General features: G+C 40.7%; 2 protein-coding genes across 6 annotated transcripts; one reads left to right on the forward strand and one right to left on the reverse strand.

Annotated features, from left to right (window-relative positions):
• Positions 1–1,719: 1,719 nt before the first annotated feature.
• On the forward strand, positions 1,720–10,666 carry Sod1 (superoxide dismutase 1). Its single transcript, XM_047563268.1, has 5 exons — positions 1,720–1,886; positions 5,764–5,854; positions 7,646–7,715; positions 8,433–8,550; positions 9,501–10,666. The coding sequence occupies exons 1-5, from the start codon at positions 1,815–1,817 to the stop codon at positions 9,606–9,608; spliced, it is 459 nt and encodes a 152-aa protein (XP_047419224.1). The 5' UTR covers positions 1,720–1,814; the 3' UTR covers positions 9,609–10,666.
• Scaf4 (SR-related CTD associated factor 4) lies at positions 7,934–68,365 on the reverse strand. Of its 5 annotated transcripts, none has more exons than XM_047563266.1 (20): positions 67,922–68,365; positions 47,058–47,141; positions 46,155–46,199; positions 44,573–44,734; positions 42,970–43,105; positions 42,362–42,501; positions 41,645–41,821; positions 37,124–37,326; positions 36,728–36,836; positions 34,906–35,073; positions 34,338–34,411; positions 33,493–33,683; positions 32,625–32,725; positions 32,186–32,299; positions 30,995–31,151; positions 29,351–29,508; positions 27,425–27,590; positions 27,255–27,341; positions 26,906–27,031; positions 7,934–13,308 (listed from the first exon to the last, which is right to left on the reverse strand). In XM_047563266.1, exons 1-20 carry the CDS (start codon positions 67,949–67,951, stop codon positions 12,371–12,373), a joined length of 3,366 nt encoding a protein of 1,121 aa, XP_047419222.1. In that variant the 5' UTR covers positions 67,952–68,365; the 3' UTR covers positions 7,934–12,370. The 5 variants fall into 5 exon arrangements, with proteins under 5 accessions (XP_047419222.1, XP_047419220.1, XP_047419221.1 ...); XM_047563264.1 differs by having other exon boundaries at positions 26,906–27,097; XM_047563265.1 differs by having other exon boundaries at positions 34,326–34,411.
• Positions 68,366–144,179: the final 75,814 nt, after the last annotated feature.

Here is a 144,179-nt window from a genome sequence, read left to right on the forward strand (position 1 = left end):
GAGGATGACAAATGTGAACTGTGCATCTCTGAGAGCAGATGCATTAGAGTTCAAGGGCCTAAATAAATAAATGAAAGTGTATCCCGGATAAGTGTGTCTTCAAAACTAAATTCTGTTTTCTGAGCTTTGGGGGCAATGCAGGTTATATTGATAAGCAGTTGAGGAGATGGAGAGGATTCAAATCCCACAAAGTAAATGAAACAGAAATTCCAGGTGGGCCTTGTTCAGTCTTCCTCAGGAGGGTCCGTTCCTTCGATGACACTTTCCCATGTTCTTTTTGGAATCCAGCAGTTTCAGCTCCTGTCCTCCCGCTGGCTTTTCACTAGGTATCAGAGAACAAGCCACGAATTCAGAATTCTTAGTTCTCACCCCAAACTTTCTTAGTCAGAAATCCAGTCATCTGAGTTTTAGCAATCCCTTTAGGTAAACTAATGTGGCTTCCAAGATAAGGAACCTTACACTTCTATAGAAAATAGTTGGGCCATCTCTTGTTATCCAGGGACATACTACAGAATGGAGCACCCTACCTCTCCTCCACCCTACCTTCATTAACAAATGATTATCTCAACAAAAGTATGGGTCGAGATGGGGAAAATTCATATTCTAAGAGAATTTAAGCCACGCTTGCAGACAGATTCATGTTCACTGTAAAAACAATTCGAAAAGAACATGAGTGAAAGTTTATCTTGCACTCCTGAGAAGTACCCTGGTTTCCTATATATGTTTCTAAATATATGTTTCTGAAAGCACAAGTAAACCTATGTTCATCCTTTAAAAAACAATCAGAAAAGTAGTTTGTACTGTTTGCTCATTTCACATATTTTTTGTTGTTGTTTTGGTACCAGGGATTGAACTCAGAGGCACTCGGTCACTGAGCCACATCCCCAGCCCTATTTTGTATTTTATTTAGAGACCGGGTCTCACTGAGTTTCTTAGCACCTCTCTTTTGCTGAGGCTGACTTTGAATTCTCCATCCTCCTGCCTCAGCCTCCAGAGTGGCTGTGGGCCTCATTTCATAGATTTAAAAAAATATAGTTTCCTAGGAAGAATAGGCAATATTTCTCTCTCCTATTGTAAGAACATATCGTAAATTATTGAACCACATTCTGACCTTCTCCTTGAGTGTGTGGCCTTAGAATCAGACAAAAACACAGATTCCTGGAAGCCAAGCAGTTGCCTTTTTGATATCTTAAGGATTATGGCCTGTCAAACACAAATACGAAGCCAAACAAGTAACACGATGGGCCAAGGACTAAGAAAGTGGCAGAGAAGAAAAGGTGAGGCCAGGGATTGAGGAATACCGACTTTATACACCATCCTAAAACACAAAAGCAGTGAATAAAAAAATGAAAACTACAAAAAACATCATTTTGGAGCGTCCCAATTTCTAAACGGCAATCGGGACGTTAGGATCACAGTCATTCATAACTAGTATCAATTCTAGATGAAGCGACTCCAGATTTCCGAGGAAAACCATTTCCCATCTTTCCGAAGAAAGAGGCCGCTTCCCCCGGTTTCGGGTTTCAGGACTTCTCGCGGCCCAGGGAATGCGGGGCAGAGGGCGGCTCCCCGCGCGCGTCTCGGCCCCGCCTCCTGGCATTTGTGGCCACTCGCGTTCTAAGGCCGCCGTAGCGGGTGGGCAGAGCTCGCGGCCGGCGATTGGTCCCAGGACAGAGCGTGGGCGGGGCTTCGGGGGCCCGGCCTATAAAGTAGCCGCGGGGAAGGCGCTCGGGTTTGCGCCGGCGTCTCTTGCATCGTTGCTCAGTCGCTTTCGCAGCCCTCCGGGTCGGACTGGCGCACTTCTCCAGCGAGTTATGGCAACGAAGGCCGTGTGCGTGCTGAAGGGCGACGGCCCGGTGCAGGGCACCATCCACTTCGAGCAGCAGGCAAGGCCCGGGGCGGAGGTCCACGGCGAGGCCTGTTCGCGCGTCAGCCCGTGCACCTGTGTCCCTAGCGGGCCGGGTCGGGCCGCCCTCGCCACGCCCCCGGCCCGTAGGCCCGCGCCGCCGGGGGCCTTGGCACCCGCACAGGCATCCGCGTGCGCCCGCTAAGTGCTGAGTCACGGGGCGGGCCCGCGCTGCGGCGTGTGGCCGCCGGCGGTCAGGGCGGGGTGCGGGCGGAGGGCGGCTGGGCCTGCCGGCCTGCCGGGCTTGTGCCGCGGGCCAGGAAGGCGGGTTGCCCACCGGGCCTGGGCCGCCGCTTGCGGGCGTCTGGAGGCCAGGGTGGGGTCTGGTCGCTTTTGAAGTGGCGCTGGCCCTTCCCCGAGGGGTCTTTTTCCTGCTCGCGTGGATGCCTTGGACGCTGGCGCAGTCCGGTTTCCTGGGCGGCAGGGCCCTCCGCAGTATTGTCGCATGCGTGGTCGCCTTGGGGCTGCCTTCTGACTCTAGCGCGCTAGGTCGGGGTGCTGCGAGTTGTGGTCCGCCGCCTTTCGAGCTAAGGTTGAGTTTTGTATTTTTATGATGAAAAACAAGAATACGCAACAGAGAATGGATGTGGCACTTTATAGGAAAGTGCTGGCCCTCTCTTCTGGGTCGTGGTCAGGCCGCAAGGGCAAAGAAGATGGCCTAGAACAATGAGAACTTCCTTCAAAGCTTCAGAGTCAGAGATCTAACTGGGACTTCTCCAGGGCAGCGATGATCAACTCTGGTTGCACAGTAAACTAATTTGGGAAGCTTTTAGGAAATACCAACTCCAAGACCCAATCCCCGACCACTTATATCAAAATCTGTCACGTGCATTACCCTTTTTTTTTTTTTTTTTTAATTGAAGTTGACAAAGTGATTTTAAGGTGCACCTATCTTTGAGCTGATGGTTAAGTACAGTGGGTGGGGTTTGGGATTTGGAAGTTAAGAGACTTGGAGTTTCCATTACATGAAATTGGCACTTAGTAACGGGGTTTGGAACATTCCTTAAACCAAATTCACTGTGAAGTAGCCTTAAAATTGCTCTACCAGCAGTCAGATTGTGGAAATGTCAAAGACAAAAAAGTATTTTTTTGGGGTGGGAGAAATCTAACTCATGACCTTGTGCACACGTTGTGCCACTCACCTATGTATGCCCCAGATCTCAAAGATAAATTTACGAACAAATTTTCTAGTTTTCAGAAATATTCATTGCCAATAATATTTCCAAAACGTATTTTGCAAGGAAGATAACTCGTAATACTGTTGCCAGACCATAGTGATGTTACCAACTGGAGGAAAATTTTGTTGTGCTTGGCTTAATAATCGTGAGAAGATTTAATATGTGATTTAGGTTTAGTCCTCAAAATGGTTTACAGAAATGTGAGTGGGCAGGAATTGTAGTGTATGCAAAGTGTCTGATTTGTGCTAGGGAGAACCTGGCATTTAAGTGTTTAATTGGTCTCCACTTTTTCTGAAAAAGGTTCTTGGCATTTGACTCCATTTGACTGGGTTTCTTTTGTCAGACTTGGTTTTTGTCTTCTTTTTCCCCTCCCAGTGTAGTTCTCCACTGCTGGAAAATCTTAGGAAGCCTCTGAGGGATCCTCCCCCCCCCCCCCCCCAGGGATCCTCCCCCCCCCCCCCTCTCTCTCTCTCTCTCTCTCTCACCATTGGAAAATGTGAAGACCAGCTGGGAATCCATACCTGAACTCAAGTTTCTGCTGGTTTTTCACCTGTCCTGAGCAGCTTGCACAGTTGTTTAGTTAAGCACCAAACTTCATGTTGGTGGTGCCCTTTGTACTTGATAAGGACCCTTGGATAGTTAAGCATTACAGCTCTACAGATTGGTAGATGTAATAAATTGGCTGTAAACTGTTCTGGTCTATTTCATGTTTAAAATTTTGGATTAGTTGTCCACTTCAAAATCAGAGCTTTCGCCTCTGGTTTCCTACTCTTAAATCTTGAAAAATTTAGAGATGTACATACTGAACTTTCATTAGCCCAAGACAACACTGGATTCGGCCAGTTTATGTTCATTTTCGTTTCCCAGGTCAGTGTTGCTCACAGTGAGACTGGTTTCTTAGGGTTGTACCCATAAAACTGGATCTGAAGAACTACTCACTTATGCTGTGTGCATTGCCCATGGGGTGGGGTTGGAAGAACCTACCCTTTTTGTCTGACTGTTATGTTTTGGTGTTTTGGGATGAGGAATAGTGTTCATATTTGTTTTTCCAGTATTAAAGGTTGTACGTAGAAGAATCATAGTTCTATTCTCAGAAGAAAAAAGGGCAACTATTGCTTCCTTTGAGCAGTGTTTTCAGATGGAAAGTTGAACAAGATTACCAACTAGAGAGAAAATTTGTAATTTATAATTACATTCTAATAAAAGTTATATAATTATCCATTCTACTTTGTCATTTGTAATTATATTATGAGAATATTATTTAATACTTGAATGATATGTAGTCTTCAAAATAGATTTCTACAGAGAGGACAGGAGTGGTAGTATATACAAGTGTTTGGGAGGGAGAACTGATGTTTGAATTTTGTCTTATACCTGATGGCCCTGGCTATTAAAAAAAAATTAGCTAAAAACAAATATACTGGCATATATATAAATGTGAGATGTAGTTCCTGTGTATGTTTTATTTCAGTTCTTGATCTATTTGGAGCTATGGCAGTAATGTCCTTGATTTCTAGATTCAGTTCCATTACCTGGTGTGACTGCCTGAATGGCATGTCATGCTGCTTTGGTTTTTCTGCACACTTTGTTTTTGTTTGTTTTTGATACTGGGGATTGAACACAGGGCTGCTTTACTATGGGCCTACATCCTCTGCCCCTTTTTAAAATTTTTATGTTTTGAGACAGAGTCTCATTAAGTTGCTTAGGGTTTCACTGAATTGCTGGAGGCTGACCATCAACTTGTGATCCTCTTGCCTCAGCCTCCTGAATTGCTGATATCGCATAGGCCGTGCCCAACTCAGCTACTTTAGTGTTTTTATTGTCCTCTCTTTTTGTTAGTATGGAAGGTTGTCTAGATTTCAGTGCCTAAAAAAACTTACAAAACAAACAACAACAAAAAAACAATAATTCAGGTTAGACCAGAATAGGTGCCCTCAGGGTAGGATGTTTTCTGACTACTAGGTGAAATGTTTTTGATGGAAACTGATAAATGCCCACTGAGAGTAGAGAATGAGTCCTTTAGGTCATTAATTTTTTTGTGTATGGTACTTGGGATTGAACCCAGGGATGGTCTACACTGAACGATGCCCCTAGCCCTTTTTATTTTTTATTTTTATGCAGGATCTTGCTAAATTACTGAGACTGACCTTGAATTGTGATCCTCTTGCCTCAGCCTTCTAACTGCTGGGATTACTGGCCACCACACCCAGCTCTGTTTGGGGCTTATGAAGTTTGATATGAGGCTGAGGATGTAGCTCTGGGCTTGATTCCCAGTACTGCAAAAGAAAAAGGGTTAGTTATGTACATGTATACTCACTGGATGCAAATACAACCTGTTCAGAAGTACTTACTGAACAAGTACTTAGTCATATTCACATCTTCATTGTAAGAGAGTCACATCCTACAAAGTAGAGTGTACACATTTGACATTTAGGTGCTCACCTATGCCTGCTGGTGTGTTATGTTGCTATTATGTGCTTTTTATACTTAACCTAATCCCTAGTCCCTGGCTCCAGATTGCCTAGGCAGCAGGTATTAGAACAAGGAGGTTCTCACTGGCTGGGAGATAGTGGGAGTCTGCCTGTTTCACTTTACTGTGTTACTAAAGGTAAGTCAACTGTTTTCTTTGTTCAAAAGTGCTTGTGTTCTCAAACTTAATGCGCTTTTCTTTGAATAAAGGCAAATAAAGTTGTGGTATCGGGACGCATTACAGGATTGACTGAAGGCCAGCACGGATTCCACGTCCATCAGTTTGGAGATAATACACAAGGTGGGTTTGCACTGCTCCAAGTGACCATACCTGTTCAACAGAGGAAGGTAAATAGGACTGGTAACCCCTCACTGGTAAAAACCTTCAACATTTTTTTTTTAAGGTCAAGATAAAATGACTACTAAGGCTAACCTTAAGGAAATTAGCCACAAAACTGGTATTTGACTTCTTAAGTGTGGGGAGGAGAATGGGAAGGAGTTGATCATTTTTATCTTGTGCTTTTTTAAGAACACAATAGGAAACAAGAAAAAGCTCCTTTCTTATTTTGGGTAATGATCAGAGGGGTTGTGAGCTGGGATGGGTACTACCAGCACAGTGTCTGATTTGCTTGCATTACCCCATGAACAGCTCCACACCCAACTTGAGATCCCTGCTGGGACAAAAGTATGATTACAAACTCAAGATAGGATGTAGACCCTGGTGCTTAGGAATGTTTCACTTTCTCAGTTTGGGATTAGAAGCAAGTTAACGAAAGGTTACGAATTAAATTGCATTTAGTGATCATTTGCCATATTTGGGTTATAATCCAAACCTTCATATTTACAGATTTGGGATGAGTACTTGATTCATTTTGCTAGAACTTGTTTTCAGTGTACCACGATTTGTTTCCAAGTAGTTATTTTAGTGACCAAATTTTACTGATTTCCATAATGACAAGAATTCCCAAGTTTCTTCTGCTTCTGTTTTGGGAAGTGCTTGTTCTGTAGCTTTGACTTGTTAAACTACTTCCTGTAACCTGCTGTCTTCTCCCTGTGTGGGATTCCCTGGGGCCTGGGTTGAAGCTGTAAACAATGGAAACTTTCCTTCTACTGCTGAATACGGAAAGCCTATCATGAAAGGACCTCCTGGGCTGTCATGGCTGTGTTCTTTTTTTCTTAACTTTTTTTAAAAAATTGGTTTATTTTATTTTTTACAGACTGCATTTTGATTCATTGTACACAAATGGGTTACATCATTTCTTTTCTGTGGTTGTGCACAATGTAGATTCATACCATTCCTGTAATCATGCATGTACATAGGGTGGTGATGTCTCTCTCATTCCACCATTTTTCATACCCCTCTCCCTCTCATTTCCCTCTACCTAATCTAAAGTTCCTCCATTCTTCTCTCACCCCCCACCCCCCATTGTATATCATCATCCACTTATCAGGGAAAACATTCGAGCTGAATGGCATCCCTGGTGCCCAGGAATGCCACCCCTGGGTGTGATACAAGGCAGTAGGGATGACCCTTGGACATAAGGTGCTATCTAATATTCTGCCTACACCAGATAAAGGTCTCAGACAAACCAGAAGAGCTGTTTGGTGGTATGCTGCTAAACAGATAAGTGTTTTGGAACTAGGCATCGTACCTTCTTAAAATTAGGATCATAAATGTGTGATTTTTTTTTTTTTTTTTTTTTTTTTTTTTTGTGGTGCTGGGGATTGAACCCAGGGCCTTAGTGCTCACAAGGCAAGCACTCTACCAACTGAGCTATATCCCCAGCCCATAAATGTGTGATTTTAATTCTTAGATCTAGACCTGTTGAAGATGTCCGGCCGCCTATTTCACAGTGAAGAAGCCAAAGCCCAGAGAAGGATGTTAACTTGACTAGTGTCAGTAGTTAGAATCCGAGCCCATTGTATTTATACCAAGGTGTCGCTTCCTGTTTTTATTATCCCAGAAATCATGATGCAGGCCAGTGCTTTCTCCATTGGAAGTTTTGGCAATGATCACTTTCTTTTTAGAATTTATTTTGGAATTTTGATTCATAATTTAGCTGACACCACCCCCCTTTTCTTTTGTAAATAGGCTGTACAAGTGCAGGTCCTCACTTCAATCCTCAATCCAAAAAACATGGTGGGCCAACGGATCAAGAAAGGTAAGCAGCAAGCTGCGGAACTCCGGCATAATTGTGATAGATTTGTGGACCTGATAGGGTGCACGGCTTGCAGAACCAAGCAAGATGGTCGAATGCTTTCCCCACCTCTGCTTTTGGATTTTTTTTGTCTTCCATGTAATTTCCCCACCCCTAGTGCTGAAATGGCTTATTACTTGGGCTAAGGAGGTGACAAATGGGAACACTTAAAACAATTAGGTTTTGTACCATTTATTGAACATAGAACTAATACAAGTGCCAAAGGGAACTAATACAGGAAATGTCAATAATAACAGTACTGTTGGCCACTAGCAAAATAAAGCATCACTATGAAACCTAGGAAGCATCTGTAGATGAAAATGTCATGCTGGAAACTAAGTTGAGACTCCATTTGTATGTGTATGTTTTCTGAAAACCTTTCAGAATATTAAATTTAAGGATAAGAAATTTATTTTTATAACAGGCCTAGGGGCATAGCTTTCTTCATTGTTCCATTAACTAAGAGGGATGACTTAGTAACTGAGAGTTTACCCCGTGGTACTTTTATCTCTGAAATTGAGGTCATCCCTATCCCAGGACTCTTTCTCAGCTTGTTTTTAAATTTTTGTTTCTGAAATGTTGTCAGTCTGGAAAAGTGATCCTACTTGATGTATACCTCTTAGCCTGCTCTATAGGTTTGACTGCAAGTTTAATTTACATCTGTTAATTTTTCATTGTCAGGCATGTTGGAGACCTGGGCAATGTGCTTGCTGACAAAGATGGTGTGGCCATTGTGTCCATTGAAGATTCTCTGATCTCACTCTTGGGAGAGCATTCCATCATTGGCCGCACAATGGTGGTAAGTTTTGTATAAAAAGAAAAAATCCTATGATTTCTTCTAACATACAGGCATATCTTTTCACAATTTCACAATGGTTAGTCCCGGTTTTTAAATATTCACATAAATTATACTTTTAGTTCAGATTAGGAAAAGCAGTTATTTTATTGGATGTCTGCAGTGAAGCTGAATTAATTTAGTTAAGAATACTGTTAAGATGCAGTAAAAAGATATTAGATTCAAATTGGGGTAATAGTAGTTTTTAGTTTTAAAGCAGCCATATTTTCTTGCCATGATTGTTTCCCCTTGTAGGTAATAGAATATTTTATTAAATCTAAAATCTGGGATGGACTTGAGTATTGATAATGAGTCAGATGTGTAGGCTATCATGTGGAATGGTCCTCCCAAGTTACCCTGGAGCTGTGTCTGCTGCATGCATGCCACCAGGTAGGAAAGGCTCTCTTGCCCCCTCAGGGCAGTTAACATTTCAGTAGGTACTTCCTTTCAGTGGACCCTTTATCCTTAGAATTTTCTTCAGCCCTATTGGTGAAGTAGAAGAATCATTTAATGAACAAAATTTAAAATACCATTGCTAAGTAGTTTGTTTTTAGGATTGTCTCTTATTTACAGGTCTATAGTTCATTAGGCCTGAATTTTTTTGATAAGTTTACTCTAAGGTTACTCTAATTTTTCATGGATGAAGACGACCATGTGGTGTTGGAATTTTCAGTATTTCTTTTAGAGATAGCAACACTTACCTAGAGTTTAAAGGTAACATATCTTTGCACCAACAAGAAACTTTGAGTAGTAGTTTCTACTTTGAAACTCCTAGCATAAATGTTAGCATTTTTCCTGCTAGTTGGATTATTTTAACATGTTGTTTTCTAATATTAAGTCGTTAGATTATTGTTGGGAAGAGATGATACACTACTTTATAGCTCAAAGTTAAATGTTCTTAAATTTTTTTAAAGATCCATGAAAAACCAGATGACTTGGGCAAAGGTGGAAATGAAGAAAGTACAAAGACGGGAAATGCTGGAAGTCGGCTGGCTTGTGGTGTAATTGGGATCGCGCAGTAAACATTCCCTTCCATGTGGTCCGAGTCCCATTAACTCATCTGTTATCCTGCTAGCTGTAGAAATTTAACTTGATAACATTAAACATTGTAATCTAAAAGTGTAATTGTGTGACTTCTTTTTAATTGCTTTAAGTATTTGTAATGAGAACTGATATTACAATTACTTGGAAAATTTGTATAGTTTTATAAAACTCAATTAAAATGTTTCAATGATCTCTGTATTTTACCAGATTAACACAAATGGGTATTAAACTGTCAGAATTTCTTCAGTTCTCATTCAAGCTTGGGAATAAACACCCTGTGTATGGATGGCATTTATTTTTGGCTTATTAAAGTATCAAAATCAAAATTCTAAATTAAGCTCTGATACTTATTTATACAGAGCATGAATGGAACAGATTTAGTAATACTAATGATCTCATAGCACTCTCATTTTCAAAATGTTTGAGAGGGGCCATCAAAATGTATAAAAATTTTTAGCAACTTCTCTTTTTAGCTATGGCAACCCAAATTTGTCCTTTGTCAGTTTTAGGGAAATTTCCCTGCTTCGTTACTAAGCATTTTGATTCATAAAGTACCTGATTTTTTTTTTTTTTAAGCATGTAGTATGGTTTAAGGAAGCTCTTTGATAACTTTTAGTGAACTTATAAAAGGCAAATAAATTATAGCCTTAGTTAGCTAAGATTAATTGACCTACCTGTCAGAATGACACCTATTCTACTTTACAGAGTGGAAGTTGGCACAATCTCTTTTCTTCAGATTGGCCCTCTGAAGATACTACAGTACTAGAAGAGGGAACCAGGGAAATATTTGATTGTTGGCTTCTGACTGTTGAAATAGTGCAAGAATTTACATAATTTACCCAAGTTGCAATTGGACAGAGAAATCAGTTCTCTTCCTTTTAATGTAAATGTGTGTGTACCTGTACCTGTGAGAAAAATGTTTAAATGAAGTGTTAATCTGAGGCTTGTGACTATCTGGGTTACAGTTGTTTATTAAGAATTGAATTGTATAAATAGTTCTGATAATCGGAATAAACTATAATCCTATCAATATGTACTTTATGAGATCTAAGAAGTCATTTAGGAGCACAGCTAAATTGGAAAAATATACTGTTTCCAAAGTTCAGATTTGAGGTGAAGAATGTGTTCATACATGGTAAGTGGTTAAAATGACCAGATAGAGAATTTTAAAACAGTATTCGTTCCCAGATTTTGTTAATGTAGTTTGTTGCTCATGTGGGATGATTCAAATACAGGGACAGACGTGTGTAGCTTTAAATGCAGTCATACTACAAGTTACTATTATTTGCTTTTGTTTTCATGTGCAAATAAATGGGGTGATCTCAATACTTTGAACTGGAAGTAGAAGCTTAAACTGCAAAGAGACAAGTACTTGAAATCTGGAAGGAGTTTCAGTTGGGTCGACACTAAACGAAGGACAAGTTTTGTAAATTGAAGTTTACAGATATGAAATGGGCTTTTGTGTTCTAAAGGCAGGAACAGTACACTGTCCTAGATATATTATCCTCATCAAAATGGATCTTACTGAAGAGTACTAAAATAATGAAGCACCTTCACTGAGCACAAGGGTAAACAAATTTAACTACTCAGCACATTTGAAACTGGGACAGTGTAAGAATGTAATTTAAGAAAAAGCCTGAAGGCTGCAAATACTAGGACTATCTTGGCACTGGGTAAGCGGTTTCATGTAACTGCTTTTTTGTACTGTTTCTTATAAAGGCTTGTTTTGGTTTGAAATGTTTTCAAGTGGTACTTCTTGGACAACTTAAACCTATTTTCCTAGTTAACCCAACAGTTATAAGCAAAAGAGAATACTTCATATGGTAAAAGTTTCAGTCTACCTCTGCGCAGCAGGGGAATTAAAACGGTAAAGGCAATAGGCAATGCTTATAAGAAACAATAGGTTGCATTTAAGTCCTTATATAAAATAAGACAAAAAGCTTTCAAGTTGCAAATGTTAACCTTGATTTCATTTTACCTTTTTAGAAAATTTTAACGGGATGATTTAAAAAAAACAACCCAACCTACTAAGTTACCAAGGTAACCAAATAATTTATACAACATGTTTGGGAATCCAATTTTTCCCCATGTAAAATATTTTTACAAATTAATTAGGATATTACCACAAAGCCAATGGAAAAAAACAAAAACCCTGATTGAACTGCAAACAAGCTTTTCAAATAACAAATTGCTAAACTTATGATTAAAATGCTAAAAATCAAAAGAATTACAAATGATAGTGTCTGAGAATAACTACATGAAAATGTATTTCCATCAAACAAGTCTAATTTAGACTCCAATACATGAAGAGCTCAAACTTCGGTGAACAATCCTTTTCTACCTTAATGCAGTGTAGGAAGAATAGCACACATTAAAGTTTGTTACGAAAATAGAGTTTATTAAAAACATCCCTATTGTTTTGAGGAGCTTTCACCGTTACCTTGTCTTAAATTAAAAAAAAAAAAAAATAGAGAGCACTTCTAATTACGATTTGTAAACTTTTTAAAGTCAAAACTTTTAAAAAGTTACAGCAAAAAGGGTAATATTTATTCATATCTTCAGTATTTTTTGTTATTTTGTGGCTATTTTTAAATAGAAGGGAAGCAATCAAATTGCTTACAATTCCCCACCAACTACTGCGGGGCTGTGATATAGCAGGAGCAAATATAATACAGCATCTGTACACCTCACGCTCTACACTCCAGAAGTGTCACTGTCACGTTGGGACAAATTCCAGTCTCTAGCGAGGAGCCTCTGCTGCTGAGCCAGAATCCTTTTCGGGTTCAACGGATGAGGTAGCCTCAGCAGGTAACTCTTCGGAAGGTTTCACCACTGTGGCCTCGGCCTCCCCCTTAGCAAGTTCTGAAACAGTATCTACATTTCCCACTTGGCTAACAGGAGGTTCAGCGGTTTTGTTACCACCTGCCCTGTCTGTCACCTCAGGCTTTTCCTTTCCTCGGTTTTCTTCCTTCTCTCTACGAGACTCTCTATCTCTAGAATCTCTCTCTCTGTCTCGATGCCCACTAGAGCGTCTATTTCTCTCTTCCAAGTCTCTGTGCCTGTCCCGGTCAGGGCTCCTCCTTCCCCACTCTCTCCTGTCTCGATTACTATTCTCTCTCTCATCATTACGGTTCCCATACCGTTCCCGGTCATTTTCCACCCTATTTCCGAAAGATCTTCTTCCAAACCTTTCTTGGTCTCTACCTGAATTGAACTGCTGCCTGCTATCATTTCTAAACTGCTGTGGCTGCTGCTGGGCTGGAGGTGGCTGCTGTGACGGTGGTGGCTGCTGTGGCTGTGGCTGTGGTGGAGGTGGCTGCTGTGGCTGTGGCTGGGATTGCTGCTGCCTTCCGTCTCTGTCTTCGGGCCCCCCTGGGCCTGGCCCTGGGCCCCCCAACCCTGGCATCCCACCAGGTCTAACAAAAGGGCCATGTGGTGGGAAGGGCCCTTTCATTCCATGTGGGGGAGGCATTGCAAAGCCCCCTGGTCCTGGTGGCGGACCCCTGTGCATCATGTGCGGCGGCATGGGGCGGGGTGGCATCAGAGGGAATCTCTGTAGGTGAGGTGGAGGCATTCCTGGAGGGCGCTGGAGCGGGATGAGGCCAGGTCGGGCACCAAGAAGACCAGTAGACGGTGCCTGCAGCCCGATCACAGGACCAGGAGCAACTCCTTGAGTGCCTAAAACACAACAAAGACAAAAATGTAAATGCCACAGATGCTTTCTTATTTTGGCTGTATCTATGAAGTTTAAGGCAAAATGAAATTCAATCTAGAATCTTAATTTTCATGCTGGGTGCCAATCTGTACCAACCCATCCCAGATCCACTGAGAGAGCCCAGTACCTAAAGCAAGGAATCTACTAATAACTAATTTTTAAAGTACCTAGTATACAGAGAGAGGCAAAATTAAGCTGGAAAAGAAAAACAATATACCAGTTTTTGAAGAGTGTCAAAATCTTTGGCAGCCTTCAGTAGAAGCTGTTTTACCACTCCAAATACAACATTTGAGAAACACAATGTGTTAACTCCTCATGAGATAAAGGATTGCATTCACCATCAATAAGCCAAACAAAGGGTGTTTCGGGTGTATTCTTGACAAAATCTCAGTCCGAGTTAATATATTTACTACTAGATTAAATAAAACAAACGAGATCACTGATCTGGAAAATCCAGCAAAAAATAAAGCAGATTCCATGCTACACTTAGTTTACAGTATTAAATGATTTATGTAGTCATAATACACATTTAAATACTAATGTTTATAAAACAAAGATCCATACATGAATATAAGGTTTGTTTTTTGCTTCTTTTTCAAAGGACAGCACAATGTGTAACTTGCCATGCCAACATGACTGGTGCCAGGTGTTCATTCTTCTAAGATTGTTAAACTGGTGCTGTTAGAGTAACAATGACTTACTAGTTTTTACTTTCTCATTTATACGAGGGCTTTTCATTCTAGTGTAAGAGTCACACAAGTTCAATGATTCAATATTTATAATCATGGGGAAAAGTAGTAAGGATTTGTATTGGTTTTCCACTTACCTAACAGGCATCAAATCTCTCAATTTCTTTCTTTCAAATATAAATGTCATAAGGAAAACACTCCCAAAGGAGTTACTTTGAAAATGGAAAAGTGCTCCAGATAGTGTTGGAATATGCTATTTACCTGTGTGCTACAGAACTGTCTTTGAGCAAGTTATGGGTTATGCTCAGCTGGCAATAGCATCAGAAATGCTGTGTGACTAATAGAAAAATGACTCAATATTTTAGTAGGAGTTAATTTTAACTTCTCCCCCCCCCCAATCATCATGGTATTTTAGGTTTATAACTTGGAATCAACTTGCATCCATACCCATGGTAGCAAACTATTATGTCTTCCATATTTCTACAATTTCTGTATAAAAAATACTAATGTGATAAATAAGAATCTCTTCTTCAGTTTTTGTTAGTCATCACGTGATCCAGTGTTCTCTCAGGCTTAACTACTGAAGTGGACCTGAAGCATGTATGGAGATAGGGTTATAACTTTTTTCTTTTTGGAGGAGCTGTTTTTTTTTTTTTTTTTTGAGTTGCTAGGGATTGAACCCAGGGCCTTGTGCTTGCGAGGCAAGCACTCTACCAACTGGGCTATATCCCCAAACCCTACGGAGCTGGTTTTTGAACTCAGGGGCTCATGTACTCTAGGCAAGTGTCTACCACTGAGCTACATCCTCAGCACCAGGTTATAACTCATTTTACATGAAGACTCACCAGTTTTGGTATTTACTTACATAAATGTCCTCTAAATGCTTAAACAGAAATACATTGATGAAATATAATCCTACCCAGGAGTGATCTTAGACACATGCCTCAGTATTCAGGTTTATAAAATGGGCAGAGCAATAATACCTGCCACTTCCACTTGACATCAAATGGAGTAAGAATAGGTTCAGTACCTGTTCTATTAACTGCTGAAATTATTATTCCACACCTCTATTCAGAAAGGTAATAATGGTCCTAACACTATTTGATTTTACAAAACAATATTTTTCACTTTTGATAATTAAGATCTTAATTCCTCCTGCTCCCCCAATACCCTCCATGGTTTGAAGTCAAGTCTGGTGGCTGGGGAAATTTTAAATACATTGAGAGTTTCAGTTTGAGGTTGAGAAATGCTAATTTTAAAAGGAAAAAGACAGTTTTTGAAATCTGCCCCTTCAGAGTTGTTAGGAAAATCCTGGAAAATGAGCACACACACACAGGACCACCACCTAGACTGTATTTCAGGCCCAAATGAAACCAGTGGCAGACTGAAACATTCTTCATAGCATTTAAGTAAATATAATTGGGCATACATCATAAAAACAAAAGCACCTAAGGTATGTACTTCCTCTGATTCTAAATGAATAGTGTATTTTCTAGATCTGTAGCCTTTAATTTGAAGCAGCATAAAATGTACATACTCAGTTATAGCCTCTTTTGAGAGGTCTAATTATACAGAAGCATTTTAAACCAACCAAACTTTATTCTTCCACCAGCTTTTATATGAAAAGGTTTGTTTTCAAGAACTGAAAGGACCAATGTTTAATGTTCTGAAGGTCAGTGTGGCACACTCCAGCACACATCTACAGGGGCAAAGGGCAATTTTTTTTAATGCTAGAAAAATGGGGGAGGGTTTCAAAATACCTATGACAAAAGAATTAAGTTCAGAAGAGTCTTCAAAAGCAAACAGTGACTCTTACAGGGTAATGGGAAAGTCCCATTCCTGATTTCCTCATAATAACTTGATTTTCTGACTTACCAATCTGACAGTGGCCAAAGAATGCAAAACCACCTCAACCTTGTTCAGAAAATAGAAAACTGCAATGATTTTATATGAAACAAACCCCAGGCTCTAGGATTGCACCTCTTAAGTTCTTTTTGAGTTTGAGGTTACATAATTAACAGGGTCAACACCTATACAGCACGACTTTTATAAAGATTGCCAATTAATCTATTTCACACATACGGGTATCTGTACACGGGATTTGCTTAAAAGATCATACACCAAACCTCTTCCCTACTTTATAAATAATGCTAGGAAGATGTATCAAGCTGGATTTCTTTAAGCCTTTGTGGCCAAAGTTTATAGATTTCTCTGAAATAATCCTGGAGACCCAAATGACCACAGAAGTGGATGGTGGATTTTTTTTTTTAATTGGCTTATCTGTAGTTCCCTTTCCTCTTTTGCAGTGAACACATCTTGTTTTTATAAGATATTTAATTAAAAATACATGAGGTGGAAAAGACTTTGGTAGACATGCAATCTGAACTTTGTTTTTTTAAGGAAAGCTGGCATTATGCACACACTACTGGAATACATAGTGAGTTTCTAAGTCAAAAGAGCATACAAAGCAATAATTCACTTTATCTGGAAGTATGCTGTGCACTATGACATGCTCCCTAGAATTACAGATTAAAAATAAAATTCATTCACACACTCATTGAACATCTGAACTTTACATTATTAACTTGTCTAACAGACTGGAGATATAAATAAAATCTTCAAATGGATAACCTAGTTCAAACAAATTTTAATTACTATAGATGGCAGAAGTTAGTATGGTGATACAAAGGTGGAACTGATAATGATGGTGTGTGGATCCGAGCAGGCCATAAGTAAATGTCTGGTGTGGGTCTCATAGGAATCAGAGCACATACATGACAATGTAAGGAAGGACACTAACTGGTCAAAAAAGGAATAGTGTTTGGAAGGCTTACAGCAAGGTGATGTACTCAAGTGCACTGTTCAGAGAAACAAAATGACTTGATGGAAACTAAGAGGAGAAAAAACAGGAGGTGAGGTTTATGAGCCAGGGCCTTACATGCCACAAGGAACTTGGACTTCAACTAAGTAAGGATGGAGGAAACCAGAGAGGAATTCTAAGCAGGGATGAATGATCCTTTGTTCTCAGATTCTTCAGGCAAATACTGTATGGGAAACCAAGAGGAGGAGGATACTGCAGAGTATCTAGGTTTTTATTCCAAAAATCTAGTAGATGGTGGTAAGAGGCTGAACCCTAAGAAAGGTGCTAGGGTCAAGAGACAAACTTAATTAGTGGATAGGACTGGGTCTGAGAGATGAAGGAACACAGTTCTTTGCTATGAATGACTTATAGAGTGAATAGAGGTTTGAATGCAAGATGAGGAACGTAGAAGGAATGTTTGGAGACAAATGACAAAATTTCTTATGGTAAAACACACTGAGCCAGAAGACCTGGGATATACCTCAGTGGAAATGTGCTTAAGAAACTAATTATGTGCACATCTAGGGCTCAGAACAGCAGCCACAGTATTATTATAGGCAAAAAAAAAAAAAAAAAAGGGAACAGATCAGACTTGACAAAACATTGTATTAGACATAGGAATTTCTAATACAAGGTTTCAGGACAGACCAAAGAAGCCCCAAAAGTCAGTATTCAATGTTGACAACAACAACAACAATAAAAAAAAAATCACTGGAGTTCAACTTTAAATAACCAAACTTCCTATTTTCTGTGATAGTCAAAAAATGATTGTTGCACAATAAAAAAACAGAGGAAAGACACCATTATTACATAGAAAAAAAAAAAAAAGAACAAGTACAGGAAAGGGCTAAGGGAGAGGTGGGGGAAGTGGGAGATTGTGCTCATGGTTGGAGACTGATGTGGACAATCAAAGCATAATGTAAACAATGGATGCAAAAGGTGTAAAATTGAACAGGGTGGTTTCCTGCCTAGGACCAGAGTGTATGTAGTTAGGGAGGGAGACATAAGATGTTTCATACAAAACATCTAATTTAAATACTGTGGAGAAACCAATTGCATTGGCTGATGTGAAATTTTTAAAGAGCAGGAAACTCCTACATGAAAAGGTGAGAGAGGACGTTAAAGGAAGGCTAGGAGGAAGGGCAGAGTCTTCCTCCATGTCTTCTCAGTCAATGACCTTGTCTTCCATTCTACTGTAGCTACCACCTCTGGGAGGTAGTAAGTTTCAATACCAAAAACTTCATCATTGCCCAATTCTCATTTCAGGTAGTCCACTTTCTGATCCTCCTCCTCCTTCCAGGTCATTCTCTCTGGGAGCCCCTTCTCCAATCTTCAACCTCACCAGACTCATGACCCCAATTCCCATGTGTTAAAACTTTACCTGCCTCCAGGTCCACGGACCGCTCTCACCACAGCTGCCTGAAGGAACCCCAACAGTGGTTTTAAATGCAACTCTTCTACCTAACAATCTGAACATTTTCCTAGTCAATTTGCATATTCGTGTCCTATCTATTTCACATTTCTGTTTCTCCTTCATTTTCTTTCTATTCCTAGCTGGTCTGTTTCATAAAAACTTCACGTAAGATAAAATTCACGTAACCTGTAACTCAGCCAAATAAGGCATGCAATTTAATGCTTTTCAGTATATTCACGGAAGCAGGCAACCATCAAAATCAACTTTAGAATATTTTCATTAACCCCCAAAGAAACCCTGTACCCTTAGCCATCACTCCCCTTTCCCCCCGTCCCCCTGCAACCCAGACCAGGCAACCACATAATCTATTTCCTGTCTCTCTGAACTTGCATAGTCTCAACACTTCATACAAATGGAATATTATGTAGTCCTTTATGATTGGCATCTTTTCAAGGTTAATCCATGTTGTATAGCATTCTATGTGTGTACTTCATTTCTTTTTATTACCAAGTAATATTCCATTATATGGACATTATACCATCTTTTATCTTAGCTTACCTTAAAACAAACAAAAAAAAGCCTTTAGCAAAGGACTTTCATCTGCCTACCAGCAAAGTCATATTCCTTCCGACTATGACCATCTATATTTCAAAGACTAAGCCTTTTTGTTCCTCTCACTGATCAACCTAGCATTTGTCTCTTCTCTCAAATTCTCCCCTCTACTGGACATCCCAATAATCAGCATGCTACAGTTGTAGCCACTTTTAGGAAAACAAAATTAACTTTCTCACCCTGCATATTTTCAGCTACCACTCCATTTTTTTGCTCTCCTACATAGCAAATCTCAGGAATGTTCAAAATCACAATTGTACCCTTATCTTCATCTCCCATTTTCTCCTGACCATCTGTAATTTGGTATTTGAACCCATCTTTCCAAGAAAACCTCTTTTCTCCGTGTCATTAGAAGCCTTTACTTTGTTAAATCAGCTGGCAAAGCTCAGTATTTTCTTGAATTATCAAGGCCAGTTCACCTCTCCCTCCTTCCTAGTAATAGTCTCCAAATGTTTCCTTCTATTTATGCATCCTTACTTGCAGGCTGCAGTTTTCTCAACTATAAAATGGGGTTCACCTCACAGGAATCTAAGGCTTAAATGATGACCACACACACACTGCTGGAGTGGTTCCTGGCAGGGGCCTATGCATGTTTTAGCTCAGTATCACGTTCTCAATGGCTAAATGTCGAAGGATTCTTTGGCTTTGTCCTCTTGACACTTCTCTGTTCAGTTCCTCCCTAGATAACCTCACAGGCTCTGTGGTTTTAAATATGATCTTCATCCGCTGATGACACCAGGATTTACACCTCTAGATCTGAGCTGGTTTACTTGACATCTGCACCTGAGAATCCAAGTTAAAATATTCAACATTCAAATTTAATACCCCCTCCCAACTCCTCAGATTTGTGCATCTCAGGAATGGCAGTTACACTTTACAGATTGCTTAGATAAAAATCTTGCTATTCTTGACTTCTTTCACGTATCACATTTAAGTAATGAGGCAATTCTAAAGGTTCTATCTTCAAAATACTTTGAATACAAACCATTATCATCTCACTGCCCCAGAATCCAAGAACACCGTTCATTCCACTTTCACCAACTTTGTTCTGTATAGCTACAGTAACCCCCTGAAGAACGTAAATGAGATCAGTGTGATTCAAGACCCTGTGCCACCTCTTGCTGCACTTGTCTGCACTCACCTCTTGTCACTCTGTCCTTGGGGTTCACTCTGCTCCAGCTGACCAGCCCCTTGTGATCCCTTCAAGCAAATCAGTTCCCTCTTTGTTCTTACCTCTACCTGAAATGCCTTTCCTCTGCATTTACATAGCTCACTATTCAGGGTTCTGTTTTCTCATTCTACTGAAAATGACACATCCATGTGGTAACCTCAAATCCCCTCACAGTCTATCTTCATAGGAATATCTCCATGTACAGTTATTAGTTTACTTGTTATCCAAGAACCTACTAGAATAAAAATCCAGGAAGGTAATGTCATTTTGTTGACTGTGGTATCTTTAGTACTTGGGAGGGTGCCTGGCACACAATAGGCCCTGAGTAGGCAGACTGATGCCTGCATGTTGGTTGCAGTGGTGATGCCCGAAGTCATCAGAGAGACGATACCTCTTAGGATAAAAACAGGCAATGGGTTCAGGACTCTGATCCCTGTAAGAATTTTTTCTGCATAAATTCAGAAAAACTTGAACTTTGAAAAAGGATGTGTTTTTCTACAAATTTCCTTTTCTGTTTCTGGTTCTACCTTTATTTGATCCTAAGAGAATGACAGCTGTGGTGCCATTTTACATGAGGTTAAAATGGAATTTCACATGAATGAGGGGAAAAAAAATGTATCGAACATTCTTATTGACCTTTAGGCAAATATAAAAAATATAAACATATTTATTTAATCAGCAAAAGTGTTTTTCTTTTGATTTCAGACCTTCAGAAAACTGCAGTAACAGTACAACCAACAAATGTATTTTCTTTGCCTAGATTCACCAATCAATGTACTTAGGCATATTTATTTTGAAGACACTCCCAGTTGATTCTTATAGTAGGCACTGTGTTCTGACAGTTGAGAATGCAAGAATAAGGAGATTTCAAGAATGAGAGAAGCATATTTCATTCAGATTGCATCAGATATGAAGATTATACAAAAGAATATGTAATTTCTTAGAATTTTAGGAAGATCTTTAAGAGGAACTTCAGTTTTCAGTAATACATACTGCAGGTATACCAAGATGTCTCATTTATTTTTAACATTAGGGAACATTATGTTTTGATAACATCTAAGATATGGAAAAGAAAATCTGAAATGACATCAGACTGATTATCATCTTTTAAAAACAACTCCATGGATTTTCTGCAAAATAATTTATAGAATTTGTATGGCCAATTTTCCTACAGATTAGTTACATTTGTTTTAGAATTTCAGCTTGTGCACAAGGTCCTGGGCTCAATTGCAAGCACCGCCCCCACCCCACCCCCCCCAAAATCAGCTTGTATATTAATTGCTAAGTATTTTATAAAAATTGATAAAGACTAACAGCTACAACTTAGGAGTTAAGAATTTCACTATTAGAGAATGTAAGTTTGAAATATATAGTTAGTCTATCACTAAATGTGATTGTCTGTGAGCAATTTTACTGTTAATGTTAGCTGGATAAAGTCTTACCTGAAATTCTTCACAGCAATATGTGTCTGCCCAAATCAACCTAGAGTCCAAAGTTTCTGCCCTCCCACCTTCCTCAAGATGTCCCTCAGAGAGATTTAAGTTTAGAGAGTCTTCATGCTAGTGTTCTACAGCAGTCTAGAAAGTGACAGCCCAGGATGACACGAAGAGAATGTAATAAGCACTTGGACATTTCTGCACAGACTACCAGTGTTTTGTTGAAGTGCTTAGTCTTCTTGGAGAATAGAGTGTATATTCATGCATAACTTCATATTCCAAGTTCAATATTTGTTATGGAAAAAAAAAAAATCACTACTTTGAATTATCCACTCTATGTAAATGAATAATGTCATATACTAAGGTGAGAGCATTGTAATGCATATTTAAGAACTATTTGTATTCTGCAACACAAGTGAAATATCAATTCAAATATTTTAAAGCTCTTAAAGAAATAGGATAAAGTCATTAGATTTTGGGAGTACCAAATCAAATATCTAGCATACCTTCTAGCTTATTTAATGTAATCAAACCTTATACTAAAGTTCAAAATAAATATTAAAATGCAAAAGCTGTTCTCTAAAATTAGGTTGTATGATCTTTTTAAAACTCGATTTCTAATCTTCTCCAGGTTTTCTTTCAATGTTAATGACTAATACATTATTAACAGATTGGTGCTCTAATGTTCTAATTAAAATGTTGTTAAAAATTACTAGTTCTAAAATTCAAAATTTTAGAGACAGGCAGAGAAATCCAAAGCTAAGTGAAATCACCATTAATTAAATACCTACTTTAAAGCAATTACTGAAATGGCTGATAGAATTATTTATCTTCCAGGCAGTTTTAGGGATTATAACTATTGCACAAAAGCAAACACAACCATTTAATAATTCACAAATCATTTCTGTCCCTATATTTCTCAAGGTGTCCAAGTTTAGGATCAAGTCAAATGCCTACTGAGGCTGCACAGGGAATGAGTGTATTACAACACTTGCCTAGCAATTCAGCCTAATAGGCCAACAATTTGTGACTTTTAAACCTCTGGCTACAAAAGTTATAAGTAAATATGGATCTTACAAAAACTCAATTCTTACTTTACCACCACTTGCAGTAGTGCAACAAAAATGGGGAGAGGATCTCGTCATATTAATGATCATTAAATAAATGGATTTGACAAGAGGCTTTAATTTTCCACAAAGGAATGAATTCAACAGAGAGTAGTTTTTGCTTGAAAACATTCTGGATAGCCTGGTAACACGGTAGAGATAGGTAACACAAACAAACATTTTTTTTTTTGTGTATTTTTTTATTGTTTGGAACACCAAAGTAACCCAAACTTCACATTTACAATGAACTTTTTAATAAAAATATGCTGTACATCATATTAAAGATACATATTATACAAAGGTTTTTGAGAAAAGTAAACACAGATACAGTCAAGAGAATGAACTGAATTGCCATGATCTTTAATATTCCTCCTCTCCTAGATGACCAACAACTGCGGAATGTTATCTTTAGCTTTTACGAAACCAGCACTGTGCTAGTTACTTTGGTTTGTGAGCTATTAAGTACAGATTTTCTTTAATATCAGGTAATAATTAATTACTATTGTATATCTTGTAATTTTATATTTCCAGGAAATCAGTATCATAGAAGAATCAAAATCTCTACATGATGGGAATTTAATTCTCTTCATATACAGTAACAGGGGTTGGGGGAGAAAGGGACTACACCTCAGCCCAGATCCAGAAACAGGCAGTCACTCCAAACTAATGCCCACACTGAAGTCTGATGATACAGAAGATTCTTAAACCAAATTATCCTTAAGGCATCCTAATGCCTCCTCCCAGTATAATCAGGCCTCAATACAGACTTTTTGGAGATACGCTGAACATTTGTTTGGCCCCTGCTACTTTAAAAACATTTCAGAAATTATGATCTAAGAAATCGGTAAAGTCTCAATGATACATTTACCTTCCATTATACTACTGGATACCATTAATGGAACAAATTTAGATACCTAGTTAAGTTAGTTATTTAAATGAAACATCACTATGATTTAACACACACATTTTCTCAGTAAGCCAAATGAAGAAATTTTTAATGTGTGAACTCAAGATGTGGTCTAATCTACCTTGAAAATATCTGAGGCAAGTAAGTCAACATATATTTTCTCCTAATAAGTTTTCTTCCTCTCTGCCAACAAAGAGAAGAATTTAAAAAGAATTACAGCCAAAGTAATATAATTTTAGAACTGCAAAGTTTATTCTCTAGGTGTTCTAAACATCACTTCTTACCTGTAACAGCACCCACTGATCACTAAATGCCTACCCTAGGGTGGATATTTTACCCCACTGACAGTTATGACACCTTGGTTTGTCAATGTCACTTTTACTCCCCTTTACAGACGAGGAAATGAGAGTTCAGTATCAACTTCTACCTTACAAGTTTTCTGGTCAGCATAGCATTTCTTTTTATGAACTTAAAAGAAAACATTAGAGCACCAAGAGGAAATCAGAAGCATCTTAGCTCCAATACTCCACACCTGGAACACATCAGCAACACCTCAACTAAAATCACTGATCCTTCAGTACTGCAATACTGCAATGTGATTACTGAATTCCTTCATCAAAATGACGGGACTTGGTTAGTTTTTTTTTTTCTTTTAACCAGTTCTCCTTTATTTGCACACATTAAAAAATCTCATTTTGAAAAGGCAGTTTTGAATCTGCCAAGTACACACTTTGAGCAAAGCTCACCCTCCTGAGTTAAAAAAAAAAAAAAAAAAAAAAAAAAAAAAAAGACAAGACTTTATCATTAAAATTAAATGGTGATAGACACATGTAAGGAGTACTGTGGGAATATTTCCTTTTAAGAATCTTATGACAAGGTGGCTATGTGAAGATGGCAGCCAGTGGGCAAGAGAACAAGAGGTGGTAATATATGGAAACAGTATTGTCAGAAGCCTTGGATGAGCACAAATGATAGCTGCTCGGCAGAGAAATCCATGTCCTTTCTTCAAAAAGCCTGCTTTTACCATGATGTAAAAATTAGGTCAAGTGCATTTTCTTATTTTGTTAAACTTTTTATAACAGTTTTAAAAAAAATTATGTGACATTCTTTTAAGATTTCTGATTGAAAATTCACTGAAGGTCTTTTTCTCTCATGACTAGAACTAAATTGCACTTTAGTTAAAGTACTTACTTTAATAAAAGTTTTCATTTTAATTTTATGTCAAATTTAAAACCATTCAGGATTTGAAACACCCTTCAATTTTCAATTTTAAAAATTGTTTTAAAAATTACAGCCAAAGTAATCGGCAGAGGTGAAGTTATTAATAGCCCCACAGTGAAAACAACTCACCTATCTATCCCCTCATTCACTGAACAAATGTCCCTTTCTCAGACATTTTATTCAGTGGGGGGAAGTCTGATAAGCCAGATATGTCAGGTAATAAGAAATGTGAAGCAATATTTGAAGTTTAATTATCTGTATAGTGGCACTGAGTTTACTAAGTTTACTAGTTTTTTTTCTGTGTTATATTTTGTTTCACATGTTGGATGCAAAGGCTAAACTGTCTGTTCATTAATGGTAAGAAATAAAGGGCCAGGCTAGGCTGGGTGAGGTGGCACAAGTCTGTAATCCCAGTGGCTCGGGAGGCTGAGGCAGGAGGATGGCGAGCTTAAACCCAGGCTCAGCAACTCAGTGAGACCCTGTCTCTAAATAGAACACAAAAAAGGGCTGGGGATGTGGCTCAGTGGTTAAGTGTCCCTGGGTTCAATCCCTAGTACCAAAATAAATAAATAAATGGCCAGGTCGTCAAGATCTAATGTTAAATCAGAGGCAGGTACTTACTCTTCAGTGTTGTTTGAAAGCAGTAGTTATTAAACTCTTGGAGATCATGAAATCTTTCCACTCATTCAATAAATTTACTAAGCCCAGAGAAAAATACAAATACACATACTTTTGTAAACAGTCCCAAGTGACCTACTATTCATGGACCACAGATAAGATTTCTTTTCAAAATGAATTCATAACTGAAGGTGTATGTTGGTGGAGCAAATATGGAGGGAAGGGGTTGAAAATTCTATCTGATTCAGATTCTATGATCCTGGTGCAACCATCTTATAAATATGGGGGAAAAAAAGCGTAACAAGATACAAAAATGTTAAGGTTCCTTGGTTCCTAGTCTGTTGTAGCTTCTACTATGATTTCTATTACAGTATAAATCTCTTTAGCAACTGGCTCAATAAACAAATCATTTCCCATCATTATAAGTACTGCCAAATTACTTGTGATAAATTTTAGTTCTAAATCTTATTATTACCCAATCTGTATCCTAAAGGAAATAAAAAAAATCAAGTCAACTCTGAGTTCAGTCTTGAAGAGGCCAGAATATATAGAATATCCTTTAAAGGTAAATTGGCTTTTATTATAAATGCGGCATGTGTGTATATATATATATGTACATATAACAAAAAATTCCAATATCAAAAGCATAAAAATCCTTCATCACAAACCGATATCCCACAGTACTACATCTATTTCAGAGGTAACCAATGGGTTTTTTCCTAAAATAAAATCTGAGATTACAAAAGCAAATGTGTACACACACACCTCTAAAAACATAATGGGCTCACAGTTCTAGACTATTATAACATTCAGGAAGGAATGTTTTATCTTCCCATTAGGAGAATAAATTATTAATTATACTTGGTGATAACCACTTCTAATATAAAAGTGTTAATTTAAAAGATGGCCTACTATAATTAACTATGATATATTTTTATAATTTAAGCCAGCCAGGGTAAGCCCTCTGAAACATGTACACAAATTAAGCCACACCTTTCTTAATTGCAGTAGTGAGGTTGTAGATAAAGAATATAAACTCCATCAGGAGAAACCTGAGGAGTCAATGGGAAAATGGTTCCTCAGGAGGTCAAACTATTACTTAGAAACCGGTTATTTTATTGCAATGTATTAAAGATGATTTCTTTGCCATCCTATAAAAAATGCTACTAAGTTCACAGATTTCAGATGGATAAAAATTGATCCAAAGAAAAACCTGTGCCATCAAAGAAATATTTTTTCTAAACCTGAGTCTGGAAGTATGTTAATCATGAATTCTGTAACAATTTCTTTACATAGGTTAATCATTTTTTATATCAAACTAAGATGTGGACATCCAAACTTTTATTCAAGACAAATAAGCATGATGCCACCTCTGAGGTTATCTTGGTAAAGACCAAGTACACACATTTGATTTAAGATCTTCCTCAAAGAAAACTAGACTCAGAGATCACTTCGCCAAAATTCACAATTATTTTAAGATAGCTAACTTGGGTGGGGGAACTAATGATAAAAAAAAAATAACTTACCAAGAAGTGAAACAGGCTGGGTTACAGGAGGGGTAGGCAGATTCGTGGGTGCAGCAGGTGGCACAGCAGAGCCATACATTTTCGCACTGTCACCAGACTCGGCATTTCCTCTAGCCCCAGACACCACTGTTGGAATGGGATTTCCAATAGATAAGTCTTTTGTAGTGTCTTCATTTATACCAGCGATAGTAGCTAAGGAATATAATTACATCAACATGTGAAGCTGAATAATTAATTATCTCCCCGGTCAACATTCTTCTGCCATACTATAGATCCTATTACTGATTCATTCTCCCTCCTACCCCCAGCTCCAAGAGGGCAAGTGAACACAAAGGAAAAACATGCTTACAGTTTGGGATGCTTATTGGTGGAGTGTGAGGAGGAGGAATGGATACTGGTGGAGTTATAGGAGGTGGGGGTCCAGGAGGAAGAAAACCTAAAGTGAGAAAAATAACATCAACTTCTGTATCACTTCATTTCAGGTTCTAAAAGAATGTCTTCTCAAACAACTTAGTATACCTGGTGGTAAATGCATTGGATTGAACCCTGGGCGCAAAAATGGTGGAGGAGGCGGCGGTGGAGGAACACCAGGACCAAAGCCTGGAGGGGGAATTCCCAAAGGAGGTGTGAAAGTGGGCGGCTGAAGAGCACCAACTACAGGAGGGCCCGGCTGATGTGGTGGGACCTAGAAAGAAAGAAAGAAATATAAAAGTGAAGTTATGTACTTAGCTGCCCTCAAACAGTATATTTAGATGAAATAAATATTTTATTGCTGTAAAACTGTTTCTAAATGTATACTTATTATATCAATAAATTAGGTATAAAATAGCATACAACTTGTGATATAATTCTATATATATGACAAAAGTAAATCAAATGAGAGAAAATCGAAGTTTTGCTCTCTCCTGCAGGAATACAAATTCATACTATAATTCATCAGCATCCACTGGTGCTCTGACAGAATGATATCTTTAAAAATGTTTCAAAGGCCAAAGAATTTTGGGAACTATAGCTCTAAGAAGGGCTACTTAGCAATCACCTAATGGTCAAGAGCACAAATCCTAGTGCTAAATTGCCCCTGTCCTCTTAGCTGACTATAAGTGGGGAGAGCAAGCTATTTAAACTTTCTAAAATGGAAATGTGCCAACATCACATAATTATGGTATTGAGTAAATACATATTGATCACTGGTGCCTGGCACTTAATAAGTACCAAACAAATGCCACCTACTGCTTAAAAATAAGATTAAATTTTAATGATCAGTTAGGGTCCTTTAAATCAGTGCCAATATACAGTAAATTGTTTAAAATCAGCACTGGAAAGATATATCCAAAAGCCAACTAAAACGTGCAAATATGAGAGTCTACTTAAAAAAAAAATCTTGGTTAAGTATATATCAAAACATGTAATTTTACACTTACAGTGAGAAAAATCAAGGGACCAGACAATCTATTTTTATGACAGCTCAGATTCATCTGATTTAGATTTAATGTGAGAAATGAGGAAGTAAGGTATTGAAGGACAAGAAAAAAAATAGTAAATGACACACAGAACTATGGATCAAGTATTTATAAATTTCATCTAAACGTTTTCTCATTATTATTATTATATGCTGGAAAATATGCAATGCTTACCATATATTATCTCATTTATTCCTCAAAACAATTCTGACCCAGGAGGAAAGCCAAAGCAGGAAAGGTTAGGGGCCTTGCTCAAAGCCACATTGCTAGGCATAAACAGTGGAGTTGGAATCAAACCCAATTTTACCAGAAGGTATATTTTCTTTTGAAGCAATAGGTGAATTGACTAAATAGCAAAGATGTGATCTAATAATATGCCTCATTATGTTAAGTGACATTCAACTTATTAAATAGCTTTCATTTATCCATTAAAAAAATTCATGATGGCACCACTGAAACTGAAGATTAAGAAGCTCCCTTTCGGGCTGGGGTTGTGATTCAGTGGCAGAGCGCCTGCCTAGCACATGCAAGGCACTGGGTTCAATTCTCAGCACCACATATAAATAAGTAAAATAAGGTCCATTTCCAACTTAAAAAAAAAAAAAAAAAAAAAAAAAAAAAAAGGCAGCAGCTCCCTTTCCCTCAAAACAGCTTTGTTGGGTACCTATCCAAATTCCTTCAGAAAAAATAAAGTTCTGAAGAATAAAGGTCCCATAAGAAAAAGAGTATTCATGCACCTACAAAACTAATACATTAGAATTATATGTCTAGGACATTTTAAGACAATGAACAATCTAGACAGATGGTAAAGCAATATAAATTAACATTGTTACAGTTTATAAATGACATATGCCAAAATATGAAAAATATGCATATTTATGTATTTGTGGTTCTGACTGAAATCTAGAGATATGACTACAATAAGATCTATAAAGGGATCTTTCCGATACTTAAAAGTCTCAAACCATGTCTAAAATATTCTCACCTGTGGAGGTGGCACTGTTATAGGTGCAGGAACAGGAATAGGAGGGACAGGCACAGGTAAAGGTTTAGGTATGGGTGATACTGGTTCTGTATGTGAGGTTTCTGCACCTCCATTTTGAGCGACTTCATTTTCAGGCTTCTTGGGAATTCCTTTCCAATCTATAAGAGTTATAGAAATGTAACAACAAGATTATAAAAAATTTGAGCCTGATTAATAAAGAAATTCCTATGTGATGTGAATTTTATAAGCAGTAATTATTTAAATTAATGAACAATAAAAAACATGGAAAACAGTGCTTAGGATGCTAGGCACATCCTAAGCACTTTATGTATACTAACATTTTCATAGCCATCTAAAAGTAGACACTATTATATTCCCATTTTACAAATGAGGAGAGCAAAGACAACTTGCCCCTTAAAGTCACATTACTATTGAATAAGTGGCAGGAGATTCAATCCAGGCACACCCTGCTATCGCATCTGTTTTTAACCACAAGAGTCTATCAAATCAATTTTCTCTAATATTAAAGAATAACTCAGATATCCTCTCACCTACTTCCACATATCTTCTAGTCAGAGACTCTCCTATACTCTCATTCTCTTAAATGAACCCCCCTACCCCACTGCATATGAGCTCCAGGATTCCCCGCCCCACCTCTCTTTTTAATTTTGGTTCAGAGCCCAAACTGAAAGACAGCAGGTCTGACTGCTTAATCTTAAGTGAAGCTCTATCTTAAGTGAAGGCACCATGCATTAAGGAAGGAGGTGGAGTATCGGAGTAGTATAGCACTTTTTTCACCCCCTTCTGGCTCTCAAACATCACTCCTACTTCAAGAATCCTTTAAATATTCATTCTATATTACCAAATCATCTTATGCTCTTTGTTCCTGTTATCCGTTAATCTACAGTAGGTCATGCCTATCTATTTTACTATTTCCCTCCCACTGCAATCTTACTGTCAATCTGGCAGTATTAATAAACACAGGTAACTAAACCTCTTGGTCTTATACATTTACTTTTGATTGCTTCTTTGAACATTTAAAAATTTCCAAAGGAATTATTATGAGGCACTGGATAAATACAGTACAGGTTGAGTCCCTTACCCAAAATGCCTGGGACCAGAGGTGTTTCAGATTTTGGAATACTTGCACAGATCTTACAGATAGGAGCATCCCTAGTTCAAAAACCTTCAATGTGTAATCCTCCAAAATCCAAAACTTTTTAAGCATCATGTTGATCTTTGGGTTTTGGAGTTAGAGGTGTTCAACCTGTACCAATGATACTCAGCTAAAGATATATTTGATCTGTTTAATTTTCAGTGGAAAAAAAAAAAAAACTCAACTTAATTCTATAATTAGTAACAAATGCCACAACCAGTAGTAATTACTTCACTTGTGTTTACCTCTCTTCCACTAGATAGATATGTTACATAAAGACCATGTTTGTCTTAATCACTACTGTATCTTCAGTTTACAATGGAGAGATTGGCATAGGGTATTTTTTAAAAAAATCCCTAAAATTTTTTCCCTATATTATAGGAAAAAAAAAAAAAAAAAAAAATATATATATATATATATAAACCAGACATTTTATTAAACACACTACCAAGCAAATAAATGAACAGTAAGCGAAATTACTGCTTTACCTGGGTTAAGCGTATCACTGTCCAACATTCCTCCTTCACAAAAACTCTCCAATTCCTCAGGTTTGACTTTGTCCCACGGAATATAAGTAACTCCAAGTTCTACATCCCAATACTGTTTATAATCTGCTTTTATTCCTTTGTTTAAGGCCCAGGCAATCTATTTCGCCATTAGTGAAAATATGAAGGAAAAAGGAGATTTTAAGTCTTAAGAGTTACTACTCCCCATCAAGTCAATCATTCGAATTTGGGAAGTAAAGGAGCACTGGCACTAGTTATTCCTGGATCTCAAAGTCTTATGCTCACCATGAACTGGCTATATCTTCATTTTGCCCTCAGCTGAAAATTTCAATGGCACCTGCTCCTTAACAACCCCCCAACCCACCCCCAACTACCCAGTCTTCATGAAGCTTAGAGAAAAGAAAAAAGTTCATCAGAGAGAGACTGAAGTTTCCTGTACAAGCCTGGCATATTAAGTGTCACTTTTAGAAGTCTATGGATACCTGGCAATTAATCAGCATTAGACAAAAACATTATTTTTGTGATAAAAGTAAAGGTAAAACAGGATTTTGGGAGCCAGGTACCACGGCACATGTCTGTAACCCTAGCTAGCTACTCAGGAGGCTAAGGAAGGAGGATCAGTAAGTTCCAGGCCAGCCTGGGCAACTTAGCAAGATCCTGTCTCAACAATAAAAAGGGGTTGGGGTGCTGGTCAGTGGTAGAGCACCCTGGGTTCAATCCCCAGTACCGTAAAACACAACAAAATAAAACAAAGGATGATAGGACACTGAGGAAACAATATCTTTGATTTCCCAAGGGATGAATGGCTATGTAATTTTTCTCTATCACTGGCAATTATTTTTTTTTTTTGAGATGGCACATATTTTTTGAGATACATCACTAAAAAACATTTTATTTAAGGCGCCAAATACATTTGATGACACTATCAACCTTAAACAAGGGGAAGGCCTAGAGACGTAGTTCTGAGAGGCCCTGGGTTCTATTCCCAGCACCTCCCCTCAAAGCCTACCATATTCAAATACCTGAATATTTGAAATTTTGTATTAATCAAATGCTATAGGCTTATTAGGAATTAAAAGATGTATCTGAAAGCCTCAAGTCATAATTAAGCCCAAATTAGTTTTTAAATAGTCACATAATAATCCCACATTAAAAAAAATAACAAAATTGTACCTTTATGGATTTTTGATTTACTTTATAGTTTCCACGGCTCAGTTTCTGCAGGGCACGATAGGCATCTTGCCTATGAACCATAACAATATAGGCACAGCCCCGGGGAGGAATCATCTGTTCCAAAACATTTTAGTATTACAAAAAAAAAAAAAAAAAAAAGCAACAGGATATAATAACCAGGTTCAACAGCCCTAACACCTCACCACCCACCCAGTGTAAAATGGATGGCTAGTCACTCGTTGCAAGTAGAATTTCACAGCAAAAAGTTTCAGATTAAACTTCGAAATCCAAGAAATAGTAAACAGAGAATGCTGAACATGGACTCAGAACACCTAAACCTGTAGCCATTTCATCTGCAAGTCTACGTAAATTGTAACTCAGATCTCAAATCCTCAATTTCATAGAATGATATTAATCATATCTATCATTAAATACTCACATTAATTGATTCAATGGGACCAAACTCTTCCAAAAGACTGGCAACATCCTGTTGAGTAGTCCTTTTGTCCAGCTGCCCCACCCAGAGTGTAGTACTGCAAACTGAAAATAAAATTATAATCATAAAAACATTCACATTTAATAAATGAACTTTATGTTACACTAAAAAAAAAAAAAAAAAGATACATAAAATATATGCACTACATCTATGATACCCAATTTAAAACAGAAAAATCCCATATAAAATTTTAAAAATTTAGAAAATTGTGTTAGCACTTGGAGAAATGGAACCAGGATAGTTAAAGGCATACATAAGAGTTGGAAAAAATTGCTATTTTTGTACATAGACCTGAAGATCTCAATGAAATTTGAGGTCAAAGAAGCAATAATCTGTCCAGTTACCCTGCCAATAAAGAGCAGAACCAGGACTTGAGTGCCAGTCTCTTGATTTTACCAATCAACTCAGTGCTTTGTTCACTAAATGGAGTCATCTTTTCCAACTCTTGTTTCTTTTTCTTTTTTTTTTTAATGCTGTGTTCTAGGTAATAAACTTACATTTGTAAAGTCAGAAATTTTACATACGCCCTAGTTATTATTATAAATTAAAATCTCAATAATAGTTACTGAATTTATAACAAGAATATAACTAGCATACCTTACTAAACATATCCTAAAGATATCTGATGAGATTCAGGTAATAATGCAAGCTAATACATCCTATAAATGGTTAAATTCAAACAAGACACAAGAAAGCAGTATTTAGAACAAAACAACACAGTGATATGTATCATTTATGGCTCTGCTCACGGTTATAAAACATTTTTAACCCACCACATAAAAAAATTGTTTGAATATGAAGATTTATTTACCGCTTGCAGTTTCTGGCTTGATTTGAGGCAGGCCTTTCTGTCGCCGTTCCCTCTCTTTTTCTCGATCCCGCCTTTCTTGGGACCGAGATCGAGGAGAATGTCGGCGTCTATCCCTGGACCGAGATCGGGAACGTCGATGACGAGACCTTCGAGATCTAGAACCAGATCTAGATCGTCTCCTTTTTGGTGACCTAATATTTTCATTAGGAGGAAGAATGAATAGTACATGCAGAAAAAATAAAAAACATATGCTCATATTAAGTTGGAGAGGAAAAAAAAAACAATTAGGTACATCTGGATGTTTAAGATTAGTTGGGAACTCACTTTAAAGATCTTTAGTATGCCTGAGGTGAGAGAGCATGAAAACAATTTAAATAAGGTTACCAGCTTATAAAGTGTCTAACATCTTCAATTCCTTTGAAACTAAATTAAATTATACACTTAAAATGTAAGAAGTTAATTTTCATGATTAAGGCACTGCTACTATTACTCAGGAAAGTCTTCTTTTCTGCAGCAATTAAAAACTTGATCTGACATGACTGTACTATGATCTTTTCACTTTTGTTGGTTGATAAAAAGTTGTAAAGGAACTTTGAATATATAGTTCTTCTAATACAAGGTTATTCTATACACATAGGCACCAGATCAACTTGAAGGAAACAATGGGTGAGATAATAGACCTTGGATTTTTCTTTTTAAAATCAGTATTCCTCTTCCTCCTTTATCACATGTATAAATATACCAAGTGTTATTCATTAAAATAATCCAATTTGATTTTCATCTATATGTCTCCAAAGACATATAGGATTGGCAAGACATTTTCTCTAAATTACCTGGATGCTGACCTAGATCTTGACTTTCTGCTGTCAGACATATGCCGCTTAACCTCTGGAATACAAGGTTGTTCCACTTCCATCTCCTTAAAAACAAAACCATCACAAAATGTAAAAATTGTGCAAATTCTAGAGGTCAAAATCTAACAATTACTAAATTAAAATTCTCTTGCCCTGAAGAGATTATCTCGATCTTTTGCTTACTTGGGACCAATTTCCTAGTTTAATAATGACTGGTTAAAAAAAAACAAAAAACAAAAAAACCCAAAAATCTCATATAATTTGAGATGAGAGACAATTCTTTGCTATTTCTGGATGTTATATACCATTTTAACATAGTAAACTAGGCATTACTTATGTCTTCTACAGTCCATCTCAAACTTCACAGATCCCTATGGAAACTGGTAGTATTATTATATTCACTTATCAGGTGAAAAATTTGGAGCATAGAGAGGGTTTAAATGCTCATATATATATTTTTTAAAATATTGAAAAAAGAACACAGCAAGCAAATAAGCAGAAAATGTCCATAAAAATCAAGGCAACTAAAATGATAATTAGCAATCTAATAAAACTTTACCTGCTGATGTGGCTTCTGTGTAAGTGGTTCATTTTGTGCCTGAAAAGAAGGTTGGAAAGTCTGCTGTACTGGTGGAGTTGGAGGGATCACAGGCTGAGCCATGGGAGGAAATGGAGGTGTAGGAAGAAGTCCATATCCTGGCATTTGTCCATTAGGAGGAAGAGGAACCTTTAATTTTTAATGAGATTAGATTAAGTAAAATCTACCAAAAATAATTTGGAAAATGCTCAATTACTTTATATACAACTGAAATACCTTCTATAAACTTAATCAAGGAAAAGTTACAATGACATTTAACACTTTTTTAACAATTTCAATAGTAAAATCTTCCTCTGAAATATTGTTACATACTCAAGTACTAGATTAAAACTCCTACAAATCATTTCAAAATTATAAACATACTGGTTTGATTTTACACATTTTAGGACATGGCTTTATTTACATAAGGAAGCACCATGATGGGTTGAATTTAAAGTCAAAGGCACTCTACTGCAAATGCTTTTCTTTCAGCTTTCATGACAATTAAGTCTTTTGGGAGAAGAGTGATTTCTAGGTTTACTTTTTTTTTTTTTTAATTTACTAAGGAAGGAATTTCAACATATTCAAGAGTTTCAAATAAAAGATAATGATTTAATAATTTCTTTCATATGTTAGCAAACCACAACATTATTTCTGCACATACAATTTAAGTACTAACAAAACAAATCCAATATATTAAAAATGTCACAAAATCTTTCCAAATTATTAAACTTTCAGTAACTGCTGGAAATATGTTCATGAGTTTTATTCATATTGTAAACAGGTTTATAAAATATTTTCCAAACATCACCAACAAGTCATTAAAGTCACTGTTGACTTCATATTATAAAACACAAAGAAGGAACTGAAAGCAATACATATAAGAGATATAGGGTAAACAAATGTCTCACAAAGTCTTTTCTAAAAAAGCTATATAAAGTACTATTTTGCAGGGCTGACTGGTTGTACAAAAGAATCCAAAAAGAAACTCATTATAGAATTGAAAAGAAAAAAACAAAACCCAAGATTCTCTTGAATGGACTATAGTATGGGAGGGCCACACTCTATACATGTTTTTGGACTGGGGACTGAACCTAGGGACACTCAACTACGAAGCAACATCCCCAGCCCTTTTTTGTATTTTATTTAGAGACAGGGTCTCACTGAGTTGCTTAAGGCCTCGCTGAGTTGTGATGGCTGGGTTTGAACTCATGATCCTCCTGCCTCAGCCTCCCAAACCACTGGAATTACAAGCATAGGTTACTGCGCCCAGTCATGCTCTGTATTTTTATTATGACCTTTCCCTGCTTCAATAATTGATGCATGGCCAAGTTTAAGAAACTGAAATAGAGGACTTACTGAATTAAATTAAATGAACAAACTTCTACTTCCTGTAAATCTCCAGTATGCTATGTAGCTCCTTTAACTGCAGATTTCCAACTATATTCCTGAACATTGAGAGTTGAAGGCTCTGAAGTATCTAACTGTACAACATGCAGAAAAAAGGGCTCCTGCAAGGGAAAGTGCTGTGGAACTAGTTTCTTTAAATAGAATTATAATGTCTCTCTAAACTATTTAACTAAAATACCTATTGTTACAACATGAGCATGTTATGTGCTTAGCAAGCTTGTTTTAATTAAAATAAAAAGCAACTTAAAACAGTTTTGTGCTCAACACCTAATTAATTGGAGTTGCAGTATTACTTAATCACACAAATTAACTGTGGTCTATGAAGAGCAAAATACAGTCTCTAAGGAACAGATCTTGAGTTATTAAAATTCAGTTGCAAGAAAAACGCCCACACCTGATGGTGTACTGGATCTTGTTGTATCCCCATCATTCGAGGTGGAAACTGATCCATATTTGGGTGCTGTGCATAAGCTGGCTGCGGCATGCCATCTCCAGGAAATCCACTTAAAAAAAAAAAAAAAAATGTGAGGAATCTTTTAACTAATTTAGAAGAATGTAAGATTCTCAGACACATCTATATTACAGAAACATAATGAATGTTGTTCAGAAGTCATTAGTAGTATTTCCAACATAAAAGCCATTTTTAAAATTCTTGTTAGATACCCTTTGTTCAGAAGAAAATCCATAATGTGCCAATTTTACAAAACAATTACTCCACTGGAATTTTTTTGTTTTTAACTGAATGTTACTCAGATTATACTTTACAACTATTATCAACTTAGAAACTCACAATGCTGTCTGTGGAGGGGGTGGTGAGGTGGCAGTGGGTGCAGCAGCAGTGGCTGCAGCGGCAGCAGTAGCAGGTGTGGCCACAGAAGATGCAGGAGGGGCCACAGCAGCAGGTGTTGCAGTGGTGACGGCAGCAACATCTTCCTTCTTTGATTCTTCCACAGCTTCTGGCTCATCATCATAATCAAATCTATCAAGCAGCTTCTGGAATAGGTGTGCCAATATTCCATTTTAAAATTTATACTAGAATTCACTAAACAAAAACTTTATAAAAACAACAGACGTTTGCCATCGTCATTAACCCCACCACACTGTTGTATACAATCTAATATTGTCATATCCTAGAAGATCTTGGTTGAAAGACAATTTTTACACAAATGCCATTTTGGAAAAGACAGAATTTTTTTATTCTGCTTTCCTTCTCCAATTATAAATGCAGTATTTTCTTTCTGACCATTTTCTACCTGCTTATTTCATAATTAATTTAGCAGTGTACTTATCTTTCTAAAATGTTAATTTTCTTAAGACTAAAAACTTATGGAACTTTGTGCACACGAAAATGGGTGTACATTCTTTGTCAAATATTAATGTATAAGAACTGTTTTATCCAATCACTATGAACACACAATAAAATATCCCTACATTGCTTATTCAAGAATATACTAATATGAAAAAGAAAATGGCATAGGACAGAGGCACAGAGTCATCTCACCGCCTATTCACTAGTTTCTTTTTCAAACTTCACAGCTTACCAGTAATTTTCATTAAAAAGAATCATTCAGAATAGCTGGGAGCAGTGGTGCACGCCTGTAATCCCAGCAGTATGCAAGGCAGAGGCAGGAGGATCTCGCGTTCAAAGCCAGCCTCAGCAACTTAGCGAAGCCCTAAGCAACTCAGTGAGACCCTGTCTCTAAATAAAATATAAAAAAGGACTGAGGATATGGCTCAGTGGTTGAATGACCCCGAGTTCAATCCCTAGTACCAAAAAAAAAAAAAAAAAAAAAAAAAAAAACCCACACAGAACAAGTGAGATCACATGATCACACAATTAGAAGAACACTAATTTTAAAATAAGACAAAGGAAAGTAACTTACTGAATACCTACTTATGTTTTTGTGGGTTACAAAGTATTTCATCATAATAAGAAGCCTGCAATGAAGATCTAGTTTGTTCTTTTTATAAGCTAAACAAACTAAACTTCAGGTGATTCAAAAAATATAATCAAGATTATTAAGTCAATGAATGGTAGAATTAGGATGTGGACACTGGGCTTTTTTATTTCAAAGCCCCAAGTCTTTGGCTTACAACAAGTAAAATTTTAAGATGTGTCCATTCTGCTCATGGATTTCAACTTCACAATTCCTAAACTTATGTTCTGTAACAGTTCTGCCTAGAGACTGTGGTTCTAATTCATTGAACAACAAATTTCTAAATTAGGGAAAGGAAGACCCATCTTTCAACAATAAAATATGGAGGACAAAACCAAGTGCAAAGTATTTGGGACAGAGCTAATTTGTGTTTCTTTTTTTAAATTCTGGGTCAGGTGATCAAAAGTTCTTATTATAAATGAACATTTCATATTTTCTTTCTTTCTTTTTTTTTTTTTTTTTTTTGCGGTGCTGGGGATTGAACCTAGGGCCTTGTGCTTGCAAGGCAAGCACTCTACCAACTGAGCTATATCCCCGGCCCCACATTTCATATTTTCTAAACATAAACTATAGGCCCAGGCACCTTGCTGTTTTACATATACTAGCTTATCTAACCCTTGTGGCAGCAATGAAATATAGTTACTGCATCACTATTTTACAGTAGTGAACACTGAACATTTAACTAACTCCACATCAGGATAGTGATAGGAGCCAAAATTAAAACTCCGATTTTAAGTTTCTTAACAAAAACAAAACCTATGATCTTTGCATTATATCACTGATAAATACATATTGCTTTGGAAAAAGACCTGAGCAATTAAAAACTAACATCTATCTAAGAGTAATTTTTTCATGCTTTTAAAGAAACTCTGAAATTGACAAATTCTCAGTGACTAGTTTAAAATAAACCTTTAATGAAAAAGCACAGAATTCTGTTCTATAAATTTGATGTAACTAACAAACACAAGCAAACTCACTTAAGGTAAAGAACACTGAAGGAATTATAATTCCAATCAACAAGATAAGGACATCCACTAACAGGGCCTTTATTTGATATTTTTCTGGAAGGTCTAGTCATTGGTAGAAAAAGAAACAGGCACCAGATATTGAAGAGAAAAGTCAAATTTAGTAGCTACTTAGAAAATCCAAGAGAACCAACTAGAAAACAAAAGCATTTAATACTATGACCATTTATAAGATAAAATTAAAAAATCAACAGTTTTTCTCTATCACATGAAGAAAGCAGCATGAAACACTAAAAATGATCACATAGCTAAGAATAAACGAAAGAAAAAAATGTACAGGATCTATCTAAGGAAAATTACTTAAAAGATTTTAGTAAATGGAGATTTTGCAGAAGTTCTTAGGACTTCCCAAATTAACCCGTAGATTTAAAGGAATGCTAAAAAGTTCATCTGAGAAAGTACATCAACTTAGCTAGGTTATATGGTGACCATTTGTTAGGTCAAACTCTAATCCAGACGAAGGTATTTTTTTAGAGGAGATTACCACTGAAACCAGTAGACTTTGAGTAAAGCAGACTACCCTTCCTAAGGAGTGGGTCTCAACCAAATAGGTAAAGATCTTGAGGAAAAAACTGAGGTTTCTTGAGGAAGGAATCCTTCTCAAGACTGCAACACAGAAACCCTGCCTGAGTTTTCAGTCTGCTGGACTGCAGAACTTAGACTCAGGCCTGCAATGTTAACTCTTATCTGAATTTCCAGTCTGCTGACCTGCATGACAGTTCCAAATTTGCTGGCCTAAGTGCATGAGTCAATTCCTTAAGATAAGTCTCTTTCCAGTAACTCATATAATCACTGGTTCTCTCTCTGAGGAACCCTAATACGACTATGAATAGCCAAGGAATTCCAATAGGAAGTTTGAGAAAGTAGGGGGAACACCTAGAAATAAAATACGGCATGTATGTGCTATAGGTGTAGCTGAGTGGTGAAATGTTTGCTTAGCATGGGCAAGGAGGCCCTGGGGTCAGTCCCAAGCTTACATGTTAAGTTATTACAACTGTTATGAAGCTGAAATAAATATATTATTAGTGGGACAGAACACTGTTAAGATAAGACAAACATGAGAATTTTAGTGCTGACGAAGTACTGAAGAACTGGCAATTTAAAACTTTAAAAATTTAACTAGATTCCAGAGGAAATAAACAAATATTAAAATAAATAAATAAAACTACTAGAAGAATATATAAATTCTTTTAAAATGTAGGTGTGGAGTTTTCTGAATTGAAATACATAACAAAAGACTAAGAATATCACCAATATAAGAATTTATATTGTGCCTGGAAATGGGTGTGAAAGAATACAAATCTGTTCAAACTAGTATAGAATTGCTTCCCTTTGTAATTTTCAGTAGTATGTTTTCTCCCATAAGCATGGATTTCTTTTTTACTTAAAATAATGTATTCACCCTTTTATTTAAGTCATTCATAAATTACTAGGATACAATGAAAATCAGCATTCACCACAAGGATTCTTAATTTGAACCAGTGGCAATAAAGCTCTTACATCTTTATAATTAGAATGATGGAAAGAATCAGAAATTTCAGAGATGACAAAACCAAAAATATTATTTAGTTTCATGATTTTCAAACTTTTGTGTGTCTCACAGTGAAAACTTTAAAAGTAAAATGAAATTTTACACAGCCATACACCCAATTAAAACAGTAAGAGTTGAGCTCTGTGGGTTAAAACTTCACAGGAATCTCTGAGCTGTCCATGTTCAGTATACCCATGTCCTTAGTCAAAACTTCTTAGATGTGCTTAAAGAACCATAAGGTCCAATACAGCAGCTGAAAGACACTGAACCAACCAAAACCCTCACATTATAGATATTGTAACTAAGGTCTATAAACATTAAACATAGTAACTTTAAATCTATATGTAGAAGAATGGTTCAACTGACAGGTCCATGGAATCCTATACTAATGGGCATTTACTAAAAAGGATAGATCTCAACTCACTAGCAGTAACAGCAACAACAATAAGGTTGAGAATTAAGATCAAAATAAGCAGGTATGTTATTATGACCAGTTAATGGAAAGTATATATTCACAGGAAATTCATTCTGAAAAGATATACAGCAAAATTTTATAGTGGTAATTTCTAAGTATGGAGGTCAGTGAAGAATTTTCTTGGGTTCAATTTCGTTTATTCCATGAAAATTTTTGCAATGAGTATATACTACATTTATAACCACGAAAAATCATCAATACTTTGATGTTGAGTGGGCAGAAAATGTCTCAAACCACAAACAACAAAAGTAACATCCCACAGGAAAGCTACAGAAGGGATAACTCCCACAATCCAAGTTAAGTGATACAGACAGGGTGGTGGGTGCTATGAGAGAAGCGTTACCTTGTCAAATGCAGTTTTTTGTTCAGGTGGGGGGAAAGCAGCTTTTTGTTCAGGTGGTTGTGTAGGAGCTGTCTTTAACTGAGCTGTGATAGCCTGAACCTGAGCCATCACAGCATTGTCAAGAGCGGGAGACTGTGGTTTTGGAGGTTGTTGAAAAGTCTGAAGGATCTGCTGAAGCTTAAAGAATGGGAAAACTGATAAACCACACAACAAGGTATAATCAGAGTACAAAAGTTAATTTACTTTAAAAAAAAACCCACTTTTTACTAATGGTTAAGTTTGTGAATGAATATATTATAGTGTGCATTGCTTAAAGTATACTGACAATCTCAATGATATAAAATGATGGTCAAAGAGAAGGGAAATACACTTAATTGTGAACAAAGTAAAATAAGTTTTTTTTTTTTTCTAAAAACGTGGAAAAATTCTCTCCAATCTTTAATTCAACCAGAAATGCTACTAGAATTGTGACAAAGAACACCGGCCACTTAGAGGAGTTCTGAAGTTCTCCTCAAAGATGTATTGTCATTCCCATGTTCTCCACTTTTGTATTTTCTTTATTATCCTTATGTAATTACCTCCCTAGTGGGGGTCTTTCTAGTTGAAAAGCAGACACATTTCCTCCCTTCAACATGTTTATGAATGAAGAATGGAAAAACAAGAGCTGATGACAGTACCTAACTCTGCAACAATTCAATCTTTGAAGAGGTAGCTTACCTGTTGGCCTTGAGTTGTCTGAAACAGTTGAGCCACAGCAGCAAAAGCATCAGAGCTGGGCAACTGTGGTACTGTAGGTATGGAGTTTGGAGTGGTTTGTGGTGGTTCAGAAGAAATTTTGACTGGAGGTGGAGGTGAACCTTTAAAAAAAAAAAAAAAAAGGGAAGGGGAAATTAAAACCTAAGAAAATGTTGATTTATAGTCAGGTGCAGTGATGCATGCCTGTAATCCCAGCAACATGGGAGGCTGGGGTAGGGCATCACGAGCCTTGAGGCTAGCCTCAGCAATTTAGTGAGATCCTACCTAAAAAAAAAAGTCAACTTACAAATTTCCCCTTTAAAACTCCTTTATGGCTCTTTGATAAAATAAAACTCATCCACTTCAACACATAATAAAATATATAGCTCATAGTTTCTGAGGTTTATACTGTAATAAGTAACAAAAGCATATTTTCATTAGGAATAAGAATTACAGAAAGAAAAACTACCTTCTAAGATGTAATCTTAAGTTTCCTTTTAATGGAAAAATTTTATCAATATAGACAGATGCAAAACCTCTTGTATACAAAAGTTACAACATTATCTAAGTTCAAAGACACATGATTATACCTTCATTGTTGGTAACATTTTCTGCTACAGGGGCAGCGTTACTGGTTCCTGCTGCCATGTCCAAAAGAGGCTGAATAATTTCAATTTTGAACACTCCATTTTTTTGCCAAAGGTTCAGCACACGAACTATTTTACTCTGTTATGTGTGAGAAAACACAAATATATAATAAATATTTACATAAATAATTTATTATATCACTCTTTTAAAATAGGAGAAAGACCTCTTAGGCTAACATTTCCACGCTATTTCATAAACAGGAAAAAAAAAAAAAAAAAAACATCAATTATAATCCAATTAAACCACGTTAATTAGGCCTTTTCTGTGGTGGGTATAATTCAGGCACAGACAGAATACAGAGTTAGGGATAAAAAAGAAATATATTTTGAGGTTTTCACTGTTTTTTATTTATGGTTATAAAGATAAACCACCAAGGACCAAAAAAAAGAGAGAGAGAGAGAAAGAGAAAGAAGTAAATGAAGAAGAAATTTCTTTAGAATAACAGTTAAAAATATTTAAATATTTTAGAAACTGGCCTATAATTGAGAGGCAAGTTCTTTGGTGGCCAAGTAAACTGAAGGAGACCCAGAGAAGATGTGTTAGTCATGGGCACAATTTTTATCTCCTACTGAAGGAATCATTCCTGTTTTTATTGTTTAATACATTTACCCCCCAAGAACACTACTCTTTTAAGAATACAAATACAGGCAAAATCACAGACTCCAGGACAGGAGTCCCCTGTATTTCTCCTTTGCTAGCAAAGCAATAAACTGTCTTTTTCCTTTTTCTCAAAAAAAGGAATATAAACAGAATCTTTTACCACCAAAATTTATACATTATAAATGCCTCCATTCTTCATTACTGAGTATGTTTACCAGTGTAATCCTCCACCAATTTATAGTCCACTTATAATGTTTATCAACCTTTCTATAATACATTGTAAAACCAACAATATATGTAAAAGGAATCATATACTATTATCTAATTACTAATACATACTAACTACGAAAGCACTTCTGTATGTTGGGGAAGACCATTAACTACTGGCCCTTTCCTTCTGGAATAAGCAGTAATCTAAGATAAACACCACTTCTACTATAGAATTTCTTCATCACAACCATAAAAGCCCATCTTTCCAGCGATTTTTATTTAAAGCAAGATTATGCTTCTAGAGCATATATTTTTTTAAAGTTTATTTAACTGGGGTAAGAATACTTTAATATGAGATCTACTCTTTTAAGAAATTTTTAAGTTAGGATACAGAATTATTAACTATAGGTATTATGCTATTCAACAATCTCTAGAATTTACTCATCTCACTTAGCAACTCCCCTTTCCCCTCTATATCTCCAACAACCACTTGAGGCAATGAATTTGGTTCCTTTCATATTTTGACAGTACAACACTCCTGAAGAACTGCACAAGAAAACAAATATAAAATGATCACGGCAGAAAATACTGGATTTTGGTTCAAACAGGGATCACTAAATGGAGATTTTATCTAGTAACGTAGTAGGCTTCAAATATCTAACATCCATTTAAATAAATATAAAATAAAAACAAAATAATAATCCAAATTTTTAATTTAAAAATTATTAACTATACCTTATCTTCAGATGGACAGAGATATAAATATTGGAATGTGGCAGTTATGTTTTTAGAGAATCTTGGCCCAAAAACATCTTTATCAGTTCCAAACTGATGACGAGACTGTCGCACTATTGAGTCAATTACATATAATCCTGGAACTTTGTACTCCGGTTTACACTGCAAGGGTAAGCATGCAAAGTCAGTACAAGAAAAGCAAAATCACAATCACCCATTAATCTCATATTATGCAACATTACATATTCATCCAATGACTCTTTGGAGACTACGCGAATGTTTTAGTCATCTTATTAGTTAACTTGTCAAATTTCCCCCAAGTGTATAGAGAACTACCATTCTTACATACTTTAGATCCAAGATTATACATGTGTCTGATTCCTCCCCATCCTCTTCCAATTTCTCAGAATTGACATTACTTTTCAACCCTAAGCCACTTTCATATAGATTCACTTAATCTCTACTCCAAATTAACAAATTTTCCCCTTTAAAATTATCAAAATAACTTTAAGAATATATCAATTTTAATTCTACTAAAGTACAGTGCCAGAGAAACGAAAATTAAAAGGTTATTTTGGATACATAAAATTGATCCCCTTCCCTCAAAAATAGAGAAATTGGTACCTATAACACAATTCTAGTGGTAGTGGGAAAAAGTACCCTCACAGAAGACAATTAGCAATATAAACAAAGCCTATCTGATCCAACAACCACACATCTAGGAATTTATACTAAGGAAAGCAGATATGCATATATTTTCCCCTTAAGGCTAGTTAGCAATGCATTGTCTATAAAAAGTAAAAAGTCAGAAATATCTAAATATCCAGATACAGGGAACTGGCTGAGTAAATCATGATAACAATTATGCAAAGGAGTATTTTGCAGATGTTTTGGATTAAACTTAGTGGAAACGTAGGTTAATGACCAACATTTGTCTCAATTTTTCTCTTACAAATGTTCATGAACATAAATAAAATGTTTAAGTATATTCAAATGTGAACATTATAGTAATCAGGACACAGCAGCTTATAGGGAACATTTTCCCCATTTACTTATGTGCACTTTGATTTGCTACTATAAAAAGCTTCCGCTGATACATTTATTGGTATGTTCTATGTGGCATAGCCCTAGGTTAAGGGGATAAGACAAGGATGTCTAAGACTGTTCTCGGTCTTCTAGAGACAGATGTGTGCTAATTTAATCTCACAAGTTGGAAAACGACACACAACTACAGAACAAATTAAAAAAAGGCTTGATTTTGATGGAAATAGGGGAAAACTGGGGAAACTTCACAAAGTAATTCACCTGAAATACTTAAAGGTGAGATAATGTCAACAGAGTAGATGGACGAAGGGCAGAGCAGGCCCATCAGGCATAAGGCTCTTGGCCCAAAGACAAGAAATTGTCATGCGGCATGACATAGAAGTTGAGTACCCAGTTCACAGTAAATGCTTAATCAATGATACTGCAACATCTAGAGGCTACTTTTAAACCAAGCTGCTTTAAAAGTAAGCATTCAAATCACAATTTACAATGTAATTATAAATATGCATCATAAATGAGGTAATAATGAAATAGTTACCTTTTTGATGAACTTTTCTACTATTTGAACTACATGCTTATAAAGCTGAAAAGAATTAAAAAAAATTATTGGCAAGCTTAATACTTTCTACATTTCCTATAATTCAAAATACTTAAAACCTTGAAATGTGCACAATTTAAAAGTATCGAGATAATACTTAAGAAACTATGAGAAATATCCAAAAGCAACAAATGAAAACAAATCATAAATAACAAATTAGAATCAACTAAAACAAAAACTACTAAATTTTCCCTAAACGGAAGGTCCTTCCGTTTTTTTTTTTTTTTTTGGTACCAGGGATTGAACACAGAAGCACTTAGTCACTGAGTCACACAGCCTCATCTCTTTTTAATTTTTTATTTTGAGACAGGGTCTCACAAAGTTGCTTAAGTCTTCACTAATTGCTGAGGCTGACCTTGAAATTGGGATCCTCCTGCCTCAGCCTCCCAAGTCCCTGGGATTACAGGTGTGCACCACCACGTTTGGCCTTTTATTGGATTTTTAATCAATAAATTTTCATAAAGCAGGATATTACGCAGTCTTATAAAAGGAACAACTACAATGAAATTAGAACTAAGCAATGCAGTTTCTATAAAATGAGCTACTTAAGTGTGATCTTGATCTTGGGTAAGACATTTAAATTCATGGAGCCTAAATCTTTTTTTTTTTCCTTCTTTTCTTTCTTATAAGAAGGAAGCTAATAGCTATAAGAATTCTATAATTCTATAAGAATTAAATGAAATAAAAAAATGAAATAACATGCAATTTAAATGCACAGTATTATCATGAACCTTCACCAAAAGCATATTAGTGTTCTTTGATCAGGCCTGAATTCTCAAGATGAATAACATTTAAAAATTTTCAAAAACATTTTTACATTAAATATATTTATTTTATTCTTACCTTAATAGCTTTTATAGCAGCTTTAGTGATGAGAATCATCTTGGCTCTAGAGATGGGAGGTTTCATATCCATAAGTGAAAAGAGCTTTTAAAAAAAGGTAAATTCAGAGGTCAATTACCTTGTTCCACAAAAATATTTGCAATCCACTAAGAGAACAACAAAACTGTTAGGACTAAAAGTTTAACAATTTGGCTAGTAAGTAAAAATCACGAACTTTCCTACCTTAAAAAATAACACTTAGAAAATATCATATTAAAAATAACAAAGAAAAACTTAATGAATCTTGAGGCAAAAACATTAAGAAATTTGCAAAACCTGTAACAGAGAAAATTACAAAATTTTATGGAAGAACTGAAAAGATGATTTGAACAGAAACAAACATCATGTTCCTGGACTGAATGTGGCAACCGTGTGACTGTCAATATTTAACGCAATTTCGATTCAAATCTCTTTGAGATTTTGGAGAACTTCAAATAATTCTAAGGTTCCTATGGAGAAAAACATGTATGAAAACATCCAAGAAATTTAAAATGCCATTATAAACTTCCATTAATCTGTGATACAGTATAGAAATGTGCAATTTCTTCATTTAGTCACAAATAAGAACAATAACTCATTATTAAAAGGTCAACACCAAAATTTAGGAAATCTCATAATAATCAGGTGCTCCTATGAGATCTAATAACACATTAACTCTTTTCCCTCAAAGATTTAAATTTAACCAAGATATAATTAAGAGTTCATAGAGAGTTATAAAGATAATATCCTGACATTAAGAAGCTTACATCTAGCTTCTTAAAATTCTTGTGTTTTGTTTATACTCACCTGGTATACTAAGAAGTTATTCTGAAGTACATTTCAGGGATTCCTGAGCATTATCAATCTTTTTTGAATCACATTTCCATTTCTTTCTAATTAATATCAATATGCAATTATGAACCCAGTGGATATTTACTAGCTGCTACAAAGAAACAAGCCTAAAGAAAGTAAGTCTGTGGTAGAGTGGTTGCCTAGTGTGCTTGAGGCCTTGGTTCTATTCCTAGCTGGCCAGTTTCCTTGCCAAGTTTTTTTTTTCCCCCAAAGTTAATCTGGTAGCATATCCTAAAAATTCACAATTTTCACAGCTTTTCAAAACTAGACCCAATGGCACTACACCAAATGAAAAAAATTAGAAAGGAAATAGTTATCACTGAAGCTATATAACCATTGAAGAACCAAGAAACAAAAGTTTTTCAACACTTCCTTATCATTTTAGTAGTAAGCAACTGCCTGTATTAAAAAGAAAATCAAATATGCACACAGACTAAAGGAGTTTCTGAGGAAAAACTTGTTGGTACTTAAATTATCATATTTATTTAAGAATGAAAGTATAGTCTCTATCATATATCAACATAACCATCCTTCAGGCAAAAGAAAAGAAAACTGGTAAGGTAGTACAATCTATGAGACAGTCCAAGTGTGTGAAAAAATAAAAGAGGATGGGAAAAGAAGAGAACCAACATTTGCATACCTACCAAGTATCATATATACCTGTATTGAGAAGATGCTCAAAAAAGTTACATCTGTTTCAGACAACATATAGGAAATGGATTTGAACTAAAATTTGTTGATTCTAAAGCTCACATTCCCTAACTACACTCATATTCTTACCCTTATGTAATGCTGCTTACTGATTACATTTGTGTGCAGAGACTATGAAAGGGAATTCAGTGATGGCAGTGGGGAGTGTCAGGGAGGTATCTGAATATTCTGCCTGAATATCATATTGATTTAGAGAAAACAATGAATCTTATTTAATATGGGATGCCTACTGAAAATCCAGGCAGAGATGGGAAGGTGGATCTTCAATACAGAAGACAAGGTCAGGAGAGAAACAGAAAGGTTACAGAACTTAAGTTGTAAGGATAGGTAAGAAGAAGCCTTGTTAGCTAAGACAGCTTAGAACACATAGACGGTTAGGGTATACAAAAAAATTTCCAATGCAGCAGAGAAGGGAATTACCTAAGCAAGTACCAGGACAAAGTGGAATCCTAGAAATTAAAGGCAGCTGGCTCTGTTAGATGCTATAGATAATCAAGATGCAAGCCAAACTTTGATCTTTCACTCTGACAAATGGCTGAAAAGTGATGTCAATTTGAAAGTGATTCCAATTCTTACCAGTTAAGCACTTTGTGGTGAGGAAGCAGAAATACGTTTCTAGTTTTCATTTATTCAATAAAGACGTAAATGCTTAATAAGTAGCGAGTTTGGAGTTAGACACGTGATAAAGAGAAAAAACTTTATAAATGACCACCCTTATGTCACTTACCCCTTAGGCATATAAGGTTTCCATCACATTTAAATTTCTTTTAAAATGTCCTTTACTTTCCCCTTTATCTATACTTTTCTTAATTCTTAAACCTGTGAATTTGTATTGATATATTTTATGAAGAAAAACACTACAAGCAGATACAGAAATTCTAAAAACAGAGGTTTAAAAATTTATTAAAGCTCAAAAAGCCAGCTCAAAAATGAGAAAAATCATACTATATTAAAACACATGTAAAACAGCTTATAAATCTTTGTTTTATAACCCAGAAATTTTACTTCTAGGCATTTAATCTTAAAAGAATTCCTTCAAAGAACGTTTAAAGAGGGGCTTAAAGTGGTTGTGGCTCAGTGGTGGTGCGCTTGCTTAGCATGTGTGAGGCACTGGATTTGATCCTCATCACCATGTAAAAATAAACAAATAAAATAAAGGAATGACAGCAGCTCAGGAGGCTGAGGTAGGAAGATTGCAAGTTCAAAGCCAGTCCTAGCAACTTAGTGAGACCCTGTCTTGAAATAAAAATAAAAGGGGCTGGAGATATGGCTCAGTGGTTAAGTGCCCCTGTATTCAATTCCTGGCACCGGGAAAAAAAAGTTACTGATGTTTTATTGATTGCTTCAAAGCACAAATTAAGCACATTATCTCTACATTTTGTAAGGCAAAAAGGTTCCCTTGTATCTAAACCAAAGTTTTCATTGTATAGATGTACACTGAGAAATTAAGCTGATATACTTTGATATAAATTGATATACTTTCCTAGTAACCATGTACACTGGCACTGATCATTTGGACAGAAATGCTAACAGTCTATTATGGAGAGGTAGACACTATAATTCCATTGTACAGATGGGCATGCTGAGGTTGAAGAATCTGCCCAAAGTCCTAAGTTTAAAAGTTTCAAAATTTAACCTCTAGTGTGTTGTTTCCCCCAAAATCAAGTTATTTCCAGTAAGTACCATAGCAATTAGTTATTTAAAATACATTAGCACATGGACTGGGGATACAGCTCAGTTCATAGAGTACTTGCCTGTCAAGCACAAGGTCCTGGGTTCAATCCCCAGCACCACAAAAAAATAAATAAATAAAATAAATTAAAATAAAATAAAATACATTAGCACAGAAGAGTGAAGACACTCAGGAAAATAAGGACTAAGTGGCTATGTTGAGTTAAAAAAAAAAAAAAAAACATAGACCCAAACTAGAAGGTATTATACCAACATAAAGTTGTAATGAGGAACAGAAGCCAATGATTTTTTAACAACAGAAAATAAGCGGCATACAGGCAAAGTGATGTTGTCTACCTGAGCAACAAGTTAGAGGCAATGATAAGTTATGATATTTAATGTGAACTTTGTAATGCTTAAAGATCCCATGATTTAATAACGAATGTGCTAACTTACCAGGAAAACAACTGTCAGTGTAGTTTAGATGATCAGAAGAGTGGGCTGTACTCAAAAGCAATCAAATTTCAATTTTATAAGACTTAAGACAAGCGTATGGTATTTTATGTTTTAGATCTCAATTTTACCTCAGGGCATCAGAGAGAGCTATAAATAGCCGGCACTCTGTACCGTGAAATTCTACTTTCTGAACATGGACTCATCCATATATTTCCAGGTAAGACAGGGGCCTCTACTGCAAACTAATTCCGAGTTTGATTCTTAGGTCTTTAAATGCTGTGTTAGCCATCTTTATGAATTATTAGTTTACTACACAAAAGCATCTAAAACAGTGCTTAATAAATGTTAGATCACTTTTCTTCCTGGTCTGTACTTCCACCCTCCCTCACATACCAACCCCTCATTTTTGTTTCTTTAAAAATCAATATACTGTCAATGTTATTATTTCTGTTTTCTATTTATTTATAGTTTATTGTTCTCATTCTAAAGCAAAATGAATTTGTTATTTGTAAATGATTTATTATGGAGTCCTTCCTTACCTGAATACAAAACAAATCTGCAATTTATAATAAATAGAAAATAATTCTTAACAGTCACCAATATTTGCCAAGGAATCTCCCAAGTATAAAATCTAGTCTGGTGTTGCTCTAGGATTTTGATTAGTTACTGAATTTTTGTAATAAATTTGTTAAGAGTCATGGTCAGGGGCTGGGGAGACAGCTCAGTCGGTAGAGTGCTTGACTTGCAAGCACAAGGCCCTGGGTTCAATCCCCAGAACCAAAAAAAAAAAAAAAAAAAAAAGTCATGGTCAGAACCTAGGCCCAATAATCAACTGCCTGGGAAATCTCAGTTTCACTACTTGGCAGCTACAAGAATTTATTTCTTCATAGGTAAAAAGTGAATAATAATAGTCTCTACTTAAAGAAGTCCAAGAATTAAATACAAAAAATACATATTAAAGTACTTAGCATAGCATCTAGCAGAGAATTAAGTATATACTGGATATTAACACATGCTTTTGTTGAAAAAATGGAGAATCCTGGAGATAATTCAGAGCAGTGCTTTTCAAACTACAGGTTGAAATCCATTGTGAAAATAGCTTCATGGGTAGGGACAAAACTTTTTTCAGTGGAATAAAGTAAAAAATAAAATAGCATTGCACATAAGGGTAAGTGTAGGTCTCTGCATATGGATACTCAAGTTCCTTATACAAATAGCATAGTATTTGTATATAACTTCTTACATACTTTTAATCTTTAGGTCGCTTATAATAACTAATATAATATAAATGTTATGTAAATATGTATCCTACTGTATTAAGAACTAATGAGAAGGAACAAAGAAGTCTAAGTGTTTAGGTGTACCCACTGCAGGCATGAAACTACACAGCACACAAATGAGACACACGGGGAACAATTTTGGAACCAGAGAGTCTGAAATAAAGGGAGGCCACAGCATTCACATTCACGTGAATTCAGAGCAGTGCTTGGTGCATGCCAAATTCAATCTTACACTTTGGAAATTTCTAGACTCCCCCCCAATATTTTAAATCCAAGATTAGTTGAACCTGTGTATGTGAAGGGTCAACCACACTGTTTCATGAAACTTCTCAGTTTTATTTGTGGTCATAGATGCATAAAAGCCCGAGTCTGAATGTAAGATGTAAATCCTCACTGTGTAGATTGTGGTATAAAATAGGAAAGCCAATGATCCACAGAAAAATTCATTTTAGAAATGAGGAAAATAAGGCCCAAAGTGATCACTGGTCACCTCTGAATAATGTGTAGATTCTGTCAAACCATTAATGCATTTCTTATGGACAAACTGTTAAAAAAAAAAAAAATTTACCACCAACGCAGAAAATAGGTCATGTTTTTCAATTAAGTTTCAGCTTTATACATCAAGCCTGAAAACCATAAAATTATTCCAATAAAATCTACTAGTGAAAAATACCAGACATCATGGTACTGTGAAGAGGTTCCACAACGACTTACCTTTAAGTATGGGCCTGCCATGTAGATGATTCTGAGCAAATAACCCCTCTGAGGCCCGTTGTCACTTATAAAAAGGGTATATTGACATCTATTTGGTAGGCATCAAGGCATCAATTCCAGTTAAGAACTAAACTGGTTTCCCAGTTGGAATGACTAGTATCACCTGGCACAGGTCAAGTATTCAATAACATTAGGTATAGCACTCCCCTCACCATTACAGCCTATATTTGTAATTCATTTGTCAATAGGAAAAAAATTACCAAGGCAGCCAGAGAAACAAGAAATTCTGCTTACACAGAGTTAGAGCAGCAGCTGCCACCCCCAAAAGGTACAAACCCTCTTTTAAGGTGTAGTATACTACAAAAAAAGTATATTTGCCAGCAGCAATCTGAGTTTGGTTCTTTATTCTGTTGCTAGCTCAATGACTACAAGAACATCTAAACATGACCATGGTCCTGCCTCTAGACATACAGAAACCTGAGATACAAGTACTTCAAACATGATGAAGAAATATTCATCCCAAACCCTTATACTATAGTTTCAAGAGAAGATATGGAATGAAGATATTTACCCTGTGACATTTGCAAAATTAAGTGTTTGGGGATTATTCAAAGGAACATTGTATTCTATCAATGGCATAAACCTTGACAAGTGTTACTTGCTTAGTTCTGTGTTGCTGTATAGAATACTAAAGACTAGGTAATTTTTATAGAAATTTATTTCTTACAGCTCTGGAGGTTGGAAACTATAATGCCAAAGTACCAATATTTGGTGAGGGCCTTTATGCTGTGTCATTCCATGCATGGCAAATGGCAGAAGGGAAAGAGAACTCAAGAACTGGAGAGCAAGAGGGGGTCAAACTTTCTTTTATATTAGCCAACTTTCACAAAAAATGATTAATCTATTCTAGTTCTGTCCCTGTAGCACATAACCATGTACTCCTGTGTTAATGGGATCAAAGAGTGAACTGGATTTTGCAATAATTTCATAGTACTACAGTAAAAAAAAAATTACCGCATGTTTAGGGGCCTAAAACAGCCCAGATTTATTATTCTTCACTTTGAGGTCAGACTCTCACAAGTCTAAAAGTCAGGGGTCAGACAGGGCTGTACTTCTGGAGGCTCTAGGGAAAATCTATTTTTCACTCTTAAATTTCCCACCTAATCAGTCAGGGTGCCTACGTTCTTTAGTTTACTGCCTCCCCCTCTACCTTCAAAGTCAGCAGCATAGCATCTTTTCCCCTATTTCCCTTCTCTGTTCCTGCTTCTCTTATGTAAGGACCCTAGGACCTCTAAGATAATCCAGTATAATCAATCCACATTGAGATCCTTAGCTTAATCACATCTTCAAAGTCACTTTTGTCATGTCATACATACATGGGTTCTGGGAAACAAGATCATGAACATCTATGAGAAACTATTCATTACTTTTTAAGAATAGTGCTTAATTGTTAAGTGTAATCAGCTGAATCCCTCAGACTGTTTTTTCAACATGATCTCCATCAAAATTAGATCCTCATGCTGACTGTTTTGGTGCTTGACAGTCCTTTCAATTTATCTAGTTAGCATGGAAATATTTTTCTATTTGATGTTGATTCTAGTCCAGTTTATAAATTTCATAAATTTATTTAGTATGCCTTCAGGTTATTAAAAAGACCTGGAAACCATGTAAAAATTTCCAAACACAAGGCTGGTGTAATGATGCACCTGCAATGTCATTTACTCAGGAGGCTGGGGAAGGAGGGTGGCAAGAGCCCAGGAGTTTGAAGCTATCCTAGGCAACATAGTGACCCCACTTCCAAAACAAAAAAAGTTCAGAACACATGCAGAAAGGAAAAGAATACCAAAATACTCTAAAATGCTAATGGCATTTGATGGGATTATGGTATCTTTAATTTTCTACCTTAAACAGACATACTGGCATTACTTTTAAAATGAAAAATATTAAAGTTCATGGATTTAAAATGAAGTTTGATGTGCATAAGATAAAAATGTGCCTTCAACCTTGATTATAAATGTAGTTTAATCATATAGAATATACAAATTATACAGAATGATCTGAAATGACCTTTCCATGGAATAATCTTTGAAGTCACTATGCCACTAGTAAATCTTTAATAAAATTTTTTAAAAATTAAAAATTTAAAATAAAATTAATATATTCCTCCTTAAAGACCTTACATAACTGAAACTCTTGTGGGTATGACATTCAAATCCAGGAGGACCACTCTTTTAAATGTATTTTGTTGTTGTTGCTATCTGTGCACTGAAGAAAGCACACTTTTAATCACAGATATATATTCTCTTGTAAATTCTTTACTTTTCAGAGTCAAAACCCTTTGATATCTTCACGTAAGCCACTTTCCCCCTTTCTTAGAGGAACACAAAGACACAAGAGATCTAGCATAAGTATGAAATATTGGGCTGGGGAGATAGCTCAGTCGGTAGAGTGCTTGACTTGCAAGCACAAGGCCCTGGGTTCGATCCCCAGCACCACAAAAAAAAAAAAAAAAAAAAAAACAAAAAGCAATGAAATATTCCCAAGGTACAGAAAATTTACAGAGGTTTCCTAAACGGAAAATAAATTGCAGTTTACCTTGCTACTACTGAGCAAAGTCTTTAGTTTGCTGTAAACACAACAAAATGGCGGGTACTGGGGATCGAAACTCAGGGCCTTGTGCTTGCAAGGCAAGCACTCTACCAGCTGAGCTATCTCCCCAGCCCCAAAATAGCTTCTTGTCCATTAAAATCAACTTCGGATTTCTAAAGATTTCAAAGCAGATACTTTCATATGCAACAATGTTGCACATAAATATTCCCAGAGTCAATAGGTTAAAAAAAAAAATCCTCATACTTTTTCTTAAATTTCCATTTCTATCACATTATTCCACATAACTTGCCAACTTTTCTCCTAGTTCCAGGATTTAGAGAACTATTTTACCAAAATAAACACATATAAGTGCAAAATTAGTCCATATTAAAAATGAAAACATTTTCAGGTTAATCATACACACACACCACACACACACACAATCTTTTAACCTGAAATAATTGTTGATATCTGAATTGCTTTCAGTGGGGCATTAGCTTTATTTATTTAAAAAAAAATTTTTTTAAATGTTGATAGGCCTTTATTGTTTTCATTTATTATATGTGGTGCTGAGAATTAAACCCAGTGCCTCAAACATGCTAGGCAAGTGCTCTATCACTGAGCCACAACCCCAGCCACAAGAGACATTTGCTTTAAACCACAAGATATCTCCAAGTACAAAATCCCTTCTCCCCACCTGCCACTCAGCCAAACAAATGAGGAAACAAGTAAGACCCCAAACCCACAACTCAGCTTCAAATAAGTTTGGAAGAAATGAGATTCTAAATATTTACATATGGAGCAACAAATAAATCGCAGAACTATTTACAAAATCCACAAGTTATATGTATTAACAATTTAAACCAATTCACAAAAATATTAAAACACTAAAAAAACTATAAAAATTAAAGAACTCAAAAGTATGATCTAAGACTTCCTAGGGTGCTTCTCTCATGCAGGTCATGGTTGAAAAAAAAAAATCAGGTTTTGCTATCTCATAATCTAACCTATAAAACAATCATTTTTATTCTTCAAATATAACAGTACTAATCAGAGAAGGAAAAAAAGACCTCTATGGACACAAACATTAATTATCTTGCACATATTAAAAATACATAATTCCTGACATTTCCATTACACATATTCTATGTGCATAAAATAGGGATAGTAATATTAGCAAAATACAAACTTCACCTGCATTATTTCTCACTCATCAACAAGCCCTATTTCTGTTACCATTTGCTGTTTGGTGTTAGAAAAAACTTTCTAGTGGAATGCAGCAGTACCTGTCTATACTCCCAGCAACTCAGGAGGCTGAGACAGGAGGACTGCTAGTTTGAGCCTTGGCAAATCTAGTGCCCATGGGTTCGTTCAATTGCCAGTGGGGATGAGGGGAGTAATTTTCTAAGTAAATTTCTAATGACTTCCCCTATAAAGCATGCCCTAATTATTTTTCATTTTAGCCTATCTCTCTTAAAATTTCCAAAGGTCTACTTTTCACTCAAAACTTTCCACTTACATAACAAGCTGTACTCCCCTCACCAGGGCTTTTAATCTACTTTGATCTAGCTCATCGCAACAGGTCATTTTCCATTCCTTACTCTATTTTGGGTAATTAAAACTATGAAATAATCAACTTGCAATGTCTTCCTCTTTAATTGCTCAAGAAATATGCAAGGAGGTGATTTTAGGAAATGTCAGTACTAATATCCACAACACTGCTCTACTTCTTACACAAGTGCCAGATTTCAAGATCGCTTGTATTGTACCTCACCTAGTGAACTTTGGCTCCTCTCCAAGTTGGCCCGAAACATTTTTATGAAATATTTCTCAGACTTCAATAGGAAAAATAAAATTATTTCCAGGATATAAATCATTTGGAAGAAAAATAACAAAGTTGGCATTTATAAAGTCCCCAATTAATTAAAAATTGAGTACAAAGAAATTTAAACACACAAATCTTAAGGCTTCTTCCTTCCCTTCTCACCCCTGTTCTCCTCCTTCCACTGTTCTTCTATTATTGTTTTTTAAATTGGTGCTTTATTGATATAAAGGCGAAATTCTCTGTGGTATGTTCATATATGTACATATATAATTTGGTCAGTCTCATGTCTCAGTTCCTTTCCTTTCACATTCCTCCTCTCTCCCTCTCAATTCCCTTCCTTTATTCACTAATCTCCCTTCTATTTTCATGGAGTGGCCTCTGCCCCATCTATTTTCTTATTTTGCTCTAGCTCTGCATATTAGAGAAAACATTTGACCACTGACTTTTAGAACCAGGATTATATTCACTTGCCATGTTCTTGCAGTTCGGTCCATTTACTAGCAAATGTCATAATTTCATTCTTCTTTATGACTGAGTAAAACTCCACTGTATGTATGTGTGTGTATACATTTTCAAAGAATCAAGTGTTGATGGTATCTACTAATCTATGTGGATGATTTACCAAACTTTGACAAATTTTTCCAAAAGCACACATTATTTACTACCAGGGTTCTCTTTCTTCATAAACAGCAGAGTAAACAAAGATTAACTGCTCCAAGAACTTCAGAGCACCAACATGAGGCTGTGGAATGGGCTCAGATAAACTTTTAAAAGACTTGAGTCAAACTCAGAACTTTACGAATTCACTGTGTGAACTTCGTTTCCTTTTAGAGTGGAAAGAATGTGAAGTCATGTAAGACACCTAACTCATTAACTGGCACCCTGTTGGTATCTAATGAGAGAATGCAGAATTTTTTTCTAGTTCCTTTCCCTTGAACTATCCCCACTGGATTACTTCTAAAAATATCGTGTCAAAACTAAAGATACCGTTTGAAGAAACTTAGGATTCAGGATCAACAAATTAACTAACGGTTGTGCAGTTTGCTCTTGGATATTGTTTTCAGCCTGAGAGAAAATCAGATCAAGCAAAAGAACAATGAAAACGGTGTTACAACCTAACATTTTTGTGTTTAAAAGTACATTATCATAAAACTCATCATTCAAAAATGCAGTTCAGTGGTTTTTACTATGTTCAGAGCTGTGCAACCATCAACACTATTTAATTTTTAGATATTTTCATCACCCCCAAAGAAATCCCCTATAAATTAGCAGTAACTCTTCAGTCCATGACAACTAGTGACCTACTTGGTTTCTATGGATTAGCCTATCTAGAACACTTTTCTAATCTAACTTTACGAAGTTTAATGTTATACAATGTCCTTATATTTATTAGACAATGGTGATAGGCCTTTATAAAGATTTGGACAGATCTCCAACTGAACCCCCAACCTGGCTATCCTTTCTTAAAGTGATTTAACGCCTAATATTTCTTAAGGTGAATTAGGTGATGTATAGGCATTAAAATTTGAAGAACACTGTGCTTCCTAAAGGATTAAAAGGCAAATTACAGTAAGTTTCTACACTGTAAGTTTCCTTTATACAGGGCATTATAATTCTAATTCAGCAAAACTTAATTCTAATGGTCGCAAGAAAAAAAAAGTGGAAAACTCATGACAAAGTGCATAAAGACACAGTGGAGATAATGCAAAGAAAGATTACAGACTACAAGATTGGTCAACTATTACTTTCTAATGCAAAGGCATATTTAGATGGGGCAATGCACCTAGGTATATATAAGCAGTGTGGGGGCAAACTAGCTCCAGACTTTAAGTACAATAAAACTCTCAGTAGGCTTCTTTTGTTTTGTTTTGTTTTATTAAGCACTGGCAATTCTAAATAACATCAGTAATAAAATATCCACTCCGTTCTATGTTGTAAACTGTTGCCATAGAAACTATTCAGTTTTTAACAACATATAAATGTCAAAACTGCATGTTTTTATGACATAGCCCTTAATAAGCAATCAAGACCATTAGGAAACCCCTTAGTTACATAGTCTTTTCCAATCCAACAAGATTCACTGTGCCTATTCATGTGAGGAGTTAAGTACAAAAAGCCTGAGGACATATGAAGGTTTCCTTAGGCTCAGTCTCTAAATCTAAGATACCTATATATACATCTGTGCTTGAATAGTACATTTAAAACATGACATCTACACATAGTTTTTCTTTCTTGAGATACCTCTTTTTTCTGATAGAAATATTTAGCCTTGAACAAATATCTAGTGGAAAACAAAGCTTTAAATCTTAAGACTCATGAATAGAAATAACGGAGAACACCATTACTAAGCAACTAAGTGTAAGGCAGTAAAAATTTACACAGAATTTCAATAGTGTTTACAAAATATAGAAATTTACATTTTTGGGGGGTGAAAACCATTGTAACGAAATAATTTGACCAAAAAGATATCTAAAAGTCACTAAAACAAATGGTGAACATGGACATAATCAGAATTATGATTTCCAGACTTCAATGTGAGGTTGGGGATGTAGCTCAGTGATACAGCACTTGCCTACCACATTCAAGGCCCTGCGATCAATCCCCCGCATGGGGATGGGAGAGCATAGAATTCATTATGGAATGGCTTTTTAAAAATTCCTACCAAACACAGCCCTATGTTTAAGACTATTTTTATATCTGCTGCTTTGTATATACATTTTTTCTTAATTAAAATTAATCTTAAGAAGTGTTCTTTGATTATGAGTACAGAATGACAAATTTGGTTACTAACACCAACATGTAAGGGTCATGTTTAACTTGCATTAACAAACCTAAGACTTGACACTGGAATATCAATAGTCAGTATCATGACATACCAATTTACAGATAAAATTTTCCATTAAAAAAATAAACATATTAGTGCAATTTATAAGTATTAACCAGTTTCCTCTTGGGAAAACACCAAAAGGCGGACGACACTGGTACAGCGGGAGTGCCTAGAGACTGTGTTGGCTTCTTGCAGAGGTTTCAACACCTGACTCTGTGGAACTCATGGAAGCAAGGCCAAGGCATGGATCCCTCTCATCAAGCTGGGCCACCTGGTCAAGAACATGATCAAGTCCATGATCATTCCAGGATAAAGTTTTGAAGATCATGTCTGTGCAAAAGCAGACTTGTTCTGGCCAATAGACTAGGTTCAAGGCATTTGTCACTACAGGGGACTACACTGGTCACATAGGTCTGCTCCAAGGAGGTAGCTGCCACTTTAAAACATGCCATCATCTTGGCTAAGCTCTCCATTGCCCCTGTGCAGAGGGCTACTTGGAGAACAAGATGGGCAAGTCCTGATCTGTCCTGTAGTTCTGTGCTGGTGTACCTCATCCCTGCCCCTGGAGGGACTGGCATCATCTTAGCCCCTGAATAAGCTACTGCTGATGGCAGGTATTGATGACTACTATACCTGTCAGGTACTGCACTGCCACCTTGGCCAATTTCACCATGGCCATCTCTGGTGCCATCTCTAAGACCTACAGCTACCTAATCTCCAACTTCTGTCCACCAAGTCTATTGGGAATTTCCTGTGAAAACGCACTCCAGCTGAGTACAGTGGCACACTCCTGTAATCCCAGTGGCTCAGGAAGCTGAGGCAGGAGGACTGCCAAGTTCAAAGACAGCCTCAGCAAAAGCGAGGCACTAAGCAACTCGGTGAGACCCCCATCTCTAAATAAAATACAAAATAGGGCTGGGGATGTAGCTCAGTGGTCAAGTGCCCCTGAGTTCAATCCGTGGTACCCTATCCCCGCAAAAAAAAAAAAAAAAAAAAACCCACTCCAGAGTCTCTGTGCAGAGGACCAGTGATGGCTACAACATACGGTTTTTATGTAAGGAAAAGGAAAATGAAGTGAATGAAACCCATTAAAAAATAAAAATATCAACTATTATTTCCACTGTAATATTTATCCGTAATTGGTATGATTCTATATATGTACATGTGTATAAAGTTCAAGTTTCTTTTCTGCCCATTTTTATTGTCCAATAATAAATATTTCTGAAATACCTGTTATAGAAAGATATAAAAAAGAAAAGATCTATTTTGGATGTTCAATATGCTAAGTCACTGCTTTATGGTCTCTTCCAACTGGGATTATTGACCCACATGGATTTATACCAATAATCACCAATTAGCCAAACATGAATTATAACTTTCAAGCAGTATTTGGACGGCTGTCCACTTTTACTGAATCCTACTTATTCACCTTTGTCCCCAATCATACACGCAGGCTTCTGATCCTTAACTCCATTCCTGAGTTATGTTGGTTTTCTCGCCAAATTTATGACTGATCTGTTGAACACATCACTGGAATATAAAGGTCTATATGTATGTATCTGTTTTTACAAGCACCAGTATAGAGCTTTAACTACAAAGCAATGAGATGTAATCAATAAACAATGCAAATATTGAACAGGATGAAGAATAATAGATTCTCAGATTATTGTGAAATCTTAACAGTTCTCAAAAAAAGAAAGAAAAGGAAGGAAGGAAGAAAAAGAAAAATCACAACAGCACATTAATGGCACTGAATACCAAAGGAAAAATGAAGATAGGTCTCCTCTAATCTAAGTTCCCAAAAGATCTTGGTAAGGCCTATCCTACTGGAAATTTAGCTATTACCCCTCTTGACCTTTTCTGTGGCTCAACTAAAACATAGTATCAATAAATCAACCAATGCTGCCAGAACTTTGAACTAGTTTAACAGGTAAGTTGCTTACTCTTATACCTGAAAATAGAATTGTTTTTAAAGTTGTACGCACTTGGTTCTGAAGTATGCTAAAGATTTAGCACTGTTTCAACAAATGTTATTAGTACTAAAGGTTCATCATTTATATAATCATTTTCCCCAACCATACTATCAAGGAATATTTAAAATGAGATTTGAATGTGTAGACATTTATACAAAAGTTGCCTGAAATGCTTAATTAAATTATATTTGCTTATGTTCCATGGCAGGAGAAAAAGCTACAATTTGTGTCTGGTTTTGAACTACACAAAACCTATCATTTTGTCAACTTTATATTAGGTAGTTTACCTCAAATAGTGTTTCACAAAATTCATAAACCAACTTTTTCTTTAATTTCTCTCTGAATTGATTCCCTATCACATGTATAGATAACCTTTTCTGAAACAAAATATTTGACAAAAGTTATAGATAGAAGAGGATATAAAGAACATCAGGGATAAATGTTGCTATGGAAAAGTCAGCTCTATTCCATTCACTACTATAAAGTCAGACCTCAAGTGTTGGCAGAGATTAGGAACTCCCTGAGGGTCAATGAAGAACAAAAGGAGAACACTAACTTTTGGTAAACAAAAACCCCTGATCATGGTACAACATGGTCAAAAGTAGTTAGATAAACCTCCAAGTTTATTTTAATCATTGACCTAGTTTTATATATCTCCTCCACTCACTAACAACTTCATTTGAACCCTCTGTTAAATGTCTTTAGAAAGAGTGCTCAGAGAATAAGTTTTATAAAAGATTAATATAACAGATAAAAAAAAACTAAATCATCCTCATGAGAAGATACAAATTCTAGAAGACAATCAGCCCCAGTAATCAACAGGCAAAATATAAAAGTCACACAGAACAATTTACAGTGAAAAAATGGGAAGACGAAGCAAATTCCCCACTGAGGACTCAATTCTTCCGTCAGGATAACATGGGTCAAGACTGAGAGCTCAACCAAATAATCAGACCAAAATCAATCAATATATTAAGTATTCACAAAGTTTAATTTATATCTGATTTCAAAGACAAAAAATGAATATTAACTCATTTTCTTCGTACACTGCAAAGTAGCATCATATGCATTCTACCTCAGAGCAGTAAATCTCAAAAAGTAATACAAGGACTTCTGGGGTCTTTGAGGTCAAAAGGTTTTTTCACATTAATACTAAGACATTTCATGTCTTTTTTATCCATTTTCTCACTAGAACACAGCAGTGCTTCCTTTTCTTTTTTAATTTTTAGTTGTGGATGAACATAATACCTTTATTTATTTATATGTGGTGCTGAGGATCGAACCCAGTGTCTCCTGTGTGCCAGGAAAGTGTTCTACCACTGAACTACAACCCCAGCCCACAGCGGTGTTTTCTAAGACTGACTGATGAATTAGTTCAAGAAAATGAATGAAAAAGGAGACATGAGAATCCAGGTTTTATTAAACCAAAGTTTAAATGAGATTTGCAAAAGGTAAAATAAAGTCACTCTTCATTTTTGGATTGAGAATATTATTTTTCATTAAAAATGTTAGGTAATGATGAATTTATTATTTTTAATAAACACATTTCTCTAAATTTCTAATGCAGTAAATATCAATAGATAATACTCATATAAAAACTCTGTGGTCCTTAATTTTTAGGAACTTAAGAGTTGAAAGCCAAAAAGGTTGATGATAGCTATCCTAAAGAAGGTGCCAAAGTCCTTTGCAGTCTATCAGTAGAAATGAACTAATTTTACAGTTATTAATATTTGAGCAAAAAAAGCACACTTTAGGAATATACACAAGAAGCCACTCTCATATATCAAGTATAGATTGCAATGGTTTATAGACCACAGAGATTAACACCAAAATCATTATTTGATTGACTCTGACAGTAAGAAGGGTTGGAGTAGGAATGAAAGGCAGAGAGGAATTTATGTATTTTTAAAATAAAAAATAGAACAATTGCCAATTGTTTTAAATTTACAGCTTTTATCCATTCAAAAAATTTCAACAAAACATCAAACTCTTCACACTAAGGAATACCTAAACACACAATACAACTAAATACGGGCCATGACTGATCTGATTCTTTTCACTCACCTTTTCATCTTACACTTTATAGTGTCCTAATGTAAAGTTCTCCAAATATCCTATTAAATGGTTGTCTAATAACCTCACTTTTCTCATCTTTTCCTTCTAGCTATTTTACCTATACTTCCAATCTGTCCCTTTTCTTTTATCCACAATTTTGCTCCAAGTTAACCACTGCCTCTTGTTGCTTTTCTATATTCCCTCCCCTGAAAATACTTAAAACTCCACTTTCATCTAACAGAGACAAGGGTCTAAACACCATGGACTAAGGCTAAACCTATACTCTACGAACATACAAACTGCCCAGCAGCAGTGCTTTGTACATTGGACTGACTTTCCTTCCCTGTATCCTTAAAGCAACTTTTCCTTCCTAAGTCCTTAAAACCAAACCTCTAAAAGACTACATTTGCTACTTTATCTCTCATCATCATTCAACCCTAAGTTTCCAATCCTATTACCTTAAAACTATTTAGTAGCCCTTTAAAGTTTTTAACTTGCGACCACTTCCCTGAATTGTAAGGAAATATTATCTTATTACTTTACTTCTTTAAAAATCGGTTTCCTTGGGCTGGGGTTGTGGCTTAGTGGTAGTGCGCTCACCTAGCACACATGAGGCCCTGGGTTCAATGTAAATATATTTGTATATTTACATATACAAATATTTATGTATATATTTGTACATATATATTTATATATGTATAAGTATATACATATATATTTAAAAACCCAAAAGACTAAAAACATTTTTTTTTTTTTTTTTTTACAAAAATTGGTTTCCTTATCTGTAATTGGCTATCTGTCCAAAGTTGTAGGCTTCCATACCTATTAAATTAGATATGAATGCATAAAGTGCCTGACATGCCATAGAAGTATATTAAGGATTCTTTTTTTCTCTCCCCCTCTAAATTTTCTCCAGGGCACATCTGAGATTGATTAACTGAAATCTCCCTCTAACAAGGTTGCATCCAAGTCTGAGTCCTATATGCCCAACTGCTTGCCAAAAATATCCACATGACTGTTCCAGGTCACACTCAACTTCTTCAAATATCAAACACATCTTCTCCACTGTTTGACTTCACTGTTAATGGTATCATTACTGTCAGCATTTAGAATGTGGAGGCAGAAGGTACTTATAAAAGTCCCTGGATTACTTTTGCTGACATCCTTCCCCTCCATTCCTGACCTAAGTTTTCCAAGTTCAGGTTTTACTTACCTCTCCTACTTCAGTATTCAACCCGTCAATCTTTCCCAAGTCTTTGCCTCCCACAACACACACCACTACAAATTAAGCACAGTTTTGATTATATCATTCCACTATTTTAAAATCTTCAATGTTTACCCAGTCTAAAAATGAAATTCTTAATTAGACAGACAAGATACAAGTCTCTAAACTATACATGTGTGTATGTATATACATATATAAATATACATACAGTCTTACTTTCCAATAGCTTCCAGAGTCAAATCTCTACTCATCTATTTCTCAGCTCCATTGCCCTTTGATCATTTTCCTATACCTTCTGATATCCGAAAACTGAGGATTATTCTCTTCCCAAGTCTTTACTGATCAGCCATGGCCATTCCACAGCTAATCTATTTTATCACAGATTAAAGTTACCTGCCTCAGTCTTATGTCCTCTACTAGATTAACTCTTAAGCAACAGAGTCCCTTCTCTGGCTCACACTATTTGAGACACAGCTGAATAGGCACTTGAATGCTTGTTAAGTGAAGATTAGAACTAGGAGATGTGAGATTACAGAGAACTAATCAATAACATTTCATGAACTAAGGAGAAACAGTTGAGAAGCACTACACAACAGGCACAAGGATATGGATTTTTAAAGTCAGATTAATTTCAATAAAAGTCATTTAGCAGAAAAGAGTTGACACTAGCAACATACACCTAACAAATACCATCTGTAGTTCATAAAGACTAGAAATAGGAATCAAAATTTAAGACAGAAAATAAACAATGATAAACAAATGCTTATTTTGCACATTTTAAAAGGTCACAATACCATGTTTTCAAGGAGTTAATACTATATCTTATTTTGGTTTTTCAAGGCAACAACTACTGGCTGCACTTTTTTAGGGTTAATATTCTGTGTTTAATGTGCTTGATGTCAACTTCCATAACACCTAAAATTTGAAATACTTTCTTCCCACATTTTTTATCGATGCCTTATGATAATGGTGGAGTCTGTAGAATTAAATACTTCTAATCCTAAGAATACACTAAAAAGATTCCTCCGATTCATTAAAAACATCCAATAGTTAAATCGTTAATGGGTGGGTAGGAATGGGCTTTAAAACATTTAACAGTTGTTTGCCTTTTGTGTAAGTTCCCATTCATTCAAGAAGTATTTGTCAGGCACCTGCTATGGTGGGGGAGGGGAGAAGGAAAAGAACAGAAACCACCTGCCCTCATGGAGCGGACATTCTGGACATTCCAGTGAATTTTACCTTCAGGAAACAAAGCTAATTCCAACCTTGAAAAATCTGGAGCGTTATCATTAATTATCTGGTAACCAGAAATTAGGAAATAATATTTTGTTATTTTGAAAATCGTCACTATTAAACTTTTTCAAGACACTGCCCAATCCCAGTTGCAAGAACTGTAGTTAAAACACATTATGTATCCATCAGTTGAAGGAAAATAATTTTTAGGATAATTTGTGTGGCAATAAATGGTACTGACTGCAGCGTTCACTAGAAGGTCCCATATCACTGCACTACAAATAGGAAAGGAAGTTATCTGTTAATAATAATTGTTACAAGTGAACTACAAAAATCTTATCGTGAGATAGATGCAGCAAGTTTTTAAAGCCACATCAACAGCTCGAGTACTACTACATCTGATTTCCTTAATGTTGGCTTTAGGGTCTGAAAAATAAAGAAAATCCAACTCAACCCGCGACAATAGTTTCTACTCTGCAGCTACACTGGAATAAAGCATCAATGGTCAAGTCCCCTCCTCTCAAATCGATTCTGATACAGAACGATGGTAGGAACGCTATACGCCCAGAGAGCACCTGGAACGATCAGAGATACAACTGAAGAGCTTGAAGGGGCAGTCAGCTTTGTTCCCAGTTTGGGGAGGTTTTCACATGTAAATGTCCTCGCAGAAGAGAGCGGAGGATTAGCCACCTCAGGAGGGGGTGCGAGGGTGGGGAACAGGAGGCCTGCGCCGGCTTGCTGGCGGACTAAGGCGGAGCAAATACTCTGCTCTCCCATTCAACTTTTCGGGTGTCACGTTGGGACCATGGAGCCTGTAAGACGGTTATGCCCGAGACTCGAAAAGATAAGAGAGCACCCCCTCTCCATTTAGCAACCCCCGTTCTCAAGTGTGTGACACTCGCAGGAGGGGGCCGAGCACCCTCTCCAACTCCTCCCGGCCCGGGATCAGAGTCCAGCCGCCGACGAGCCGCGGTCCGAGCAACAGGAGGGCCGGGGGCCGCCGCTCCGCCGGCTCCGGACGGCAGACGCTCCCGCTCCCCCGCCCCCAAGCCCACACGGCCGCCCGCGCTCCTTTCTTAGACCCTTGCGGGCTCCGGCACCGCGCAGCCGATAACGGGTCTGCACGCCGAGCGCCAGAGCGCCGGGACGCCAAAGCGGGCGAAGTTGGAGGCGGCGGCCGACGTGGGCCCGGCAGCCCGGAAGGGGGCGAGGGGGCAGCCCGGGTCGCCGCCGGGTGGGCGGTGGGGGAGGGGTGTGGGTCAGCTCCCGTGGCGGCCGCGACCTCTCCGGGCCAGGCCGCTCCGCGCAGGCCCCGCCGCCCCGGAACCCGGGCAGGAAGCGTCCCCACCCCGACCAAAGCTTCAAACCTCGGCGGCGGGAGAAGCGGGCCCGGCTCCCGCAGCGGGCCCGCACCCCTGCCCGGAGCAGCTCTCACCTCCTGGTTGAAGGCGTTGACGGCGTCCATGTTCGCGCTGCGACGGCGGCTGCTCCAGGCCCGCCGGTCACATAGACCTCGCGCCGCGGCGGAGCGGGGCCGGGGAACCGGCCAAGCCTGGGGCGGGGGAGGCGACGAGCTGCGGAGCCCGAGGCCCGGCAAGAAGGGGCTGCGGCCGAGGCGGCGAGGCGAGCGGCCGAGCAGAGGCAGCGGCGGAGGGGTGGCGGGCCCCTTCTCAGTCCCGTTTGCTGGATGAGGAAAAGGAGGCGGCGGCGGCGCTGGGCTCCAACATGTCCGTTCGGGGGTGGCGGCTGCGCTCTGCGTCTCGCTGACACGGCCCCCCGCGCCCTCACGCACTGGCCCACACTGGCCCAGCCGGCGAGCGGGCGGGCCTCTCTCTCCCTCTCGCCAGCGGGATGGCGGCAGCGGCCCGAGTCCACGCCGCGCGGGGCACCCTGGGACGGCTCGGGCCTCCCAGCGCTTCCTGTGCCCGGCGCCCGCCCCGCCCCGCCCCGCCCGCCCGCGCCGGCCCCGCCCACGCCCCGCCCCGCCCCGCGCCGCGCGCCGGGCCGCTGGCGCGTGACGCCGGGACGCCGGGCGCTTTCCCGCCGGCGGCGGCCGCGGGCCCGGGAAGAAACCTGGCACCGAGGCCCGGCCAGGCGAGGGCGTCGGAGAGCGCGGGTTCCTGGACTGCGAGGCTGGCGCTGAGCCGGCCCTGGGGCGCGCGCGCGCCCCCGCCCGACGCGGCGCTCACGGGGTGCGTTTTTTTGTGCCATTGTGCCCAGGCGGGCCCTGCACCCGGCCGGGGCGGGCGGGCACCGCCACTGCCTGGAACAAAGGGCTCAAGATTTAACCTCGGCCCGCTGGGCGAGCTTTTAGAATCTTCCTGGGGGCGGGGTGGGGGGGGCTCTTCCCATGCAGCGCCGTGTCTGCCCTGTGGGTTAATTCTGCGCGACCTGAAACCCGGAGAAGGACGTGCAAGCACTGGATACCCACGCAGGCATACAGCAACCTCTTGTGCCACCGAGGAGTGTATTCCCGAAACCTTGACGTTGATTCCTCAAACCAAGTTTCCTTTTCTGCGGAAACTGCCCTGATTCACTTTCCTCCTACTGTCTGCTAGGCACCGTACTGCTTGTTGGCTATATGGAAATATGAGTGTTTTTCTGCCTGCAGACACCCCAGTTTGGTGGAAAGGACAAGCAAGTGAGACAAGTTTTATAAAACGCAGAGGCCCTGGGAAACAGAGAAGAAAGGTATTTATCCTAGAGTCCAGAAAGACTTCTCAGAGGAAGTGGCAGGAGAGGACCCTATGGACCAGGGGGGCCTGATGATAACTGCTCCATCACCTCCCCGTGAAGAAGGACCAGCTGGAGTTTAGGGAGTAAGACCGGATCCTAAGGAGCCTTTACTCTTCCAAAGAGTTTGGGTTTTGTCCACCAGACAGTGGGGAACCATTCTAAGATTTAAGAGTGCTGTCATACAGGGCACTCTCTGAAGAATGGTGTGGAGTGGGAAGAGTAGAGGCAGAACACATATGGTGTCCCAGCGAAGGAGAGACACAGATACTTAGTGGAACAAGAGGCCTGGACCAGAATGATTGAGGTTAAGAAAGGAGGGTGTAAAGGAATATGCCCAGGGTTCTGGCTTAAGGAATGGCAGGATTAGGGGCTTCTGAGTCAACTGGGATTTATGGGAAGGAATAGAATTGAGGGAATAATGGTTACATTTGCAGGTCACTTAATTATGTGCCAGGGTACCTGACATACAATTCTTTCGTTTAATCTTCATAACAGGCTTCTGTGTGCGGTGGCCCTTGTTTAATAGCTGTAGAAGTAATGCCCAATGCAGTTGACTGAAGTGCCCAAGTCAGGCAGCTGGATGATTTCCCCTGCAAGCCTGTGGAGTTTGAGCTGCCCCTGGGACAAATAAGCAAGGATGTCTAGGAGGCAGTCGGGTGAACTGTGGAGTCAAGAGAGCTGGCAGAGAGGAACTGGAGATCTGGGAGTCATTAGTGCCCAGCTCCCGGAGGAGCTGAAACAGAAAAAGACTCGGAACACAGGTGTTTAAGGGATAAGAGGTTGAGGGTAAGAAGAGGTAGAGAAAGAGCTCTGGAGAAATGATAGTCCCTGTCCAGTGCTGAAGGTAGAAGTACATCAGGGTAAGAAATGGAAAGTGTATCAGTTAGTTGACAGCAATTAATTGTATATCTCAAAATAACTTGGAGAATTTTGAATATTCCCAACACAAACAATAATTGTTGGCAGTGAGGGCTACACCAATTACCGTGACCTTATCATCGCACATTTTATACATGTATTGGAATGTCATACTACACTCCATAAATATGTCCTCTTAGTATATGCCAATTATAATTTTTAAGTATTAAAAGATGATTAGAGTCTGAGTGATTCAGCATCTAGAAGCTTATCTTGCACCTCGGCTGGAGTGGTGAAAGCGGAAGCCCACTTCTTTGGATTGCAGAGGGGAAGGCAGCAGGAGAGATTTTACAGGCAAGTCGTGAGGACACCAGGAACACTCCAGGATAAAGGGAGTTTCCTTGTTTCTTTTTCTTTTGATAGTACTGGCGATGGACCCCAGGGCCTTGTGCATTCTAGGTAAACAATGTGCCACCAGCTATGCTCCCAACCCTTTTTGCATTGTGTTTTGAGACAGTTTTTTGCCAAGTTGTTCAGGCTGATCTTGAATTTAGGATCCTTCTGCCTCAATCTCCCAAGTCGCTGGGATTACAGGTGTGTACCACCACACCTGGCTTTTGTTTGTTTGTTTTAAGAGGAGAAAAATGTCTGTTATTAAAAGAACAAACAAAATAAATCCCAAGTTTTATTTTCTGGTCCACCCATCATCTACTTTATAGCACTTAATATTATAGCTTTTTTTTAGTCTCTCAGCTGATCTACCATAATATTTTCTATATCCCTCTGGCTTCTGTAAGAGCTGTCCATCCGCAGGATCGCCAACATTGCACTAAAAAGTGCACTAAAAGATCTCTATCCTCCTGTCTTTAGTTTTTCTAGACACTCACCGTCTGCCAAAGACTCTAGATCCCCACACCATGTTTCCACCTTAGTGCCAGGACACAACCCAAATGTTATCATTCCCTGGATCCATTTAGAAATTGGCAATGCTAGACCTCTACTCTTATGTAGAACCCTTCCCTACTCCTCCATGTAGGCAGGCCCACTTAACATCTAGCTGATGTTCAGAGGTTCATTTATGAATCATGTACTTGGCGCCAGGCACAGTGCAGAAAAGCTTCCCTGCCCTCTTTCCCACCAGTCTCAAATCTCCTATTGTATGCTCTCATGACCTACCTTGTCACTTGTCACCTTGCATTGCTGTCATTTGAAAAAGTCTGCCTTATTCCAACACCACCCCTGCCCCAACTCCACCTTTCTGTGAACAGTGGAAGACCTTGAAAATGGGCTCCCAGATTGAAGGGGATTCTTCCTCTCCAGTTCACACAAGCAACTGTCTTTCATCTTGTTAGGGATATGAATTTGACTAAGGAAGGATGAAGTCTTGAGTTGGAATCAGAAAGATTGATTGGGGGTTGGGGGAGTGAAAGTTTATCTTTGGGTGTGGTGTGTTTGGATGCATTATAGCTATTGTGCTCTGTAATGGTTGTTGAATGAGGGAATAAATGGTCCAAACGGTACCATCCTATTGAGATTTGAGAGTATAAAGAAGATCCATGTGTTTGGGGTAGATAACTTACATGTAAGAGGATCCTTTCTGGGAAGGGTTGTTTGGTTTTCAGGTTGACGGTGTTTGGTAGGTCTTTAAGCAAGTTCTTGGGAGATGTAGCCTTTTGGTACTTTGGCAACATTTTCTAGCACTTTTCATTCTGAAGACAGCAGCTCTTCTATCTTCTTGGGGACATCTGGTAGCCATTTGCACAGGTACTGCTAGACTTCCATCTCTGTCTCTCCAGGCAGATGACTCAAATCTTCCACTAAGAAATTTTTGTAAAATGACAACTCATGGGGGCGTCTTTTGTGAACAGACCTTGAAGAAATAGGAATGCAGTCTGTAAAAAAAAAAAAAAGTGCCAGCACAGCGTAAATAGATGTGACTGATAACAGTTAATCATCCACTTGAGAACTAGCCTTCTCTCAAGGAACGTAGACTTAGATTCATTTGTTCATAATATGGGTGTGAAAATGGTTCTGAAAAAAAGCATTCTAAACAAACTTGTGTTTCTAAAGGAGTAGATGAAATCAGTTTTTAAAGGACAGAAAATATGTCATTCAGGAAGTTATATTCTCGTTAATTCTGTGCCCTTCGCATGTCAACTTGTTGTCCTAAAAGAAAGTCTGGCCATATTCCACAGGTATAGAGATTCGGAGAGAAAGCACCTCCTGAAAAGCCCAAGGAAATATCTATAATTAAGGTTTCAAGAGAAAATGGGTTCTTTCTAACACCTTGTCCCAGGCAGATCCCACCTGAGTCCTTTTTGCACCAACCTCTGTTGGTACCAAAAGAGTGGAACAAACTGTAAAGAAAACAGGTGCTCCAAGAAGGAAGAATTCAGTGGACAGTGGTATTTTAGAGAATTTTGTTTTCTTCTTAATTTTTCAACATTTTCCAGAAGCTCTACAGAAGATATGTCTACTTCTAGTGTGTGTCTGCTGGGAATCAAACCCAGGGCCTCATATTTGCTAAACTTGTGTTCTGAGCTATACCCCCAGCCCAACATGTATTGTTTTATAGTCAAAAAGAGAAAACTCCTTAAAAAGAGCAACCACATAGGTAAGTGTGCAGCAAACCTCAAGTATTTTGGGTTGATAATCTTAGCTGTGATTAAAACAGTGAACATATGAATAACTAATAAAGGAAAACTACTTCTCTTTGCCATTTCCTGTCTTCCTTATCAATAGGGATTCAATATTTTTTTTTTCCAAATTGAAATCATTAAAATCAAGTCTCAGGGTTGGGGATGTAGCTCAGTAGTACAGTGCTTGCCAAGTATGCATGGCCCTGGTTTTGATCCTCAGCACAGCAAAAAAGAAATAAACGAATCAAGGCTCTACTGAATCCCACATTTTACCTTTTGTTTATTCAGAAATAAATATGAACGTATACTATAGACAGGCACTGTGCTGGATGTTTAGGATACCCGTGTAAGCAAAAACAGGTACGTTCCTTCCTTGTAGAACCACATCTTCAGAATATAGTACCTGATATTGCGTCATTTGTCTTATTTAATTGTATGAATTCTTTACATATTCTAGATTTCAGGTCCTCTGTCAGATATGCATACTGTGACTATTTCCTTCCAGTCTGTGTTGTCTTTCATTTTCTTTCAAAAAACAGATGTTTTTAATGTTAATGAATATAACTTATCAATGTTTTTCTTTTATGGTTTGTGATTTTCTGTCATATTGAATAATTTTTGCTTCCCCCTAAGGGTACTAAACTGTTCTATGTTTTCTTCTTGAGTCTTCACAGTTTAGCATTTGTGTTTAGGTTTGTGATACATTTTGAGTTAATTTATGTGTATGATATTGGGTAAATGTCAAGGTTCATTTGTTTTTCAATAGGACATCCAGTATTATTGAAAAATATCATTTCTGCACAGAATTACTTTGGCTTTGTTGAAAATCAGCTGACTATATAAGCATGGAGCTATTTTTGTATTTAATCCCAGTCATCTATATGTCTATCTTACATATAAAAATTAGACCATCTTAATTTCTCTGGTAATTCAAGTAAATTAGTTTGATCTCCAACAATATCCTTCTTTTAAAAATGTTTTAGCTGTTCTACAATCTTTGCATTTCTATATACATTTTATAATCTACTTGTTAATTTAAAAGTAAAAATGAGACAAAATTAAGTCTTCTGTGATTTTGATTGGGTTTGCATTGAAATTATGAGTCAGTGAGGAAAATTTACTTTGTTGAGTCTTCTGATCCATGAACATATTATCTCCTTTCATTTAGTTAGGCCTTTAGTTTCTCTTAACACTATCTACTGAGCCTTCAATATCTCTTACACATATTTTGTTAAATTTATCCCAGGGCAATTCGTGTTTTGGGTTGTTATAATAAATGGGTTTTTTAAAGAATTGTTCCTAATTTTTTATTTCCAGTATAGAAAAATACAATTAATCCTGTATGTTCTTCTTGTGTTCTGTTATCTTATTGTAATTGTTAGTACTAGTAGCTTTTTTATAAGTTTCTTCAGATTTTCTATGTACATGATCATGTCACCTAAGAATAAAAGTAGTTTTTCTAATCCACTCTATGAATATATGTCTTTATTTGTTTTTCTCATCTGTACTAACTAGTATTCCATTGCAATGTTGAATAAAGTAGTGAGAGTGGATATCTTTATTTTGTATCCTTCACCAAGATTTGTGTTGTTAGCTGAAGAGTTTCTCATAGGTGCCCTATGAGGAAGTTCCCTTATATTAGTCCCCTGAGAGTATTTTTATTCTCTTAAACCATGAATGGGTATTGAATTTTTCCAAATGTTGTTCCATATCCATTGACATGATCAATTTTTTAAAATTTTAATTGATTAATATGATGGCTTAAAATTATTGGCATTTAAAATGTTTTTACTGGTACATTATAATTATACATAATAGTGGAATTCATTGTTACATATTCATACATGCACACAATATACTTTGTTCAATTTCATTCCCCATACTTCCCCTTTTCCTCTCCTGGGGTCCCTTTCTTCTACTCTGGCTTCCTTCTATTTTCATTAGATTCCCCCCTGTAATTCACTATTGAATGTCAAACCAACCTGGTATTCCTGGAATAAAGCCACGTGGTCATGGGGTATTATTACCCTTTTTATATATTGCTGGATTTGGTTTGCAAAGATTTGATGAAGAATGTTTCCTTCTAGGCTCAGGTATGAGCAATGCCAGCTTAATTTCCTCTTCTTATAATGGTAGCTTATCCTCATAAAAATGATTTCAAAAGTATTACCTTCTTTCTTGTTTTCAGAAACAGTTTGTGTAGAATTGATATGATTTCTTTCTTATGATTTTGTTTAGAATTCACCAGTAAAGCCACCTGGGCCTAAAGTTTCCTTTATTTATAAGATTTATGTTAGCAATCAATTTAAAAACTGATATAGAGGTCCTATTGTGGTTTAAATAAGTGACCCCTAAAGGCTTGGTTGCCAGCTTGGAACACTATTGAGAGGTGTGGGAAGGTTAGGAGGTGGGGCCTAGAGGAAGGAAGTTAGGTCATGAGGGTTGTGCCCTTGGAGGAAATATGGGGATTCTGGCACTTCCTCTTCCTTGTCCTGTTTCCTAGCCACCATGAGGTGAGTAGCTTCCTTTGTTATGCACTCCTGACATGTTGTAGTGCCTTACCACAGGCCCAAAGACAACAGGGCCAAATGATCATGAACTGAAAAATCTGAAACCATGTGCCAAAATAAACCTTTCCTCTTTTTTTTTCTGAGCTATCTCCCCAGCCCCTTTCCTCCTTTTAAGTCACTTTATCCAAGGTTATTTGTTTAGCAACAAAAAAACTGACTAACAGAAGCTACTCAAGTTTCTTTTTTTGTTAGTTTTGATAGTTTGTATTTTTTGATTAAGTTGTCTATTCAAAGTTTATCAGCTAATTGGCATAACCAATGATATTTTGGTCATATTATCCTTTTAATGTCTGATGACATCTTTCATTCCTGATATTAGTAATTTCTATCTTCTTAAGTCTAGCTAGAGATTCATCTCTTTTTGTCTTTAAGAAACAGCTTTTGTTTTCATAGTTTGCTCTATTGTTTGTGTACTTTGTACTTCATTAATTTTTTTTCCACTTTTTGTTAGTTCCTTTTTTTGTTTGCTTTATATTTAACTTACTTTTTTCTAGTTTATTAAAGTGGAAGCTTGGATCACTAATTTAAGATTTTTTTTGGTAATATAAGCATTTAAAACTTTAAATTACTTCTCAGTTTTTGATATATTGTGTTTCATTTTCATTTAGTTCAAAATATTTGTGATTTCTTTGCCAGTTACCTTTACCCATGAGTTATTTGGAGGATATTGTTTCAATTCCAAATATATGGAAATTTCTAAAATATCTTTTGTGATTGATCACTGATATAATTACATTGTAGCCAGAGGTAATACTTTGTGTGATTTCAGTACTTTTAAATTTATTGAGACTTGTTTTATAGGTTAGCCTTTGGTTTATCTAGATGATTAGTCCACATGAACTTTAAATTAGGTATGTTCTGTTAGTATTAGGTTGGTCTATCAGTGTTGCTTACATAAGTTTGGTTAGTAGTATTCTTTAAGTGTTCTCTATGTTTATTTTCTGCCTACTTAATATGCCAATTGCTTGAAAGGAGATTTAACATCAAATGTACTTCTGTATTGTTATTTCTCCATTCTGTCTGTATTTGGAAGCATTTTATTAGGTATGTAACATTTAGAATTATTATTTTTCCTTGATGAATTGGCCTTCTATTCTGAAAAATTTCTCTTTATCTGGTAATATTCCTTGTCCTGAAATCTATTTTGTTGATATTGATATAGCCATTCTGGCTTTCTTATGGTTACTGTTTGAACAGTCTATTCTTTTCCATCCTTCTACTCTTAACCTATGTCTTTATATATTTTTTGCAGACAGCATACAGTTGGGCCTTGTGTTTTTCTCTAATCTGACAATTCTTTTATATGAATTTTTAAGACCATTCACATTTCATGTAGTTATCAATATATTTGGGCTTACATTTACCATTTTGCTACTTGTTTTCTGTTTGTCCCATCTGCTCTTTTTTGTTTTTTTTTTTTTTTTTTTTTTTTTTTGTGGTGCTGGGGATTGAACCCAGGTCCTTGTGCATGCTAGGCAGGCACTTTACCAACTGAGCTACATCCCCAGCCCCCCATCTGCTCTTTCTTTACTGTTTTTTCCTCTTGTTTGGCTTCTTTATTCCAGTATTTTGGTTCAGTATTTTTTAGTGTTTTACTTGATCTCTTCTATTAACTTATTAGATGTACCTGATGTTTAGTGTTTGATCTAAGGTTTTATAATATGCATCTTTAAGTTATCACAGTCCACTTTCAAATAAATTTCTGCTACTTCATATACAGTATATGATTCTTATAAGGTGCCTCTGATTTCTGTTCATTTTTTTGTGCTTTCTGTTATTCTATATTTTTTACTTCTACATGTGTGTTTTCTATGTTTTGCTTTAGGCAGTTGTTTTCTATTAAAGACATTTTTAAAAAAAGAAAATACTTTTTATAGTTTCCTATGTATTGAATAATCCAGTACTCTTCATTCTTTTGAATACATTCAATTTCCATCAATTGCCAATTTCCTTATCCAAAGACAAGTTCCTTTAATATTCTTTTAGTGTGTATCAGCTCAGTGAACTCTCTCTGCCCTTGTTCATCTGAAAAACTCTGTATTCATCTATATTTTGAAAGATATTTCAATGGATATAGAATTCTGGGTCTTTGGGATTTGGCCCCTACCACTTTAAGGATGTCATTCCATTGTCTTCTGGTTTGCATAGATCTCATGTCTTATGGTTTGGATGTGACATGTCCTCCAAAAGCTCACGTGAGACAATGCAAGAAGGTTCAGAGAGAAACGACTGGGTTGTGAGAGTCTTAACCCATGACTTAATCCCCTGATAGGAATTAACTTGAGTGGCAACCACTGAAGTGGTAGGGCGTGGCTGAAGGAGGTGGGAATTGTGGTGTGGCTATGGGGTATATATTCTGTATCCCAAGAGTGGAGTCTGTCTCTCTGTACTCTCTCTCTCCTCTCTCTGCTTCCTGATCACCGTATGAGCTGCTTCCCTCTGCCACACTCTTCTTCCATGATGCTTGTGCCTCACCTTCAGCCCCAAGGAATGGAGCTGGCCTTCTGGACTAAGACCCTTTGAAACCATGAGCCCTCAAATAAACTTTTCCTTTTCTACAATTGTGCTGATCAGATCCTTTAGTGACAGCAGTGAAAAAGCTGACTAAAACATCACGAGAAGTTTGATAATTCTTATACTTGTCAATAATTTGCTTTTTGTCCAGTGTTAGAAATTTTTTGTTTCCATGTTTTCCATTATCTAGCTTTTCCCCATGATGAAAGGGTAATTTTGGACCTCATGAATAGAAGCAGAAGTTCACAGCAGTTTTTAATTATTATGCAGTAATATTTTTTATTTATAGCTAGAGACTTCCTGTGGGTTCAAAATTCTTTACTGGCACTGAGATTAGAAAGATATTCTCCATGTTTCCTTTTAGAAATTTATAGTTGTAGTGTTTGTATTTAGGTCTGTGTACCTTTCAAATAATTTTTTTTGTGTATGTGAGAAATAGATTTCAAGGTTCATTTTTTTAAAAAAGTGTTCTATCCCTCTTTATTGAAAAATTTCCCCTGTCCTGCTGAATTACCTTGGCACTTTTGTCAAAAGTTAAGAGGTTGCTTATACGCAGGTGTATTTCTGAATACATCATTCTATTTCTCTGATCACTGATTCCACATTGTCTTGATTGCCATAATTTTATAGTAAGTTTTGAATCAGGAAGGTTAAGTCCTCCAACTTTGTTTTCCTTGAGGATTATTGTGATTATTCTGGTTCCTTTCCATTTCCTAATAGAGTTTAGCTTCAGCCTATCAATTTTGGAGGGAAAAAAAAAAACCCTTATAGTGTCTTGGTATTTTGATTGTGATTTCTGATTCTAGGTATTCATAACTATTAATCTTAAGGGGGTCCATCATGTAACCAATAATCATAGTACATTTTCCCTCTTCACTTGGCCTTCCTTTCTCCAACAACTGTTTTATGTCTATTCCTCTTTTCACACTTCCAACACCAACACCTCCTCTCTTCTCACTTTCAAATAATGACTTTGCTTCCATGTCACTGAGAAATGGAAGCATCTGGAGAACTCCTTCAGATTCACACCACCACGCCCTCCTACTTACCAACCTCTACATGTAGACTCCACATCCTTTCCTGTTACTATAAGTAAACTACCTGTGCTGTTCTAAGAATGTCCCTCTACTTGAACACTAGATTCCAGCCTTTCTTTCCTACTTACTAGCGCTTCTTTCTCCATTGCATCATAAATTCCCCTCCCTCTATTGAATCATGTGCAATATTACACAGGCTCTTATTTATCGTTCTTAAAAGTTCCCTCTATTGAACTCACTTCAACTACCAGCTACCTCCTCATTCCTGTGCTTACAGGGACACAGGACACAGCTTTTTACCAAGGACACAACTCCAAACCACATGTGTCAGCCTTTAATGTGTATCATTTCCATCAAGTTCACATACGTTCCCTCATGATCTGAGGACATAGCTAAAAGATAAGTCATCTTCCCCCAATACTCACATACAAAATGATGGAAAGGGAACTGAATAGGTACATTTAAAAGTCCCATTTGAGGAATGGAAAACCCAGTGGTCACTGGTCCATGGTACACATCAAACCTGCTGGACGGGAATGGTGGTGACTTCCTGGTCTGGTATGGCATTATTGTCATGCTTAGCTGATCTGGAAGCCACTAGCTCTTCTCTTGGGAGGTTCTTTCTGCTCTGTTTTCCTCCCTGCCCGCAATAAGGAGAACACTCTTTCTGGGGAATACACAGATTTTGTAGTTCTCTTTTTGTTCATGCAATTTTGAGGCCTCAGCATCGCCTTGAGGTGCTGAGGTGGTGGGTCTCAAATTTGGTTGTACAGGAGAATTAAAAAACTTGACACCAGGTCACACCTCAGTCCTGTTAAATCATTCTCAAGGATCTTGGTGTCAGTAATTTTTACCATGCCCTCCCCCCACCCCAGGTGATTCCAACATGAAGCCAAGGTTGGACAGTTACTGCCTCAAGGTTCTATTTAGGCAATCACTTTCCTGCTCATCCTTGTGTTTTCTAAAGCTGAAGTTGGGAAAAAATTGTCCTTATTGACCTGGCCGGGCTTCAAATTGTGGGACTCTATTAGACTGAAGAATCACACCATTTAGCAAAGCTGATCACCCACAACCATCAATGGTCAAACCAGACATCTTGAAGTTAAGGTCTCCTTGCTTGATAAAGTTTGGGTATAAGCTAAGCTGCTACGACAAAGAGACCCTCCCTTAACTCTAACGTGAACGTAGCATCCCATACTCAACATGTGAACTCCAGTGTGACCTATGCCACACGCCCTGACTTCCCAGCCAGTAGAACAGGAAAAGGGTAAGTAGAGGCATGCAGTTTCCTTGTAGATGTCACTGGATGTTGCGTACTTCTTGTTTGCTCTTGTCTCAGTTGGAACTTAGTCACATGACCATTACAAGCTGCAGGGGAGCCTAGGAAATGGATTTTCTGACTGGGTTGGTCCTGTATCTTGCTGAACCTCATCAAGTTCTATTATTAAAGGGAACAAACCCCCAGTAGGTTTGGGGAGAAAATCATTAATCTTTACCTTGTCTGTCTATTGGACTTTGCTGAGTGCCATGATAATTAATCAATGGAAGCATTTTTTTTTTTTTTTGCGGTACTGGGGACCGAACCCAGGGCCTTGTGCTTGCAAGGCAAGCACTCTACCAACTGAGCCATATCCCCAGCCTGATAATTAATCAAAATATCAATGTTCTGAAATTTCCTGCCATTTCTCCTAATAGCACAGAATGTGTATTGGGTCATGAGTAGAGCAGGTCACACTTTAACCAAATATTTTGCCATCACCAAATCACAGACCTGGAATCATTTATTCTCACTGCCTGTTGTCTTATCTTGTCCTCTCCATTATTTTAGAGTCTGTTACTTGTAGTAACCTAGTTCAAAACATCAAATCCTCCGTCAAGTAGGAATGCTGACAGCAGCACGTAAAGAAAACCTAGCCATTAGTGGTTTTAGCAAACATTTCTTTTTTTCATTCAATAAAAAGTCTAGAGTAGGTTGTTTCCACCACTGGTTCCAATGGTGCAGCAGAGGACTAAGGCTCTTTTATTCTTGCTGCTTCATTTTTTAAAAACATCTTGACTTTTCGACTTCTTGTCATTTCATGGTTACAGGATTCATGATTGCTGTAGTTCCAGGCATCACATTTATTTTAAAGCATGAATCAAGAGAGAGAGAGCAACACCTGCTGAGGCTCTTTCTTATGTGAAAAGAGGAGGCTCTTTCATAAATTTCTCCACACAGTTATTCTTGCCTCTTATTGACGAGAAATGGCCACATGCTCTTCTCTAAACCAACAAAAAGAAAAAAGGATTGATTACTTACAGCCAACCAGATTTCGTCCACTAGGGCTAGCATGTGGGTGACTTTCCTTTAGACTAAGGGAAGAGATCTTTGTGAAATATCCAAACAAATAAATTCTGTTAGCAAGCAAGTGGAGAGGAAGGGAGCTGAGGTATGGGTGTTGCATGGGCAACAAAGATTAAAGGCCATGTAGCCCAAACCCTCTGTGTGTGTGTGTGTGTGTGTGTGTGTTTGTGTGTGTGTGTGTGTTGTTCGATTATCTAAGCATGCAGCAAGCATGGAAAGGTATATACTCAGTGGTTAGCACATGCTGTGTCACAGTGGGGAATGGGGCACTGAAGCATGTGAACGCAGGAGGGAAGGCAAGAAAAACTGGGGGGGAAAGTGCCCTAAAAATGTAGATCACATTTATGCATTTATGTAAATGCATAAATCCTGTACTCATGTAAGTATCTAAATAAATGAAAAGGTCAAAAAAAGATCCCAACACCACCCAAAATAAAGGTCACTTTAGGCAATGTGTAGAACCACGGCTGAGCACCTGTGTGCAAGCAAAAGAAGAGTGAATAAATAAGACGGAAGACAGCCACCATAAATGTCTCATTAAAACAAACAAAAAAATAAAAAAAAAATAAGACATCCCATTAAAACAAATACACTCGTACGTACATCCTTCATTGTCTATAGGGGATCGATTCTAGGACTCTCCAAGGATACCAAGATACAAGGATGTTCAAGTTCCCTATGCAAAATGGTGTAGTATTTGCCTATAACCTATGTAATCCTCCAGAATACTTTAGATCATCTCTATATTAACTAAAATGTCCAAGCATTGTAAACAGTTGTGCTGTGTTATTTACGGAATAATAACAAGGAAAAAATGTCTGTACACGTTCAGTATAGATGTAAATATTTGGAATATTTTTGATCCAGGGGCGGTTCAATCTTTGGATATGCAGGACCAACTGTAAATAGAAATAGTTTTGTAAGCAACCAGTATGAATGTCTGGTCCACACATTAAGATTATGCATGCCACCCACTGGATGGCTACTCAGCACTTATTCCTGGTAAAATTATCTGACAATTCTAATACCTTGAGAGTGTGTGTGTGTGTGTGTGTGTGTGTGTGTGTGTAAGTCCAAGTACATTAAAAGTAGCAATACAATAAAAGAGACCACTAGAGACAGGCAAACCAATAGCAACAGGAGGTGGTCACTGACTGGCTGACAGTGAAGGGGGAGACAGAAAAATCTATAGAAAGCAGCCGTAAGAACTCACAAAGGCAAAGTTGTCAGGGTCATTCAGTTTAAAGCACACTAGTTCTGGGCACCTCTATAACCCCCAGACACATCGGTTTTACAGTAAGTCACGGGGAGAATGTCCCAGTTAACAAGGAACGTGAGACTATGCACCACTTAATTTGTTTAAGAAATCAAAGTGGTCTAGGACAGAACGGAGGACAATGTCTACCTCTAGAGAAAGAAATGATGATGCCCAATTCATTCCCGAGATTTTAAGGCAAGGGTCTCAGCTCTCCGCTGGATGGTCCTCTGTATTCTGCCAACCTCCTTGAGCTCAATGCTCTTAAAACTCTTCCTGCCTCATGCTTGAGGATGCCGATTTATCAAGGGCTACAAAAATGATTGTAGGGTAAATCCATGAATCAAAATTTCAAGGGAAATGCCTGAGAAGGTGTGTCACAGCTCTTCCCACTCTACGATGATGAAAGTTGTCCAAGGGGAGAGAGGGAGAGAGGGAGAATGAGTGAGGATTAGGTATAAGGAGACGGGCTAGAAGAGAGGTCTGGAGCCCGTAGTGTTCTGTCTCCAACTCCCTGTTCGGGGAATGAAGTGAGGGCTAGAGGTGCTACCGCTAACCCAGGGGTCAGCAAGATTTGGGCTAAATCTGATCACAGCCTGTTTCCACAAATAAGGTTTTATTGAGAGACAGTTATGTGAATTCAGCTCTGTGACTGCTCTGTGCTACAATGGCACAGTTGAGTAAGTGCAGCAACTACCCAGGGCCCACAAAGCCCCAAATATTTACTTCTTGACTCTTTTCAATAAAAGAGTCCTGTTCTGATTTCATGCCTCATGCGGAAGACTTCGGGGTCACTGGGAGTTTTGAAATGGGTCCCCAGAAGGCGAGAGATACAGATGGGTAGCTAAGGAGGCAACCATGGGCGGGGGTCTGAGTCCTTTTTTAAAAAACCAGAAGGTGAGGGAAGGGGTTCCCCAAGGACCTCCTGTGCTATTTTGCTGTTTTTAATTGTTTGGACTTTAAAGAAACCCAAGACTTGAGGTGTTCGCATTGTCTGCGTGGATGGCAGAACCAGCGCTGTGAAGCTGGGGTTCCAGAGGAGTAGGGAGTGACCGTGACCCAGCACTCAGGATCGAGTGGGAGAGAGAGCACAGTGCTGTGGCTCCTTTTGTGTTGTATTGAGGAGGCCACCTGGAGGCCTCAGCCCACTGCACGCCCAGGGACTGAAAAGGCAAGAGACCACCCAGAATAGGTGCATCCTTTGTCGTCAAAGGAAATGAGGGAGAAAAGGATACAGAAAAGGACTTCTGCAGAGCTCAACAAAAGATGGAGCCCTCACCATCTGCCAGCCCAAGACTCAGCATGAAGCCACAAGCCAAGTCAGAGCTGGTCTCCTTCCCCCCCCCCCACACACACCCACTTCTCCCTAGTGGGTCTGCACCAATGACTGGCAAGTTGTAGGAGATTTGAGCAGGAGAGAGAGGTCCAGAGGGCCTCTTTCCCCCACTGCAGGCTCCCAGCCTCAGAGTTGGGGAAGGGAGAAGATTTAACACTATCAAGTTCAGCATTCTCACATTCTAACTACTAAATTGAAAGGGTGACTTAATGTGGCTCATCTATTACCTAGGCAGGAGTAGAAAAGCATTGGAAGCTGCTAGACTTTCATCCAGGCTCAAGAAAAGACTGTGCCCTTGAAGAGAGGTTGAAGGGCTGAGGGGAAACACACAGAAGTAAGGTTATTTTTGTTTTCTTTGGGGTGGTGCACAATTCATGCTTGCTCAACACCCTGGATCCGATAACTACCATCTATTAAGCACTAAAATGTTCCAGACCCCACACCAAGCAATTTTCATGCATTAGCACGTTAAACCTCCCAACAAATCCTGACTAGGAAGACTTGTTTTTACAGAAGGGAAACAGAGACAAATAAAAGATGGGTGATGGTCCAGAGTCTCAGAGCTGGTGAGTGGTAAAGATGAGATCCAAACCCAGAGCCTGAACTCTCAATCACTACATTAGTCCTTCAGCATTCGAAGGGAATTGGTTCTAGGACTGCCCTTGGAAAGTCCATGAGTGATTAAGTCCATTATATAAAATGGCATGGTATTTGCATATAACTTATGCACATCCTCCCATAAACTTTAAATAACCTCTAGATTGCTTACAATACCTAATACAATGTAAAGACTACCTAAATAGCTATTATACTGAATTAATTAGAGAAAAATGACAAAGAAACAAATCTGTATATCTAAAGTACAGATGCAATATTTTTTTTTAAAAATGTATTTTCCAATCAACTGCTGGTTGAACCTATGAATGTGGATCCCCATAGGTACAGAGGGCCAACTGTCTGTCATACTGCCTTGAAGCGTGGCAACCTAAGACCTAGATCTCTACAGGGTCATTGTTGCTGAGAGGTTTTGAATTCCCCTAGAATTCTAAGGGTTGTCTACTTTGCTCCTGCCATCAGGGGCTACCACAGAGTCCTATCATATCTCGTTTGACCGGACACCCTTCAGGCTTCTTTGAATCAATTGGATCACAAATTCTGAGCAACAGAGTTGCTGGCCCTGCACCCTGAACCAGCTCTGGGCCTTCCAGTGCTCCAAGCTGAGGGTCTGGTGAGTCACTGGTTCAGTCAGACAGCACACCCAGGTGTATTAAGAGTGGCTAACATCTGGTACACACCCATTGCACCTGATTCCTGGTGATAGGGGTTGCCACAGGGAACAACTTCCTTTTCATTTTGAAGAGAAACTTACCTGCTCAGTTCGCTGGACAACTTCCCCCACCTTTGCACAAATCCGCTTATGGGTACGTGAGGTACGTCTTCTACTCTTTGGTGTGACTTGTCTTACCCAGACATCCTGGATGTGTACCTGCTTAGCTCCCTGGATTCTGTCAGCTTAATATGGTATGAGACAAGGATTCCACAGACCAAACTAGCACGGCACCAGGGAGGTAGCATAACACTGAGTTAAGGAAAAGATCTACTGTTGTCCTGGCCAGGTAAAAGCAAACAACATGGTCAGACAGACAAGCCACCAACCAGCTTCTGGTGTTCTTCATCTGTGGAAATAGAGAAAAAAAACCTTTGACAAATCCACAGATGCAATCCAAGTGCCAGGGGCTCTATATATTCACTCTTGTCACATGAAGCCACCTGGAAGAGCAGATGTCACTGATTAAGTTTATGACAACACAGTCATTCCTCAATAACCATTTGGTTTTCTTCACTGGCCAAATGAGAGAGTTAAATGGGACTGTGATAGCAATCATCACCTCTGAATCCTTCAAGTCCATTATCCTCCACATTCTCCTAGGGACATGGTCTCACTAGTCATGTGTCATTTTATATATGAAGAGCTCCTTGAGTTTACACTTAGCCATTTCTGTCACCATAACCCTCTTTATAGAAGAGAGTCATTTTGGGGATTTGCTGTCTGGTGAGTGTATCTGTTCCACTTATACCCTGTAATCCCAGCAACTCAGGAGGCTGAGGTAGGAGGATCATGAGTTTGAAGTCAGCCTCAGCAACTTAGCAAGGCCCTAAGCAACTCAGTGAGACCCTGTATCTAAATAAAATATACAAGAAAAGACTGGGGATGTGGCTCAGAGGTTAAGTGTCCCTGGGTTCAATCCCTGGTACAAAAACAAAAAACAAAAAACAAAACAAAACAAAAAAAGAGTTGGGAAATAAATACAGATTTGAGGACAACTTGCCATAAACCTCTGACTGGCAGAAAATGGTAGCATTAGGGAACCACAGGAAACAGGAATCAGCATTAGTAATGGATCCACTTTCTAATAATCCTCCAGAGATCTATCTGCTGCCCTTTCTATAGTTCACATTTACACAGATTAACTGAGTTAGCTACTTTGAGGGAAGATCAAGATGAGGTTTTACCTCAGGCTTGGTGGCACATACCTGTAATTCAAGTGATTTGGGGGGCCAAGCAGGAGGATTGCAAGTTTGAGATCAGCCTTAGCGACTTAGTGCGGCCCTAAGCAATTTAGTGAGATTGAATCTCAAAAAAAAAAAAAGAAAAAGAAAAGAAAAGAAAAGAAAAAGGGCTGGGAATATAGCTCAGTGGTAAAGTGGCTCTGTGTTCAGGATTCCCAATATCTATTTGTGATCGTATTGTAGTGTTCCTGAGATCTAATTAAGGTTTTGGGATTGAGAATCTCTATCCCAGTGACTCAGTCCATGCCTTCGTTTATCACACCTGAGTGGGAGCCTTAATGATTTTGGTTCTAGAAACTCCATAGTCAACAGTGGTTACAGTGCTGCTTGCCTATAACCCCAGCTACTCAAGAGGCTGAGGCAGGAGGATTGCAAGTTTGAGGCCAGCCTCAGCAATTCAGCGAGACCTTGACTCAAAATAAAATTTAAAAAAGGGGTTGGGGATATAACTCATTGATAGAGCACCACTGGGTTTAAACCTCATTATGAAGGATGAAAGGAAGAAAGGAAGGGAGAAAGAAAGAAAAACTCCATGGCCAATTAGCCATGATGAAGGACCCCTGAGACCCTGTTCTGGTCTACTGCTTTGAATCACTCCAGGCAGTTTGAGGATGGTGGTGGGGTCAAGTCCACACCTTGCTGCAACAGAGCCTGGGGGGACGGAGGTCACAAATCTAGCATTTTCAGTTCTAATCATGGGCAATAGAGTCTGCCTTCCACCAGGATTTATGTTCTGGGGAAATAAATCCAGATTTCTATTCTAAACATAGGAAGGAGTTTTCAAGGCTGTTTAGCTGAAAACAATGATAAATGCTTTTCCCTGATCCATTTTACCCTCTTCTGTTGTCTAATAAGCATGAGATTTAGGAGATTAATCCCATCTCTGAAGGCAGCCCTTGCTTTATTTAAATGAAGTTTAATAAGGCAATCCCCTTTGCTAATGATTTGTTTAGAAAATCAGATCAAACCAGTTAGCACAAGACATCCCTCTGACCTCAGGCATCCAAAACACTTTGGTCTAAAGAGAGACAAGATTCCCCGGTATTCTAAAAATGTTTCTCAGTTCCCCAGAGCTAGAGAAAGACCGCAGTATCTTCTGTGTGTGATACCTGGAGCCATCTTGGTACCATTAGGAGGATAAAGTTGCTATAGGGTAGAGGGTAGGAGTGAGATTTCTAGAATAACCAGACTGAATCTGCTGAATTAAACCAACCCCAAAGACTGATTTATTTGCAGATTTACAGTTAGGAGAGCCAATGCATGTACTTATTGTTTAAGCCAATTTGAGTTGGGATTTTTGGTTTTTGTAACTGAGAATCATCCTAACTGATTCATTACAGGATTTTCTATGTTCACAGCTCCTAATGGAATTCTCCAGAAGTGGTATTCCTTTATAATAATGATTACTGTCCTGTGAGATGGGAGTGTCTCAAAGATGGATTAAGATGACAACAAAACAAATATAATTATTGATAAGGTAGGAAATGAATAATGATTAAAGGAGAGATTAAAATATGGTTTTTATAATGATGTTTTAGTTATCAAAATTTTTGAGTATAGTATATTGTAATTCAATTCCCTGTAATATAAATACATGAGGCATTATTAAGTATTTAAAAAATATTTATACAAGTAAAATAATAAACTATTTATGTCTTTTCCTGCTCTTTCCCTCCGAATGAGCTGCTTTATTATTATGAGGCTTTGGAAAGAGCCTGGGAAACTTGTAATAAGATCTTAGGTGGTTGAATTTGCTTTACTGAATCTTAGGTTTCTAGTCTGCAAAACAATTTTCGTTAGTATCAAATTAATTCCTACATGTGAAAAGTCATTATAAAGCCCAGGGCAGTGAACAGACAAAGTTTATATCTGTCCTTGTGTTAGTTAGTTTTCCAATACTATCACAAATATGTAAGAGAATCAACTTATAAAGAGAAGAAGTTTATTTTGACTCACGGTTTGGTGGTTGCTATCCATGTTCGGTTCTCACTGTTGCAATGGGCCTGCATGATGGAAGCACGTGGTGATGCATAACGCTCATCCTTTGGTCAGGAAGTGATAGGCAGGAAGAGGCAGAGGTCAGGGTCCCTCTCTTCTTTCAAGAGCATGCCTACAGTGACAGAAGCCCTCCTCTTAGGGCTCCCCTCTTAAACATTCCACCATTTCTTTTCTTTTCTTTTCTTTCTTTTTTGCCGTCCTGGGGATTTGAACCCAGGGCCTTTGTGTCCACCATTTCTTAATATCTCTTAGCAGCACCACTCTGGAGACCAACTCTTCATCAAATGGACTTTTGGATGAAATTTAATATCCAAACTCTAACATTCTGAGTTCCAGAAGGTTAGAGGGCCACACTAATCACTAACGAATTTTAGTTCTAATATAAACACTTCATTTCCTATAATGGTGACTGATTTTCATATTTAAAAAAAAAAAACAGGTCCAGTGGTGTGTTTCTTCATGTCCTGTTGCTTCCTAATTGGTATTCTCTACATATTTGGTAGATGCCTGAGTGTTAGTAATAACTAACACTTCATGAGAGTGAACAGAGGGAGCAAAGGACTTTCACATGCGTAATCACACCCGAGACACGCAGGTGCTCTGTAACTGAGAACAGTATTGTGAGTACAACTTTGCACCAACCGATGACTGCTTAGTGGCAGGAGGAGACTTGTGATATTTCTATGGAAGTCTAACTTGACATTTTTGTCTTCCTTGTGACCTTGAGGAAGTTTCTTGGCCTTGTCATGCCTTAGTGACCTTTTCAGTAAGATGGGGATAACAATAGCATAGGTCTGTTTTGAGAATCAAATGAGCTCCTATTTATAATGTTTCAGCTAGGAGCCAGCTCTTAGTAAGAGAGCTTAAATGTTTTAAAGTAATAAATAAATATATTCTTTACCCCTGCTGCTATCCCATCACTGGGGTAAATTCTTACTTTCAAATATTCCTCCTCTAATACTCATGGCTTCTTGATTTAATGGATTCTTGCCTACTATGCATGAAAGAGTATGTTATGGTAGAGTGTGGTGTTATTGTTTTGTAAAGGATTTTAGATCAGTCTTTGGCAAAACTATGGCCAAATTCAGCCCTTTACCCTCTTTTAAAAATAAAGTTTTATTGAAACACAGCCTCTCTCCATTTAATATTTTCATATGCTTCAGTGGTGGAGTTATTTAGTTACAGAGAGAATATGTGGCTTGTAAAACCTAAAATGTTTATTATCTGTTTTTTTGCACAAATAGTTTGCAGACTCCTGCTTAAAAGACACATACATTTTAGAAACATACTTGGAGTTTTAAGTCTTCAACAGAAAGGAAATAATGCACTTTTTACATTCAAAGTAGATACATATTTCCTGTCCTTACTGGATGACAAAAGATAAATACAAATGATTCCTATAAAACCATTCACCCACCATAACTATATGACACATATGGGGTAATTATTAGATGCTAAAATTGTAGATTGTCATTGCCCAATCTAAGCTTGCCAAGAAATTGCAGATTCACTTTTGTATTTGAGGCTGCTCACTTCCCTCCGGATCAGAGGCTGTCCCTGGACATCAAAGTACTGACTCATTTCCCCTGGGAGCAGATCAAAGCAACTTGGGGCCTAGGTCTTGTGCTGGCCCCACCTCCCACCCCACAGATATTCCCTGGAGAGCAGTTTCCAGGTTTCCTTCTGGGCTCTACCAGGCAGCTCTCTGCTCTTTCACTATTGCATGTCACCCCCTTAATCTCAGATATTCATCTTCTGAATTTGGTTGGTAAGAAATTCAAGGAGGAAAGTCAGGATGGATCAGGCCAAATCCATTATGATTTCTTTCCTGGGAAGATAGTTCAGGGCACGTGGCCAGAGCCTGCCATACAGACACAACCCGCTCTGAATGCCCCGTGCGAACCTGTATCATGTATTTTTAATGTTCTGATGTTTTATATTTTGAACTGATCTATGAGACAGTGGCTGCCTCAGAGGCGTCACACATCTAGTTCTTGCTGTGAATTGCTTTCCCCAGAGTCCCTGTCCACAGAGATCATTTTAGGCAATTTGTCTTTATAGCTTCTTGAAATTATCCTAGGATTCTCCTATAATTCTTGCCGCTTTTAGAACCTGTCTCCCCTGAACATAATTCCTATCATTTTCTAATGCAATGACATCTGTTCATAAATCTGTAATGCCTGTTACTTTTCAGATTGACAGCTTTTGTGCTTATTATCTACGACCTATTCATTGACTTTTGCAAAGCCATGTTATTGCCATCCCTGCTTGGGTAAGATTTAATACCTGATATTTCCTCCATCCATTTATCAGAAAATTCCGAACTCCCTCTCCCCTGCCCCCGCACAAAGTATAATTTCAAGGATTTTTCTTTAAAACTTATTCCCTAGAATATTTTTCTCTAGAACTCACTTTATTAAAGAGATATCATCACCTAAAATAGCTGTGCCAACCCCTTTCTCCATCCTGATTTAGTTTTTGAGATTTTTATTATGAAGCTTATAAGGAAATGTCCAAATATATTGCTAATGAAAGGGAATCCTTGTTTTATTAGTTCTTTTAAAATATTATTTATAATTTTCCTACTAGAAAATTTATAAATTGTTCCTAAGATGTTTCTATTAAAAGTTTAATATTATGGAAATTAAAAATTTTAAGCTCTAGTTTAAAAAAGACTACGGATTGTCTTTTTAATAACTTTGAAAGCATTATCACTTTCTGTGACAAATTGTTAAATTCGAAGTAGTAATTTCTTAATCCAAGGGCAGCAGAGATACGGATCTGAAGGGGTCAGCATTCTTGCCCTTATGAAGTTTGCAATTGCAGCTGAGTCTGACAAATGAAAGAAAGGAAATTGTAATGTATGATGTGCTAAGGAAGCTTCTGCTCTGGGGGAGGGGATCACTCAGGAGGGCTTCCCGGAAGAGGGGAGCTGAGTAGGGAAATGGGTTCCAGGAGGAAAGGAACTGATTGTGTCAAGTGAAGTCACTGTCTGGGTGATCTCTAGCAATCCCACAGGAGGGGACAGCGGAGATGTCTCCACACCCATGAGTGTGTGTGCTTAGAGAGCAGCTGGATAGAGCAGCACTAACTGGTTAGTTTTCTCAGAGCAGGGCAGCAAGGTCTAGAGGCAGGTTAGGGGAACAGGAAGAGATCAAGGACCTCTGGTGAAAGAAAAGAACAGAGTTGCAGACCAAAGAAGCCCGGAGTGAACAGTTATGATTATTCAGGTAAATCATTAAAATAACACCTCTGCATGTTTACTTCCTCGGTTTTAACTGGTCAATCAGAATGTTCTCTTGTTTTCCATGGCTCTATGGAGCGAGACCCTTCTGTAATGCACAGTTCTGCAGACTGAAGGAAATGAGCAGAGGAGATCACTGCTTCCTTTATTTCTGTGCGTTAAGTCTAATTTTAGGAAGCAGCACAACACATACTTAATAACAACGGATGTTTCTAAGCAGATTGTATGTGTGTGTGTGTGTGTGTGTGTGTGTGTGTGTGTGTGTCTGTGTGTTCAAGCCTTTACCCCCTTTCCTGGTCTCAAGCAAAGTTTTTAAAAAAAGGTGTCTCCTTTTAGTGACACTGTTTTTATGTCCAGCATGCACAGCTGGCAGGTTGGTCTCCCCTCTCACGCCCAGGTCCCGGGATTAGCTTAAACACATGGTATGTAATGGTTATGAGCAAAGGCTCTGGAACCAGGCTGCTTGGTGGGAATCTGGGTGTTTATCAGCTTTAAGCACAAAATGGGCCAAGTTGCCAACCAGCCCTGTCTCAGCTGGTAAAAGGGGTGTCGGTGCCAATTTCATGAGTTTTCACAAGGGATAAATGCTGACTCCACAGCTGCTTAGGGAGCCCCTGGCACATGGTGGGCATAACCTTCCTGGTGGACAGTCCCATCCATCAGCAGTATGGAGGGGCAACGCCCAGGCCACGGAGACCATTATCTTCAGTCTCTCTTCCTTCTTTTCCTCACTCTGTTCTTCACTGTCCAGTGTCCCCTGCCCTTCTCACCCCATTTGGCTCTTGGGGCTCAGGCTTCCCTTGTTCAGAGGGAAGATGACCTGTGCTGTGTCAGTCTCTGGTAGCAGGGTGGTGGACCCCACAGTAAGGGAGGACATGTGGCATCGAGGAAAGAATGAGAAAGCCTGAGGTCAGTTCCTCCATCACTGCTTACCAGTTATGTGTCTTTAGGGAAATCTGGACATACTGTGACCTCAGTTTCCTCATCCTTGACATTGAGATGTGGCCCTCATCCCACCTGATCCTGGTGAGGGTCATAGGAGCTCCTTCCTTCCTTCCTTCCTTTCTTTCTTTCTTTCTTTCTTTCTTTCTTTCTTTCTTTCTTTCTTTCTTTCTTATATGTAGTTATTAGTTGCTGATGGACCTTTACTTTATCTGTTTATTTATATGCAGTGCTGAGAATCGAACCCAGGGCTTCACACATGCCAGGCAAGTGCTCCAGCTATGAGCCACACCCCCGGCCCCAGGAGCTCCTTCTTAGAGAGACCTTTTATAAACTGGGAAGTACAAGCATATACAGGATTGATTTCACTAATCCAAAGACATGCCCATGAATAGTTGTGGGAAGCCATCCTTATTTAGCAGAATCAGACTAGGTTGAGCCATGGGACACAGAGGCCTGGTTTCCAGGAACTAACAGCCAGGGAGGTCTGTCCCAGATTGCCAGGAAGCATGTGGTGCTGCGTGGGAATGGTTCCCTCCTTCTGGAATATCCCCCTCAGAGAATGGTTCCCCTAACTCCACCCTATCCTGTCCATCACAGAAGAAGCTTCTCCCGGTCTTGCTCCCTTACCTGTGTGTTATAAATAAAAGAGAATTGAGCAACTCCAGCTGGTTGTTTTAGAGGCCAGAGCCAATATGGTCAGACCTGTCATGCCCCCTCTCATTTAAAAAGAGTATTGGCTCTTGTGTGTTTATTGAGTAGAGAAGTTTTTGGGCAATGGATTGATAAACAGCCAACATCATCCTCTGGCAGTTAACCCTTTTTTCATCCACGTGGGATGAGACTGAGAGACCCCCACAAATAGTGTTAGTTTTTCCTGGTTTTAAAGTATCATATAGTCCTCGTAGTACAATAGGAACCTTGTTTTATTCCTGATTCCCTCCCTCTTTTAAAAAAAATCTTGATTTTTAATTGACACCTAAGTGTGCATATTTATGGGGTACAGTATGATATTCAATACCTACATACAATTTGTAGCTATTGGATCAGGATATTTGGAGTATCCATCACTTCAAACTTTTATCATTTCTTTGTTTGGGGAACATTCAAAATCTTCTGTAGCAGCAAATTTTGGGATCTATGATTAATTGATGTCAACCATAGTTACCCTCCTGTTATGGAGCATGAGACGTTATTTCCCCCTGTATCTATTTAACCAACGTCTCTTTGTCCCTTCATCTCCTTATTCTTGACTTTTATGGGAGAGATTTGTAATACCTGACCCATAAAATAATGCTCAGGTTATTAACATCCTATATTAATTTAAAACATTTCCTGATTTGCTATTGTAAATGGATGTTATATTTTTGTAAATGCCTCTAAAACATCCATTAATTCAATCATAGTTTTTCTGTGCTAATCTCTTTTGTAGGTTCCTTTTTGGGGGCACAGGTACTGGGGGATTGAGCTCAGGGGCAGTCAACCACTGATCCACATCTCCAGCCCTATTTTGTATTTTATTTAGACACAGGGTCTCACTGAGTTGCTTAGCATCTTGCTTTTGCTGAGGCTGACTTTGAACTTGAGATCCTCCTGCCTCAACCTCCTGAGCTGCTGTGATTACAGGTGTGTGCCACTGTGCCCGGCTAGTAGGTTCTTAATATTGATACATCTTTACATTCCTAGAATGATCTCTTCTATCATTCCTTTATGACACTGTTGGATATAAAATTCTGCATCTTTGTGTGCATGTATATGTGGCGTATAAAAATGGCATACATGCCTAAGTCGTATGTATGTGTGTAGGTCAATAGATTCAGTTATATATCCATTATTACTGTTATTCTGATCCTATAAAGTGAAAAAATGAGCTAGATAGATTTCCCATCTCTTCCTAGACGTTGAGGCAGTTTGCGTAGGCTTATTTCTTTTCTAAAAGTCTGGTAGGATCTTCTGGAAAAGCTCTCTGGACTGGCTGCCCATTTTAGAGCTAGATCTTTAAGTAGCTCTTATTTTTTTGTTGTAGTTATGATTTTGTTCAACTTTCCTACTTTTCCTCAAAAGAATATTTACATAATTAATATTTTCCTAGTAAAACACTTTATCAAGTGGTTTTCAAGCTGTTGTCATAAAGGTTTTTACAGTTTTTGACTAAATGATTTTGTCTTTTTTCTTCTCCTTTCTTCTTGACAGATGCGCCATAGGTTCACTGTACCATTGGGTCTTTCCAAGACTCAATTTAACCCCTCAGTCTATTGTCTTTTCGTTTCCTGTTTTTAGTGATAATGACTCTGTGTGTGTGTGTGTGTGTGTGTGTGTGTGTGTGTGTGTGTGTTTGTGTGGTGATGGGGATTGAACCCGGGGCCTTGTGCACATGAGGCAAGCACTTTACCAACTGAGCTCAATCCCCAGTCCCTCTATCTCTCTTAATTCCTTTCTTCAACTTTCTTCAGATTTATTTTGCCTCCCCACCTCTCCATGTTCCCAAGTTGAAAACTTGGTCAATTCATTTATTTTCAATCTTTCTGATTTTCTACCACATGCACATATTTTCTCTCTGAATGCTGTCTTCGCCTATCCCATGGGCTTTGATATGTATGTATTGCTCTTATTGTGAATCTGTTCTAAGGAGCTTATAATTTGTTTTTATTTCCTTTCAAACCTAAGATTTATTTTGTAGAATGCTTAAAAACATCCAAGACGATAGATTTTTGTTGGTTAGCGTCCTTTTATGATTTTCTAATTTTATTCCATTATAGTTCATAAATATCTTCTGTCAACATTTTACTCTTGGGAATTTATTGTGATTCTTTTTGTGGCTTAAGACATTTGGCGAATGTCTCGTGGAGTTTGAAAACAATGTGTACTCCCTGTTGGGTAAAAATTTGTTTTTCTCGGTATATCTTTTAGGTGATAAACATTAATGCTATTAGTCAGGACTTGCTGAACCTTATTCATTTTAGAATATTTGATCAGCCTGTTGCTGAGAAATGTGTTTAAACTCACCTGTTGTGAGTGCTGGTCAGCATCTCCTAGCGAAGACATCAGGGTTGTCCTTCTAGGTTGTGAGACGAAGGTTTTGGATGTGTGAGGGTTTATGACGTGGATTTGGTGGATTATAGTATGAATTATGGTGTGTCCATTCAGGGTTTTTCATTTTGAATTTGTTTTTGGGGAAACAAAGTTGTGACCATCACCTGGCTTGCTGATCCTGCTCCTTCCCATCTGTTTCCAGCCTTCCTGTGTCATTTCCGGTAGACATGGGTACTGGTTGGCCGTCTTTCTGGCTGTGGCGGAAGGGGCTGTCTGATCCCCACAGATCCATGCTGTGCCTTCCTAATGATGCAGAGTGACTCCTGTTAAGGATTATTCCTCCAGGCCTCCTGGAATGACCCTGTGATAACTTCTCAGCCATGAAATGTGAGCAGTGCTGATGGGACTCACTAGAGAAATGGAGGAAGCAGAGGGAAGCTTCTCTTTGCTTACTGATTTTGAGCCCTCAAAGATCTAGGGGATCAGAGACATCTGAGTCATGGTCATGGCACTGCCAATGACTTCCCTGATGTTTGTCTTCTCCATAACTGTAAGGGCCCTGCCTACCGAGTTAGCCATTGGTCTCACTAAAACTTGGCTTATAATAGCCACTTTATTAATATTCATTGTGTGAATAAATGAAGTGCTGGCTCTCTTGTTTTTCATATTTACTTTCTGGTATGCCTGTCAACTAATTTTTTTTTTTTTTCAGTGCTAGGGATTGAACCCAGGGACTTGTGCTGGTGAGGCAAGCACTCTACCAACTGAGCTATATCCCCAGCCCTCTGTCAACTAATTCTTTTGGTAAGTGAATCTCTGCTTAAACCAGGATCTGTGTTCTCTTGCTATAACAAAATTCCTGAGGCTGGGTACTTTGTAAAGAAAAGAGGTTTATTTGGTTTATGATTCTGGAAGTTCAAGAGCACAGTGTTAGCATCGATGAAACCCTCATGGTAGATGACATCATGATGGTGGGAAGGTGTACCTGAGTGGTAAGTGGTGCAGGTGGGAAAAGGATTCAGGGAAGGTGTCAGCCTCCCTTATAAACTCATTCTCATGAGAACTAATTCAGTCCCATGAGACCTGTATTAGTCTCTTCCAAGGGTGGCGCCCTGTGAACTACCTACCGTCTACTAGGCCCCAACTCTTAAAAGTTCTACCACCTCTCAATACCACCACACTGGGGACCCAGCTTTTAGCACATGAATCTTTGGGGGGGTCAAACCACAGCATCAGGCCATGATATTTCTTAGTAAGAACCCCAAACAATGAATTAGAGACTGAGATAGGAGGAAAGGAGGTACTCTCTGTGTCTTTAAGTTATGTGTTGTGTAATAAAAATCTAGACAAGCTGTGAATGAGAATAATAAAAAGAAGCCACATATACTAGTAATAACCAAACCCCTTGTCTGCGTGCCTGTTTTGTATCGGGTACTGAAACGGACTCTTTTCATACATTCTCTCAATGACTCCCTGTGGCAGGTGCTACACAGATTTTATTCTTGCTATTTTACAGATGAATCAGCTGAGGCTCTGTGCAGTCAGTAAGTTGCCCAACAACAGGGAATAAGTCTGTGGCAAGGTCAGAATTCAGTCTACACCATCATCCTCCCTCCAAGCTTGAGTTTCTATTATCCTGTATAAAAAGAATCAGCATTCTGGGGTTCGAAGCTCAATTGCACGATTTTTAGGAAGTCCTGTAATTTCTCTGAGCCTCAGTGTCCCTGCCTGGGAAATGGGGATAAGGATGATACTGATCCACAGTCCCTCACAGGATTTTTGTGGAGAGCACCCAGGGGTGAGGGTAATGTTTTGCAAACTCTGACCTGCTGCAAACATGGCTTATTTTAATGGTGTACCAGGGAAGCTCACATTAGCCTTTAAAATTTCCAAACTTGACTGTAAGACTTTTGACAGGCAACCTCTAAAACTTTCAGAGGAGAAAGGATGCTTGCCTGTCTCACGAGAGACCTTGGTCATCTATTTTAAGTATTCGACTTTCTCTTTGGTGTTATTTGTGGGCGGGCCAAGTTTCTGTTCCTCAAATCAACTTTTTCATTTGCATTAGGCAGGAGTTTTGTATACACGTGTCTTATCATTGCCCAGCTTTTTCTATGCCTTTGCTGAGAGGTAATGTAGGGTTCCTGGAAAAGGCCTGGATTGGTTGTCACAAACCTGGGGATGGAGCCCTGACTCTGGCACTTAGCAGCCATGAGAACTTGGGTGAACTACTTCGCATGCCTGCTTCTCAGGTCCCCATTTCTTCAAAGCAATGTGCAGGGCTCTTTTCATAAGGACGCTCTCACTGCAAGGCTTAAAAATGACTGCAGCGGGATGCTGTGGAGCATGCCTGTAATCCCCGTGGCTCGGGAGACTGATGCAGGAGGATTTCGAGTTCAAAGCCAGCCTCAGCAATGGCGAGGCACTAAGCAACGCCATGAGAGCGTGTCTCTGAATAAAATAAAAAAATAGGGCTGGGGCGTGGCTCAGTGGCAGAGTGCATACTTAGCATGCACAAGATCCTAGGTTTAGTCTCCAGCACCAAAGAACAAAACAAACAAAACGAGATCACACGCAGTCTTGTATCATTGGTTAAGCAAAACTGAATACCTACTGTCAGCGCCTGCACCTCAGCATCGTAGCCCACGGCGGATCTATATTTGGTTAGTTCTGGACGAGTTTTTTTTCTCCCGTCTCTTTGCTTTAACACTTCTTAACCTCCAATTATTTGTTTATTACGGCGATCCCCTCCTTTTCATTCTGCAGATGCAGGTGAGATGCAAACATGCGTTTTGAGGCGTTGGTTGTCTCCTGGGCCCGAAGTTGACAGATGGGAGGCAGAAGAAATGAGGAAGTGCATCGTGGAGCTGGTAGGACCCTGGGGGGCAGGAAGTGTGAGTGGACACCCTAGAAAAATGGGGCCAACAGCTGGGAAAGAGGGAAAGAAGATTTGACTCCAGGAAGAGGACTGGGAGATGGGCTCCAGAGGTCTGTGACTCTGGTTCTGAAAAGAGGAGTCAACTGACTGGGTGTGGCTAGTGGGTCACACTAGGTTTAAAAGAAAAGTCAGGTCTTGTCCTTCTGCTCAGAACTCTTCAGTGGATTGCCCTCTCACTTAAAAACAAAAGAACCTGGAGTTTACGCCTTGGTCCACTTATTTTCTTTAACTCTTTTCCTTGCACCCCTGGACCAGAAACACTGATGTTCTTAGATTTTATTTTTTATTTTTGCTATGTCATGGATCAAGCCCAGGGACTTGTGTCTCCCAAGCAACATCTCCAGCCCTCCTGGAGTTCTTAGCAGGTGAGGAGTTTTGCCTTAGAAAACACCCTTCCCCTTTGTTCAAGCCTCGGCTGCCATTGTGCCCTCTTAGAGGTCTCCTAGGACCACCCAAATTAAGGAGCCAGCCACACCCCAGGCTTTCTTCCTCCCTTGTCCAAATCATTTTTCTCTGTAGTACTTCCAGCCTCTTGACCTTCTGTTATAAATGGGACTGTTTGATGTCTGTCTCCTCTACTACTATTCAGCCCCTCAGGGACGAGGGGCAGGGCTCAGCTCTCCATGGTGTGCCGTGTGCATCTTGACTGACAGGGTTGTGGAATGAATGAATGGAGGAATGAATGAACTAAGAGATGGAAGACCAATCTCCAGCCCCATCCCTGCTGGAAAGCGGCCGGCACCGGCAGGATGTGCAGGGACCTTGCTGGCATGTTTCTGGACGGCAGAGGACGAGCAGTAGCTGTTGGCTCTTTGCCAGTCCAGCCGTGCCAGGACTGGGTGGAGGCCTGTCCCAGGGAGGGAGAGACACCTAGGACCAGTGGGAAGGACAGAGAGTCAGTCTCATGAAGCCCCAAGTAGGATCCCAGCCCTCACTTATTCCTGAAAAACTTAGAGAGGTATGACACTCATTGATCAGCTACAATATGTGTGGACTTCAAGATAAGACCATCTAGACAATAATTATTTCAAAGTAACTCGGTGGTTCATCCTATCCTCACCTCCTTTTCTTGTGGTGTTGGGGATCATGCATGCAAGGCACAAGCTCTGCCACTGAGCTGCACCCCTGCCCTGGTTCATTCTTTCCTTGATCACCAAGGAGCATGTACTCACCAGAGGTAGCCCTTAAATCCCTCTTGTCTCTCTCCCACTCACTGCAAAAGTACACCCACCACAGGTGCCGTTCTCAAGATACTGCACCGAAAGTACTCCCCACGCCTGCCCCCTTCCCTGCATGCCTCTCGTCTTCCCTCTCCCGTCCCTAGTCCTCCCAGTCCTCTATTCCAGAAGACTCTCCATGGAGGGCAGGGAAGGAAGGGTGGAACTTCTCCCCAGTGATTATAGGCACAGGCAGTGTCAAAGTCCTCCTTTTCTCACTTGCCAAATAGGAACACAGTAGTTTCCCTTCAGTCATCTGAGGTCAAATATGATTTGAAAATATTAAATAGAAACTTCTAGAAACAAACAATTCATAAGGCTTAAATTGTGTGCCATTCTGAGCATGGTGAAAAAATCTCATGCCATCTGCTCTGTCCTGCCCAGGACAGATGTGAATTGTCCCTTGGTCCAGTGTATCCACATGGTATGTGCTACCCACCTGTTAGTCAGTATCTCAGTTATCACATCAACTATTGGGGTATCACAGTGCTTATGTTCAAGTAATCCTTATTTTGCTTAATAATGGCCCCAAAGTGCCAAAGTAATAATGCCAGCAATTTTATTACAGTATGTTATAATTGTTCTATTTTATTATTAGTTATTGGTGTTCATCTTTTACTGTATCTAACTTATAATTAAACTTTATCAAAGATGTGTATGGATAAGAAAAGATACAGTCTATATAGGGTTTGGTACTATCTACAGTCTCAGGTACCTGCTGGGGATCTTGGAATGTATTTCTTGTGGATAAGTCATCTTTCCATGTGTAAGTCATCTTTCCATCACTGTAACAAAATGCATGTGATAATTAACTTATAAAGAGAACAGGTTTGTTTTGGTTCCTAGTCCATGATAGGTTGACCCTGTTGCTCTGGTCTTTTGGCAAGACAGCACATCATGGTAAGAGCATAGGGCAAAGCAAAATCAATCGCCTCGTTGCCAGGAAGCAGGAGAAAGAGGAAGGGACCAGTGTCCCACAATCCCCTTTGAGGGCCTAATCCCAAAACTCAAGGACTTCCTATTAGGCCCCACCTTTGAAAGCTCCCACCATCTTCCAATAGGTCCACTCTGGGGACCCAGCCTTTAACACATGGGGGACCATCCTGATCCAAATCTAGCAAGGGGGGACTTGCCATAGCAGTACTCGGCCCCTGGGAGTGTGGGAGACTCAGTTCAGGAATGGACGCGGGCAAGCTTACCTCTCAGAGCAGGGGAGCAGTTGGCTTCCTGTGTGCTCTGCTTTCCCTCTGCTGAGGCTGCCCCAGGTCACACAGGAATGTGACAGAATCTCAGAGTCCACAGAGCTGGGTACCAAAGCCAGAAGGAGTGGATGCTTCTCCCAGAGACAGTCTCTGATCCACAGAGGAGGCACACCTGGGTGCTGGAGAGAAGGTGCCCTGCAGGGAAGGAGGATGAGGGTCCGTGGGACGAGATGGAGAGCAGAGTCCTCCACTCAGGCTGGGGAAGAAGAACCAGCCATGGACACCCAGCCACTGGACACCGGGAAAAGCACAACTCCTGGCATTTGTCATGGTGGCTGGAGCAGAGACTTGTCCCTGACCCAAGTCACACTGAACTGAGGGGTGTTCCTCTGAGCTGAGGTGACAGACACAGCCATAGCGGCCCTCAGTGTGAAGCTGCCCTTTGCCCTTGGCCTGAGAGTCCTGCCTGCTGTTTTTCTTTTCGGCGGTACCATCACCTGTGCTGGTGGTGGCTGCTGTGTGGAGGCTTTCCCTGGATACTGACTGAGGACTGACTGGTGTTTTGGACATTCCTGGTGTCTGGGGCACAGGAACATTGCTACAGGGCACATGCTGGCCTGGCTCTCCTTGTGCATGTGGGTGGGAGGGCGTTAGGGACTGAATGTGTTCCCTCACCCCACCCACCTCGCCCACCCTGCCAAATTCTAACCCCCAGCGTGATGGCATTAGGAGGTAATAGGTCATGAACGTGGAAACCCCATGAATGGGATCTGTGCCCTTAGCAAAGGGATCCCACAGAGCTCTCCATCCTCCTTCCTCCTTCCACCACGAGGACCTATGATAAGTGGTTGGCATGACTTGGAAGAGTCCTCCCCAGAACCAGAACATCCTGGCATCCTGATCTTGGATTTCCAGCCTCCAGAACCGTGAGGAACAGGTTTCTATTGCTCCACGAACCAGTCTCTGGGGGACTTTGTTATAGCAGCTTGAGCTGACTTGAGACAAAGCTTCCTGAAGTACAGCTCTCGGTTTTTGTTTAAGCTCTGCCATGGTCTCCAAATTAAAGACTTCTTGTTCCTCCAGAAGCATCTGAGATGGGCCCTGTCAGAACATCCACATCTGCATTTGGATCCCCACTGATTTACCAGTGTTGTTCACTCACACATTTCTTTTCCTAGCTAAAAGGGGGTGTTATAGCAATTCCCGAAATCACTTCCTGCTGGGGGTCCACATTTCTCTCAGAGCAGTTAGTCTTGCTATGAGGGAGGAGATTTGGTGCTGGTCAAAAAGACCTGATGGCTGATGGGGATGAGGCCACGTCCCGGTGCAGGGGCTGGCTGGTCTGCGCGGGGAGATGTGGCCTCTCAGGAAATCTGTCTGCGCTTTCTACCCTTCTCCCTGGGGGCTGTCTCGCTGACTTGTGTAGGAGGTAAAGGAAGCCAATGGTTTGGGGAAAGTCCTGCTGATACAAAACGAACCTGTTTCAAACTTGGTAAGATTCAAGCCGTCAGCAGGAAGCAGCGCACGGGCTGGTTGTGTTTAATCCCGCTTCCAGCCTGACGTGACGAGCAGGTGTGTCACCTGTTCTTGCTCATAAGCAGCTCAACACTGATGTCTGCTTTTATAGGTGCCAAGGGCCCATTACCATTCATTACCTGCTCTGCCACACAGCAACTCTACCGGGGCAGCTAATGATGCCCAAGTTACAGACAAGGGGGATTAGGTTGAAGGTGTCTCGTACCTTTCCCGGAGCTAGCTCCTTTCAACAGAATAAGGAAACGTGTTAGAATTCCCAAGTCATTAACTCAGATGCCTTCTGAGCATTGTGAGCTGGATTGGTGTAAACCAACTCATACACAAAAGGGCAGCTGTAGGGGTTCTTTCTCCCCAAGAGCAAGATCCTGCTGGATCGAGGGGCCTCTCTAGGAAGGCCCCTGGTGATAGCCTCTGCTCTGGTACCTATCTTAACTGGGCAAGGGGCTTCTCCCCACAGCTATGGCAGGCAGATTCAAGGTGGAAAATGTGAAGAAAGGGGAGGGGGGCCAGAGGGTTAATCACATCATTTCAGAAACAGGTTGTGAGCACCAGGGGAGCCGGAGCACGCTCCCCCAGAAGCCCTGTGCGGGTACCAGGCCACACACATACTCTCTTGGAGCCAGCCTTTCTTTCTTCCTCCCTCCCTCCCTCGCTTCCTTCCTTCCTTCCTTCCTTCCTTCCTTCCTTCCTTCCTTCCTTCCTTCCTTCCTTCCTTCCTTCCTTCTTTCTCTCTCTTTCTACCCAGAACTCAGGGGTACTTAACCACTGAGCCACATTTCAGCCTTTTTAAAAACATATTTTATTTAGAGATGGGGTCTCACTGAGTTGTTTAGGGCCTTGCTGAGTTGCTAAGGCTGGCTTTGAACTCTCGATCCTTCTACTTCAACCACCCAAGCTGTTGGGATGACAGGCATGTGCCACTAAGCTTCTTTTCTTTTCTTTTTTCTTTCTTTTTTTTTTTTAAAGTGGATTTGGACTCAGGGCCTTGCACATGCTAAACACACTCTGTCCCACTGAGCTATGCCCTTAACCTCAGCAACATTTTGTTAAAGAAAAAAAAAAAAAAAAAGATTCCATTCAAATGTTCACTGGCTGGAGAAAGGATGAAGAGGTGTGGCGTGGGATCACAGGGCTGACTGCAGGGCTGAGGAGCCTGAAGATGAAGGAACCAGAGCCAACACCTCACTACAGGTGCATTTAGAACCTGAAGTTCAACAAAAGAAAAAGTCTCAGAGAAACAAGCACAGCGTGACTTCATTCATAGACGGTTCGGAAATCCACAAACGAAGAGTGCCCATAGGACAGCACGCAAGTGGAGCGAAACTACCCAGCAAAGGAGGGAGGATCAATGCCCAAACAGAATGAGTGGTTTCCTTGGACAGGAGGGAGGGTGAGAGGCCAGGGAGGGATCTGCCTGGGCTTCTGCTACCTTGTTGATGTTTGATTTCTTACACTGGGTAGTGGGTCCATCAGGATTCATTCTGTTATTATTCTTTAACTTTTGCATCTAACTGCACACACACACACACACACACACACACACACACACGCCTGTATGTGTAATATGTAGGAATATATATCTATTCAGACATACACATACGTGTTCTTTATTCTGTCTGAATTACTTGGTAATAGGGAAATACACAGAGAAACCACCTCCCTAGACTCGGCCCTTCCCCAAAGCACCACACTTTCCCGCCTCACTTACAGACCCTTCACACTCTGTCCCCTCCATCCTCCTGATGTCTGCCCACATTGTGTCAGCCTTGCATTGTGTCAGGGACTGTCCGAAGTGCCTTATGTTGTCCTGCCATGTTTAATCCTCATAACAACTCTACAAGACAGAAACTGCCACCATTCATGTTCGATGTGTGTGGAAACTGAAGTCTGGAGAGGGGAATGAACAGGTCAGGTTTGCTTGGCTGGCAGGGGCAGAGGCAGTGCCTGCGCCTGCCTGGTCTGATGGAAGAGTGTGAATTCTGGAAGGTTCTTTTCTGTCTGCTGGTGCCTTTCCTCTCTGCTTCAGGACTGTCCCTCCTCCACTGCCCAGCCTTCCTGAATGTGCTTCTTTGGTGGAAATGGTCTTTCCAGGTATGGACCACAGAGTATCAGGACCAGGAACCTCTACTGAAGCAAGGGTCAAATAAATGGGACAAACCCTGAGTAGGAAAACTCACTCTCAGAGTGTTACCATTCTCTTTTCCGAAATCCTACAGCCTTTCTAGTTTGTATCAAGCCACCTGGCTCTGATTTGTGTACACTGAGTTTGGTATAAGGATTTCTCTGGGTAGTGGGAAGGAAAGATTTCTTTGTGAGCTGGTCTTTATTCCTCGAGGAGAGGTTAAATTCCTTGTGGGCAGGGACTAAATGGTGGGTTTCTTATGCTTCCATTTGTTCTGAAGTGTGACTCTGGTCCTGGGCACTTGATTAGTTCCCAAAACATGGAGCAAGGAGCGGTATTGGTGTAGGAACTTGGGCACTCAAATCCTTGTGTTCAGAAGTCTCTGGGCACATCCAACTTTGCAGGAGGTGCTGTTTCTCACCCATATGAAGGAGAGAGATTTAGAACTTTTGCCTGGATCAGGGAAGAAAGACCTTCGGTGACTTGGCATTCAACCTCCCCACCACCAAACCCTCCAACAGGCTGTGTTGCCTAAGACCAAAATATATCACCACCCCAGCAGTTGGAACTTGACTTCAGCCTCTGTGGGCACAGAGAACTCACCTGTCGAGAATTCACTGTGCTCTGGTCTAATGAGAGCCCAGGAGAAGATGACCTCGCAGGTACGCGTGCTGAAATGATTTTGAGGGTTGGTGAGAGATGTTCCAGTTGCTCCCTCTGTTGGGTTGCTAAGGTGAGGGGCACATCTTCCTCCTTCAACCTCATTCCTTTACACCCTCTAAGATCTCCCCATTTATACCAAATTAATGCTGTATAATTGTAGGCCATTAATATAATTCAAAAATGTAGTTCATCTCTCTGTTCTTACCCTGTATTAAGGTTCTATTGCTGCTATAACAAATCATCACAAAGGCCACAGCTTAATAACACCAGTTCATTATCCGACAGTCTTGGAGGTCAGAAGTCTGAAGGAGCTGAAATCCAACTGTCGGAGGGCTGTGTTCCTTACAGGAGGATGCAGAACCGTTTCCTTCCTCTTTCCAGCTTCCGAAGGTCTCAGCTCCTGCTCCTTTCTCCATCTTCCAAGTCCTGAGCTGCCATTTCTCTTAAGAATACATGGGATTAAACTGGGTTCATCTGGATAATCCAGGATCATCTCCCCATCTCAGTATTCTTATCCGTAAGGATAAGACTTCTGCAAAGTCTCGGCCAGGAAGGTGAACGTATCCACAGGTTCTGAGGGTTAGGGCATAATTGTCCTTGGGAGTTGAGTCTGTCTACCACATTCCCCTAATTTTTAGGAAGAGTTTGAGGAATGAGCTAGGGAAGTCATTGTGTGATCAGGAAGCATGATTTATGCAGAGTCAGCTGTGTCCCCTAAACTCACCATGTTACCCTGAAAGTCCTAAGTCAAGAAAATCTGCAGGGAAGTTTGAAAAGCAGGGGAATTTTGGAGAAGCTGTACTCATCCCCTCTTGAAGTGTCATTATGTGTGGTAGACTGTCAGTTCAGAGGAAATGTTGGCTGGTATGCCGACCATATTTGCACTCCTTAGAAATGCATCTTGTCCTCCCCATTCACTGTTACTGAGTGGGGCAGACTGGAAGTATCTGGGAACTGGAACCAGACCCATGACCAGAATGAGGCAGGTCCCTGGTAAATGCTAAGAAAGGGTCTAAGGATGGGCAAGGAAAGAATGGCTACTGGGAATCAGGGGCAGATGTCCACATGTCCAGCGGCAGTCTCAGGGGAGCCTGGGGAATAGGACTCTGGTCCTTAGGAGAGAGGGATGTTTTAATCTGAATCTTAAATGTTCTCCAAAGACCCATGTGTTAAAAGTGTGTTCTCTGGGGTGGTGGCTTTAAGTTTGTTCTTCAGGGTGGTGGCTTTGGAAGGTGGCAGATTCTTTAGGAGGTGGGCCTAGTGGGGGGTTTTAGGACATGGTAGTGTGCCTTCTAAGGGGTTACAGGACCCCAGTCTCTTCTTCATTTCACACCTCAGAGCAGATTTGCTCCACCATGAACTCCTGCCATGATGATCCTTGCCACAGGCCCAAAAGCAATGGGGTCAACTGACCATGAACTAAAATCTCTGAAACTATGAGTTAAAATAAACCTTCTCTCTTTATAAGTTGATAATCTCAGGTATTTTGTTATAGTAACAGACAATGAACTAACACAAATGTAGTAAAACTAGGACAGAACCAAGACCTTAAAAAATGTGGATGCAAGGCCCAAGATTAAGACCAGGACAGGCTTAGAGAACATAACAGAAGCCCATTCATCAAGCTGGGATACAGAGGCAGATCATGGCAGTGCCCCTCAATGGTGGGTCTTGGTCACTGTAGAGTAAACAGAAGCCTGCATGGTGTTTGCACTCAATTCTGCATGAAATGGGAATTCCTTGAATACTGCAGGGCGTTTGCTATCCCTGGTTCCTACCTAGTAGATGCCAGTAACCACCCTAAGCCGTTTTACCAATTCAGACATTTTTAAATGTCCCCTAATGGGTTCATAATGCTCCTGGTTGATATTAAATGTGACCAGCCTACAGTCAGACTGGGTCCTGGACTAGGGGCTGCTATGAACCTAGGTATTAAGCCAGCCAGGCCTAGGAGTGAGGAAGGAGACACTATTGTTGTTGAAAATTGATTTTTTCAAGGCTTCTGTGTACTGGTTTATGCAGTGATTCCTCTAGTCTTCCAGCCATCTTTCCTCATTTCCTTCCTTCCTCTCAATACTATCCTGTGTTTTCTTTCCCATTACATCAGCACTAGCTAGGAACCTGTGGTTTCTGTGGGTGGTTGCAAGAGGACCCAAAATGACTTTCCTTCATCCTGCCCCTTCCTTCCCTCAGCGGTGCTGTGCATGCCTTCTGGATCATCCTTAAAGCTCAGATCTCATCATCTATGTTATTGTCCAATTAATGAGTCTTTTGGGGTCCCCCCCCCCAGCCAGCCCATTGAAGGCCAGATTTGGCTGGTGTTAGAGCCTTGTCCAACCTTGCTGGGCACCTCCAGTTCTAGTTCCAGTCCTGGAGTCCATGAGTCTCTTGGTTTCAGTGTGTCCCTTCTCTCTAGCACACACTGTTACTTATTTCTAAACCTCTACATCACCAAGGATCAACCTATGTTATGGTTTAGATATGAGACATTCCTCCCAAAAGCTCATGTGTAAGATAATGCAAGAAAGCTTAGAGGTGAAATGATTGTGTTATGATAGCATTGATCCAATCAATGTCTTAATCCACTGATAGAGATTAGCTGGTTGGTGACTGTAAGCAGGTGGGACATGGTTGGAGGAGGTGGGTCATTTGAGGGCATGCCTTTGGGACACACATTTTATCTGTGGTGAAGGGAGTCTCTCTTTATCTGCTTCCTGGTGTGATGTCCTGAGCTGCTTCTTCCACCACATCCTTCCACCATTATGTTCTGCCTCACCTCTGGCCCTAAGTAATGGAGTTGGCCATCTATGGACTGAGACCTCTGAAACTGTGAGCCCCCAAATAAAGTTTTTCTCCTCTAAGATTGTTCTTGTAAGGACTTTTGTTCACAGTAGCAAAAAGGTTGACTCCCACAACCTAAATCCTTCCCTTTGGGTATCTAGATCCTTTCAGATTCAGTTTAAATGCCACTGTACTCAAGCATCAGGAAAGCACACTGGTTAAATACTGATTCAATACTGTTATTTTGTTCAGAGGAGAAATCTGAGTTAATGGGCAAATCCACTCTGGACAGCAGAGGGCTCTTATGTACGTAACACACAACTTCTCCTGCTTTTAAAGAGCATTAGCGCGGGGGTGCAAGCCACATGTCATCATCCCTGTGCGTTGATAGGTATGAATTTTGACAGGTATAGTTGCTGTGCTAATGGACACAATTTTCCAGTGCTGTTAAAAGGAGCAAAATGAGACAGAGAGTCTGGGGAAAGTATTGTAGCAATTCTAAAGGGAGATACAAATGGAAAATATTATCAATCAGTAAACTCCTAGAAGCAGTAACTCCCTCATGGGATCTCAGAAGTGCCACCTATAGCCTATACGCTCTCTAGAATTTCAGACCTGCATCTCTAATGTGCTTGAAATCCCTCCCTAAGGCTCCATCGGCCCCTCAAAATTAATGGGGCTGAAACATAACTCTTGATCCAGTATCTACTCAGCAACTCAGGCCCTAAATCAAAGCTGGGATTCTGTTCTTTTTTCCCATTTTGCTAATTGAAAGCAAGACCTACCCTTTCTCCTCCCAAGGTTCATCCTGACCCTGTCCTCTTCTCTCTGTCTTCCTGTTTCCAGTCCGACACTAGCCGCCATGATTGCCAGCCTGGACTTCAGCCAAGAGCCTTCTAGTGGTCTTGTCTTCCTCCTTTAAACTGTTCCCCAAACACAACCAGAGTATTCTTTTAAAACAAATCATGTCATGTCACTCCCTTGTTTTATACCCCCTGAAGCATTTACCTTACACTAAATAAAAATCAAGATCCTTCCCCAGGCTTTGAAGGAACCACCTGGGCAGGTGGACTCCTCCCTTACCACTCCTTTCTGTACTCCATTCCCACCCTTTCTGTCCATGGTATGGACCATACGCATGTGGGTTCCTCATCTTTTCATGGCTGGTTTCCTTGATGCAGCCAATTCTCAGCTTAGATGTCACCTCAGAGAGGCTTTCCCTGATCCCCCAAACAAAACTAGTGACCCATCTCTCTTTTTCACCTACCCTACCTGAACTATCTGTGAAATAATTATCATCAACCACATCAGAGGATAAACCATTGACATTCAAATCCCATCTTGGGATATAATTCAATTAATAGGATCACTGAGATGAGGTACCTTACATCTTTGGAATTACAAAATTTAGGAAAAGAATAAAGAAAAAGTGTTTAGACATAAGCACAAAGAGATATCATGTACAACCTCTTAATGCTGCCCCTCCACTCAGAGACTAGATGATTTTAGAATCTGGGGGAAAATCCACGCCAGATAGGGCTCTGGACGAATTATCCACGGAAACCAAGAGACTGATGGTGACATCACCAATGTCAAGTCAGAATTCTTGCTGTGGGGATCCCCTGACCATTTCACACGCTCTTCCCTGTGGTTGTTTATCTCCGAGCACTTGCATCTCCTCTGACACATGCAGGGGAGTCATGATAAATAAGACATCCCCACTCCTTCCCCTGCACCGGCTGCCTCTCCACTCACCTCTCCCTTGTGTTAAAAATGATCCATGAACACATAAAACCTTCTAAGCTTGTTCCTGAACTCGTATCTTGCCTATTTTGGAAGAAGTTGCAATTCCTGGGCAGTTGAACTGGCAAGATAGTGACTTTAAATGACAGCTTTAACCAAGGCTTGGTCTTTGGGAAGAGCCATCTCAGCCTTTTAAGAACAGAATCCACTGTGTCCATGGAGAAATTACCTAAGTCCTTACATACCTTTTGAAGTCCTTTGGAAAATTTATAGGGCAAATAAGACTTGGGCTTGGGACCACCTCCAGACATCCTCTTCCCAACTCAAGTGCCTGCCTTCTCTCTGCCAGTGAGCAGTCCTCCAACCACAGAAACTCACTCCCCAGTCTTACCCTCTTCTTGTGCCCACCTCTAGTGAAAACTCCTAAATCTTTGGAATAATTCTGATGGAGGTCATTTATACACATATGTGATTGTTGGACAGTCTTAACTTGCCTCATTTGTACTTTGCCTTTGAGAAAGAACATTAATAGAACTCTAATTAGGAACCAATTATTAGGGGAATTAATTACATCCATATTTTAGAGCAGGGTGTTGAAACCTCTTTGTCTCTTTCTGTTTTCTAGCTGTGTTACCAAAGGCAAATGCTATAATCTCTCTGTGCTTCAGGTTCTTGTGTGTAAATAGCCATCATCAAAGTATCTACCCCATAAAGTTGTGTCAGTTCATTATCATCACCACCACCACCACTATCACCATCTCCACCATCATTGCCACCATCACCACCATCACCATCATCACCACCATCTCCACCACCATCACCATCATCACCATCATTATCACCACCATCTTCACCACTGCCATCATTATTACCATCACACCACCATCACCACCATCACCACCATCACCATCATTATCACGATCACCATCATCACTGCCCATGATCACCATCACCACCATCACCATCACCACCATCACCACCATCACCACCATCATCACCATAACCACTATCACTGCCACCATCTCTACCACTACCACCACCATCACCATCACCACCATCACCACCATCTCTACCACTACCACCACCATCACCATCACCACCATCATTATCACCACCATCTTCACCACTGCCATCATTATCACCATCATACCACCATCACCACCATCACCACCACCACCATCATTATGACCACCACCATCTTCACCACTGCCATTATTAACACAAACACCACCATCACCATCATCGCCACCATCTCCTCCACCATTACCACCATCACCATCATCACAATCCATCATCACCACCACCACTACTGCTACTAGTTACCACCACCACCATCACCATCACCACCATCACCACCATCTCTACCACTACCACCACCATCACCACCATCACCATCATTATCACCACCACCATCTTCACCACTGCCATTATTATCACAAACACACCACCATCACCATCATCACAATCCATCATCACCACCACCACTACTGCTATTACTATTACCACTACCACCATCACCATCACCACTATCACCATTACTGCCACCATCACTATCATCTTCATCATCATCATCACCACCACCACTGCCATTACCATTATCATCACCACCATTACCACCACCATCATCACCATTATCACCACCACCATCAACATCGTCATCATCACCACCAGCAGTAGCCACAGCTCTTTTCCCCCTTTCTTCAGGTCTTAGAGCCTCTACTGGGCTCTAGTAGCCTTACTTCCTCCGTGTCCTCATTCAATTCAATCTTAAGTAAGTTTGCAGTTTACTAATGTCTCCACCAGGGGGCAGGCCATGGAAGGAAAACATTGTCAAAGTTAAAAGCAAGAATTTACCCGTTTCTTAAATTTTTGAGCTGTGTGTGTGTAAATTCTTCCACATCCTTCCTGACAGGAACCATGCTTTATGTATCTGCTAAGCAGTTGTATTGCTCTATTTTTTCTGTCAGCGAGTTTCTCTTATTCAGTGGAATGCTCATGATTTTGAATATTTGAACCCAGTGTTTTCCCCTTTGCTCTACATTTTAAGATGTTTTGCAAAATGTGGGGAAATTAAGCTTGATTTGAGTCAGTTGCATTTTTTTTCCTGCCAAAAGCGATTTTGACTTTAGGCTTCAGACATAGGCGAAAGGTGTGCAGAACAAGATGGTCAACTCTGTAGACACTGGCATGCAGTTCACCCTTCCCTCCTCTCCGGCTCACAGACAGCATCCTTGATAGAGGGGACGATCATTGTTGTTCAGACAAACGCAGTACTAGAACCTTCTCCACAGGAGCCATCAGTGAGCTTCTGGTAATCAATGGCTTTTGAGATAAAACCAATTTGGTGGAAGAAAGATGGATGGAGAGAATCTCAGGTACGGGGGTACAGTTGGATTGGAGGAATAACTTCTCATGTTTTACGGCATGGAAGGCTGAACTGTGCTTGACAGCAATTAATTGGATGTTTTAAAATTGCTAGTAGAGGAGATTTTGAATGCTCCCGAAACAGATATGTTTGCCTGATGGGATGGGTGTGCCCTTATCCAATCACGACACATTGTACACACATATGGAAATGTCACACTGGACCCCATAAATATGTACAATTACCGTATGTCGATTAAATGTAAAAATATATTAAACCCCAATTCGGATGGAGCTAATATATTAAGCATTGGTGAAGATGTCCTACTTCATTCTTCTTCCATTGCTCTCGGCTCAGGGTAGAGTGGACCAGGGCATCCCGTTGGAAGGATGTATGTGCAGAGATGCTTCATCGGGACAATTCTGTTCCCAGAGTGTTTGGAAGCCTGTGGGGTGATTTTTGGTAAGCACAGTGGTGGGAGCCATTCCTGGCACTTACTAGGTCAAAGCCAGGATCGCGAGCCATCCTGCAATGTGGGGGGTTTTCCCTCACGATGAGGAATTGTTTCCTAGCCTGCATTATTTTTGAAAGTGATTGTTGGCCATTCATGTGGGTGAAAATCCTAAGGATAATAATCTAACACCAGACCTGAACTCCATTTTATATCTATCACAAATTATTATTTTTTAGACTTAAATTCATTTTTAATCAATGCATAAATCATTAAAGTTATATATATTTATGGGATCCCTCGTGATGTTTCCATCTGCTTGTACATTATGTAACATTTAAATCAGGTTTCATGCAGATTGTCTTAGTACACTTTTAACATGCCAGGTGTATAACGACTGGATCAATTGAAACAACGTTGTATTCACATTTCTGAAAACTGCCTCGCCAAAGATAACTTTGTTATGGAATTTGAGCTGCTAGTGTGGCACACCTGTTTCAGCATGCACTGGCCACTGTCCCGTTCCCGGGGAGTTGACAGGTAAGGCAGGCATGTGACTTCTTACTGATGTCTCCATTGTACTCAGGCAAGAGCATTCACACAGATGTGTGGAGGAAAAATAGGTGGTTCAAGTATCTTACCTTTAAAGAGGGTCCACGGATCCAGACAAAGTGTTGCTTTTCTTATTTCTGTAGGGGTGGGCGTGGGAGGTACTGTGTGCTGGTGTGGTGTGCAAAGCTGAGCTGGGTGGGATGTGTATATGTAAGCCTCTGTCCTTAGTTTTTTCATTATTGTTTCTGTAGTTGTTGCTGATTGGGGTTTTTTGGGGTGCAAGGGATTAAGCCCAAGGCTTTGCACATGCTAAGCATGAGCTCTGCCAGGAAGGGCACCTCCAGCCCTGTCGTTTTTCTGAAGTGATAACGGACATAGGCCAATCCACTTCTGCTCTTTCTAGATCCACACATTGCCAAAAGCATAGATTTTTGGGAGACACGTCACCTGGAAAAGGCAGTACTATGGTTCAGGCATGAGGTGAGAGTCACCGATTGATACCCATGAGATTCAAGGCACAGATGGGTCTTCATTTCTATCCATTCCCTGCTCACAAAGGATTTTAGTTTTTAAAATCATTCTTAGTTTTATGGCCTTTAAAATAGATTTAGAAATGATATCTTATGGCTGCATCTTCCTCCTTTGTCAATATTGGTTAACTCAACAAATATTTATTAGCTTCTATTTTATGCCAGAGGTTCCAGGTGCTGAGGATACAGTGAAGAACAAAACAAGTCCCCTAGATCCTTTTTGATAGAGCATTCTCCCAGGAATTTCTTATAAGGAAATTATGGGGAAAACATGCAAAGATGGATGAAAGATACATTATCAGAACAACAACAACAAAAATCATCTAGATGTTAAAGAACAACAACAAAAAATCTAGACATTAAAGAACAGAGGACTGATTTGGAGATTTAATTACATCTATATACTAGGAAACTATGCAGCTATTAAAATTAAATTTGTAATTACTAAGATGAAAGAGAAAAACTGACATATTTAGTGAAAAAGCTGATATTGTTATTCAATTTAAAACTTCTATATTTTACATGCATGTATTTTCTTTTTTTGATTTTGTTTGGAAAAATTTCTGGAAGTACATGCACCAATGGCAAGTGGCATTTGCTAAATTTCTCTTTATAATTTTTTCATGTATTAAGTGTGTAATTTCAAAGTTGATGTATTTTCTCTAAGCATTTTAAGTAAACAAAACTAGTCTATATACTTGCTGCAATAGTTTACTAGGGTGGCCATAACAAAGTACCATAGACTGGTGTTTAAATAACAGAAATTTATCATCTCACAATTTTGGAGGCTGGAAGTCCAAGATCAGCAAGGTTGGTGATATGGTTTAGATATGAGGTGTCCCCGCAGAGCTCATGTGTGAAACAATGCAAGAATTTTCAAAGGAGAAATGATTAGATTATGAGAGGTGTGACCTAATCTGTGGATTGATCCACTGACGGATTAACTGGGTTGTAGGATGTGGCTGGAGGAAATAGGTCACTGGGGCCATGCCTTTGGGATTTACATTTTGTCCATGGTGAGTGGAACTCTCTTTGTTTCCTGGTTACCACGTCCTGAGCTGCTTTCCTCTGTCACACTCTTCCGCCATGATGTTCTGCCTCACCTTGGGCCCAGAGCTATGCAGTCAGCCAACCACAGTCTGAACCGCTAGAACTAGAAGCCAAAATAAATATTTCCTCCTTTAAATTGTTTTTGTCCGATCTTTTGGTCACAGTAATGAAAATGCTGTCTAAAGCATTTGGTTTCTTCTGGGCCTCTCTCCTTGCTTGTCAATGGCCACCTTCTCTGTGTGTCTTCACAGGATACCTCTTGGAGTGTCTATGTCCTCATCTGTTTGTAAAAGGACATCTTCCATGTTGCATTAGGGCCACCCCATTGACCTCATTTTAGCTTTTTCTTCTCTTCAAAGACCTTGTCTCCCAAACATTCACCTTCTGAGACACTGGGAGTGAGGACTTCAGACTGTGAGTTTGGGGAGGAGACAAGCCAGCTCACAACACTTACTTTCTAAATAGGAGCAGGAAGCCTCGTAGCTCTCACATGAAGTTTCTTCTGCTTTTAAAACATGCTTACGGCATAATGATATGATCATGCCGATAATTATTTTATAGTGTGATAAAAATGATTTTACAGATTTAGACGTAGATTTCCAAATGTCTTTGGCGGTATGAAGAGGATCCCAGGGCATGCTTGCTTGCAGCCCTGGTGGGCTCATGATGTGCCGTGTCGCAATGGAGTCTCACTTCCTTCACTTGAGGCCAGCAGTCCGTCAACCCACATTTACCGGACACCCACAGGGTATGGCACATTCCACTAGGTGTGGGGCAAGTTAAAAATAAACAGAAACTCAACTCATGCCTTCAAGGACCTTTTAATTCCCTGGGGGCAAAGAATCCTCCCACTGAACCCAGAGACACCAATAATAGGGAAACATCATTCTGGTGAGATTCAGATATAAGCCGTCTAACTTACTTTGTGGGGTGACTTGTTTTGTAATTAAGTGACCATAAAATGATGGCACTCTCAGGATGGGCTCATTGGCCTCTAGACTCGGGCCAGTACTTTCCCTTCAGACCACCCCATGACTGCCCTCAATGAGCTCCTTCAACTGCAATACAAAGCATGTGCCAATGTTGAAGAAAGCATCAGATCTGGCTTCACCAGAGGCATTTCAAATGGGTTTTGGAGAAGGGAAGGGACGTGATTGAGAGGAAAGGATCAGACGCATGGTGTCATGGCCTGGCCATCTTCTCAGCCTAAGAGTTGGCTGTGCAGAGTAGTACAGAAAGCAAGGATCTCCTTTAGACCAGGGAGGGATTTCAACCATGCGCAAGGGAGGGGACAGAGGGTCCCCCTTGGGAAAGGACCAGGTCAGCATAACCCAAGGGGAGGGGCTTCCTGGGGTTGCCACAGGGCTGAGACCACAGCAGAGAGGTGACAGGTGAGCCCCCTGCATGTTCCATAGCTGGTTTCAGTGCTGTTTATTTCTTGGCATATTTTGTAGAGTTTTCTCTTGGGGACACTGACAAGTCCTCAGGTATTCTTCTATGATATCCAGGGAAGTTGAATGGATTAGTTCCTAGAGGCCTGTGTGTGGGTGTACTTGTAATATAAGAGTGCATGTATATGAGGTAGCATGTGTGAGCGTGTGTGAGCATATGTGTGAGGCAGTGTGGGTAGCATGTGCATGTGAGTATGTGTGTGTGGCTACCCAGTGTGTGTGTGTGTGTGTGTGTGTGAGAGAGAGAGAGAGAGAGAGAGAGAGAGAGAGAGAGAGAGAGAGAGAGAAAGTGTGTGCATGTGAGAGAGTATAAATGCCTGTGCATTAACTCTGGAGGTCAATGTATTTGTTTCTTGTTGCTGCTGTAACAAAATTACCACACACTTTGTGGTTTGCGGCAACACACGTTTGTTTCTTGCAGTTCTGGGAGTCAGAGATCTGAATGGGGCTCACTGGGCTAGAATCAAGGTGTGAGCCGGGCTATTTCCTTTTGGAGACTCTAGGAGAGGATCTGTTTCCTTGCCTTTTCCAGCTTCTAGAGGCTGTCCACATTCCTTGGCTCCATCTTCAGAGCTAGAACCATGACTTGGATAAAGGTTGCTCCTGATTTGATGGCACTGCAGCAGTGTTGGAGGTGGGGCCTGGGGCATTTGGGTCAGGGGGCCTGCACCCTCGTGAATGGGTCAGTGCATTTCTCCTGCTGGAGAAGGAGTTCAGCCTCCTTTCCTCTTTTGAACCTGCCTACTTGCCCTTCCACTTTCTGTATCCTTGGAATTGGCATGAGGTCCTCACCAGAAGCCAAGTAGAGGTCAGTACCCTGTCTTGGGCTTCTCAGCTTCCAGAATCATAATCCAAAATAAACTTCCTTTCTTTATAAGTTGTCTGTTCTCAGACACTCTGTTATAGCAACAGAAACTAGATAAAAGAGCCATATCGGGTTGAGTCCTTCTCCTGTCGAACACTCTGACCTGCTCATCTGCCTTTCTCTTGCACTTTTAGGAATTCTTGTGATCCTACTGTCTGCCTGGACAATGCAGTATAATCTCTTTATCTTAAACTCAATTAATTAGCAACTTAAATTCCATATGCAGCCTTAATTTTCCTTTGAATTGCAACCTGCCACATTCATAGGTTCTGGTGATGAGCAGGGGGACAATCTGCCCACCGTAGTCACCACTGTAACCACTGGAAGGCCTTTTATAAAGTCCAAGTCCTCTTCTCCTTTCTCCAAATGTGAAACTGCTAGAGGGGCAGCAGGCAGAGACTGGGGAGGCGGGTGTATTTCAGGTGACTGACTCAAGCTCACCGTCATTGAGATTCTCTGGTTTAGGTGCCCAGGCAGTATTGGTCTTTTCCCAGAGAGCAGTAATGGCAAGGGCTGCCGTGAGGGACTCTCCAACCCATTCATTCTTCATTCGCAAGGAAACCAAGAGCCAGGCTGGAGAAATGACTCCTCCAAGGTCTCCCAGCTTGTGGAGCGAGCTGGACCACCACCAGCCTCCTCCGAACTCTGTCCCCTACTCTTGTTGCTGTCACGCTCGTCGATTTTACACGATTAATTCCCTGTCTTTTCCAAGCAAAAGAGATGTGTTTTCTTGACCTTCAGAAGGCATTTGATTCTCTTGACTAACAATGTATATCTGTATGTGCCTGCGTCTGAAAAGCAATTATAATAGTTGGATCAGACGCTTACATGGTTGCTTTGCTGCATTTTCTGCCCAAGGCATATAATGAGACAGGAGGGGAAACTACGGAAATGTGCCCAGCATTCAATCTGAACAGCCCTGATACCCAGAAGATGCAGATAAATTGGAGGAGGTCCAGAGGAGATGAGCTAAATGATGAAAAGGGGGAAGGAAAGATTGAAGAAGCTAAGTAGGGGATGCCTCACTAAGCAGTCATTTGGCTGGAAGAAAGCAGGCTCCGGGATTCATATGAATATTTTCAAGCTATGACAAAGAGGGAACAGAATGGCTTTGCCATACTGGTGGGTCTGAGGAAACGTGCTGAGTGTAGATACAAAGAAAGAAAATGACTTCATCCTGACACAAGGGCATCGAAGCATTTTGCTTAACTCTCTGTTGACTGTAACTTGGAGACATTGTTTTTCGCTTTGCTAGGGTGACCAAGTATCCTGGTTTGCATGGGACTGAGGATTTTCCTGGGATGTAGGACTGTCAGTGCTAGATCCAGGATGGATATGGGCAAACGGGGCTGATCATCTTGTTGCCCGTGAGGATCATAAGGTAGACCTAACCCATCTGTTCACCTTGGAGACACTGGCATACAAGAGTGGGTTACTACCAGTCCTGTTTGCATGTGGATTCCAAATTTCCTTGGAGAAATGGTAGAATGATCTCTAGTGCTCATGATCAAGTCTTGGAATACTGAGTTGCACAGTTCTGCTTATCTCGAGAAGGCACAGCTGCTGACCTTGGCTGCAGTCAATGGGCATTTGGATTTTTCAGAAAGAGAGGGCACATGACTTGAGGTCACTTGGTGTAACTCACCCTGGGGCTCTTGTTCAGGTGGATTAACCAATATGTTTGATGCAGGCTTAGACAGTGTACCTCACACCTAGTCATCGCCTTCCCAATCAGAAAGAGTGAGGCTCACTTCCAGGCCCTTGAAAAGGTACACCCAGCATGCTTGTTGAGGGCTCTGTGGGAGCAGCGAGAGAAGGGTTTGGATACTGGAATTGGTAGCAGGAAGATGACTGGTCACTTTTCAGTCGCAAAAATGGCAGCCATTAAGCCAGATCATCAGATAAAGGGGAAAAAAGAATAAAAACAGAGCAAAAGCCTCCAATAAGAAAGAATGTGAGGCTGCTCTAGAAAGGGAGGACCTTTGGCAGAAACTTAGAACAGAAATAAAACTTCACGAGCCTTCCTCCACATCAAAGTGGGTCTCTACTGTTACCCAAGCTGTCAAAGTCTACAAGTCCTATTGCTCCGAAGTGGAGGAACTGGGCTCCCCAATGCTGGGGAGTTGGATAATCCACTGGAAGGATAAAACAAGAATTGGAATTGAAACAGACTGTTGAAAGGTGGAAACAGAAGGAAGGGAAAGACAGTTCAAGGCAGCTAGCTCCTCATGGATGTCAGAACTGCAGAGTGGGTCAGGATACAGAATGGGCATTTCATTAGCCCACAGTTCTGTGAGGTGAATGTGAGATAAAATGACCGATTAACTTAAGCAAAAAATAAATTTTCTGTCATAGGTAGCTCATGGAAGGATCTAGAAGGCCGAAGGAGGCAGAGCTAGAAAGCAAAGGGGGAAATGCCTACAGTCACACCCCAGCGAGGTCATGGGATGCCACCACCTACCTGCATGGCCAGGTTGCCTGCGCTTGCTGCGTAGCTGGATGCGGCTATCGCCAGCTCTGTGGCAACACCTGCCTGGTCTCAGTCCTCCTGCCATGACACACATGTACTGAGTCCTCTGCTGTTCCGGCTCTGTGGCAACAATGGCGGCTCATCTGAAGTCCAAGTGGATGTGTCTCGTCCCAGGAATCTGAGTCCCAGTCTGCCTTTGTGCCCCTCAGAGACCCACGAAGTGGAAAGACAGTTGCCCTTCAGAGTGAGCCCTTTGGCGGCCCCATGTTGACATACACAGGTACTCCCAGGCCTGTGCTCCTGCTTCCCACCTGAGGTAAGTCAACCATTCCTCATACCATTGGAAACATGCTCTCAGCTCTCAAAGTAGAATTGGATCAAAATCCCACTGTCGTGTGTCCCTCGTGGAGTGCAGGATCACTGGGCCATGACCATTCTTCATCTATTCCCTCCTGATTCCATCTTGATGCTCCATAACCTCTGAGGAAATCTGTACTGGTAATCATCACCCCAACCCCTTACAAAATAGTGAGATAAAGGAAGAAGAAAGGAGGGGGAAAAGTTAAAATGTTAGCGTATGTATTTTAGCAAGGAAGAAAATAGTGCCCATTTCCATATCTGGTCAGGATGTTAAATTTGGTAGATATTATCTTCCCTCCTCCACTGCCATATGTCATTTGAAGTCAGTCAGCACCTTCACTGGCTGGGGTTCTGCGTCTGATAGGATGATACGAGTCTTCATTCCCAGAGTTCTTGGTGGGGAGGGGGTGTAGCTCTGTGGCAGAGCACTTGCCTACCATGCATGTGGCCCTAGTTCAATGTCCAGCATCAAAAAAACACACAATGGAGGAAGGAAGGACTGTATAGAAGGAAAAGAGGGGTGGGAGGGGTGGAGGAAGGGAAAAATAACAGAATGAATCAAACAACATTACCCCATTTAAATTTATGACTACACAAATGGTATGCCTTTACTCCATGTACAGAGAAACAACATTTATCCCATTTGTTTACAATAAACACACACACACACACACAAAATCCCCAAGAAGATCAAGCATTCTGAGATCTTGGTAGTCATACTGAAGCCAGAATTGAGGACAGGCAGTTAGCGTAGAACAGGGAGTCTGGTCGAATCGAGGAATGGAGGCCATCTGAGTCTGGGAAGTTGGAGAGCGCCCCTGGGAGATTGGAATGTCCATGTCTCCAGATCCCTTTTGACCACCAAGGTGACCTGCCTGTACTACCCCTCCCTAAAGGCTGCAGGCAGAGAATTGCTAATTCATGCCCCCTGGGCCCCCACCTGCCTGAATCGCTCCATTTGGCCCTCCCTCTGTCATCTGCTTCTCACCTTTTTGCCATCTCACTGGCATTTCCTGGGCCTAGTTCACAGAGACAGGAAGGAGAAGGATAAGTGGGGAAGGAACAGGAGAACAAAGGAGACCCTAATCTATAAAAGATGCAGGGCACTCACTTCTTGGGATCCCAGACCACCAACCATGACCCCCTTCTCCCTCCCAGGAGAAGTCTGTGTTACTACTTTTAAAATAAAACCTACTTAATATGCTTGCCTTGGTGTGCTTCTCTGCTGTTATACTTCAACATCTGAGGAAGCAGAACTCATCACCGATAAACGGTGGTATCAATACCTGCAATTCTTGATTGACTCTTACCATTGAAAATGGCAGCATTTAGGAGATAGCCTAGGAATCCCCTGGGTTCCATTCATCTCCAGATTGGCCTCAGTTTATAGCAGCAGCCCTCTGTCTCCTTGAAATCAGGGACAATCAAAACTATCATTGCATCTTTGTGTCTCTGTGTGTGTGTGTGTGTGTGTGTGTGTGTGTGTGAGCGCGCCCAGCTATTCTGGGTGACGATCATATAGGATCAGTAAATTACACCTTCTAGCAACCTGTCAACTCATTTCTTTTCTGTAGTGTGTGTTCCTTGGATAGAAGCAACAAGGTTGGTGTTGTTGACCAAAGAATGGTGGGTGAGAAAGAAAGATCAAACCCAGAACGTGTTCCTATATCCATAGGGACAAATGCTAACTGATCACGATGGAGGGGAGTTCAATACTGCCAATCTGCCACCAGGGGGCATGCTGCTGCCTCCAGGGAAGATACTCTTGCTGCCTGTGCTCAGCACTGGAAGTAGCCAGAGTAGTTATGATAAAGGCAAGTCCACTGCTCCGGTTCCATCAGTCGGTTCCACTCTGGGCCTCCATAGCCACTTTGTGCATGAATCCACTGTACGACCTCCTGGGTGACTGGGAAGATTGCCTAGGAGTTACAGTTGATCATCTTTATCTGCTCTTTTCTTCCTCACCTTTCCCACCTTGCAGGGAAGGTCTTTTGGTGAATATGCACTTGAGACACTTTTCTAGATGCCCGCTCACATATCTCCTTCTTTCCCCTCCCGGTTGCTGCTTTTCCAGTCTTGGTCCTTCCAAGGTCATGACCAGCTGTCTGAACGTTAGCCACAGCCCGCCGTCCAAGAGTCTGAAAATGCTTTACCTCCGCTATCTCACCATCCGTCTGGACTGGACAACAGAATGTCCAGGTTCTATCCTCTTGAATGATGTCCCTTACGCACTGTCCTCAGGGCCACTCCAGAATGAGGACACAGAGCCAGAAGTCTGCTTCTGGCTGGTGTGAGCACAGTAAACAGGTCCCTCTGAAGACAGGTTTGAGCCATCCTGCTTGAGCCAGCACCGGGAAGTGCCCCGTGAGGGCGAGGGTGCAGGTGTGATGGGAGGGAAGGATGGTAGGGTGGCTTGGCACAGTTGGTGGCTTCACAGCCTGTTCAAGCCCTCGCCCGACTGTACCTCTGCCACTTGATGATGGAGCTCTGTGACCATGTGCTTTTAATATTGCAGACAATCTAGTTACCTCATCGCGAGAAGCATGGAGCATGTAGTCACTTCCACTATGATCATGTTGTGATTACTGCCCCACCCCCACCATTGAAGACCCTGGACTGGACTCTGTCTTTTTTCCTGTTTTTTTTGGTCCTGGGGATTTAACCCAGGGGCAATTTACCACTGAGTCACATCCCCAGCCCCCCTTTTTTGGCGGGGGAGGATGTACCAGAGATTGAACTCAGGGTTACTCAGCCACTGAGCCACATCCCCAGCCCTGTTTTATATTTTATTTAGAGACAGGGTCTCACTGAGTTGCTTAGTGCCTTGCTTTTGCTGAGGCTGGCTTTGAACTCATGATCCTCCTGCCTCAGTCTCAAGAGCCACGGCACCTGTTTGTTTTTTTACCTTGAGACAAGATCTCATTGAGTTACCTACGGCCTCACTAAGTTGTTCAGACTAGCCTTGAATTTGTGATCCTCCTGCCTCAGCCTCCTGAACTCCTGGATTACAGGTGTCTGTCACAGCCCCCGGCAGAACCCTGTCTTTCTGCAACAGTTCCACTGCCAGAAAGGAGTCACTGTCATTCCTGCTTGTATGTCTCACTTGCTCTTAAAGCAAAGTGCAGTGGCAATAGGAGACCCAGGTGACTGAGGGTCCCAGGCCTGTGCTAGCTGCAAGCAGATATATTGGCCTTTTCAGTCTTTGTATTGGGTAGATGGGTAGACCAGCTTCTAAGGAGGATTGCCCACAATTATAGGAAGGGGACTCAGGTTTTCAATTGTCAAACTATCTTTAATATCTGTCCACTCACTCCTTTTCAAAAAATGCAGAAAATTTAAAGAGCATAAAAATAAAATGTAATCCAATAGCTCAGAAATAAAAAAAATGATCAAAATGTCAACACATTTCTTTTCCTATGAATATTTATCTTCCAGGAACATATATTTTATGAAGTCAGGGATGTCATCTGTTTAATTTGCTGCTGTCTTCACGTTAATAAGTGAATGTCTAACTGCATGATGATTGTTTTAAAAATCTTCAACTCATATTATAGTCATTTCCCGTCATCCACAAAGATTCTTTATGCATCGATTAAAATGCCTCACGTGTGTTTTGTCATGGAGTTGTCACGCAACCCTGTGGAGTTCATTCCCAAGGTGCGGAGGTTTCAGGGCGCTGGTGGAGGGCTGGGGTCCCCAGCAGGCTGTCTGCCTCATTGACATCATGCTAGGTGTGGTTTCAAATGATATTATTCAAAGGAAGGCTTGGCAAAGAAGGACAGGAATAGATGACATCAAGCAGTGGGCGGATTCTTTTCCCTTGAAACGGAGGCAGGGTCTCCATCCCTCGATGGGATTCACCGCCGCTGCCCCTAGCTATCAGCACAGGTTAAAAGACTTCAGGCGATTTCCTTGAAAGGAGAGCCTCTTGGCAGCGCAGGAAGGCAGGATGGTGACTTGGAGTTTATAGGGAATCTGTAAGTCTCCACCTTTCTCCTCTGGCCCTGGAATCCCATGTAGGGCCACCAGAACTGGAGATGGGCGCTGCTCCTGGATGCCTTTGACGGACTCTTGCTGTTTTCCTGCTTTGATCTAGCCTCTCTCCTTCTTCCTCTCTTCCTCTCCTCTTCTTCCTCCTCCTCTGAGACAGTTGCCCAGGTTGGCCTTGAACTTGAGATCCTGCCTCCATCTCCTGAGTAGCTGGGATCATGGCACAAGCCACCATCCCCAGCAAAACCTAGGCTTCTTATGAGGAGCGAGAACCCTCCCCTAGCAAGATGCCACCTGACTGATTTAGCAGACAAATGCACACGCTTCAATCCCTCCACAACACGGGAGAAGGAGTAAGATGCCAAACGACCCTCATGGTGAGTTGCTGCTCACAGTCCTGGACAACTAGTGCACCTGGGTACCCACCCGCTGTGTGCACCAGGAGTCAACTGTGTGAGCATCCAGGCCTCTTCATGCCATTTGTGCTTATTACTGTAATTAATTAAATCATTTAAAAATTCCATGAACCACTTTATTGACCAAATTGAACACCTGCTAAGTGCCAGGCTCTGGTCTTCCTGCCCCAAATAAATAAGTGAACAAAGAAACAAAGATCCTTTTTCTTTTTCATGTAATTTCCAATCTAGGCAAAAAGATATACTCTAGCCCAGCATGGTGGCACATGCCTGGCAATCCCGGCAACTGGGGAGTCTAAGGCAGGAGGATTGCAAGTTCAAGGCCAGCCTCTGCAACTTAGTGAGGCCCTTAAGCAATTTAGTGAGATTCTGTCTCAAAATTAAAAATATAAAGGACTGCGGATGTAGCTTAGTGATTAAGTGCCTCTGAGTTCAATCCCTGGTGTCCCTTCTTCCAAAAAAGATAGACTCTATCACATAGAGAATGAAATTGAAATTTTGGTAAGACCCAACAAGTGTAAGTTGCCCAACAAGTGTAGGTTGCTTAACCTGGTGGATTTGAGACAACTTTTAAAAGATATATATAATTGAAGGACCCAAAGGAAATCTTACACTTATGTCAAAAACTATTTACGTTTTGCATTAAAACAAAATGTTTAAGGCAAATATGTACCTTTTAAAAAATGAAGTTTCATTGTGAAATGGCTTTTTAAATTGACAACCAACAGCTAGTCCCACCTGGGTTGCATGAAAGGATTTATAGACTCTATTTTTCAAGACCCACTGGAATCAGAATCTCCAGGGAGCTGCAGGTTTAAGCTATAAGTTCTGGGAGTGGCTCCCAGCTCCTACAGCTAAGCAGACATCCTAGGGATCTGCTTGGGACAGTTGGCTGCTGAGGGCTCTTACCAAGCAGGGCAACCCCCTGAGTCCCTCTTTTCTGGACCTTTGACTTTGAAGAGTTGGAGACACCAGTGGCTGGGAAGGTTGTATTCCATCTGCAGAGGGCAAAACCTTGAAGGGTCTTGTTCTGAATTGTGTCACAGCAGAGACTTGCTGATGAGAGAAGTGATGTTCATGTGTAATTCCTGGTGCCCAATTTAGATATTCCCAGGAGATTAAGAGACTTTAATCTTGAGCAGTTTATGATCTTGAGACAAAGTGTTGAATCACTAGGCGATACTCCTTGATAGCATAAATACAGTAATATTACAGTAGTGTAATCACATGCTACGGATTCTGTAGGCGACAGTGTGAGGGTGGCGACAGTCGTCTGAGGGTGACCACCTTCCTAGTCTGTCCAGGACTCTGGGGCTGACTAGGATTGGGACTTTCAGTGTTAAATCTGAAGGTGGCCTGGGTCACCTGGGGAAGTTGGCCACCACAGAGAAGGATCATCTTGGGAGCAAAGCTGAGGAAGGCTCTGCAGAGGAGGGAGACATATCTGAGTGGGTGTTCAAGTCTAGAAGAATCTATACAGCCAAGAGCTAGGAGGGAGAGGGAGCATTCTGATTCTCATGCATGAGCAGCCCCAGAATCCCCAGCACTGTTAGCTTAGATCCAGGTATTTTAAACCCAATGTGTTTTTAGCAATCACTTGGCATGTTGCTACAAGAAGTGCCACAGAGCTAAGTGGTCCTGCAAGCTGAAGTGGTAACAATTCAGATGCGCCCCCACCTCGGAGTATGGGTTAATTAGCTCATGTTTGCAGAAGCCTTGGCGTGTCTGCTGCACGTCCCCAATCCCAGATATTATTAGCCAGTTAGTACCACTTTAAAGAAAGAAAACCACATTTCTGCAGTTCCATCAGCCCTCGTTTCTTCCAGATTTCTCCCAAGTAGCTAGATTCCTGCAGATCTCAGTCTGAGCTGCTCACTGGAACTGAAGAAGCGGCCGTGCCCAACCAAGTGTGTGAATGTGACTTCAAACCAGCCCAGGTTGGGGCTGCTGCCTGACTTGCAAACAGTGAGTTGTTGTCTTGTTGGAAGACGGCCACGCTCTGGTCCACGGTCCTGTTCATAGATCTGTTCTGTTCGTGGCTCATGTATCTGTTATAGGCCGTACATGTAACATCATAGACCTTATGATATTACATGCTGAGATATCTTACATCTTCTAATGAGAGATATGCTAATGTCACAGGACAGCTGAAAACACTGGACAGCAAGCAGCCCACCCTCTTGCTGAGCTCAGGCTGACTCCCAATGCTTGTGGGAGGGGCACAGAGCAGGATTCAGCACGGCCCCCCTTCCCTGTCCAGGGGGTGCACTGGACCCCATCTCTAACCCTCCTCCTAGTCCACAGGCAGCTTAAAGTTTAGTCAGGCAAAACCTTGTGGGGGATGGCTGAACTCTTAAAAGCAAGTATGTGTGTACTTGTGAGTGTGAGCAGGCATGCTGTGGGGTATGTGCATGTGCATGTGTATATGCAGGTGTGCATGTGAGTTTGTGTATGTGTATTGATTTGTATGTGTGAGTATGCATGCTGGGTGTGTGGAATGGGTGTAAGTGTGTACATGTGTGGGGCAATGGTGTGTGAGTGTGTATGTGCCCAGCCTTGTGGAGGGGTCCTGAGTGTTGGCAGTTGTGCTCTGGGCCTCCGTGGGTGCCCAAGACATCTCCCTGCTCCTTGTTTTGGTAAGAGGGTGGGTGACAGTGCTGGGGGACTGGAGAAGGGTCAGTGGCCAGGCACCAGGCACAGACTGGATGGGAGGTGTTTCCACACGAGGACTGGCTTCTCTCTGCAGCGGATAAGAGGCTCATTTTGCTGCTAATGGAAACCAGCCTGAGACATCCTGACAGTCTGAGGAACTCATGGAAGCAGTTTACCTGACTGTCGGTGCCGAGCGGCGACATAGAAATCCTGGGCTTCCAGAGGACCCTGGCCTAGGAGCTCACAAATGAGAAAGCACTGACGAAGACAATTCCTCCTAGGGTCATGCTCAGAGAGCTGGCCTGCACAATCTCAGAGCCTCTCTGGATCATGCTGCACTTGGCGCAACCAACGACACAGGTCGGATGGAGAGAGGACTCAGCCTGCTGATTTTCTTCATATCTTAGACAGCCCAGGAAGTTGAGCCTTGAACAAATCAATAGGCAGCAGAACACATACTAGTTATCTGATGCTTGACAGTGGGGAAGGGATGGAGTCTTACTAAGGAAAGCAAAGACTGAAAAACCTAGAGGGTAGAAGAAAGAGGTGGAGAGGTGGTCATCTGCTGCAAGAGCCAGAACTGGAATACCAAAAAGACCTTAGAATGACAGCTTTCTCTCCTGACAGGTTTTGGCAAGTGCGATGAGTTCTTTCACTTGTGAGTGTGCCCCCAGGGTCCCCTACAAAGGGGTGCCCTTGTAGAGTATTGCACAGCTAGAGCAATGTGGTCTTAGAAGGAAGAGATGTATAAATAAGGGTTAGGAGTGATTTAAAAGCAGCATTGTTCTGCTCTCTGATATTAGGTCTTTTAAATAGCCACACCAGATACAGACTGCCCACACACATCTGAGTTCTGCATCCCCAGATCCAACAACAATGAGAAATTCGTCTGTACTGAATATGTACAGATTTTCTTTCCTTTCATTATCCACTCAACGATGCAGCATGACAACTATTTGCATAGCATTCATATTGCATTAGGTATTTCAAGTCATCTAGAGGAGACTTAAAAGTACACGGGCAGATCGTATAGGTCATATGAAATGCTATCCCATTTACATGAGGGACTTGAGCATCTCCGATTTTGGTATCCACAGGGCACTGGAACCAACACCCTGCGGATTCCATGGCACCACTTCATTTGCATGGCCCCTGGCCTACGTGTGTGTTCACGCAGGAAGGAATTCGCTGTCTCCCGACAGGCTTCACACTAATTGGCTTCTGGCCCCCCATTTCCTTTGCGTTAGGAATGATGGATTCCATTGATCTGCCAGGAACCCCTTCGGTGCTGATAACCATCTGATTATTCTTCCTTTCCTCTCTGTCCTTCATGCCTTCCTTTTACTTGTGTTGGCAAAGAACCTAGGATTGATCCTCTTTTTCTTTTTAGTACTGTGGGATTGAACCCAGGGGTTTTCAACCACTTAGCTACATCCACAGCCCTTTTTATATTTTATTTAGAGACAGGATCTTGCTGAGTTGCTTAGGGCCTCACGGAGTTGCTGAGGCTGGGTTGCGACCCTCCTGCCTCAGCCTCCTGAGCTGCTGGGGTTACAGGCAGGTGCCACCATGCCTGGAGGAATGATCCTCTTATTTTGCCCTCATCGTGGTCAGCCAATTTGTTCCGTTTGTTCCAAACACTCATTTTAAAAGTGGGAACATCACATGTTGGTTTCTTTATAAGAATTTGCCTTAGGGATCAGCACTGACCATCAGAACTCTCTGCAGTGACGGACATGTCCTGTCCCCATGGTCCCCTGTAGCTGCTAGCCACAGGCTGCTCAGTGAGTGCTTCGGCTATGACTCTGGTGATGGAGGTGCCACATTTTCAATTGTATTTAACCTAAGGACACGTGGCTAGAGGCTGCAGTACTGAATGCTGTAGTTATAGAAGGTGGATGTGTCTCTAGAGTTTTCTTTCTCCAAATCCCAGTTCGGGTTTTTTTCCTTGGGTGATCTGGGCATGCTACTTGGCTGTTGGTGGCTCCTTGTCCTGGGAGGAAGTACCTACACGCTGAGCTTCATGGTCTGCCGTTCCTCCAGTTCCTCCAGCTCTCAATCTCCTTCACACAAGGAGCATGAGGCTGGGCTGGGAAAGGCTTCCTGAAATGCCAGCAACAGGGGCGAGAAAATTTCATTTCTCCACCAGGCATTTTCTTTGTTGACCCAACAGTTCACTGACTTATTGTAGAAGAGAATGACAGCTGAACCCCGAAATGAAATGCCTGAGTCACAGGGGGATCACATTTCTATTCCCATCTAATGTGTGTTTAAATGAGTGTGAGTCTCTGGAATCACGTACCCTTGAAGGTACTATGTCGTCAAGATTTTAGGAGAAAGCCCAAGGAAATTGCAATTGCCTCACTAGAGAAGAATCCGCAGAGTTCCGGGTTTGCATGAGGGAAGCACCTTGGACTGGGTTCAGGCTTCCAAGGAGGCAGCTCCTCTCCAGGGCGGAATAATCTGTTTGTAATTGGGTGATGCTGGCCACATCCTGGGATGAGGGGGATGACGGGAGGGTTGATTTACACAAAGAGGCTCCTGGGACAATAAAAGGACAAGCAAGGAATTTCCAGGGCAGAAAAAAGAAACATCAGATTTATTAGCAAAAGTCAAAGCCAATTTTGAAGCCCCGAAAGGAGGAAGTGACTGGGAACCCCATGCAGATGATGCTGGACACCTGGAACAGGTAAGGATCTGCGGGCGCATCCGTGACAGGGAAGTAAGACAGGTGGGTTTAGCAGATTCTGTACGGCACAGTTCCTCAGTGTGGGGGGAGAGCCTGCGGTTAAAACAGCAGGAGGTAGCCCTTCATTTATTCTTCTCTCCTGCTGTATTAATTTGTTTCACTTTCTATAACAAAATAATCATAGCAATTTATTTTCTAACAATTCTGGAGGCTGAGAAGCCCAAGGTCAAGGTACCAGCCAATCTGGTTCCTGATGAAGGCTCTCTTCTGGCTTGGACCTTTGTACCATGTCCTCACATTGCAGAGAGAGACTTCGGGGCCCTTCTGCCTCTAGTGCCCAAGACCTGAGCACCTGTCTTGACTGGGTCAAAACAAAGGGATCAATATGTTACCAACATCCCAAAGGAGTGACGTGTGACAAATCCAATTTTCAGGAACAGAGTTGTCTGGAAAAGTAATTGGAAGGACCTAGATGCAGCAAGAGTGACTCCTTCCCCTCTGTTAAGCCTCACTGTTACTATTTTGTGTATTCTCAGCATTATAGGGCCTGTCAGTATATCATTGCTAATGTTGTCCCAGGACCCCCATGGATCCCAAACCCTGCGGATGATTAAATCTTTTATCTAAAATGGGGTAGTATTTCCATATAACCTACACAATCTTCCTGCATACTTTAAATCATCTCTAGGTTACTTATAAAACCAAATCCAATGTAAATGCGATATAAAATAGTTGTTTGACCGCATTGTTTAGGGAGTAATGTCAGGGAGGAGGTCTATACATATTCAGTGCAGATGTAATTATTTTTCCAACTTCTTTTGATCTGTGGTTGGTTGGATTCATGGGTACAGAAGGAAGTCTATACCTCCCTCGTTTTGGAGGTCAAGCAGCTGGGCACACACACTCAGTCTCCCACTAACTCTGCCACAGGTGACACCCCTGATGTGTGGGCTGTGACCATGGTTGCCTAGGTTACCTTTCAGGGATCTGAGGACGCCTTTGCTGAAAACTGCTGAAAACACAGATTTCCGCTTGGGTCTGCCGATGCTTAAGGGACGACAGGAACACAGGCTCGGATCTCTGCCTCCATATCGTGTCTGTCTCCTTCATGGCATAACCCCTGGGTCAGATTCAACTCAGCTCTGCATGCAGACATGTTGATCATTTGAGAACTGTTTGGTCCAAAGCTTAAATACTTGACCTAGACCTGATTAACCTCGCTTCTCTCGCTTCAAGGCTAAAGACGTCTGCCAGCCACCATGACCGCAAACACCAGACCATGAAATGAGTGAAAAGAGCTGGCTCCTGAGTTCCTGGAAGGTCTCCAGAAGAGATACGAATGCTCCCCCCATTATGGGCCTCTCTCTCTCCCTCCTCGTTCCTCTCCTGCATCTGTGATCCTCAAGCCCTCAGAGCTGAGGAGCTATCTCTGGTATCATCTTGCCACTTCATAGCATAGTGCCTTGCTTTTGCTGAGACTGGCTTTGAGCTCACTGCAATCCTGCCTCAGCCTCCCGAGCCTCTGGGATTACAGGCGTGCACCACCATGCCCAGCCCAAACACCATTTTTTATTATACCCTGCTATGGTTTGAACGTGCCCCCACAAAAGCCTGTGTTGGAAACTTAATCCCCATCACACCAGTGTTGGGAGGCGGGGCCTGTTGGGAGGTGTGTAAGTGACAAGTCTCGACCCTCAGGATGGACTGATGCAACTGTGAGAGAACTGTTGCTCTCTCTCTGTCTCCCCTTCTCTTGGTGCTTCTGCTTTGCGATGCCTTCCACTGTGCTATGATGTGGCAAGAAGGTACCAGAGACCAGTTCCTCCATCTTGGACCTCTTAGTCTATAGAACAGTGAGAAATAAATTTTTGTTCACTATAAATCACCTAGTCTCAGGTTCTCTGTTACAGCAGCACAAAATGGACTAAGACACATCTTAGGGAATTCTCTCATTTGTTGTGCCACCTGGTTATATGCACAAGGAACAACGATCTGAGCAGAACAGCATGTCCCCTATCCTCTCCACACGTACCTGTCAGATTCCTGCTGTATGCCAGGCACGGAGCAGGCTCTGCGGAACACCAGAGATCAATACCAGGCCAGCTTCTGACGCTTTGCACAGAAAACAGTACGCTGGGACCCTGTGAGATAAAGTTACACAGCAAGTTTTGAGGATTTGATGAGGGAAGAAATTACATGCGGGTGGAGTGGAAAAGAGGGACATTTCATGGAAGAGAGATACTGGGAGCTGGGCCACACAGCTGTAAGATCTGGGTGGGTAGTAATGGCTAGGGGACTCTCCAGGCAGAATAGGGAAAGAGAACGGGAGTCTAGGGTATACAGAAGGCAAATGGGTACAATTCCCTTGCTCTGAAGAACAGAATAGGCAAACCTGGAGACAGTAAGTGCATTCGCGATTTCCTGGGGCTGGCAGATGGGGAGCGACTGCAGGGCTTTTATGGGGGCGGGGGTGATGCAATGTTTTCTAAAATTAGATCGTGGTAAAGGTTGCACTAAATATACCAAAGCCATTGAACTGTAGGATGTAAGTGGGTGCGTTGTATGGTCTGTGGATTATGTCTCAAATAAGCTGTCAGAGAAAAGGAGAATCTAATCACAGCCAAATAAGTGGAGAATGATACGGTCTGTAGACAATTCAGAATCTGGCAACACTGAACAACGTGTCATTAGGAAGAGGTGGGAAAACGTCAGGGAGCGCCAGCCCTGGGGAGCAGAGCATGAACTGCACGCAAATCTGACACGTTCCGTTCGGGGGCTCCCTGTCCAGGGACCTCCCAGGTGCAGCCTTTGTAACGATTTGCAGCGCTCTTGGAATGTTCCATGGGTTTCCAGACAAGTGAAAGGAAAGGCCTGGTGCGGGAAGGGAGTCCCAGGGAGAGAGCGGACGGTGTGCAGAATCCAGAGCTCCAGGTGAGGCACCAGCACCTAAGGAGAGCCGCCGTTAAGGAAGGGATCCAGGCTCTGTATGCAGGAGTGCATGGGGCAGGGCGGGGCTGGAGGTGGGGAGAGGCCTCAGGAGAGGGACGTCGTCCGATTGGCACGCGCAGTGGGGCAGTGGAGGATGCAGGTGCCGGAGAAGAGCAGCGCACAGTCAGCCTGCAAGGCTGGCAGAACCTGAGGGTCGAGGAGGGAAGCCGAGTGGTACTGGGTAGGAGATGCGGAATTCGGGAAGAGGGGACTGGACCGGGGAAAGACCAGCAGCTTAGCCGGGCGGGCCAGGTGTACAGGACAGGTCTTCATCCCAACATGAGCGACCTCAGCAGATGGCAGCCACGACTCTTGGCACCTTGGAGGTTCCCAGGTCATTATGGGGCCTTTCCCAGTTCTTTCTATGCTTGGTTCCTTGAGGAACCTGCCCCTTCTTGGCGATCTGGACTCCATATCCTGCTCCCATCTGCAGTCCTCACGCCCACAGCCTCCCAGACTTGAAAGACGAGCCCTGTTGCATTTCTTAAGGGCTCCGTCCAGGGCCCTGGGGCAGGCTTGAGAGCATGCCTTCTGAAGTCTCCCTGAATGTGTCCTCGGCAGGTGTTTAGGCTCCTGACTTCCAACTACCTGGGAACCTTACCTGGCCCAACCCGTGAGAAGACAGAGGTGAAGGCTCCTGGGAGAAGAGACTCCTAAGGGGTAGGCCATGAGGCGTGAACGGATGTCATCCTTTGGGGCGCGGGGAGCAGGCCTGGGAGACACCACGATTGGAGCAACAAGGGGGTCCCAAGAAATGGGCACAGCCCAGGTTGTTCAAGCAGTTTGGACTTGATCCTTTCCCCTGAGGGTAATGCAGGTGCTTGAAGGTTTTGAAGCAGGTGGTGATACAATCAGTTTCTCTCTGCATCTAATGAGCATTTACTGTATGCCAGGAGTCATTCAGTCTTTTCTACACATTATCTCATTTAATCTTCTTGGTGGTTCCCTAAAGGTAGATACCATCAGTCTGTCCATCCATCCATCCATCCATCATCCATCCATCTCTTTAAAACCGAGACTCAGCTTCATGCCGATCTCTCTGTTCATGCTTATTGGACCAATGAGTCCTCACCCTTAGGGGGTCACATCAGTTCCTTAAAGGGGCATGATCAGCAGACAAACTCAGAAAAGCAGACTCCGGGGTCTGGGTTTCTCCACCAGGCCAGGTGTTGCTTCGCCGAGCCCTGCTCTTGGGGCGAGTCTTGGGAGTGACCTAAAGGTAGCCAGATCAGGGAGAGCTAGGGCTTTGCTGGGTGAAGTGATCCTGGGTAAGGAAAGAGGTTGGTGAGGCTGCCCCAGAGGGAATAAAGAGGGTGAAAGGCTCAGGCCTGGAGGAGCCGGGCAGTCTGGGCACCGGCCATGTCTCTGCTTTCTTTCTTGCTAACAGGTGATTTTTTTGGAAAGAGACAGGCTGATGGCAGCCACCGGCCCCACTCCTCGGGATGAATTGTGATGGTTGAAGCCGTTCATGGCTGAGCTGATACCATTTTCCAGGTACTCACGTTGCTGACCTCTCTGTAGTGGGCGCAGGCCTGAGGCCAGCTTTTGATCAGTGATACAGGGGAGGTGTCACGACCCAAGTGACGTTTACTCAAGTCAGATTAGAAATGTTAAAGGCAGGAGAGATCTAAGAAAGCAAGCCAAGCCACGGGAATAAGGGAAAGGTGGGGGCACCGTGGGACCATCAGCTCTGAAGGAGACTGGCTCTAACCACCAATGGAGCCCGCGCGCTGTTTTTTAAATGGGTAGGAAGGTGGGTGGGACTGGGAGTGGAGGCCTTCTTGAGGAAAACAGGAAGAGGACGGTGAAGACAGCTTGGTGGGGGCTTAGCAGGGACACCCACCTCCTCTACTTCCCGTCTGCTGCGTTTGAAGGTAGGGCAATCTGAGCCAATGGGCAGGGTGTCAGCACAATCTGAGTGTCTTGCACGCATGGAATTTCACTGAGTTCTCAGAAAAGCAATCCCCCTTCCTTGAGGTGGCTTAAACAAACCCATAATTCATTCATGACCTTTTGAGGGTTTGTCAAAGATATTTTTGATCCCCCTGATAACAGGCAGGAACAGTAAGGGAGATCCTTCATTATATAGATGCCTCACTGCATCCTGACTTTGAATGCAGTCATGATTCCTGGAGCTATGGCAGCCATCTTGTGACCATGAAGCTACAAAGACAAAAGGCCAACAAATGGAGGAAAAGCCTGAGCAGATGAACTAACGACATCAAGGACTCCTGTCTAGATATCTTAAAATGTAGAAAAAAGTAAACTAGGAGTGTAAACTTTTTCACTCACTCTAGCTGACCACATACCAGCTGCTATAATAGACAGTGAGGAGGAGGCAGGAAGCAGAGGTGAACCCGGTGGAACGCAGAGCGATGGTAAGGAACATTGCTTTGTTTTCTGTATTATAAACCTTGAAGAGAGAGTCACCTTTTCTTTTCTGTCCTTCCCTCCTACAGTACTCTGTTAACCTCCTCCTTTCCTAGAGCCCACACTAATTCCATATGTTCAATAACCATTTTTTTTTAACAAAGAAACTTGCTCTTTGTGGATTCTCATTATGCGCCTATCAAACTATCAAAAATGTTGAAGAGTAGAGACCTGAACTCTGCCACTGAGCTCAGGAAGGTGCTATAGACCTTGGCTTATCATTTTGTTTAGCGCAACGGGGGCAACAGTAGAGTGCGTAGGACAGGGGAAGATAGGAGAGACGGGAGGGAGGCGCGCCTAGTACCTGCACCCGCAGGTGGTCCTGGCCAGCCCTCCTGGCCTGAGGACCTCCTGGTGGAAGGCCTGCCTTCTGTGTGATGGCGGACGCTGCTGGATCCCCACCACACCCTGGCTGCCCCCCTGGCTTCAGTAGAACAGAATCCCATTTTTAAATGTGCTACAGAGTATGGTGATGTTCTCCAGACGAGGACGGGCTTTCCGGAGCCTTCCAGAGCCTTCGGACCCAGGCAGGAATTTGTTTCCCCTCTGCTGCTGTTTGGATGTGGTTTGAGCTGCTTCCCAGAGGCTCACAGGCTGGAAGCCTGGTCCTCCATGTGCTGGTAGTGAGGCGATGGGACCTTTAAGACACGATTAGACCTGGGGCCACCATCCCTGGAGGGACTGGTGCAGTCCTGGCAGGACCAGGTTAGTTCCTTTGAGAGTACGCGTGTCCAAAGAAGTATCTCTGCTCCTGAGCTCTTGCTTCTTCTCTCACCAAGTGAATCCCTCTGCATTTCCCTCTTGCATATCCTGTCACTGTGACATCATCTGCCACATCAAGTAAATGGGATCCTCTTCAGAGGCTGCCAGATGTGGCTGCCTGATCTTGGACTTTTAGCCTCCAACTGTGAGCTAAAACAAAACAAAACTTCTTTTCTTTATAAGTCACCTGGCCTCAGGTAGTTTGTTGGTATAGCAACAGGAAATGGACTAATCTCTCTAATCTCTCTAGGGATTGGTTTATGAATGGGCATGTGACACAGTTTTGGCCAATGAGATGAGGGAGAAATCTGAAAAGGGTCTTATGGGAAATTTTTCTTTGCTTTTGAAAGGAGTGGGACATATTCCCTTTTTTAGATTCTTCTGTGCATGTGTGAGGGTGAGGTCTGGAACTGTGGCAACCTGGTGGGGATAATGAGAGGCGCCTACCCAAAAAGATAAGCCCACACACTGAGGATGGGTCCCAGCACAATTGCAATCTCAACGACTGAGGAGGCTGAGGCAGGAGGATCTCAAATTAGAGACCAACCTCGGTAACTTAGTGAGACTCTGTCTTAGAGTGAAAAAAAAAAAAAAAAAAAAAAAAGAAGAAGAAAGAAAGAAAAGACTGGGGATGTAGCTCAGTAGTAATGTGCCCCCAGGTTCAATCTCCCTATGCCAAAAAGTCTGGGTCCTAAACTTTGGAACTTAACCCTCATATTAACCAACTCTGGAAATATTCCATTTTGAATTTATTAACTTGTTAGCCAGAGTGAGGGACAGGGAGAGTGTTTAGTCATCTTTTTCACTGAAAGACCTGACAAGAACAACTTTAGAGGAGAAAAGTTTATCTGGGGGCTCACAGTTGCAGAGGTCTCAATCTATGGACAGTAGGCTCCATTCCCTGGGGCTCAAGGTGAGGCAGAACATCATGGAGGAAGGGCGTGGCGAAGGGAAGCAGTTCACATGGTGATCGGAAATCAGAGAGAGAGACTCCACTCTCCAGATACAAAATAGATACCCCTAAGGTATGCCCCCAGCGACCCACCTCTTCCAACCACACCTTCAGTTACCACTCAGTTAATCCCATCGGGGATTCGGTCACTGGTTGGGTTAAGGCTCCTGTAACCCAATCATTTCTCCTCTAATCCTTCTTCATTGTTTCACACATAAGCTTTTGGGGGACACCTCACATCCAAACCATAACAGAGAGATGGAGAGGGGGAGGGAGAGGGGAAGGGAGAGGGGGAGAGAGAGAGAGAGAGAGAGAGAGAGAGAGAGAGAGAGAAAGGATGAGAGACCTGGCTAAGAAATAACACATGCCCGGAGCATCTTGTGATGCCAGAAATCACAGAAATGTTTTAAAAAAACAAAACCAACAGCTAAATTCCCACAATGGTGTGGGTGAGTCAAAGGGACACAGGAATCTGTGGGAAGAGCACCTAAAAGTCAAGTCAGAATAGTTTGAGCAGCAGAGTTGTTGAGGAAATGGTCTTGGACAGGTGAGATTCAAGATGGTGGCCAGAGGCGCCCAGCACTGAGACAGAACCCAAGAAACAGGTCGGAATTATCAGCAGAAAGAAAGTGACCTGGAGAAATCAGGGACTTGGAGTCAAGGGGTAGTGGAAGGACAGAGCGCCTGGGTCCTGACTGCAGGCAGCGTGGCTGGAGAGACAGAATCCACCTGGGTGCAGGTGTGGGTGACAGAGTCCCAGCAAGTCCCCCGTGCGGGCTCGGCACCTGGTGGACATGCAGTCTAAACAGCCCAGAGGCCTGGGAACTGCACAGCAAGCTGGCCCTGGGCCCTTCCCTGCACATCCCAGTACCTCTCCCAGAGCCACTGAGGGCAGGGGTCTTGACAAGCCCTACAGTCTGAGCCCCTCCTCTGGGGCTGAGAAACGCTTGCATTTTCCTCTCTCAGACCCTGCCACCCCATGAGTCAGTGACACGTAGGGAACCCACTGGAATTCTCTGTGGGGGGAAGTGGAACTGTGAAGAAAGGGGAGCAGAAGGTACTGCCCCTTAAAATCAGGAGTTCAGGACACCAACCATCCGAGTCCCAGGAATGAACGGTTGCATGGGATTGTGCGGTGGGAGCCGCGTCTGGGAACACCAGCACCGTGGGTGGACAGTGCACAGAACTCGGAGCCCCCGCCTGCCCCGGTCTCCCAGCACTGAGAGGGAGGGGTTACCAGGGATTGAACTCTGGGGTACTCAACCACTGAGAGGCCCCATCTCCTCTCTTCACTCCTGGGAGTGACCTAGTTCCCACAGTGCCAGCATTTGCCCCGAACTTTGAATGCACAGCCCAAAAAGATAGGGAGAAAATCTTTGCTTGGTGAGCTCGGCATTTGTACTACCTTGTTCTAAAGGGTCAGCCACAGGTCACTCTGGCTAGTCATCTGGTGAGCACCACATTGTAAAGAATTGGGCTGAATATCTCCTAGCCTCTGCTCTCTGTGGGGCGCACAGCCTAAGAAACCAGGAGACAGGTTTTATTTTGGGGGAGGGGTTACCAGGGATTGAACTCTGGGGTACTCAACCACTGAGCCACATCCCCAGTCCTATTTTGTATTTTATTTAGAGACAGGGTCTCACTGAGTTGCTTAGCACCTTGTTTTCGCTGAGGCTGGCTTTGAACTTGAGATCCTCCTGCCTCAGCCTCCAGAGCGGCTGGGATTTCAGGCCTGCGCCACTGCGCCTGGAGGGAAAGAAGTTTTGATTGGCGAGGGCTGTGATCATCCACGCTCCTCCCATCATTTGGGTACCCCGAGAGGGGGGGGTCATATCTTTTTGTTTATACATTTTTTATTGTTGTTGTTGTTGTTTTCTATTTTTTCTTGTCTTTTTAATTTTTGTTTTTTTTCTTTTTTCTCCTCCCCTTATTTTACTTCTTTCCCTCTTTCCTTTTTTTATTTTAAAATTTTGAATCTTTTTATATTGTTCTTTATTCCCCCCCCCCACCCCGTGGTGCTGAGGATTGAGCCTGAACTTCGTGCACTTTGGGCAGTTGCTGGACACTGATCTACACTCCCGTCCAGCTTACGGGAACTGCACCTAGCTTCAATCCTGCTGGAACCTTGGTGGACACTTCAACTTAAAAAATAGGGGGAACAAAAGCCACCAGTCCAAGACCTATTCGCAAATGGACACCGCTAGGGAGCTCTGACTTCCCACGCCTGGACAGTCACTCTCCCCATGACGGCAAAGAACAATAACACAACTGTTGTGAAGACTACCTTGGCCACGCCCACACACGGTCAGATCCCACATCTCTGACGTGACCGCTGCACAGGGCAAGCAGTGATCCGGCCCCCGCCTCTCCACAGGAAGCTCCAGAAACTCTGTCCCTGTCTAAGCAGAAAACAAGCAGTTCAGGCCGGTCACCACCATCAGAACGGTCAGCATCAGAACTGTTTTCAATACCAATGCCAGTACCAGCAGTGCCTGTGGAAAGTCCCCACCACCTGAGAACGGCTTCCATGCCCCTTGTGCACCCCACATACTCTCCTGTCTACACCACGCCTCCCTCGGTTACCAAAATGACTCTAAGAAAACTACAGAGAAGGTGGGTCACTCACATTCTGATACAGTATACATGATGTCAGACCCACTGATCACAGCCACAGGGAGATCACACTATGCAGTCGGATTGGAATTAAACTCAACACCACATCACAAACTGATGCCTCAAGACATGGCATCAAGAGAAGTTGCTTGTGTGAGGCCTCATGTAAAAGTTGAAGAGACAGCCACCTCAGCAGGTGCTCAGATCTCAACATAGACAAGAAATGTGAAAAAGCAAGGCAGTCGGACACCTCCCAAAGGTCACAATTCTGCAGTAAGAGAGCTCAGAGATGTTGAACAGGACAAAATGCTGAATAAGTAGCTCACAAAGAATGGTTTTTAAAAAGCTCAATGAATTCTAGGAGAATACGTATAAACAACTGCATGAACTGAGAAAGACAATTCAAAATACGAATGAGAAATCCAGTAAAGAGATAGATATTTTGAAAAAGAATCAGACAGATGTCTTGGAAATGAAATGTTCAGTAAGACATGCAGTTGAAATTCTCACCAAGAATATCAGAGTTTGAAGACAACTCTGATGAAATATTACGTTCAGACAGAATAAAGAAAAAGAAAGAAATAAATAGCATATGAGATCTCTGGAACATTATTAAAAGATGAAGTGTACATGTAATTGGCATGTGGGGGGAGACCTGCAGGTGGGAGGCATAGAAAACCTATTCCATGAAATAGTACAGAAAATTTCCTGAATCTTGGTAAAGACATGAACATTTAAGTCCAGGAAGCATTAAGAATTCTAAAGAGACACAATAGAAAAGAAACTCTATGATATATTATAGTTAAATTGCCAAAATTAAAGGACAAAGAAAGAATATTAAAAACTGCAGTACAGAAATGCAAAGCCACATTTAAAGGCAAATCCATTAGACTGACAACATATTTCTTAGCAGAAATGTTAAAGGCCAGGAGGGTGTGGAACAATGTAGTTCTAGTCTTGAAAGAAAATAACTGCCAAACAAGATCACTATACCCAGCAAGATTAACCTTCAGAATCAAAGAAGAAACAAAGACCTTCAAGGTAAGCATAAATGAAGGGAAATTCATGACTATGTTAGCCTTAAGAAGATATTTAAGGGCATGTTACCCCAGAAGACTAAGAAAGATAAATACAAGAGAAGCATACGAAAGAAGAAATCTTACTGGAAGAGTAGACATACAAATAAGAAATAGGAAAGAATTAGACATTATCAATACAGTAAACCATCAAACTTCAATGATGAATAAGAGAGTAAGGGATGAACATAGACTATTCAAAACAATCAGAAGAAAATCAGTAAAATGACAGGAACAAATAAAAACAACTCACATTAACAGAACCCATATTAACAGAATGTACACAAAAGAAATTTTAAAAGACCATAAAACCACCTCGATAAATGCAGAAAAAGCACATGAAAAAATTCAACTTCCATTTCTAACACAAACTCTCATCAACCTGATAAAGTGTGTCTATGGAAAACCTGTAACTAACATCATATGTATCGAGGAACACAGAATGCTTGACTCTGAAGATCTGGAACACAACAAAGGTTCATGCCATTTTATCAAACATTATACGGGAGTTTCAGAAAAGTAATGCAAGAAAAGAAATAAATCTCATCTACCTTATTCAGGAAGAAGTAAATCTGACTTTATTTGCAAGTGACATGTCATCTATGAATCAAATTCTATGGAACCTATAGGAAAGATTCTGAAACTAGAGAGTGAGGTTAGCAAGGTTGCAGGATATAAGATTAATATACAAATGTCAATAGCATTTCTACACAATATCTACAAACAGCTATTGAAAACTTTAGAATATACAATTTATAATATTTTAAAAAATGTGAACTACTTGAAGTTATAAAAAACCTGACACAGAAAACCATATAACATTACCAAAATAAATTAGAGACCTAAATAACTAAGGAGATATATCAAGTTTATGGATTGAAAGACTTAAAGTTGTTAGGATGTTAATTACCTCCAAATTAATCTACAGTTATAATGGAATTTCAATCAAAATCACAGCAGGCTTCTTTTGGGATAGAAGTTGGTAAACTGTTCCTAAAATTCATATGCAGATGCACAGAACCCAGAATGACTTTGAAAAATAAGAGCAAAGCTGAAGAACTTATACCAACTGATTTCAAACTTATTACAAAGTTAACAGTAACCAAGACACATCGTAGCATTAGTACACAGACAAATAGATAAATAAAATGGACTGGAAGGCCCAGAAATAGGTCCGTTATATAGAGACAACTGATATTTGACAAAGGTACGAAGGCAAATTCAGTGGAGAAGAGAGAGTTTTCTTCATAGAAGGTGCCGGAATAATTGTACACCCACATGCAAAAATATTAACTTCAACCAATACTTTACATCAAGTACCAAAATAACTCAGTGGATCACAGACCTAAATGCAAAGTTATGGACTTTCAGAATAAAACATCGGAGAAATTCATAGTAGTCCCAAACTGAAAACAACAGAAATGTCCATGGACGGATGACTGCATAAACACACTGTGGGTATAATTGTACAAAAGAATATTACTGTGCAATGAAAAGGAGAGGACTTCATCTTTCAGCTTTTTTTTTCCTTCTTGTGATGGCAAGGCTTGAACTCAGGGTCTTCATGAATGCAAGGCAAGCACTCTACCAATTGAGCTATATCCCCAGCTCATCTTTCAGCTGTATCACTTTCTCCTTTGCTCTCCACTTCTGACCATACTAGCTGTACTTGTTCTCAACTCCACTAAGTGATTCTCACCTCAGGGCCTTTGCACAAAATGTTCTCTCTTCCTGAAATACTCTTGTTTTTATTCTTTCCACAGCTCTCTAGAAAGATCAGAAAAAGCTTCTCAAGCCGCTTTATCAAAAGAAAGCTGGTTCCATTGTTTCCGCACCCTCAGTCCTTTGTTCTATTTACGGTACTTTTCTTTTTTTTTATTTACTAACTTTTGACTGACTACCCCATGAGAATTTAGCTTCCTTCATTTTTTCATTATGTATATGAAGGATGTTCCGTGTAGTCTTTTGACAGGTAGGGATAGGACAGTAAATAAACTCTCTGTAAAAAAAAAAAAAAAAGATAAAAGAGGAAAGGACTATTGAAACGATTCCTGCAACAACAGGGTTGATACCATATGATTCTATTTGTGGTCAAATTCTAGAAAAACGATTATAGTAACAGAAAGCTGTCTAATGGGTTGAGCCGGGTGGGGAGGCAAGAGGGAGGGCACACGGAAACTTCTGGAGGATGCGGATGTGTTCATTATCCATAATTGATTATGGGATGCTTTCATGCATACACACGTGTCAGTGCATCAAAATACACGCTTTAAATATACGCGGCATATTGTATACCAGTTGTGACTCAGTAAATCCTCTCCGTAGGAAATAATCACAGGTACCATAAAAATGTGTTTATAGGGATGGTCATTACAGAAATATTGCCAGGAGCATAAAAAATCAGAGGCAGATTAAAACTTGGGATCATGGGAGGGCGTGAAGGAAAATGTCCTTCGATGCCGTAAAAGCCAGGATGGCCCATTTATGTAACGTGAGATTTGTGATAAACTTACTGATCCAGGGAGAGGTACGCAGTGAAGAAAAGCAGGTGTAAAAATCACAATTCAGCCACCTTCTCCCGCTCACACCCACCTACAGAGAAAGTCCTCGAAGGAGACGTGGTCATCACCCAGTGGGGACTAGTGAGCAGTGATACTGTGGGAGTTGTTGTTTTCTTATTTATTCTTTTGTCCCCTCCCCATATTTACCACATTTTATAACAGCTGTGATTAACAATACCTAGAAAATAACTTTGTGTGTGCGTGTGTGTGCGTATGTGTGCATATGTGTATGTGTGCACGTGTGTGCGTGTGTGCATGTGTGTATGTGTGTGTGTGTGTGAGTGTGTGTGCGAGTGTGTGTGCATGTGTGGCATGTGTGTGCACGTGTGTGCGTGTGTGTGCATATGTGTGTGTATGTGTGTGTGCCGTATGTGTATGTGTGCACGTGTGTGCTTGTGTGTATGTGTTTGTGTGCATGTGTGTGTGCATGTGTGTGTATGTGAGTGTGTGCATGTGTGTATGTGTGTGTGCGTGCGTGCGAGTGTGTGTGCGTGTGTGTGCATGTGTGGCATGTGTGTGCATGTATGTGTGCATGTGTGTGTGCATGTGTGTGTGTGTGTGTGTGCGCATGCATGCTGTGCTGGGGATGGAACTCAAGGCCTCGAACATGCTAGGCAAGTGCTCTACCCCTAAGCCTCCTCTACCTCCCCTGAGCCAGAAAAAAGAAAAAAATAATAAAATTCTTTTTAAAACACGGAATTACCCAGATTGGTGAAAATATCGGTTCCTAGACCAGCAGCCTCTAGACCCTTGCTCATTTTGGGCCTTCGCATTTGTGGTGGGTGGCAGTTTTGGTGGCCGTGGTTTGTTCCCTCCTTGTAGGTGGAGTCTCACTTTGGTCAGTGCAGTGTGAGCAAACCCATCAGGCCTGTCAGAGCAGAAGCTGTAAACAGAACTGTGAGTCGTTTTGGCCCTTTGTACCCTGCTTTCTGCAAAAGGAAAATGGCAGGAGCCTAAGGGCTGTTTCCTCGTTCTGGGTCTCCCAGAGTGAAAGACAGGTGTGGTAGGCTTGGAGATCTTCTGCCACCCAGAGCAAAGCCACCGCTGACCTGCAACCCTCGTGAAACTAGAGCAGGAGTTAAAGGGTCGATGTGGGAAGACTGAGATTTTGGGTTTTCTTGTTACCCAGCAAACACTGGTCAACGCGTATTGTGGATCACAGCCCATCGGATGGTGGAAGGCTTAGCACAG

Source organism: Sciurus carolinensis, chromosome 9 (assembly GCF_902686445.1).
Source record: "Sciurus carolinensis chromosome 9, mSciCar1.2, whole genome shotgun sequence".
Classification (NCBI taxonomy): domain Eukaryota; kingdom Metazoa; phylum Chordata; class Mammalia; order Rodentia; family Sciuridae; genus Sciurus; species Sciurus carolinensis.

Coding starts and splice junctions, on each gene's coding strand:
- Sod1 (XM_047563268.1), top strand. CDS start 1,815: ATGGCAACGAAGGCCGTGTGCGTGCTGAAGGGCGACGGCCCGGTGCAG. Junction 1,887..5,763: donor CCATCCACTTCGAGCAGCAG/GCAAGGCCCGGG, acceptor CTTTGAATAAAG/GCAAATAAAGTTGTGGTATC. Junction 7,716..8,432: donor GGGCCAACGGATCAAGAAAG/GTAAGCAGCAAG, acceptor TTTCATTGTCAG/GCATGTTGGAGACCTGGGCA.
- Scaf4 (XM_047563263.1), bottom strand. CDS start 67,951: ATGGACGCCGTCAACGCCTTCAACCAGGAG. Junction 47,142..67,921: donor TCAACGCCTTCAACCAGGAG/GTGAGAGCTGCT, acceptor TTTTTTTAAAAG/CTCTTTTCACTTATGGATAT. Junction 43,106..44,572: donor TCTGTCCATCTGAAGATAAG/GTATAGTTAATA, acceptor CACACATAACAG/AGTAAAATAGTTCGTGTGCT.